This window comes from Sminthopsis crassicaudata, chromosome 2 (genome assembly GCF_048593235.1).
Source record: "Sminthopsis crassicaudata isolate SCR6 chromosome 2, ASM4859323v1, whole genome shotgun sequence".
Lineage (NCBI taxonomy): Eukaryota > Metazoa > Chordata > Mammalia > Dasyuromorphia > Dasyuridae > Sminthopsis > Sminthopsis crassicaudata.
Window position 1 is genome coordinate 216896558 of NC_133618.1, and position 144179 is coordinate 217040736.

The window sequence follows — 144179 nt, forward strand, 5'->3', positions numbered from 1 at the left end:
GGGAGGTTGGAATAGAAGCTTGCCAAGGTACCTCACAGACTGAGGTTGCATAGTCCTATGAGCCTGTGGATGGAAAGTGGGTTAGGGCTTGTTGCTGTTTAGGGCTGACTCTGTCAATCATTATCCAGCTAGGGTTATCCCTCCAAAGGTGGAGCAAGAAGGAGCAGAATAAGGGAAGAGGAAGTACTTTGGCCTTTGTATCCCAGTAGACAGGAGTTTAGATAACCCACTTGAAACATTCCCATTTGTGATTTGGCTCAGGCCATGCCCATTCAAGGTGTTGAATTTTTTTTTTCCTGCCTTCACCTCTGTTCACATTGCCTAAGCTGCCTTAGGTGCATGAAGCTTCTGTACACACACAGACACGTATGACCTCCAGGCTTTAAGGATGACTCCTTTCTCTTGGGAACCTGAGCTGCTCCTTTTGAGTGTTACTGTGGTGTTAGGAGGAACAGCTCTGTACAAATTCAAGAGCCAGAGCAAAACCATGAACTCCCCAGTGGTGATCTTTCACTCGGCACTGCTCTGCCTATGGGGAGCCTATTGCTTTTTCAGTTTATCAATCTTTTGGGGTTGGACTCTGTTCTCTATGGCATGTTGCATCTCTTTGGCTTATTCATCCAGTCAAGAAATGTTACCTGTGGATGGGAAAGCTGTGTTGATCACAGGTAAGTGGGGGAAGACCAACGCAGTTCTGGTTAAGGGAAAAACCATATGTTACCTTAACTATAGATCATAAAATTGAGATTGAAATTGAGAAGAGACATTAGAGACTATCTATTCTGAACTCTTTACTTAACAGATGAAAAAACTGAGGCATAGAAGCAAAATGACTTTTCTTATTAAAATAAAAACTATCTTGACATAAATCTAATTTAAATTCTGCTTAGAATATTTTTTTTTTTTTTTGTGGAGCTGTCCCTTGCTATTTTTGATAAATTGTGTGTGTGTGTGTGTGTGTGTGTGTGTGTGTATGTGTGATATGAATTCACTAACTATCTTTTGTGATTACCTCACAATGTTTATAATGCTTTAGTGCCCTTATTCTACCCACAAAAGGTACAGAGGTCCCTCTGAGTACAGATATGATTAATCCTTTAATGATGTATATCAGCAAGTTGAGACTAATTAGTCCTCATGTTTGAGATATGAGCATTTCTGGATATTTCCAAATGTTTACAATTCCATTTAAGTACTGGGCTGAAAACGATTGAAGGAAGAAACTTACTTTACTGCAAGTTTTCAAATTTACTCATTTCCAATTAATTAACTCCTTCTTTTCCTTTTTATCCTTAGCATTTTCCATTTTACTTCAACCTTGAACTTTAAAAACTTTTTTTATTCATTTGAATGGGAATTGTATACATTGATTTTTAGAACTATAGTGGGGTTATCAGCTTTTTCATTCTTTTGTGTTTTTAGCTGCAATTCTGGGCCAGATTAAATTCCTTTGAGTTGTAAAACTGGTTGGTTTGGTTGTAAATTTGAGTCTGGATAGTACCTTAATTAGGATTAACATTACTTAGGATCACCCTTCTTAGCAAAAAACTAAGACTTGAGAAGTAATAACATCACCAACAGTTGAGGTTTCTCTTCTTATGGGTCATCCTTAATGCCAGACAATGAAAGAATGAGATTAGGATAGAGGAAGTTTAGAGCTCTTTGACAATTTACATTGGGATTACTTTTATTTTAATCCAATTATAAAATCCTTGCCACTAAGATTAGTAACCACATTTATCTTAGCAGGAGCAATAATAAATGAGCTTGAATGAAGTTGGCATCAAACTCATTATTTCCCTCAAAAGAGAAAATTAATCTGATTTTTAAAAATATCCATGAATTTGTGACTTCCAATGGAATAAGTGATTCTCAACTGACTTTTCTACTTTTTATCTGGATATTTGTGTACTGTTCATATTCAGCTAAAAATTGCTTGTCTGTTGAACAGAATGGGGATAATGATCTCAAGGGCACAATCTTCAGTGAAAAATAGGATTAAAACTGCTCCTCCCAGGAAAAGTGGTTCAACTTTTGATCTACACTTTTCAGTTCTTTCTCAAAATGCCTAAAAATGAGCAGAAAGGAAGTATAGATAAACAATGCAATTAATTCTCTGACTTGCCTCAATACTAACAAATCAATTTCTAGAGACTAAATTTTTGAACTGATAAATACCAGTTTGAAACAGAAGCATCGCTGTGAATTTGGTACTTAGACTTTCTAGAAAATGATTCTTAAACAAAACCATAGTTGTAGATATAGATGTAGATATAGAGATGGAAAGGACTATAAAGATTATCTAGTTCAAACAACTCCTTTTAAAAATGGGGAAACTAAACAACAGAGGCTGTATGGCTTGTTCAATGTTACACAAAGAGTAAGTGGTAAAACTAGGATTTGAACCCAAGTTCTCTAACTTAAAATGCAAGAAACTTTCATTGCACCACTGCAAAATAGACGATAGCAGAATATTAGAGTCCAAAAGGATATTATAATTCAATTCTTTTTGATAATTTTCAGGTCACCAGTGGAATTCCTTAGAACTTTCCTGTATTAGAGAACTGGTATCTTCCCTTTCAGTGCTCAGTTGGATCTAGAATCTGTTCAAAGGCTCCATTACTTTTCCTGGCTCTTACATATTTTTAAAGTTTATTTATATCTTTTAATTTATTTTATTCTGAACTTAAGAAATAAAACAAGCATTTCTATAACATAATAGAATATAAAAGAAAGATGATCATAACTTTGTTATATATTGAAAAGGAATAGCAAGTAGTATATAATAGTTTCAGGTATCAGAAGTAACCTTCCCCCACCCCTTATTTTTCCCTACCCTACCATGGCTGACATTAGACACAAATATGTATATCTAGATATCTAGAGATATATACATATATATGTAAAATTATTCTATACATACTTTTAATTATCAGATCTTTCTCTGGATGCAGATAGCATCTTTCTTCATTTGTCCTTTGCAGTTAATTTGGGATTTATAATAGACAAAATAACTTATTTGCTCAATGTTATTTAAAAAAAAATATTGTTGTTATAATATTCAGTGTTATCTTGGGCCTGCTCATTTCACTCTTCATTATTTAATGCAAGTCAATTCATGTTTTTCCAAGATCATAGAACTCATCATTTCTTATAGCATAGTAGTATTCTATCAGAATATATTACTTGTTTAGTCATTCCCCAATTGATGCCCAAGGGCATCCCTGAAACTTCTAGTTCTTTGCCGCCACAAAAAGAGCTACTATAAATATTTAATCATTTAAATTATTTTCCTTTTCTCCCAATCTTCTTGGGAAACAGACCTTATAGTGGTATTGCTGGGACAAAGGATTAGGCAATAACTCTTTGGGCATAATTCTATATTTCTTTCCAAAATGGTTGGATCAGTTCACAATTCCATCAATAGTGAATTATTTTTTCTATAGTGAATAAATTTTTCTATATTCCCTCCAACATTTGTCACTTTATACCCTTCAATCATTTTAGCCAACCTGATATGTATAAAAGGATATTTCAAGACTATTTTAATTGGCATTTGTTTAATTAATAATGATTTAGAAAATTTTTTTGTAAAATTAAAATTGTTTTGATTTCTTCATTGGAAAGCCAACTGAACATATCCTTTGACTATTTATCAATGTGGGAATGACTTATAGATCTTAGAGAGTTGACAAAGTATATTTGAGATACAAAACCTTTATCTGAAAATCTATTTATAAATTCCCCCTACCTCAATTTTCTGCTTTCTTTTTGATCTTGGCTACATTTGTTTTATTTGAACAAAACTTTTTTGATTTAATGTAATCAAAATTATCATCTCACAAAATTATTATACCTCACATGCTCTCTATCTCTTCTTTACTACTAACTTGTTTTCCTGTTTGATAGATAACATATTCTCATTTTTCTCATAATTTTCTCATAATATCTTTCTTTATATCTAGGTCATGTATCTATTTTCATCTTATCTTAGTAAATAGTGAAAGATATTGATCTACGCCTAATTTCTGTCAGACTACTCTCTGGTTTTACCAATAATTTTAGACAAATAATGAATATATATATATATATATATATATATATATATATATATATATATATATATATATATATGTGTGTGTGTGTGTGTGTGTGTGTGTGTGTGTGTGTGTGTGTGTGTGGCTATTTAATGACTACTTAGAGGATAGTCCTGCTGGCACCGGGGGTTCATCAAATTACAGAATCTTAGTTAAAAGAGACCTTAGAAAACATTTAGTCCAACAATGCTCAAACAGAAATTCATTCTAAGTCACCCCTGACTTTAAACCTCTGTCTAAATTCCCCAAATGAAGGGGAACCCACTACCTTCCATAGTTCATTCCATTTTTATACAATTGCTAGTTTTTAGAAAGTTTCCATTTTTCAATTCTAAATATGCCTTTTTTCAATTCCCTCAAATCCCCCAGTATTATTCCTAGTTTTCTCCTCTGCATTCAAACAGAACAAGTCTACTGAACTACATATATGCATTGTCAATGTCTTTCTTTAAATGTGATAGCCAGAATTGAACACGGAGTTCTTGATATGGTCCAACTTGAAGAAAAATAATCACCTCTCTTGTTTGGGCAGCATGCCTCTCTATACAATCTAAAATTATATCAGCTTTTTTTTTTTGGTTATGAAATAATAATGTTAAATCATGCTGACCCTACAATCTGATAACATAATCAGATCTTGTTCACATTGTTATCTATGCCCTCCCCAACCTTGTATTTCACAAGATCATTTTTGGAACCCAAGTTCCAAATTAAATTTTATCTTTTTTAGATTCAGCTCTTTTTTCTAATCTATTGTGATCTTTTGGGTTCTAACACTATCATCTGTCATGTTAGCTATCATTTTCGGGTTTGTTGAATAAATCATTTATTCCCTTACTAAAATCATTGAAAAAAATATTGATTAACATAGAGCCAAGGATAGCCTGCTAATTGCACTAAAAGCCTATCTCCAAGTTGACATGGCCCCATTCTTTAGGTTGGATAATTCACCAGTTCTGAATCTGCATGACTGAATTATCATCTATTCTTTTTTTTTTTTTTTTAGTCCACAAGTCAATTTGCTAAAAATTTAGATATAGTGACAATATGGTAATGTACCTTTGATCTTATCAAAAAAGATGATGAATCTAGCCTGACCTATTTTATTTTCTTTCTAAATGCTCACAGACCACTCTTTCTATTATTTCTCAACCATATCCAAGCCATGCTGTCTTATTTATGACTTCTACTTTCACTCTGCTTTCCAACTAAAGTTCTGAAAAGAGTCGTCAAATTTATACCACCATTCCTGGAAAGGACACAGTGAACCTTAAAGTAAATGCTTACCAATCAGAATCCAGAGTTTTAGGGGTTTGGGTCCAGGTTTCTGGGGGAGGTATAAACTTGAGAGTGGAAAGTCAGGATGGCAAGGAGTCATCAGGAAGCACTGGCTTATTAGTTCACTATGTTTCTATGCATTTTCTATGCTATTGTAATCACGTTTCTTTGCATCGTTAGAATATCATTCTTCAGTATGTCCCATCCTTCCTTGTTGACTTCCTCTTTAGAATTTTAGCCCATTATATCTTATCCATCCTTTCTTTAAACTCTTAGAAATTTCTCACTAAATGTGGGGAGCATTTCATTTATTTATTTTTAAAAATTAATATTTTATTGCCCCCAATTACATGTAAAAACAACTTTTAATATTCCTTTTAGAAATTGAATTCCAAAATCTCTGCCTCCTGCTTCACTATCTCTCATTGACAAGGCAAGCAATTTGATATAGATTATACATGTACATGTTTTTCCATATTAGTTATATTATGAAAGAAAACAAAGACAAAAGTAAAAAAATCCAAGAAAAATAAAGTTAAAAAAAAGTTTACTGCAATTGCATTTAGACAACATCAGTTCTTTCTTTTGCGATGGACAGCATTTTTATCATGAGTCCTTTCTAATTGTTTAGGGTCATTATATTGCTAAGGAGAGCTAAGTTAATCATCTTACAATGTTGCTGCTACTCTGTACAATGTTCTCCTAGTTCTACTCATTGTTTTTTGCATCAGTTCATGCAAGTGTCTCCAAGTTTTCTTAAAGCATGGAACTCATTATTTCTCATATTATAATATATTCCATTACAATCATATAGCAGATTATTTAGTCATTCCCCAATTTTCAATGCTTTGCCCACAGAAAAGAGCTGCTATAAATATTTGGGCATAGTTTTAAATTGTATAATGTATAATGATTGAATTAGTTCACAATTCTTCTAACAGTGCACTAGTGTTTCAATTTTCCCACATCCCCTTCAACATGTGCAAAAGTACTTCAGAATTATTTAAATTTGTGTTTCTCCAATCAGTAGTGGTTTGGAAAATTTTATTTTCATATGGCTATAAATAATCTTGATTGTTGTATCTAAAAACTGCTCATATTTTTGGATCATTTGTCAGTTGGAAAATGGATTTTATTTTTACAAATTTGATTCATTTCCCTACATATTCACATTATGATGTTTTTTATCAAAGAAACTTGCTTCCAAATTTTTTCAGTTATGATTGCTATTTCCCTTTATTCTTTCTCTCCTGTTTATTCTATTTTGTCTCACCTTTCACCTGTCATTCCTCAAGAATGTTTTGCTTCCAACCACTGCCTCCCCCTTCTTTCTCTAATTCCTATTCCCCCTACTTTCCTGTATGGAAAGATAGATTATTCTCTCTTTGACCAATTCCAATGAAAGTAAACTTCAAGAATTCCCTCCTTCTGGAGGGCATTTTAGAGTAAGCCCCGATTTCCTTTTGTTCTCAATCATGAATTCTAGTACTAAGTGATAACTCTCACCCAAGAATATCATTAAATAGACTTCTTCACTGTCCCACTGGGACATTTCACTTTTGCCCACTTGCTTCTTCTATTTCTCCCACTGGGAATGCTATCCTTAATCCCTAAACAGGTTTCTACCTTTTCTTCAAGATGCATCTTAGAGCCTGTCTTTCTATGGAGTATTTCCCAAGTATTTCAGGTTCATCAATCTACTTTTCTGAACTTCCTACAATACTTGATCTGATCCCAAGGTGTAGCATTCCATGATGTATAATGTGTGTGTGTGTGTGTGTGTGTGTGTGTGTGTGTGTGTGTGTGTACTCTTAGGTAAGCTACTACTTATCAGTAGATAGAACACTGAGTCTGAGACAGAAAGACCCAAATGTGATCCCAACCCTCACTAGTTATATGATCTTATCTGCCTCAGTTTCCTCATCTATAATGTCTTCCATGCACTCCAAATGTGCTTGTGGTATCATGCTTTATGTCTAAATTACTTACCCATTTGGACCTGATATTGAAATCTATACTTGGTTTCTGTTAGAGTACTTTCTACTTTTCCTAGCATTTTTTGGCAAATAATGAGCTCTTGCTCCAGTAGCTGGGTTCTTTAGGTTTATCAAACACTAGACTACTGTATTCATTTGCTTCTTGATACCTAATTATTAATTTTGCTTAATATTATATACCTAATCTAATTTGATATGAATTATACATGCAATCTACTCCATTGATAACTCTATTTCTTATCCAGTACCAAATTGTTCTGATAATTACTGCTTTATAATATAGTTTGAGTCCTGGTATTGCTAGGCTTTCTTCCTTCACATTTTTTCATTGATTCTGATAGTCTTGATCTTTTATTTCTAGTGATGAATTTTTTTATTTTTTTCTATATTTATAAAGTAATTTTTGGTGGTTTCACTGATATGGCATAGAATAAGCAAATTAATTTAAGTAATATTGCCATTTTTATCATGTTGCTGGCCTAACCATGAGCAATTAATATTTCTCTAATTATTTAAATCTGTTTTTATTTATACAAAGTGTTTTTTAATTGTTTTCATATTGTTCCTGTGTGTTTCTTGACAAGTATTTTATACTATCTGCAATTTTAAATGGAATTTCTTTTTCTATCTCTTCCTTCTGGGTTTCATTGGTAATATATAGAAATGCTATTGATTTCTGTGAATTTATTTTTGTCCTATAACTTTGCTAAAATTGTTGTTTCTATTGTTTTTTTTTTTTTTTTTGATTCTCTAAGGTTTTCTAAATATACCATCATATTTTCTACAAAGAGTGGTGGTTTTATTTATTTGTTTATTCTTATTCTTTCAATTTCTTTTTTTTTCTTATTGCTATGTAGTTATATTTCTAATACAATATTGAAAAATAATGGTGATAATGGACATCCTTACATCTTATTGGAAAGGTTTTGAATTGATCCCCATTGAAGAAAATGCTTCTTCTTAATTTAGACAGATACTACTTATTGTTTTAAGAAAAGCTCCATTTATTCTTATGCTTTTTAGTTGTTTTAATAAGATTGGGTGGTTTTTTTCTTAAAAAAGCTTTTTCCACATCTAATGATATCATATAACTTTTGTTGTTTGGTCATTAATATCGTCAATTTTGTTTATATTTTCCTAATATTGAAGCAACCCTCCATTCCTGGTATAAATTTAGCCTGGTCAAAATACATGATTTTTGTGGTATATTCCTGTAATCTTTTATGAAAATTTCTAATTTAAATTTTTACAAAAAATTTAAAATCTGTTAACACTGCTTTGGCCAACAAGGCTCTTTAAAACTTCAGACAATATCAGAAAAAGGAATAGAAAGCCCAATGGGAAATTTCTGTTCCTCTTCCTCCCTGACCATGAGTCTGTTTAAAGGAGGGCAGATCTTGTCATTGACCCTCAAGAGGAACATATAGAGAGCTAGAGAAGGTCTACAAGGTTGAATGCCAGATAATTATTTTATTTTATTTATTTTGGGCCATAGAAACATGTGAAGCTGTCAACATACTAAGATTTAAAAGATGTATAATCTATAGCAGTTAAGAGCTTCTGTAGTAATGAAATTTTAGATATTTTAAAGTATTGAACAAAAAATTTCAGAGGAAAAAAAACAGTGGATTAGCCAGGGAGAATTCATATGGGAAGAAACAATCTTTCTTTACCTCCCTCCAAAACAACAACAACAATGATTTCTCATGAGTATGGAAAAATGGCAGCTGAGAAATATCCACACAGTCTCAATAAGATGAGCAAAGGTTTACTGACTGACTCCTGGAGTGCTAGAAGAAAGAGGCTCCTCTAGAGAGAGAAAAGTTTAAAGTAAACAGAAGGGAACAAGATTTCCCCCAGCAAACAGAAATTTTATTAAATCCATTATCAGGAGAGTGAAAATAAAAGATTTAGAAATAGAGGTAATGGAACTATGAGTAACACATGGACATGAAGTTATTTGGAGGCCATTCTTAATTTTTAAGGATGATATGAAGGAGTAAAGCCATGCCATATTTCAAATATTATCCTCTAGTATTTCCATTAGAAAAAGGATCTGGAGCTGATTATATAATGAGTTCATCATATTTAGAACTGGAGGGGACCTTATAGCTCATCTGGTCTTATAACCTTTTCATTTTGCAGATAATGAAATCACGTTCCCATGAGGTTAAGATAGATTTGCATATTTATTTGCATTTACTATAGATTCTTCAGTCTTTCTTATGCACCTTGGTAATAATTTTAGTTAATATATTTTATAGAACAGGTTCTCTATTTCTTTTTGGTAATTTGGGCTTCATTGAGGCTTGTATGTGACAAGCTGCCTCTATTCTGGTTATATGCACTCCTCCAGTCTAGAACTTAGCCCTCTCCTTTACCTCAAATTTCCTAAATATTTATAATCTGGAAAACATCATGATTCATGCTCTGTTTAACCAGATCTCCTAGACAATCTCTGGTATCTTTTTGTCCATCCTACCATAAGTGGAGAACCATTTTCAGTGCATTTGAGCGAAACCTCATGCCTCATAAATTTCCTGACCATAACTAATCTAAGGAATTATTATCCTGCCCTTATATCTATACAACTGGAACAAATGTCAAGAATGTTATCACTTAAGAAGGTTGAGTTCAGAGGGTGATTTTTCACATTATCAACTTAGAGAGCAGGTTCTCTACTTCTCTCTGGTAATTTGGGCTTCACTGAGACTTGTATGTGACAAGCTGCCTCTGTTCTGGTTAAATGCCCTCCTTCAGCTTAGAATTTAGCCCTCTCCTTTTCCTCAACTTATTTATAATCTGGAAAATTCTGTGCTTCATGCTCAGTTTAACCAGATCTCCTAGCAATCTCTGGTATCTTTGTCCAAATCCTACCATAAGTGGAGAACCATTTTCAGTGTATCTGAGTGAAACCTTATGCCTCATAAATTTCCTGATCACTGTCTAATCATTGAATTAATTTAAGGAATTATTATCATGCCCTTATGCTCATACAACTGGAACAAATGTCAAGAATAAATTATCATGAGGTGGAGCCAAGATGGCAGAGATGACACATGTTTCTCTCTGACCTTCTCCTACAATTTTCAGACTAATTAAGCAAATGCAGCTTCTGAATTAGCTCTGGACCAGTAGAAACCACAAATATTGGGAGTGCAACAAATTACCAGCAGAAGATAATTTCAAAGATCGCCAGAAAAGGTCTGTTTCAATTGGAAACAGGAGGGAGGCAGCAAAGCACAAGCTGCTTAGCACAAACACCAGAGCAAACAGGGCAGAGTCCTGGGGTGGTGTGGACTCCACAGGATAGTGTGGACTCTGTGGGGCAGTACAGACTCTGCGGAGTGGAGAATCTCTGGGGAGGAATCTATAGCAGCAGAGTTGGTGACTCTGACCTGGAAAACATCTAACTTAAACACAAAGGTTAATATTGAACCCCCAAATGCCAGAATCTCATGGGGCATGGAAACACCCATCCAGCAATGGTAGTGAGTCAACACTGACCCAGCACAATGGAGGCTGCTTATAGAGTAAGCTGCTGCTTGTAGAGGAAGCTTGGAAAACCTCCCCTTCCCTAAAAGCAGACCTTAACTTAAAAAAATTGAGTGAAAAAGTAAAGAGAACTCTGATGATAGACAGCCTCTATGATGAAAGAGAAGAACAGATATAAAAACTTGAGGAAACTAAAGACAGATTGTCTCTAGATGAAACCCCAAAAGGTAATATAACCTGATCCCCATCACACAAGGCTCTCCTAGAAGAAATTAAAAAGGATCTTAAAAGAGAGCTAGTCCTAAGATTCAGTTGTTATATTTCCACTGTGAGAATTTACACCTTGGAAATCATAAAATGTTATGAATAAAGGGCTCAATTTTAGAGAGAGAGAGAGAGAGAGAGAGAGAGAGAGAGAGAGAGAGAGAGAGAGAATGGGGAAAGGAGATGAAAACTTTGCAAGAGGGTTTAGAAAAGGCATTAAAAGATAGGTTTAATAAAATGGAAAAATAAAATAACTCCCAGAAAAACAGAATTTGTGAAATAGAAAAAGAAAATAACTCCTTAAAAATAGAATTTGTGAAATGAAAAAAGAAAATAATTCCTTAAAAACAGAATTTGTGAAAAGGAAAAATTCCATAGAACACAACAATTCATTTAAAAATTCAATTGGATTATTACAAAAAGAAATTTAAAAAATAAAGAAAATAATTCACTAAAATTCAGAATTGAACAAATGGGGATGAATGACTCAATGAGATAACAAGAATCAGTCAAGCAAAACCAAAAAAAAAAAAAAAAAAAAAAAAAAGTAAAATACCTAATTGTGGAAACAATTGACCTGAAAAATAGATCTAGGAGAGACAGTCTAAAGATTATTGGACTCTCTAAAATCCATGATGAAAAAAAGAGCCTAAACATTATTTTTGAGGAAATCATCAAAGGAAACTGTCCAGATGTCATAGAATCAGAAGATAAAAGAATTCACTGAATGCTTCCTGAAAGAGACCCCCAAAATTAAAATTCCAAGGGATATCATAGCTAAATTTCAGAACCATCAGACCAAGGAAAAAACATTATAAACAGCCAGAAAGAAACAATTCAAATACCAAGGAACCACAATAAGGATTACTCAGGACCTAGAAGCTTCCACTTTAAAAAATTGAAGGGCCTGGAATCTGATATTCCGAAAGGCAAAGGAACTTGGAATGCAGTCAAGAATAAATTACCCTGCTAAATTGAGTATTTTCTTTCAAGGAAAAAGATGGACAATATATGAAACATGTGAATTCCATTTACTTATTTATTGTTTTGTTTTGCTAAGGCAATTGGGGTTAAGTGACTTGCCTAGGGTCACACTACTAGGAAGTGGTAAGTATCTGAGACCAGATTTAAACTCAGCTCCTCCTGACTTCAGGGTTGGTGCTGTATCAACTGCACCACATAGCTGCCCCAATTCCATTTATTTTTTATGAAAAGACCAGAGCTAAACAAAAAATTTGACCTCCAAATATAGAACTCAAGAGAAACATAAAGAGGCAAAAAGAAAAAAAAAAAAAACTCTTGAGAACTATTTCTGTTATGGGTATACATAAAGAATACATGGATAATCTCATTTTACTGTTACAATATAAAAAAGAAATTAGAAGTGGAAAGAGAATTGTAATAGAAAAAAGGGGAAAATGGAGGTAAAATAAGAGAAATTACATCTCAGGACAATTCAAAGAAAAGCTATTATAATTGAGGGAAAGAAGGGAGTGTGATGAATATTGTGTGAATCTTAGTCTCATCAGATTATATATATTAGATATATTTGGTTTCACTGAGAAACTTCTGTCACCTTATAGAAAAGTGGTAGGGGAAAGCAAAAAGGGAAAGGGTAGGCTAAATAGAAAGAAAAATGCAATCAAAATTACATTCCATAAGAGGCTATGAGAAAATATACCAAAAAGTAATTGGACACTAAGTAATCTCATCCTAAAGAATGAATGGGTGACAAGAAGTTATCGAGCTGTGCATACCTTTTGATCCAGCAGTGCTACTACTGGGCTTATATCCCAAAGAGATACTAAAGAGGGGAAAGGGACCTGTATGTGCCAAAATGTTTGTGGCAGCCCTTTTCGTAGTGGCTAGAAACTGGAAGATGAATGGATGTCCATCAATTGGAGAATGGTTGGGTAATTTATGGTATATGAAGGCTATGGAATATTATTACTCTGTAAGAAATGACCAGCAGGATGAATTCAGAAATGCTTGGAGAGACTTGCATGAACTGATGCTGAGTGAAATGAGCAGAACCAGAAGATCACTATACACTTCAACAACAATACTGTATGAGGACGTATTCTGATGGAAGTGAATATCTTCAACATAAAGAAGATCCAACTCACTTCCAGCTGATCAATGATGGACAGAAACAACTACACCCAGAGAAGGAACACTGGGAATTGAATGTAAAATATTAGCACTACTGTCTATCTACCCGGGTTACTTATATCTTCAGAATCCAATACTTAAGGTGCAACAAGAAAATTGGATTTACACACATATATTGTATCTAGGTTATACTGTAACACATGTAAAATGTATGAGATTGCCTGTAATCTAGGGGAGGGAGTAGAGGGAGGGAGGGGAAAATTTGGAAAAATGAATACAAGGGATAATGTTATAAAAAATTACTCATGTATATATACTGTCAAAAAAATTTATAATTATAAAATTAATAATAAAAAAAGAATGAATGGGTGAAACAGCAAATCACAGACATACTTAATAACTTCACCCAACAAAATGACAATGATGACATGTCTTACCAAAATGTGTGGGATACAGCCAAAGTGATAATAAGGGGAAATTTCATTTCTCTAGAGGCCTACTTGCATAAAATAGAGAAAGAGAAGGTCAATTAATTGGGCTTGCAACTAAAAATGCTAGAAAAGGAACAAATTAAAGACCCACAGACAAACACTAAACTTGAAATTCTAAAAGTAAAAGAAGAGATTAATAAAATTAAAAATAAAAAACCTATTGAATTAATTAATAATTAATTAATTAATAAAACTAAGAGTTGGTTCTATGAAAAAAACAATAAAATAGACAAACCCTTAGTAAATCTGAAAGGAAAGAAGAAAATCAAATTGTTAGTCTTAAAAATGAAAAGGGAAAACTCACCACTAATGAAGAGGAAATTAGAGCAATAATTAGGAGTTACTTTGCCCATCTTTATGCCAATAAATTTGAGAACTTAAATGAAATGGAAGAATACCTTCAAAAATATAGCTTGCCAGATTAACAGAGGAAGAAGTAAATAATCCAAACAGTCCCATTTTAGAAAAAGAAATAGAACAAGCTATTAACCAACTCCCTAAGAAAAAATCCCCAGGACCAGATGGGTTTACAAGTGAATTCTACCAAACATTTAAAGAACAATTAGCACCAATGCTATATAAACTATTCGAAAAAATAGGGATTGAAGGAGCCCTACCATACTCCTTTTATGACACAGATATGGTAGTGATACCTAAACCAGATAGGTTGAAAAAAGAGAAAGAAAATTATAGACCAATCTCACTAATGAATATTGATGGTAAAATCTTAAATAAAATATTAGCAAAAAGATTACAGAAAATAATCCACAGGATAATACACTATGACCAAATAGGATTTATACCAGGAATGTAGGCTGGTTCAATATTAGGAAAACTCTTAGCATAATTGACTATATCAATAACCAAATTAACAAAAACCATATGATCATCTCAATAGATGCAGAAAAAGCATTTGATAAAATCCAACATCCATTCATAATAAAAACACTTGAGAGGATAGGAATAAATGGACTTTTCCTTAAAATAGTCAGGAGCATATATTTAAAACTGTCAGTAAGCATCATATGTAATGGCCAAAAACTGGAACTTTTCTCAGTAAGATCAGGAGTAAAACAAGGTTGCCCACTATCACTATTGTTATTCATTATTGTATTAGAAATGCTAATCTCGGCAATAAGATTCGAGAAAGTGATTAAAGGAATTAGAGTAAGTAACGAAGAAACCAAACTGTCACTCTTTGCAGATGATATGATGGTATACTTAGAGAATCCCAGAGATTCTATTAAAAAGCTATTAGAAATAACTCATAACTTTAGCAAAGTTGCACATACTAAATAAATCCACACAAATCTTCAGCATTTTTATACATTACCAAACAAAATCTAACAGCAAGAGATACAAAGAGAAATTTCATTCAAACTAACGGACGATAGCATAAAATATTTGGGAATCTATCTACCAAAGGAAAGTCAGGAATTATATGAGCAAAATTACAAAACACTTTCCAAACAAATAAAGTCAGATTTAAATAACTAGAAAAATATTAAGTGCTCTTGGATAGGCCAAGTGAATATAATAAAGATGACAATATTCCCTAAACTAATCTATTTATTTAGTGCTATACCAATCAGACTCCCAAGAAGCTATTTTAATGACCTAGAAAAAATAACAACAAAGTTCATATGGAAAAACAAAAGATGGAGAATTTCAAGGGATTAATGAAAAAAAAAAAATCAAATGAAGGTGTCCTATCTGTACCTGATCCAGAACTATATTATAAAGCAGCAGTTACCAAAACCATTTGGTATTGGCTAAAAAACAGATTAGTTAATCATGGAATAGGTTAGGTTCACAAGACAAAATAGTCAATAACTACATCAATCTAGTGTTTGACAAACCCAAAGATCCCAACTTTGGGGATAAGAATTCATTATTCCACAAAAACTGCTGGGAAAACTGGAAATTAGTATGGCAGAGATTGGACCCACACTTAACACTATATACCAAGATAAGATTAAAATGGGTCCATGATTTGATATAAAGAACAAAATCATAAATAAATTAGAGGAATATAGGATAGTTTACTTCTCAGACTTGTGGAGGAAGAAGGAATTTGTGACCAAAGAAGAACTAGAGATCATTATCAATCCCAAAATAGAAAATTTTAATTACATCAAATTAAAAGGCCTTTGTACAAACAAAACTAATGTAAGCAAAATTAGAAAGGAAGCAACAAACTGGGAAAACATTTTTACAGTTAAAGGTTCTGATAAATGCCTCATTTCCAAAATATATAGAGAATTGATTCTAATTTATAAGAAATCAAGCCATTCTCCAATTGATAAATGGTCAAAGGATATGAACAAACAATTCTCAGATGATGAAACTGAACCTATTTCCACTCATATGAAAGAGTGTTCCAAATCACTATTGATCAGAGAAATGCAAATTAATACCACTACACACCTGTCAGATTAGCTAAAATGACAAAAAAAAAAAATAATAATGATGATGAATGATGGAGGGTATCTGGGAAAACTGGGACATTGATGCATTGTTGGTGGAGTTGTGAATGAATCCAACCATTCTGGAGAGCAATCTGGAATTATGCCCCAAAAGTTATCAAACTGTGCATGCCCTTTGATCCAGCAGTGCTACTACTGGGTTTATATCCCAAAGAAATACTAAAGAAGGGAAAGGGACCTGTATGTACCAAAATATTTGTGGCAGTCCTTTTTGTAGTGGCTAGAAACTGGAAAATGAATGGAGGCAAATCAATTGGAGAATGGTTGGGAATGTTATGGAATATTATTGTTCTGTAAGAAATGACCAGCAGGATAAATACAGAGAGGCTTGGAGAGACTTACATGAACTGATGCTGAGTGAAACGAGGAGAACTAGGAGATCAGTATACACTTCAACAATGATACTGTATGAGAATGTATTCTGATGGAAGTGGGTATCTTTGACAAAGAGAAGATCTAATTCATTTCCAATTGATCAATGATGGACAGAATCAGCTACACTCAGAGAAGGAACACTGGGAAATGAGTGTAAACTGTTTGCATTTTTGTTTTTCTTTCCAGGTTATTTTTACCTTCTGAATCTAATTCTCCCTGTGCAACAAGAGAACTGTTCGGTTCTGCCCACATATATTGTATCTAAGATATACTATAGCATACTTAACATGTATAAGATTGCCTTCCATCTAGGAGAGGGGGTGGAGGGAGGCAAAGGAAAAGTTGGAACAGAAGTGAGTGCAAAGGATAATGTTGTAAAAACTTATCCAGGCATATGTTCTGTCAATAAAAAGTCATAATAATAATAATAATAAAAGTAACATAAAAAAGAACAAATGGGTAAAACAGCAAATCATAGACACAATCAATAATTTCATTCAAGAGAATGATAAAAATGGGACAACATACCAAAATTTGTGGGATGCAGCCAAAGCTGTAATAAAGGGAAATTTCATATCTCTAAATGATTGCTTGCATAAAATAGAGAAAGAAAAGATCAATGACTAAATCAACTAAAAAAAGCTAGAAAAAGAACAAATTTAACCCCCTCATCAAATACCAAACTTGAAATTCTAAAAGTAAAAGGAGAGATCAATAAAATTGAAACTAAAAAGCTTCTGAATTGATAAATAAAACTAAGAGTTAGTTTTATGAAAAAACCAACAAAATAGATAAACCTTTAGTTAATTTGATTAGAAAAAGGGAAGAGGAAAATCAAATTGTTAGGCTCAAAAACGAAAAGGGAATTAATAAAGCAGAAATTAGAGTAATTATTAGGAGTTACTTTGCTCAACTTTATGCCAATAAATTGACAACCTAATTGAAATGTAGGAATACCTACAAAAATATAGATTGCCCAGATTAACAGAAAAGGAAATAAATTATTTAAATAGTTACATTTTAGAAAAAGAAATAGAATAAGCTATTAATCAACTCCCTTAAAAAAAATCCCTAGGACCAGATGGATTTACATGTGAATTCTACAAACATTTAAAGAACAATTAACTTCAGTACTATTATAAACTATTTGAAAAAATAGGGAATGAAAGACTCCTACCAAATTCCTTTCATGACACAGACACAGTACTGATACCTAAAGTAGGTAGGATGAAAACAAAGAAAGACAATTATCAACTTGTCTCCCTAATAAATATTGATGCAAAAATCTTAAATAAAAGATTAGCAAAAGATTATAGAAAATCATCCCCAGGATACTATACCATGACCAAATAAGATTTATACCAGGAATGCAGGGCTGGTTCAATATTTGGAAAACTATTAACATAGTTGACTATATTGATAACCAAATTAACAAAAACCATATGATTATCTCAATAGATGCAGAAAAAGCATTTGAAAAAATCCCTAGTACAGACCAGATCTAAAACTATATTATAAAGCAGTACCATTTTGTACTGGCTAAGAAATAGAGAAGTTGATCAGTGGAATAGGTTAGGTTCACAGAACAAAATAGTCTAGCAATCTAGTATTTGACAAACCTAAAGGCCCTAGCTTTTGGAATAAGAATACACTATTTGACAAAAACTGCTGGGAAAATTGGAAACTAGTATAGCAGAAAGTAAGCATAGATCCATACCTAACACCCTATGCCAAGATAAGGTCAAAATGGGTTCATGATCTAGACATAAAAAATATTATAAACAATTTAGAAGAACATAGGATAGTTTACGTTCAGATTTGTGGAGGAAGAAGGAATTTTTGACCAAAGGAGAAGTAGAGACCATTATTGATCACAAAATAGATCATTTTGATTGTATTAAGTTAAAAAGTTTTTGTATAAACAAAACTAATGCAGACAAGATTAGAAGGGAAACAAACTGGGAACACTTTTACATCCAAAGGATCTGATAAAGGCCTCATTTCTAAAATATGTAGAGAATTGACTCAAATTTATAAGAAATCAAGCCATTCTCCAATTGATAAATGGTTAAAGGATATGAACAGACAATTTTCAGATGAAGAAATTGAAACTATATGTAATCATATGAAAGAGTGTTCCAAATCACTATTGATCAGAGAAATGCAAATTAAGACAACTCTGATAGCACTATACACCTGTCAGATTGGCTAAGATGACAGAAAAAGATAACGACAAATGTTGGAGGGGATGTGGGAAAACTGAGATACTGGTACATTGTTGGTGGAACTGTGAATGAATTCAACCATTCTGGAGAGCAGTTTGGAACTATGCTCAAAAAGTTATCAAACTGTGCACACCCTTTGATCCAGCATTGCTGCTATTGGGCTTATATCCCAAAGAGATCTTGAAGGAAAGGGACTCACATGTGCAAAAATGTTTTTGGCAGCCTTTTTTGTAATTTGTAATTTTGTAACTGGAAACTGAGTGGATGCCCATCAATTGGAGAATGGCTCAATAAGTTATGGTGTATGAATGCTATGGAATATTATTGTTCTGTAAGAAACAACCAACAGGATTATTTCAGAGAGGCCTGGAGAGACTTACAGGAACTGATGCTGAGTGAAATGAGCAGAACCAAGAGATCATTATACATAGCAGCAAGAAGACTATGTGATGATCAGTTCTGATGGACACTCTCTTCAACAATGAAAGGATTCAAACCAGTTCCACTTGTGCAGTGATGAAGAGAGCCAGCTACACCCAGAGAGAGAACCATGGAAACAGAGTGTGGAACACAGCATAGCATTCTCACACTCTCTGTTGTTATTTTCTTGCATTTTGTTTTCTCTCTCAGTTTTTCTTTTCCTTTCTTCTTGATCTGATTTTTCTTGTGCAGCAAGATAACTGTATAAATATGTATGTATATATATATATATGTATATATATACACATATTGGATTTAACATGTATTTTGACATATTTAATACTTATTGGATTACTTGCCAGCTAGAGGAGGGGGTGTGGAGAAGTAGGGAAAATTTGGAACAAAAGGTTTTGGAAGGATCAATGTTGGAAAAATTATCCCTGTATATGCTTTGTAAATAGATAAATAAATAAATAGACTTTGGTCCATCATTGGAGATTTTATACACACACATACATGTACGTATGTATATATAATACTCATTTGTGTATATATGTCTGTGTATGCACACACACACATATGCACTCTCTCTCTCTCTCTCTCTCTCTCTCTCTCTCACACACACACACACACACACACACACACACACACACACAAATATTGCATATTATTTTTACCCTTCCAGGCTCTGTAGAACAGGTGATTGATCCTAGTGAGTGCATGTGCAGACAAATGTTTAAGTTCTCATTTATGTGAGGAAAAATTAAATATGTTAATTTTTACTTCAGTTAATAATCTTCCTCTTAAAGAAGAGCAATTAGTTAAAGCTTCCACTCATTCTAGTACAATTATTTAGAGATCTCATCATTTCATTGATGAGAGCTCAGCCAGAGTTGAGGCCTTCTTTTGGCATCTCCTTCTTCCCCCAGGAGACTGAGAGTTAGATTGCATCATGGCAGGGCTCCACCTGGAATCTGTTTGAACATGTGAGTGTGTGTGTATGTGTGAGTGTGAATGTGGAGTGTGTGTGTGTGTGTGTGTGCATGTAAGTGTGTGTGTGTGTATGAGTGTATAAGTGTGTGTGTGTGTGTATGTGTGAGTGTGAATGGGAGTGTGTGTGTGTGTGTGTGTGAAAGTGTGTGTGTATGAGTGTATAAGTGTGTGTGTGTGAATGAGAATGAGTGTGTGAGTGTGTGGACATAAGTATGAGAGTGTGTGTGTGAATGTCAGTGTGTGTATGTGTGAGTGAGTGTGTGTGTGTGAGTGTGAATGGGAGTGTGTGTGTGTGTGTGTGAAAGTGTGTGTGTATGCGTGTATAAGTGTGTGTGTGTGAATGAGAATGAGTGTGTGAGTGTGTGGACATAAGTATGAGAGTGTGTGTGTGAATGTCAGTGTGTGTATGTGTGAGTGTGTGTGTGTGTGAGTGTGAATGGGAGTGTTTGTGTGAAAGTGTGAGTGTGTATGTGTGTGTGAGTGTGTGGGTGTGAATGAGTATTTGTGAGTATTAGTGTGTGTGTGAGTAGGAGTGGGAGTGTATGTGTGTGTATGCATTCAGGAAATCAGATTCAATTCTCCTCATGGTTAATGAGGTCCATGAAAAATTCGTTTAAATCTTAATTGAGCCCTCATTACTCCAGCACAACCCTCTAATTTTCCCTGACTGACTACTTCCAGCTCCCTTGGGGGGGACTGTCTCAAACTCCCTTTCTCTCCTCCAGCCTCTTAATGCCTCCCTCCTTGCCTGTGGATCTCTCTTTGCTGAGAATATCGAGGCCAAAAATTATAATGAGGGTAGAACTTGGAGCTTCACCTAAAGATGGGTAATTTGGAAGGGGCTAAGAGGACCCCTAAATTCCCAATCCCAATTCCTTTCCTCCCTTTACCTTCCATTGTGATATTGGCAGCAATGGTTTTATTCTCATTTAATTTCTTCTTCTTCAGCATTGTAGTTCTTTTTCTCACCAGTAGCCAATATTTTGGGCATAAAAATGTCTATTTTTGGCTTTGACTATATCTCAAAAACTGCTTTATATCTTTATTCATTCATTTAATTAGAGTATGAAGCATTGGAATTTTCTAGATTGAAAGCTTACTCCAGTCTCAGAGAAAAAAGTTGATTCTTTTGCTAACTGGAGGGGAACCCATGTATTTATTTGCTTAATTCCATTACTTTCAAGAGCTTGTTCCATTAATCATTACCTTTCTCCCATCACAGATTTCTTTCTATCTACTGGACCCTTCACTGCTGTCTACAGATATGGCCAGGTTACACCAATTCTTAAAACAAAGAAAAAACTTTTTACTTGACTCTCTCATACATTCAGGCAATTGACCTCCTGCCCATATTCCATAATCCTAGAAAGAACCAACAGTATTTGCTGTTTCTACTTTCATAACACCTATTTACTTCCCAAACTCTTTAATATAGGTTTTGGTTCTATCAGCAGAATGGTAGAACTCATCTCTGAAAAAAAATGATCTTACCAACCAATCAGCCTTTTCTCAGTACTAACTTCCTTGATCATTTAGTATTTGACTATGTTTTCCTTGGTCTGCCCAGATAATTTCTATTTCCTTGCTTTCTATGTCCTACTTCTGATTCTCATCCTACTCCTCTGATAGCTTCTTCATACTTTCTTTTTCTGGTTTACCATCCAACTGTCATACTCTAAATATAAGTATCCTCCAAAACTATGGTCTGAGCCCATTTTTCTCTCTATGCTCTTGCCCTTGGTGATCTTATCTCTATCCATGGAATCAATTATTCCTGAATCTGATTCCCATGTCTGCATATCTACCTGTATTTTTTCTTCTGAATTCCAGTCCCACTTTGCTAAATGCCAACCTGGATATCTTCATCTAGATGTCCTAATGGTATCTAAAATTTAATAGTTTCAATATATAACTTATTAGTTTCTCTTTATTCCTTCAAGTCCCCTCATTCTCAAAATTTCCCTATTTCTGAAAGGACATTCTCCCAAGTCATGCTTGAGTCTTTCTCTCTCTTATTCCCCCTATCCCCATATCCAATAAATTTACAAGTGCCATCAATTTTATTTATACAACATCTCTTTCCTCTGTCCCCTTCTCTCTATTCAAATGGCAACCATACTCATTCAGGACTTTATCACTTCTCACTTGTACTGGTCTCTTTGCTTTTAGTCTCTTTGATCTAACCCTACACGGCTGCCAAAATGACCTTCCTAAGTCACAGGGAAGTCAACAAACAAACCACAACTTGGTCCCCAGAGTTTAACTCCTTAATTCTTTACAATCTGGTTTACAGCCTTATTTTGTGTTCTCTTTAAAACTCTGCATTCTAGTTAAATGGGTCCACTAACTGTCTTATGAAATCAACATTCCATGTCCTAACTTGGTATCTTTGCACAGGCTTTCTTTATATCTGGAATGTACTGTCTCCTCATCTCTGCCTTTCCAAATCTTTTATTTTTTATTCCTGAAGACCTGGCACCTCATCCATTAAATCTTCCATTAAATCTTTTCCTATCCCCTATTTCTTCATTTCCCCAGGTTTTAATGTCTCTCTTTTCAAATTACCTTGTATTTATCTGTATGTATATCTATATCTATATCTATATATATCTCTCTCTATATACATATATATGTATATATATCATGAAATATAAGCTTGCTCTCTCTAAAGGCAAGGACTACTTTTCTTTCGATCCTTAATGACTGATACAGTGCTCTATAGAGAATCACAGACTAATGGGAAACAAAAGAGACCTTATTTCTTTTGACTTGCATCTGAATAAGAATCCTCTTTGAATCATCCTCAACAAATGATCATCCAAACTTTTTACTTGAAGACTTCTGCTGATGAACAGGCTATTACTTCCTGAGGCAGTCCATTTCACATTTGAAAGCTCTGTTAGGGCAGTTTATCCTATCTAAATTCAATTAAAATTTTCTCTTCTGCCTCTTCCACTTATTACTCTTATTTATGTCCTCTGGGATCAAATAGCCAGATATCAACCTCTCCTTCCTTCTATTGCACCTGCCATCCTTGTAGTCTCCCTTAGTATGTTCATCTTTTGCATGTTCTTATGATAGGCATTTAATTAATGTTTATTGAATTGAACTTAACAATGGTGTGTGTGGGAGAACCAAACAAGTTAATTTCTATTGCTCACCCTAAACAAACAAGTGACAGGACAATCTAAGTCTGCATTCAATGGTGGAGCAAGTATATAGCAGGATATAGGATTAGACATTGAATGGGGAACTGTACACAGATTTTAATCCCCCTATTTATTTAGTATTTACTTGGAGGATTTTGAACATCAAATGATTCAGATCTTTTTTATTAATTTTATAATTATAACTTTTTTGACAGTGCATATGCATAGGTAATTTTTTACAACATTATCCCTTGTACTCCCTTCTGTTCTGAATTTTTTCCCTCCTTCCCTCCACCCCCTCCCCTAGATGGCAGGCATTCCCATACATATTAAATATGTTATAGTATATCCTAGGTACAATATATATGTGCAGAACCGAATTTTGTTGTTGTTGTTGCAAAGAAAGAATTGGATTCAGAAGATAAAAAAATAATCTGGGGAGAAAAACAAAAAATGCTAACAGTTTACACTCATTTCCCAGTGTTCCTTTTCTGGGTGTAGCTGATTCTGTCCATCATTGATCAATTGGAATTGGATTAGCTCTTCTCTATGTTGAAGATATCCACTTCCATCAGAATACATCCTCATAGAGTATCATTGTTGAGTGTATAATGATCTCCTAGTTCTGCTCATTTCACTCAGCATCAGTTGATGTAAGTCTCTCCAAGCCTCTCTGTATTCCTCCTGTTGGTCATTTCTTACAGAACAATAGTATTCCATAATATTCATATACCATAATTTACCCAATCATTCTCCAATTGATGGACATCCATTCATCTTCCAGCTTCTAGCCACTATGAAAAGGGCTGCCACAAACATTTTGGCACATACAGGTCCCTTTCCCTTCTTTAGTATTTCCTTGGGATATGAGCCCAGTAGTAGCTCTGCTGGATCAGAGGGTATGCACAGTTTGATAACTTTTTGGGCATAATTCCATATTGCTCTCCAGAATGGTTGGATTCATTCACAACTCCACCAACAATGCATCAGTGTCCCAGTTTTTCCACATCCCCTCCAACATTCATCGTTATTTATTCCTGTCATCTTAGCCAATCTGACAGGTGTGTAATGATATCTCAGAGTTGTCTTAATTTGCATTTCTCTGATCAATAGTGATTTGGAACACTCTTTCATATGAGTGGATATAGTTTTAATTTCATCATCTGAGAATTGTCTGTTCATATCCTTTGACCATTTATCAATTGGAGAATGGCTTGACTTCATTTAAATTAGAGTCAATTCTCTGTATATTTTGGAGATGAGACCTTTATCAGAACCTTTAACTGTAAAAATGTTTTCCCAATTTGTTACTTCCCTTCTAATCTTGTTTGCATTAGTTTTATTTGTACAAAAGCCTTTTAATTTGATATATTTTCTATTTTGTGATCAATAATGATCAATAATGTTCTCCTTTGGTCACAAATTCCTTCCTCCTCCACAAGTCTGAGAGGTAAACTATCCCATGTTCCTCTAATTTATTTATGATCTCGTTCTTTATGCCTAAATCATGGACCCATCTTGATCTTATCCTAGTATGTGGTGTTAAATGTGGATCCATGCCTAATTTCTGCCATACTAATTTCCAGTTTTCTCAGCAGTTTTTGTCAAATAATGATTTCTTATCCCAAAATTTAGGATCTTTGGGTTTGTCAAACACTAGATTGCTATTTTTATTCACTATCTTGCCCTGTGAACCTAACCTATGCCACTGATCAACTAGTCTATTTCTTAGCCAATACCAAATGGTTTTGGTGACTGCTGCTTTATAATATAGTTCTAGATCAGGTACAGCTAGAACACCTTCACTTAATTTTTTTTTTCATTAGTTCCCTTGAAATCCTCAACCTTTTGTTCTTCCATATGAATTTTGTTATTTTTTTCTAGGTCATTAAAATAGTTTCTTGGGAATATGATTGGTATAACACTAAATAAATAGATTAGTTTGGGGAGTATTGTCATCTTAATTATATTCCCTCGGCCTATCCAAGAGCACTGAATGTCTTTCCAATTATTTAAATCTGTCTTTATTTTTGTGGCAAGTGTTTTGTAATTTTGCTCATATAATTCCTGACTTTCCTTTGGTAGATATATTCCCAAATATTTTATACTAAAATGATTCACATCTACCAAGACCAGCAAAGTAATGATTTAATAAATGATTGCTAAATTAATAAATATCATCTAATAAGAATTATTAAGAATCTTTTATGCTCCAAGTACTATGTTAGACACTAGATAGACAAATATAAAGAATGAAATAGTCTCTTCATGCAAAAAGTTTACATTACATTGTAATGGGGTAAAGAATAATTATATGTAACATATAAAGTTAACAAATATGTATACATATATGTATGTGTCTATGTCTACATATCCATAAATATGTATTTAGTAATCAAAAACAATGTAGTTTGGCAGGGATAGTGCTAAAATAGGAGCTAGAGGACTCCAAATTCAGTGCTCTATAATGGCAGCAAGTAACTTCAACTTTCCCCTTTTTAAGAAAGTCTTACTACAATCACTTTTCCTTTGGAGCCAGCCAAGAGCTTTCTTAGGTCTGAGTTTATGTTTCTCCTGAGAAGACAAAAGGAGGGAAGAAGGTAAAATATAAGAATCCTGTTATCAGAATTCCTCAGAAAGTTAAGAATTGAACTCCTAATAGGCACTTTGTTGAAAGTATCATTGAGAAGGCTGAACATAGCTGTGATAAAAGTGTTTCAGAAGGGATGTATGGCACATTTCTAGAGAAGTGGAGAGAGATAAAGGGAAACAAAAGTAGAAAACAAAGGGGGAGGAAGGGAAGGAAAATGAAAAATTAAATGGGACAATGAAAAGAAGAATGAGAAGGATTTGGGGAAAAGGAAGTAAAGGGGGGAGGACAGATTAGTGTTATGAGTAGCATGGCATAGTGGAAAGTGCTGAAATTTGAGTTAGAAAGACCTGGGTCTATATTCTACCTTAGCTGCTCTCCCAAGCACTCTAGGTAAGTTATTTAACCTTGCTAAGTTTAGTTTTCTACTGATAAAATGAAGATAGAGGCTTATTTGGAGAATCAAATGAAATAATGTGTGTAAAGTACTTCACAAATCTTAAAGCTCTTTCTATATGTAAGCTATTATTTTTAGGTGGTCATTGAAAGTTGGGACTGAAAGAGATTGTCTCTCTCCAGTTCTTGAAATCATTGAAATCAATACGATATGTTACAGAGGATAAATGAACTATTTAAGGTTAAAACATAATCTTTTGCCAATTGGGATTTTATTCTATGTTATATCTAATATGGTAGCCAACTCCTCAGCAGTTACTGAGCATTCACAGCCTGCTTCTAGGAAGCAGCAGGAAAGACATGGAGTGTTTGGGGAGATTCATAACTTAGCAGTTTTAGTGCACACTCCATCTGGGGCTAGTTCTCCAACTCCCACACAAATTGGCAGGCTAGTTCCCTCCTAAAGCATGACTGCCATTCTTCTAAGTGTTTTTTTCCCCTTCAGATAATGCCAAGGGGCTATCATAAGCCCTTATCTGTGTATTGCTGCTTATCAATCAATCAATTGAACTCCGTTGTCTTTTAGAAAAGGGATTTCTTGAGAATGCATACCAAGAACAATAGTATGAAAACAACAAACTGGAGAGACACTCTCCCCTTGAACATTCACAATTTTCTTAAGAAAGTAAATCAGACCTAAATTACAATGGTAGTGAGCCATATATGAAGAGAAAATGCATAGACAAAGGAATATTTCCCCCATTTTCAGATTGCTTTCTTTTTGTTAAATCTGTAGATGCTTCTGTTGTCCTCAAGTTTCCTTCTCCCAATAGCCTTTGCCACCAGTTGCCAATGGGACTCTTGACAGACCCTCTAGATGTCAGAAGCTAACCTGTTTGCTTCTGTATATGTCTGCCTTGAGGGTGATGTTGTGCTATCTCTTGATCCTTGTACACTCTGCAACTGATACCATTCAGTTCTTGCCACCAATGAGAACTCTGAGAGGACTTCTGCTTCTCTCAAACTGAAAAAGTCATTTGACTACTTTAATTTCCAAACACTCATATAAAATCAAGAAAGATAAAACAAATATAACAAAGAAAGAGATATCCTGTGCTTATAGACATATTGTGGCTAGATAGGTGATAGGAAGCTGCTCTTAACTCCATCTAGCAGCCTCAAACAGTTCTTCCTCCTTGAAGTTCCTGGAAAAGAGATGAGAGATGAGTAGCTCACATGTTTTGTAAGCACCTGCAATTGGTTTCCACTTGGCAACTCCCAAGTCATTAAATCTTTTAGTTCTTCTGCCAATTGGTCAGCCAATAGACATTTATTAAATGCTTACTATGGCACTGTGTTAAGTGCTGGGGATACAAAGAAGGGAAAAAGAAAGTCCCTGCTCTCAAATGGGGAATAGTGCATGCAAATGATTATGTACCAACAGGCTAACTACATGTTAAATAGAAAATAACCAATAAATGGAAGATACTGGATTTAAGAGTGATCAGTAAAGGCTTCCTATAGATAGTAGAACTGTGATTGTAACTTCAAGGAAGCCAGGGAAGCCAAGAGTCAGAAATGAGGAAGGGGAGCATTTCAAATGTGGGAATAATCAGCCAAAAAATGATTGGAACTTGGAGATGGAGTGTCTTCCTTGAGACAGACAATACATGCAGGCCAGATGCAACTGCCTTTCAGGCTCCTTGTATCATCATCATCCTCTCACATGAAGAGATCCATTCTCCAGGTCTGAGTTAGACCTCCAGCAGCCACTGGCAGGAGGCTCCCGTAGTATAAAGTCATTGGGTGACGGAGAATGTGGAAACGTGAAAGGTATAAGAAGCCTGGAGAGGCAGTAAGTGTAGAACCACATTAAAAATATTTTCTATTTGGAATCTATTAGATAGAAAGGTATCATGTTCAGACCTGTGCTTTAGGACATTACTTTGACAGTGAGTATAAGAGGGACAGGATTGGGGAGGGACTTATGTGAGGGAGACTAATAGGCTATTGCAAGTAGTCCGGGTCTGAAGTGATGTGAGCCTGCTCTAAGGTAGTGGTAATATCAGAACAGAGAAAGGAGTTATATGAAAAAGTTGTGAAGGTAAAAATGACAGGCTTTGGTAACAGATTGGGTGTGGGGAATAAGAAAGAGAGAATGAAAAGTCAAAGATGACATTTAGGAGAACTGGTAGGATGATGATATCCACATAGATCATAAAGATACAACTAGAAGGCACCTCTGAGACTATATAGTTTCATTGTTTCCCTCTTTATGGTCAAGGAAACTGAGATTCAGGAAAACAAACACAACAAAGATAAAGAATATAAATCAACACAAAATATAATTTTGTTTTAAAATAAAGTGTTCATTCTACAATCATTATTTGTCTTAGGGATTAAAAAAGCACTGCATCAATTGATATCCTGGCTCTTTAAAGTCTTTTTTAAATAGACAATAAAGCGCCTTATCCACACATGTCCAAAAAGTGATTCCTTCCCTCCTTGAACTCCACTATATTTCCTTATGGTTGAATGGAGTACTTGTTGTTCTGTATGGTTGATTGGAATATTTGCGCATGCTTCCAAGATCAGGCCCTTATTGGCCTGTCCTTTCATTACACTGTCTTAAGGAAACAAAAGCAAAAGGATGGGACACAACCAAATACTGAGTTTTGGCTAATCATTCCATGGTAGTGGAATTGTATGGAACTCTAGACTTGGAGTCAGGAAGACCTGAAGGAGAATCCTAATTCTGAGCTATCTGACCTTCTGTAAGTCTCCATGAAGCAAAGATGGAGAATCATCATACTTAACATGGTAAGATAGATGGAAACTACATACTACTAGATGGATAGTACGAGATAAGATACATGGATACTAAAAAACTCAGGCATTATACCCATCTTGGATTTGGAATCAAAGGACTGAATTTCACCTTTGCTATTTATTTAACAAATCAGTCCCCTCTCTACCTCCTCTGTTAAAAGGTAGGATTGGCTAGATGGCATGTAAAGAATCTCTAAAGTCCTTTCCCAACCTATGATCTTATGGTTTGCATGATGGTATTATACAAGTTTTCATGTCTGTGTTAACATGGTTGAGACTTTCCCCTGAAAATACATGATCACTCAAAAGAGAGTTTCATATTCATATAAGAAAACCAACTGGATCAAGAATACCTACTGTTCAAACAGTAAAAGTAGATAGAGCTTATCTACAATTATACATGGCTTGGATGGACATGGCACATGGATGATGAATTAGGCCCAGAAATAAACAGAAAGAGGAGAATATACTGGATTGTCTTTGAGAAATGCAAAATTATCATTATTATCATTATTTATTTATTTATTTATTTATTTATTTTGAGGCTGGGGTTAAGTGACTTGCCCAGGGTCACACAGCTAGGAAGTGTTAAGAGTCTGAGACCAGATTTGAACTCGGGTCCTCCTGAATTCAAGTCTGATGCTCTATCCACTGCACCACCTAGCTGCCCCCTATTATTAATTTTTAACAATTCCAGATTTCTCTTTGAAACAAGACCCATCTTTTAAATACTGTTGTTCTTTAACTTTTTCCCTGTGGTTACAAATCATTAAAAAATATAGTCTTCAAAGCATTAAAATTGAGAAAGAGAAAAGGGAAATGAGCCAAACAGGGGGAAATTAAAGGAATATGTCTTCTGATTTATCCAAAGCCTACTATGTACCAGGCACTGTGGTAAGTCCTTTATAAATATTATCTCATTTGATCCATACAACTCTGTACGATAGATACTATTATTATCATCTCCATATTTAAGTTGCGGAAACTGAGACAGACCTTCTGTTAAGTGACTTCCCTAGGTTGGCACAGCTAGTAATTATCTGAATCTAGATTTGGACTCAAATCTTCCTGATTCTAGGCCCAGTTTTCTGCTGCCTTACCTACTTGTCTCGTAAAGGCACATAATGGGTATGAAGAAGTTGTAATAGATTACAAATGAGGAATTATGTCAATTTTGTGATATGAAGTATATTGCCATTTGGATGCTCAAGGGATGAGTGGGAAGGGAAAGACAGGCTAGAATCAGGAATAACTGATAGATGGCCAGTCAGTGGTGTCCATACAATGTCAAGAGAACTTAAGGAAATCCTTCAGGACATTCAGGAGGCCTCCATGCCAATTTGATAGAAGGACATAGGCAATAATTACACAAGATGAACAACAATTTCAAGTATTGTTCTGAATAGAAAATTCAACAAATTATCAAGAATCTGTCATGTGCCAGATTCTGTCCTAGGAATATTAAGGCAAAAGTACCTTTGTGGAGCTCATTTACTTCCTCATTTATAAAATGTAAATAATAACAATCAATGATGCTAATTTATAAGATACTGTGAAGTTTAAATGATTGTGTATGTAAAACTTTTTTTTCTTTCTTTCTTTTTTTTTTTTCATGTGCCAAGCAAAACATCAGGGAGGATTCAAAATATAAGTTTCCAGTTCAAGAAAGGAAAATAATAATAGGAAAAAAATATATTAATGAGTCCATCTTTTCTTTGCTTCCTTGTAGGTTGTTCTTTTGTTCTCAGCTGCTTACTTTTTGTACTTTATTCTTTATTCTTTTTTTCCCCTTTCATCCCCCCATCTCCCCTAAGCAGGTTATAATTAAGTACAAATGTGTATTATATATATATATATATAGAGAGAGAGAGAGAGTAGATAGAGAGAGAGAGAGAGAGAGAGAGACATGTACCCACATACAGTCACACCCACATATAATACACGCATATACAAACATGTATACATATACATTCACATTCATCCACAGACCCATACACACAATACACACACACACATATACATACATATATATATAATATATATATTCACTCCTGCTCTTTGTTGCAATGTCCATTCCCTACTAATTTTTCTATCTTAATTCTGCTCCTTAACTTGCCTTGCTATTACTTAACTTTCCCCCACTGCATTGATCCCTCTCTTATCTTCTTCTGCCACCCTTTGCTTCCCCCTCTGCCTACCCTGCCTCCCTTATTTCTTTATAGATTTGTGGCATATATGTAGTGTTGATTATTTAACCCATTCCTGATGTGACTGGTTTTCAGAACTAAGAGCCCTCCTTCCCCCTCTAATGCCTTTGTGTCTATTCTTCCTCTGTACCTCATTTGTATAAATCTTTCTTTTGAGCTAGTCAGTTACTGATTGATATCTTAAACATATGATATACATTTTCGTGTAAAAACATAAACAATTTGTTCATGTTAAGTTCCTTGAAATTAATCTTGTATATTGGCTCTTATATGTTAAATTTTCTATTAAGTTTGGATTTGGTTGATAAAAGTCCTGAAAATCTGCAAGTCCATTGAATGTCCATTTTTTTTCTGAATATGATATTTTTGGCCTCAGGTCTAGTTCTTTTGATTGCTGGTATATATATTTCCAGGACTTGAAGTCTTTTACTGTGGCTATTGATAAGTACTGTACAATTTTAATTGTAGCTCCAGCATATCTGAATTGTATTTTTCTTTATTCTTGCAAAATTTTATCTGATCTGGAGGTTTCAAAATCTGGCATTAATATGCCTTAGTGTTTTCCACAAAGAATCTCTTTGAGTTAGTGATTGGTGAATTTTTTTTCTATTTCTTCTTTCTCCTCATGCTCTATCACTCCAGGATAATTTTCTTGGATTATTTCTTGCATTATTGTATCAAAGTTTCTTTTTTGGGTCACAGCTTTCAAGTAGTATAATTATTCTTATACTTTCCCTCCTTGATCTGTTCTTCAGATTTGTTGTTTTTCTTATGTTTTATATTCTGTTTTATTTTTTCATTCTTTATATTCTGCTTTGTTATTTCTTGGTTTCTTATAGCTTCACTGGTTTCCTTGCTCAATTCTAATTTTCAAGTTTTTTTTTCATTGTGTTTTAGACTCTGTAACTCCTGTTATAGTTGGATAACTTTTTTTTAATTTTGGAGAGATTGAAATTTATCGACTTTGTCATCTTTTCAGAATCTTCCTATGTAAAGCATTTTTATAAACTATAATGCACTGTATAAGTAATTATTATTATAAAGATGAGATTAAATTGGATTAAGAAACATCTGAAATCATCCATTCCCATCCCTACCTTTTATAGATAAGGAAACTAAGACTAGGGAAATTAACACTAGAAGAACCAGATATTGACATTGAGGCACAAATTATAATTTTTCTTTAAAATAACATTTTCAATTTATAATATCAATTTTCTTTATCTTGTGGATAGTTTTTTTTTTAAAGCAACTTTTCAAATGCTTTAAGGTATTTAAGGTATTCTTAAATTCTGGTCCTTCTATGACATAACTATGCCTAAGGTCATTTAAATATCATCAGAGACAAGATTTGAACTCAGGCCTTTTGACTCCACAGTTCTGTCCTTTTCTATTTTATCATGTGGCTCCCTTGAAGCCTCGTCCATCAAGGCAGGAAAAGTGAAACAACTATTTTGACTCAGAGCATGAAAGCAACAGTTCTGCTGTACTAGGGGAGAGAAGGATTGAAGATACTGAGGGCATTCTCCTATCAAGTTCTAATATTGTGGAAATAAGTGGGTTTTTAAAAGAACCAAAATATTTATTAAGCTCTTATTACCTGCAAAATTGGGGATTAACACATTAAGGTGAACACAAGTTCTTACTATTGAGGGAAGGCAACATATATAGGGAGTTGGGGCCAAGAAAATGATTTTGGTTTGACAAGTGAATGGATCCAAGGGAAAAGTGATGGACGAATCCCTTCAGGTGTGGTGACAGTGATTGTGATTCCAGGACTGAGAGGAAAGAGAATGTGGAATGGAAGGTACTGTTGATGAAAATGTGGCTGTAATGTACGGAGAAGCTTGGTTGGGGTCACCATAGTGGATCAAAGTACTCACCTGAGGTGGGATAAGAAAGAAAAAGAAATGAAAAAAGAAAAGAATGAAGAGGTTTAAGTCTTCTAGATCATTATCTCTGATTCTAGGTTGTACTTGACAGGGGACTAGGCTGTAATATCAAACTTGGCTATAAGATCAAACCTGATCATTGAGTGCAAGTAATAGCAGCTACCTGGAAAATAGAAGTTATTTTAAGTTGATCAAACATTTAAGCTACTGAAAGTGTTAATTCTTGAAGGGAATTCTTCCAGGAGAACTGAAGTCTGTTTTAGTCCAAAAGGGAGTGATCTAGACATGTATAGAGGTAGAATGTTAGAACTGGGAGGGACTTTAAAATTTTGTTGGGGATATTGTAGCATAATGTAATAGCAATTTGTGTTCTGTCCTTTACTTGTTCTGTGATCTTGGACAAATCACTTTACCCCCTCTATTTATTTTGTAAAATGAGGGCAATGTATTAGAGGTCATCCGGCTTCTAAGGTCCCTTTCCATTCTAAACTGATGATCTTATGGTCCATCCTGTCCCACTCACTCTTACAGAAAAAGAAAGCAAGACCTAGGAAAGGGAAATAGCTTGCCTACTTTTGCAAGTAGAAACCCCTATTTTTTCCATGGTATTATTCAATCATTATAATATTTTACATCTTTAAAAATGAAATAAAGTCATTAAATCTTGGACTTGACATTCCTATCCCAGTTTTCCATAGAATTAGTATTTAGAAGTATGTGATTTCAAGTTACAAAGTAATTTAGGAGAATATTCCCCTCTATAGAGTCAGCTAGGCCAGGGTTGACCTGGGAGAGAGTTTTGCTGCAGGGCAAGCCACAGAAATAAGAATGATGGGACACCTGATCATCTCACAGCAGAGCAATGGGCCAGTGAACTGGGTAAGATACTAGTCTGAGTGAAAGTAAAGAGAAATGGAAAATCAATATGTTCAGGGAGGATTTTGGAGGTTCACTCAATAGCAGCCAGGAAAGCAGACTAAAGGTCCTTGGATAATTAAGCCTCTGGCACTGAGTGACTTAGTGAAGATAAATGATAATAGAAAGAATCAATGTTTATACATGCTGTATTAGTAAAAAGAGGTAATAGAAATAAAGCTAGGAGAGGAAAAATTTGTCAATAGTTTCAGAAGGATAATAATAATAATAATAATCATTTTAATCACAGTGGTCACAGTAGCAGAAGCACAGTTAGGAATTTTTTTTTTTTTACCTGAGATATGGCAGGGGATTTTAAGGATACTCTGGGGGCAGGAAGACAGCAGTACAGGGGACATTTCTAAACACAGGTACAATTGATCCAGCAGAAAGGATGACCTATTCCTTTCCTCAATGTCAATGTACCTAGTCATATGCCCTTTTCTTTCCTTCCACCTTTCTTCAAATTGAGGTGAGAGGTACACATGGAAAAAGCATTTATTAAATACCTATTATATGTAAGGCGCTATGTTAGATTCTGAGTACACAAATATAAAGAATGAAACAAGCAAGATTCTGATGGAGATTACATTCAATACGGAAGACAAGAACATACTCAGATGAATATATCCAGAATAAATATGATAGGGGTGTCAGGGTTTCCCTTTCATGTTGGTGTTCTTGGGGAAAGCTCCAAATACACCTCCTTAGTTACATCTCTGGGAAGTTGCAATGAGCTTCACACCTAATAATAAGTTGGGGCAAATATTCCAGAGGAAGTAAGTACCACAACCCTGAATCCATGTGATTATGAAATGACCCGACTTGGATAGATGGAATCCTAGAAACATTCACTGCTCAGAGGAACAGTGCTAAAGCAATATTGTGTAGGGGTTTATGCTTTACATTTAGAGGAAGAGCAACTTTTTACTTTAAACCCAGCACCTAGACCAACAAATTCCAGGTAAATGATCTGCTCAATAAATTTTTTTGGTTTTGTTTTGTTTGGATTCTGAAAAGGGTATCATATCTCTTTTAACAATTGCAAAAGAACAAGTCACAAAGAGGTTAAGTAATTTGCTGAGGATTAAATAGCTCTTTAGAAGCAGGATGGAAAAGCACTTTCCAAGAGTAAATAATTGCTCTAGGAATGGGAAAATATCTCAGCCTAAATTATTATCTGTTGCTATTTATTTCCACCAATTTGGTCAGGCAGCCCTGGATATCACTAGGTCTGAGGCATGAAACAGAGGATGTAAGAGAATATAATAATAACAATAATAACTACAACTCACATTTATATCACACTTAAAGGTTTTTCAGAGCAGTGCAGGTGAGAGAAGAGTTTGTGGATGATTCATGGGATAATAAAACATAATCAAGACTATGTATCTACAGTCATCAAAGGGATGGGAGGTGTAGATGGTGTCAGCTTCTGACCAGGAATGAGTCAGGAGATTGTGTTATGATGCTTGCCCAGAACTCCTGAGGGTTATGCAAAAAGACAATGCTTATAACAGGAAAGTCATACGCTAGCAGTCAGTCACCTCCTAGATGCCAAGGTGTTTACATGTTAAAGAAAAATACAAAAATGTATCAGGAAGAAGGTCACAGTGACTCGGAGTTGAAAGGAACATCAAGTTCAAGCACAATTCAGTTGAAAGAATGTTAAATTTGGGGTATAAGGACCTGTGTTTTGTGCTTAATTTAACTATGTGATCTCAGGTAGCCACTTAAACCTTTCTGTGTCTCAGTTTTAATAACTGCAAAATGAAGTTCTGAACTCTGTGCTTAAATAGCAATGCCCTCTATAACACAATCAAGTTGTCCAGATTTTGTGGAAGATCTCCATCAATATAAAATGCATTATCTCATGGGGCATCCCATCCCACTTTTTGGGGCAGCATGAATATTAGGAAGATCCTTTTTTATTGATCCTAAATTTGATTCTCTGCGAATTTAATCCATTATTCCAAGTTTTATTCTGGAACCAAACATCATATGATTTCTCCTTAATAATCGAATCCTTTATATACTTGATGATAGCTATCGTGTCACCCCCAAACTATTTTATATTCTGTTTTTTCAATTGATGCTCATGGAGTTGCATCTCCAATTCCCTCACATTCTGCTTGTCCTCTTCAAGGAATGGAGGTATATAAATAAGCTTGCAAGTCTGATCAAGCTTCAGAGAAGGGAAGCCAAGACTGTCAGATTTGTTGGGGGACACTGCTGTGCTGGTTGTTCATCTCTGCCAAAAGATGCACATCTGTAGGCATTTATTATGTGCTGAGAACAATTCTGAATGCCTGAGCATGACAATGCATCTGGTTCTCCAAATATAACATAAAATAATTGAGACCAGGTTGACCTTGGGCAAGTCACTTAGTTCTGTTTGCCCCAGTTTCTTCATCTGAAAAAATGATCTGGAAAAAGAAATGTAAATCACTCCTGTATCTTTGCCAAGGAAACCCAAAATGGGGTCATGAAGAATTGGACACAATTGAAAAATGACTGAACAAATGAACTGAGATCAGGTTAACATAAGTAATGGACAGATAAGGAAAATAGCAAGTCTGTACTTTGATAATAACTTTCTTACTTTGTGTATATTCACAAAATCAATATGCTTATTGAATGAATGAATGTGATCCAATTCACACATGAAAGAATACCCATAAGAACATACCTGATAAATTATCATGCATTGTTTGCTTGGAGATGTCTAATAAGGAGTGATGCATTACTCCTCAAGGAAGCCCATTCTGCTTTTGGTCATCTTTAATTGTTAGAAACTTTCCCTTAATTAAGTCTAAATATGTCTATTTTTTTCAACCTTTCCCCATTGTTCCTGGTTCTGCCCTCTGGGATCAAACAGAACAAGTCTGGTCTATTTTAATATGACAGTCCTTGAAATACTTTCATATATTTGAAAATAGCAATCACTCTCTCTTTTTCCCCCTCAGTCTTTCTTTTCTCTGGGCCAAATGTTCCTATTTTCTTCAACAGATTCTTGTATGATATAGACTCAAGGCTCTTTCACCATTCTGTTTGATCTGTTTTAATTGTTCTTCAGTTTGTCAATGTCTGTAGCAAAAACATGCTCCCCAAAAGTGAACACTACTTCAAATGTGGTCTGATTAGGACAAAGTAAAGCTTTATTTTTGGACGTTATTTCTGTCTTAATGCAATTCAAGACCACTTTAAGACTGTTGTTTTCTTTGGCTACTGTATTATTTTGTCAACTCGTATCAAGGTGAAAATCCCTCCAAAAAATTGTCACTCATGCTAGTAGGTCCAGACAAAACTCCCAACTAAGGGCTGAAACCAGATTAGGATGTAATTGGAAAACGTTGAACAAAATAAATAAAATGTAACATAGATAATAGTGATTTGTGTTTTTCTAAGTTAATATGTAGTCCCGCGAATTCTGCTTGAGTTTGACACCACTGGTCCATGATATATCCACCTTATTTTTTCACATGAACTGTTGAATAACTATGCCTTCATCATGGGCAGCCTCATCAGGTTCCTTTTCTGTTGTGTTCACATATGCCTAGATTGGATGGAAGTATCCTTATGAAAAACCTTCACTTGACCCTAAACATCATCCTAAAGTATCAAATCTCACCTGTCCAGAGCCAAACTTAAAAAAACCAAACCCACAAACTCAGCTATTTATACTTTGTGTCTCTCCTTTCTCATTTCTGGTTCACTTCTCAGTTTGTTGCAATCTGGATTTTGATTTCACTATTCAACCAAAATTGCTCTCTCCAAATTTTTCTATGACTCCTTTGCAGGAGTGTCATTTGTGTCACTCCTCCTACAAAAAAAAGTGTTTCTCAGGGCCTTCTCACAGGCACTTCTGTCTATTCTCTTGATCTTATTAGCTTCTGGGATTTCAACTTCTATGTGGATGGCTTCCAACTCTTATATGTCTTCTCCTGACCTTCTGTCCCACATTTCCCACTGCCAGATAGACATTTTTCCCTACATGTCTCATGGACACTGGAAATTCAACATATCATAAAAAGCAATCATTATCTTTTCCCCTAAATCCTTATCGCTGTGTTCTTATTTTCTATAAATGTGATATTTATTCATCTGTGAACACATTTCATATAAACCATCAGAAAGTAAGCTTCTCAAGAACAAGAACTCTATAAATTTGTATTTGTTTCTCTCAGGCTCCTCACAGTGCCTAGCACAAAGTAGTTGCTTAATAAATGAATGTTGACTGATTATGCCTATGAAGTCAATTTATTGAACCCAAATGATATTTGTCTCTCTTTAATTTCATCTTATTAGGTTCAATCCAGTTTTTGAACTTGTCAAGATTTTTTTGGATCTATATTAGCTATCCCTCCTAGCTTTGTGTCACCTGCAATTTTCATAAGAGTACTGTCCATGCCTTTATTGAAGTCATTAATAAAACTGTTGAAGAATACAGGATTTAACGGCTCAGGAGGAGGAATTACCTAATTCATTCTCCTGATCTCCCTTTAAGATGTGTAGAGTTGGCAGATATTGCTATTATATTATTTTACAGGTAAGAAAAGGCACTTACTGATAAAAAAGAAAAAAAACTGGTATAGTGGAAAGATATATATTTTTTTAATCTAGAGGATTAAAGAAAAAAAATTCTTCTCTCTGAAATGTGCTTCCCTGAGGAAGTTTAATAATAGAATTACATAATCTGTTGATCAAATAAAGGGGGACAACCTGTCAAACTATACAACATTAACTATGGCAGAGTTCAGATTATTGGATTTAAAATGGGAGAACCTGGGTTCCAACCTCATCAGTACCACTAATTATTTGTGTAATTTTAGGTAAGTTATTTTATTGCTGTGACCTCAATTTCCTTTTATGTATAATGAGCAGTTTGGTCTAACTGACCTCTAAGGTTCCTTCCAGCATGATCATATGATTAATACAATCAGCTTTTTAATTAAAGCCAGAGTAAACAATATCCTGAAAAGGGCTCAGTAAGCCTTCATACCAAAGGGCTTCAACACCCATGCATGACATGATGGGCAGTAAGACAAAAACTTAAGATCTTTTAGACTGCAGGATTTTGTCTTTCTCTCTGGTCTTTTCTTTAAAGTATAGGGTCAAGGATAGCCTGTGCTATGGAAGCCACAATGTAGGGCAAAAGTCAGTAGTTCTTCCACAAGCACCTAGATTAGTTAAATGTCTCCTCAAGGCTTATCAAATTTTCAAGTTCAGTTGTACTTGACAATGCTAGTTGCAGAGCTATGACAGGAGTGGGGAGAACAAATGAAAAGAGACTCTGTGTTTATCCCCAGTTTCAGAAAAATTCAGTGGAAAGTGTGGGATTCATAGGAAGGATGGAAATGGAAGGATACAGCCTGAATCCTGGGGCAGAGAAAGGAGGAAAAGAATTCATTCTTTCTAATTCAGCTACCAGGGAATGCTAAAGAATCTTTAGTGAAAGAAAAAAATTAAGACGAGTGACTCTTTGAGCTGCCTGTGTGATTTTTTTGTCAGTCAACAAATATTTATTAAGGTTTACTATATGCCAGGCATTGTGCTAAGGACTGGGAAAAGCTGGCACAAGATATGTGCTTGAATAGTAAGGTAAACATTACTAGATTGCAAAGAACATTGTGGGAGGAAGATGTAAGAAGACTAGAGAGGTGGGAGAGAGCTGGATTATAAAAGATTTTAAAACTTACATGAAATGATGCTGAGTGAAGTGAGTAAAACCAAGAGAAAATCATACACAGCCACAACAAGTTTGTATGATGATCAACTGTGATGAATGTGCCTCTTTTCAACAATGGGGTGATCACACCTCAAATTCTTTTTTTTTAAATTTTAATAGTTTTTATTTACCAGATATATGCATGGGTAATTTTACAACATTGACAATTGCCAAACTTTTTGTTTTAATTTTTCCCCTCTTCCCCCCCCCCCCCATGGCAGGTTGACCAATACATGTTAAATATGTTAAAGTATAAATTAAATACAATATATGTATACATGTCCAAACAGTTATTTTGCTGTATAAAAAGAATCGGACTTTGAAATAGTGTACAACTAGCCTGTGAAGGAAATCAAAAATGTAGGTGCACAAAATTAGAGGGATTCGCACCTCAAATTCTAATAGATTTGGGGTGGCCAATCATACCCTATGGAGGCTGATGTGGACCCAAGCATAGTATTTTCATCTTTTGTTTGTTTGTTGTTTTTTTTTTTCTTTGTTATGGTTTTTTTTCCCTTTTTGGTCTGATTTTTCTTGCACAACATAACAAATATAGAAATGTTTAAAAGGCTTTTTACACATATTTAATCTATATTAGATTGCTTGTTGTCTTGGTTGGGTGGAGGTAAGGAAACGAGGAAGAAAAAATTAGAACACAAACTCTAACAAAAATGAATGTTGAAAACTATTTTTACATGTATTTGGAAAAATAAAATACTTTAAAGAAAAAAGACAAAAAAATCCAAGCAGTATTTTATATAAATAATCTTGGAGATTATAAAGATCATAAAGATATTGAGTTAGAGAATGACATAGTTCAGAACTGTGCTTCACTTTAGCTGAATGAATTGTAGGGGATTAGAGAGATGAGGCAGAGAGATCACCCAGAAAGCTCTCGCAGCAGTCCAAGTATTGGGTGATGAGTGTCTTTGCCAGAGGAAAGGAGATGTGAAGACATCCACTTTAGGAGATGACAGTAACAGTTTGAAGGAAAAGCAATGAATGGCTATGGATGCAGAACAGAGAGGGGAAAATGTCAAAAACAATAGCTGAAGAGAGTAGCTGAGTGGTTTTAGCTAACTCCCAAACCAATTCTAAGAGGCTAAGAGAAAGAGAGCAGAAAAGTGGTTAGATACAACTAGTTTCTGGATTATGGAGCCATGGTGACTCGTATCAGTAAATTTTATGGTCATCATATAACACATTTTCTTATCTCATGGTGTTTCCTAGAATTCCAGTACAGGAATTTATGGGAAATTGCATTCATTTGGATAGTGGTGGAGCATAGAAGTCTTGGGAAGTATGCTATGATTGGATTTGCTTTGCTATTTACTTAGCTATTGTGTTCTAATGAAATGATTTGTTCCTTGATTTATGACCCCAATCTGATCTGCTGATAGAGAATGCAGCAGATGGGAGTTTGGGCCAAATATAAACTTTTGTATTGAATCCAAGGAGTGATGTGATTCTGGAGTTAAGGTGGTTCCAACTTATATATTTGGGCAGCTAGATGGTGCAGTGGAGACGCTACTGGATCTGGAGTCAGGAGGCTTCAGGGATAGGGGTCTCACCCACAGTATTCCCCCTGAAGTGTTTGGCACTAAGGCTAGGAAAGAGTTTTTCCTCCTTGTATAGATAAGCTAGGGACTTGGAGTGGGAGGGGAGACTGCTGACCACTCCTTTTGTGAACAAACCCAAATGATTGCAGTTTCTTCCCAAAGGCCTGCTAGGCTCAAGTTGCTGGGTTGTTGATGAATCATGATAAAAGTGATTTGTGCCATCTTTATTAAAAATAACTAGTGGCAACTAGATGGCACAGTGGATAGTTCAAAGTCAGCCTCAGGCACTTATCATTTACTAGCAGTATGATCTTGGACAAGTCACTTAACCCGGATTGCCTTCCAAAAGAAAAAGAAGGTAGGTTAAGCTTAGCTAGTACTTTAAGATTTTCAAAGTGCTTTATAATTATTATTTCATTTGATCCTCACAACAACCTTAGGTTGTTGTGCTATTATGCCCCTCTTTTCCATTTTATAAATAAGGAAATTGAGGCTGAGATCAAGTGACTTGTCCAGAAACTAGCAAGTGAATAAGGCAAAGATTTTAATTCAGGTCTTTCTGACTCCAAAGACAATACTCTAAACATTCCCTTCTATTCCAACAACAACAACAAGCATTTACACAGTACTTTAAGATTTTCAAAGCATTTTACTAATACTAACTTATTTTATGATTTTGCCTATCAACCTGCAATTTTTTCTACCTCATCTTAAGGCAAAATGGTACAGTAGATAAAACTCTGAATCTAGATTCAGAAAGATCCTCAAGTTCAAATCTGGCCTCATTCATTAGCCATGTGATCCTGGCCAAGTGACTTAATCTCTGCCTGCCTCAGTTTCTTTATCTGTAATATAGGGACCCTAATAGCACCTATCTCATATGGTTGTTATAAGAATCAAAAGAAGAAATCAAATATTTGTAGAAGCATTTAACTTAGTGCCTGGCACAGAATAATTAATGCATATTTTGAATTTCTATGGAAAGTTGACCAACGTTTAAGAGTTTGTTTCTTCTTGATCACCACTTCAGGGCTAACTGTTAAGGTGAAGACTGAGCTCCCTAACTAGGCATGCCAGGTGGTGTTAAAAGCTCTCTGAGTCAGGATGGGTGGCGCTTAATCCTCAGTGCTATATTCATTATTCCCAAGGGCATTCTGGACCGGAGACAAAGGGAACACTGGCTCCTTAATTTTGGCTTCTGTTGAAAAGAATCCATGAGGATGAAAAGTGCTGAATGGCTAAAAATGTTATTAAAAGAAATGCTGAAACCCAGTAAACAAAATGAGACTTAATCCTCAATCAAACCTAATGAAGTGGAAAGGAGAGAGTTACAAAAAAGGAGGAAACTAACTGGAGTTATTGTGGAAGTTTTTTCCTTGCCAGTTGGGAGGTTCGCTCACTTTAAGGGATGATTCAGAATCTCAACCATTGTTCCCAGCTTCATTGGACTTTCCACTGACTCCCTAGTCTGTGTTGAGACTTTCTTGTCTCCCATAGATATCCTCTCCCCACCTCCCAGGTTAAATCTGTAAAACACCCACAACCTAAGGATAGCCAGTATGGCAGACCAGGGATGACGATGTCAAGCTGTATCTCAGACTAGAGGCTGGGACAAAATGAGACCCTCGTACCCCCGCTAACAATTGATAAAAAGGAGACTTGCCTAATCATAACAAGGGAAGGACATTTCTTGTGAAGAGAGGAAATTTGATTGGGAACATGATGTTGATTCAATTGAATACAGATTCTCTACTTCTGTACATTAATTTAGAATTAAAAGAAACCCCAATAACCACAATCTAAACCTTTCACTTTAAAGGTAAGGAAACTGAGATGGGCATAGGCTAAATGAATGACCCAATATCCCCCACACAAAGTATTTTAAGGCACAGTTTTAATCCAACCCTAGAGCCAGTACTCTTCTCATTAGAGGCGGGCTTCTTGGTTATCTAAGTACAAAAAAAGACCACATGGAACTCTAGAAATGATCTGAGACTTGATCAATGGAACAATACTGGCAACACAGAAGCAAAGAGAACCTCCCTATGTTCAATTGGATCAAAACTGTGTCCCCAGTCTAATATCCTTTTTTTGTTCTGAATGTCCTTCCCCTGATGTTAAGTTTAGTAAGCCTCCTTATGACCATGGTCCTGCACACATCTATTATCCTTTCAACCATGTTCCTAATCCTAAACTTGAGGTCACTGATCCTTTTGACCTTCTTAGCTCCTGAGCTCAAAGATCCCTAAATTCAAGGTTATCTTCAACCAATTTTAATGACATATTTTCATCTTCTGCCACTGCCACCTTCCAGAATACTCAGGGATCAACTCCCATGTTTGCTTTCCTTTCCTCCCCTCTGCCAAGAGGAAAGAGAAAATCAATTCAAAAATTGATTTAATATAAATACATTTAACATATGTAACATATAAATATACTAAAAAGTAAAAATGATTAGAAGTACATCTAAAGCAACATATCCAGCCCAGACAAAGTGAATCTTAAGCTCATTGAGCTTATGAATTAAGCCATGAATAGTGATTCTACCCTAACAGAACCTTGTGGCAATCCTGCTTTTCTTTTTAAATAATAACTTATTATTTTTATTTTCCAAGGAATGAATTTTTAAAATAATATATCCCTCCCATTATTTACAAGAGTTGAATAAATTAAATAAGTAGGACAAATCTGAAAAACAGATTCCTCAAAATATATCTACACAATACACTCTATATTAGCCATGGATGAAAATATGTGTCTGTCTTTCTGAATTTTGAGTTCATCACCTCTTGCTTTCAGAAGACAATTGGTGCATTTCAGTTTTGTTCTTTTGGACTCTTGGATTATCATTGGGTTGATCAGAGTTCTAATATTTTTCAAAGTTGTTTTGCTCTATAACATTATCATTATCTAAATTGTTTTCCTTCAGTCTACAAGAGTTCTTAAAGTTCTTCCCAATTTCCTCTAAAATTTTCTATTTTATCATTTCTTATGGCAAAATAATCATACCCCATTATATGCATCTCCTGCAATTTGTTTAGCCATTCCTCAATGGGAGAATTTCTTCTTTCTGAGAAACAAAAGTCTATAGCCTACCCAGTATGTTCTTACCCTAAGGTACAAAATTCATAGTTATTTATAGGTCTTTTGCTCATATATGTGCCACAAAGTTCTTAGAAGCTGATTCATGCAAGATTACCATTTTGCAGGTCATCATGTCCTTACTTTATGAGGACTTAACTTTGTTCTTCCCATGATGTCTCAATTAGCTCCCGTGGGCTTTCTTAGTTTTTTTTTTTTTTTTTTTGTTATAATTATTAATATATGGGTATGATTATTATGGTCATATACTTAAAGAGTCATACTTTACAATGATTTAGTTATAATTCTAAGGTTAATTAAAATAGGATTACATCATAGTTTGGTTACACATAGGTTTTTTACCTGGGACTGAAATAGCCCAGGCAATAAAATTCAGGACAGCCAAGGTGTTTGCAATTTAGAGAGCAGTTTATTCACCGGCCGGGATGGATCTCTGGATCGAGTTCCATCCCAAACCCAAGTAGAGACAGGCTTATAAGCAATTCTTGTTCTGCCTTGTGGTTACAACAGTGACTCGAATAGAGGGATGTTGGGGAGCTTACAGGATTTCTGACATTGTTAGGCAAGCATTCTTCCTGAACATAAAAACCACTTCCCTTAATTTAATTTAAGCAACATTTTCCTATAAGCTTTGACCCAGGGATGAGGGGGCCAGTCTTTTGTCCATTTCACTCCCCCCTTTTTATGTTCATAGTTGTGACTCATCTGAGGCCAACCGGGAATAAATCATTTTGAGGGTGAAAACTTTTAGGGTCTGTAGTGACTGATACCAGGACATTGAAGCCTTATGACTGGCCTCCCGGTCATCCAACCACTTATGCAAGGAGGGGAGTGATTCCCTAATGACACCTGTCCGATTTGCATGGAAGCAACAAGATTCTCCCAGCTCCATACACAGTCCCCCTTGCTTCATGAATAGCAAATCTAATCCACGGTGGTTCTGTAATACAACCTCTGCTAGGGAGTCACTGATTTATCTACCTGGGAGCTAAGAAGGCAACTGTAGGGCCAGAGAAACTGAGGCAAGATAGAGTCCAAGAGCTCCCAACATCCTATTAATTGGAGAGTTTGATTGACTGGACAGGACTCTATTACACACATGGCACAGCTACAAGGGTAGACCAAGGCAGGGGTGGGGTCAGAACATTGAGAGTGGGAACAGACTGGTTCTGACAGTGTGGTGGGAGACACTGGATATTCTGATAGGAGCCAGGAAGTCTGAACTTCCCCTTATCTTGAGTCTCACATTAACATTTAGGCAGAACAGTTAAGGAAACTAAGGCAGAAAATTTAGGGAAACTGAGGCAGAACCAATTAGGGAAACTGAGTCAGACAATTAAAGAGGACTGTGGCACAACATTCTACACTCTCTCTCTCCTGAATAAACCAAAATAAAACTAGAAAAGAAAAACTGCAAGGACAAGTCTGTCCCTGATAACCCCAGCGTTAACAGCTGTACAAAGGCTCCCTTGTCACAAGCATGTCAGGTCCTCTGCAGTTGAGGCACCATCTCAGCCAGAGAATCCAGTTTGAGATGGAGAGTTCCCTGTGAGTTAGGTGGTCTGCAGTCATTTGTGCAGTTAACTCAGTCTCTGCTTACAGAGCAGCAGGGCTCAAGGGCTCAAGGCCCATTCAGAGGGGCAATCTTCTCCAGGAGAGAAGGGTGAGGGAGCTTTACCTGTCCCCACCCAGAGAACAGACAGGACTGCAGAAAGGATCAGATTGCAGAGCAGATTATGCACAGTTAGACCATCAGGGCAGGAAAACCCCAAACTTTTAGATGTCTGATATCAAACTACAAGGTCCTTTGAGATTGCCGAAATACCAATTAATGAACTGGGATTACAGGACTGGAAAAACAGATCACAGAGACTGCCAGTTCCAAGATAGGAGTCTGATTTCTGGTTATTTTTTAAAAATAATAATCCCAAGAACTGAGTCAGCCAGGGCAATTCTGACAGAATAAGGGGTTCCAAAGCTAAAGCATCTGAACTAGTGAGATACGGGGTGGGGTAGAAGTGCCTAAGGCAAAAGATATACCAGTTTCCCCAATGTTCTATCTCATCCTCCCCCCCTTTTTTTTTCTCATGGAAAGGAATTATCAAAGGACAATTCCACATCTAAATCCCAAGAGTGAATCAAAATCCCCATACGTAACAGACTAGTACAGTAGCATTTCCTAAAAATCCCTCAAATATAACAGCAACAGTTACATGGGTTTAACAAATCCCAAATCTCAAACACACAGTAACAGATGACCCAGTCAAGGTTCAACAGTCAGTCATCAACCATTCCCAAAGTCCCCCATTTCAGGTGTGAGGGGACAAAGCTTCTCAGTCAAAACTGTGTCCTGGCCACGATGGGCAGTGGCTCTCAGGCCAGGCAGAGGATGGGTGTGCCATGCTGACAATCAAAGCTGATCAAGGTCCCAGAAGCAAGTCAATATCTGTGATTTGACACAAATCTCACAAAACAGTCTGAAATAAAAAGACTGGTCCACCAGACTACTGAAAAATGTGAAGAGCCAGCAGCTTCCTATGTGAAGAGAGGACTGCTTTACAGGACAGACAGTCTCAAGTCTTAACAGCAGTTAGGTCTCACAGACACTGTTAATTGTCCTCTTATCATTTAGAAACCTTAAAAACACACACACACAATACCCAATAACAGACAGATGACCAGGCTAAATACTCATTTGCCCAAGTATTTCGGATACAATGATTACATATAATCAGACTGAAAACAGCAAGGTACGACATGATTGAATTGCATTAACAGTTTTTCACTGATCATTGCACTGACCATAGAGATCAGTTACAAGAAGGGAAAAAAATTGCAAGAACTTAACTATTACATAACATAAGCAGTCAAAACTCAACCTTCAGCACATACAGGATAAAATAGCTTTAACCCAGTTTTATTCCAAACAATTGTCCCATTAACTGTCAGAGAGTGGAGTTTTAAAACTCCCCAAAAGCATTAACTAAGTAAGTATAAGCCCAAGAAATTTTACCTCCAATAGCAGGTTCCATTAATCAAATTTCTGGTAAATCCTAAACAGATCTTTACCATAATCTTATAGTAATAACAGTAAGAAATTTATCCCAATAAGTTCACAACTTAAACAATTATCATATCCAAGTAGATGTTTCATAAGTGAACATTCGACATACAAATCAGTTTGCTTTTAAAATACTCAATACATAGGAAAAAAATCCCAAATTGCACATTGTCCATAACAGAAACATTTTCAGAAGGACAAAGAAAAAAAATACTATTATTTTTAGAGGCCCTTTAAATAACCTCAGGATGACCCAATACAATCAATTTAAAACTTATACAGAATATCCAAATACCACATAAGAGAATCTGAAAGATTCTTAAAAATAGCAATTAAACTTTTAGAAATAGTCCTACCAAAGTATGGATCACATTTATGACCATATTCCTCAAACAAGAAAACCATTATGTATCAAGAAATAAATATTCAGTCAATTAACCTAAAAGTAAGCCTGTCCCTTTAAATCAGTTTGCTGCACTGGCAGTAACTTGATTAAAAAAAAAAAAAAAAGAAAAAAAGGCTGGAGCACACTTAGGGGGGTGAGGGGAGAAAAGGATTCCATGTGGTCACCCTTCTCCTGCACCCCTGGATAAAAATTTCCTCAGGTTCTCCATTCAAATTCTTACATGGGATCCTCAAGATGTAGCCCATCAGCTTATTTACTTTCTCCCAATATGAAGTTTCTTCCCAAGTCTACCAGATTTTCTCCTTCTCTCATGCTACACACTTAAACAATCTCCAACAACTTTCCTAGCTAGATGCTCCACTGCTAAAGTAGCAGGAAGCAGTGGGGAGTGGGTGAGTTGCTCTCTCCCCCACTTCTTCTTTCTGCTGCCAAAACCTCTTACTTCCTAAAATCATGCAAACCTTTCATTGTTCCTACAAGCCAGTCCTTCATAAACACCTGTATTCTTCTTTCCAGTTCTCTTCAAAACTTTTAAGATTCACAATATAGTGAATGGCTAGAGAACTCCATAAAGCATAACTTACAATGTTAACAAATAAACTGAATCAAACCAAACTTCCTTTTTTTTTTTTTTTTTTTTTTTGCCTGAGTGTCTGACCACAATTAACATCTCTCTTATCTGTCCAGGCAGAGCTCGAATTGTATTGCTCTTTCCCTTCCTCTTTAGTAATAAAGGTATCAATATTCAAACAAATTCCAAGATCTTATATTCAGAATAAACAAATCTAGCATGCAACGGCAATAGTAAAATTATATTACCCATAATTTCAGAATCATCCCAAAGTTCCTAATCAAATGTTTTTCAGCTGCCTGAGTTTCAATCAGAGAAGGTTTTATTGCCCTTGACTCTAGCAGGCTCTGAAAACTCTTCAGCCCATTTTTTTTCCCTTACAAATTAGTACATCAGGTTAAAAAGTTTAGAATCACAAGCAAATTTTCAAATAATCAATTCCCAAATTTCTTAATCATTGTTCTTAAAACAACAAAGCTTTTAAATCAACTAAACAGACTGGGTTTTTTTTTTCCAGGACCCCCGCCCCTGGAGAGAAGTTTGAACATTTTTCCCTCCCAGAATCCAAACAGAGGTTCTCTAAATTTCCAAGCCCATTTAGTGCATTTTTCTGCCTTCACAGAGAATACCTAGATATTTCATTCAAACTTCTTTTCTTTAAATGTTAGCACACTGCTCTTCTATAGTTTTTTTTTTAACTTTCCAAACTTTCAAATCCCTTTCAATCTGTTTTTATTTCTTCCCTTCCCTCCCTTTTCTCCACAATACTGCTGCAGTTAGCCAGAGACAGAGAGAGAGAGAGAGAAAGATTTTTTTCAAACTTCTTTCCTTTCTTGAGCCACTCTTGAAAGAATTACTTCTCTCAATGAATTCCACTTCAAACAGTTCAGCCTGATATTTTTCTAAGTCTGCAACACAGAGGTTGAATTCTTATCTCTTACAAGCTTGCTAATTTTTAACACAGAACAAAATGCAAAGCAAACATACACACACAGAGACACACTCAGAGCTCTATTTTCACCTTTTACATTTAAAAAAAAAATTCTGTTGCTTTTGCTTACAAATTAGTGCAACAGATTAAAAATGGGCAATTTTATCTTAAATCTTTAGGGCTCTTCTACTAACAGACAAACAATCATACAGGACACACAGGGCAAGGACCACAACCAACAGAACAGATAGACAAATCACAGAGAATACATACAACTAGAAAAGTGCCCCAAAAAAGGTGCTCAGAATCAGATTAGACACCTAGGACCCTCACACGGTATCCCATGGGGGTTGGCAAGAGTGTTTTTAGCACTGTGTCCAGCTTAGCTACTTGCTGCAGATACAGGAGTACTCACCACACCAGACAGGTGGCTACAAAAATGATCAGGCAGCTGCAGGGGCCCCTCAGAATCTTATTAACCAGAACTGGTTTTTAGGATGCTTTCTGCCAATTTTGGACCTAATTCAAAAAGTCTCACTCTCCTGGTCCACAGAAAGAGATTTCTGGAAACTGGGGCGGAGGAACATCTCTTGGTGGCCACCCCCTAGGATCCATAACCTCTTTCGCCCTCCAGGGAAAGGGACTGGCTGTCAGACTGAACCAAAGGCTTATCTCGGTGGGACCTCCAAGTGAGATAGCCCAGGCAATAAAATTCAGGACAGCCAAGGTGTTTGCAATTTAGAGAGCAGTTTATTCACTGACTGGGATGGATCTCTGGTTCGAGTTCCATCCCAAACCCAAGTAGAGACAGGCTTATAAGCAATTCTTGTTCTGCCTTGCGGTTACAACAGTGACTCGAATAGGAGGATGTTGGGAATTGGCACAAAGAGGGAATAACATACACACCTACTTGGATATAGAGATATATATTAACCTATAGGAAAATAAGTGGGAAGAGGGGTAAGAAAAGGGGAGGTGGTGATAGAAGGGAGGGCAGATTTGGGGAGGGGCATCATGAAAAAAGAAAGAGAATTGAATAAACAGGGGAGTAGGATAGCGGGACATACAGTTAGCAATCATAACCATGAAAAAATTTATTTTATTAATTATTTATTTGCTTATTTATTTATTTTTACCATGAAAAATTTTTGAAGCAAGTTGCTCTGATGAAGCTATCGTTTCTTAAACTTATAGAGAGCTGAGTCAAATGTATAAAAATAAGACCCATTCCTCAATTGATAAATGATTAAAAGATATTTCAGATGAAATAATCAAAGCTATCTATAGCCATAAGGAAAAAAATACTCTAACTCACTATTGATTGGAAAAATGAAAATTAAAATAATTTTGAGGTCCTTTCTTGTATCTATTAGATTGGCTAATAGTACAGAAAAGGAAAATGACAAATGTTGGACAGGATATGGGTAAAATGAGACATTAATTCACTGTTGCTGGAGTTATGAACTCATAATTTTATGAACCCCTAATGATCCCCAAATGAAAATAAACTTTCTTTCAGCAAAATCTCTTGTGGATTTAGGAGCAGTCATCAAGGTGCTCTGGATATAATTCATTCATCTATGTTTCAATACCAGATTCTCTTGAGACAATCATCAAGTGTCCTAAGTCTTGGTGGAATCTAAAATAATATAATCACACTATTCTATAAAATTAATAGATAACAAACTGTTGCCTCCCCTATTAAGGGGAAAGGGGAGAAAGGAGACTTAAAATAAGATTACAAAATTTAGGATTAGAAGGGACCTGAGATATTATCTCTTTGAATCATCACACAAAATAATAATAATTTGATCCAATCCTGAGTCATCAACCCCCAAAGTTTGCTAAAATATCCCTTTCTTCCCTCAGGATTACTGCTGAAGAAGAGAGGTTCTCTCTTGGGCTTGTTCTGGTTGTGGTCTTCACCTGTTGAATTGCTCTGTTGCTTTCAGGTGGAGATTGTGGGATTGGTCATGCCCTGTCAAAGTACTTGGATGAATTGGGATTCACTGTATTTGTTGGTGTTCTGAATGAAAAAGGACCTGGAGCTGAGGCATTGAAGAAGAGCTGCTCTAATAGGACCTCAGTTTTCCAAATGGATATTACGAACCCAGCCCAGATCAAAGAAGTTCAAGCTCGAATTGCAGAAAAGGTGAAAGACACAGGTATTGGGAGCTTGATATTTTTCTAGGGCACATACTCCAGATAATAAATGGCATATATAGTTGATAGGCTATAAATGGGAAGCAGTGTGGAGGGGAACTGAGTTACTTTGCAGTTTGGACAGGGAGATCTTCTTTCCTGATAACAGGAAGTAAATCTACAACTAGTTACAGAATCTTTAGAATCCTAGTATTGGAAGAGATTCTTTCACCTAATGCAATAATTGTCTCCACAATATTTCTATTAAGTGTCAATAAGCCTCTGCTTCAGCACTTCCTTGTGAAGGGATGCTCACATAAAGGCAGTCCATTCTATTGTCAGAGAAGCATAAATGTTAGCATTTATATTCCTTCCTCGAAGTGAAATACTCTGTGATGATAAGCAAATTAGTTAACTTCTCAATGCCTCAGGGAACTCTCTCAGATCATAAAATGCATAACAGGTACTAAGCTGCATTAGTAGAAGGAAGTTCCTTATTGGGACTACCCTATATCAATGAAATCATGTCTCACCCTACATTATAATAACTAGAAAGCTGTCTCCTTTCACAGTGGGTATAACTTCCACTCATTGATCCTACATCTACCCTCTTGTCTAATTCTTTTACATAAGTCTAATTCTTTTACATAACAGTTCCTTAACTATTTTTAAATAGCTGAAAGGTCTCCTCTAGAGAATAGAATAAATGATAAGCAGAATAAATACTCCTGATTCTTTTAAACATTTCTCATATAATTTCTTAATGTTCCACTTTCCTGGTCATTCTCTGCTGGGTGCAGTCCAGTTTCTATCAAAATAAAAAAATGATTAAATGTCTAGTATGCTAGTAACTAATGAAGATTCTAATAAAAATAAGACATAATTTCTTTTCTTAAGGAATGAACCTAAAATTTGGGGAAATGACTTAGATCCTTGATTTCGGCTCTTTAGGTGTTCTGTCCAATGACTTAGATGAGTTGACTTGGAGAAAAAAAATTTTGCTATGAAATTAGCTAAAAAAAATCCAACTATGATCAAACTTTTGGTGATGAGCACTTTTGTCATTCCCTAGAAATCTTTCCAGTTTGCTAGGAGTTGTTGGGACTTATATTCCATTGCCACACTCTTTGAGAATCTAGGTTCACCTCCATGCTGCAATGAGGCATCAGGGTAAGATCTTTGATGGAAAGAGATGATGACACAATCATTCAACAAGCATATGTGAAGTACTTACTATGTTCCAGGCACCATACTAGGCTCTGGGATACCATGACAAGAATGAAAACTCCCTCAAGGAGCTTACATTCTATTTGGAGAGATAACATGTACATGTTTAAGTATTGTGTGTGTGTATATATATATATACAAAGGTTCCAATATTATCTGACCAACAAAAAGGATTAGCATTTTCCTAATTTTCCAATTAAGTTCCTATACAATATAAAGAGCATTATTTCTGGACTTATAATATCTGAATTCAAATCTTGTCACAGATGTTCAATACTTATGTGATCTCGGGCACATTATTTCATTTCCCTAGGCTTTTTCTGTGTGTGTGGTTTTTTTTTAATTGGTAAAATAAAGTGTTTGGCCTAGATAATCTCTGAGAATTTTTCTTACTTAAGATGTAGGATCCCATGGTCCTTTAAATGGATCTATGATCTCAACAGTAAGGTTACTCCATTTACTCCTATGGGTTGCAACTCATCCCTGTGTTCTTAATATATGTGATCTCATCCGTTTTGAGCTTACAGTCAAAACTACTAACTTGTTCCAAATCAAAACGTTTTTAGTGTAAACTTTCTATTTTTTGTTATCAAATTTTATCTTGCTCATTGATACCCATTGTTTCAGCCTGTTGGAATATTTTTTCTATCATCCATCTTATTAGTTATTATTCTTATTTTACATCTTCTTAAAATCTCTTAAGACTGAGAAGCTGTCATCTGTATCTTCATTCAACCTATTGGTAAAAAACAAAAAACCTGGAATAAGACATGACTGAGAATGTACCTTTAACATCAGAGACCATCCTCCAGGTTAACATCAAACCATTAATCAACTCCTCTTTTAAGGAGGCAGGAGTGTAGTGTACTCATTCAACCAACTGTGAATCTTTCTAATACTTTCAGCCAGCCCAAGGTTCTTGAGTTTGCCCACAAAGCTATCATTAAGACCCTTGTAAATGTCTTGCTGAAATTTAAATGTCTTTTCTGTGACATTTCTCTGCTAAATGAGTCTTGCAAGCTTGTCAAGAAAAGAGATGAGTTTAGCCTGGCTTGTTCTTAGTGAACCCATGTTTGTCCTTATTGATCACTATCTCCTTTTCACAGTGGTTATAAAGCATTTGACTAGCAATTGCTTCTGTGACTTTGTGAGAAATTTCAAGTTTGTTAACCCATAGTTTCCACTATTCCCTTTTCACTTTTTTTTTTTTTAAAGGAAACTGTTGTATTGTGTTTCCAGTCTTGTGGCATTTTTTTTATTAGCAATGCTGACAAAACCTTTGAGAAATGAGAATCACCTTTTTTCTGTGGCTTATGTTGTATCCTGATACTCTTTTATCTTTTACACAAATCACCTGGGCATATAATAAATGAATAATACCATATAAAGTGAGATGAAATAGCACAATATAACACTGACACATGTTGTGTATCCACAAAGCACCTTATCAACATAGTTGAGCTAATTCTGGCATAAGGCCACACAGGCTATTGTGTTTTAACCAAGTACAGAGCTCTATTCAAATTCATGGGCCCCTCTGGGGATCTTTCTTTTTTTTCTCCCCCAGATCACCTTTGAATCTAGGAGATCCTATCCTCCTAACAGAAATTGACACCTCCTCAATATACTCACATTTTTAAATCCTATGCTCTTTCTTCCCTTTTATATGCCATTTTATTTTGACTGATACTGAGTAGAAGATCCATTTATCTAGACTTAGTCTCTATTCTGAGCTCCATTTTCATGTTACCACCTACTTCTTAGGCATTTCAAAGGGGATGTCTCACAGGCTTCCCAAATTTAGTGTGTTCAAAATAAAATCCATCATGTCCCTTTCAGTACAAAACTATCCTTTCCCAGGTACAATATCTTCCTGTAGTTCTCATTTTCTCTCATTTGTTTATAACACAAATCCAAAGCACTTTCTTGGGTTTTGTCATTTCTTTCTTTTCAATTGCCCTCACATATTTTTGCTTTTTTATATGCACACATGTCTCCGAGTCAGGCCTTCATCACTTCACCTGTACATCAGCAATAGCCTTTTAATTTGATCTGTCTCCCTCACCTGGGTCTACCTACTACATTAAGGCCAAAAGCATACACAGTAAAATTCACTGGCTCCCTGTTACTTCTAAGACCAAAGTAAAACTCCTGTGACCTACATTTAAAGCTCTTTACAACTTGGGCCCTTCTTATCTTTCCAATCATTTAATACATTACTCCCTTCCAAGCATTGTAGAGTTAGGAATCCAGGTCTATTTGCCATTCTTCTATGTACTTTGTATGTATTTTATATATTAGATTGTCTCCCTCATTAGAATGTGACTTCCTTGAGAGAAAATTTTTTTTCTTTTTCTTTTGTATTCCTAGTATTTACCTTCAAATCAAGTTAACATGTTAAATGCTTTGCAAACCTTTAAGTCCCATGGATCTCTTGGCCTAAATCTCCTAATTTGTAGAATGAGAAGCTGGACTATATGGTTTCTACATTCCTTTCTACAGACCTATTCTGATTTTGAAGCTAGAATTCACTTCCTTTATCATGGACAGGCCAGAAATTGTTTCATATTTCCCAAATTCCCTTTTTTATCCTAGGATTGTGGGCTGTTATCAACAACGCTGGGATCTTGGGCACTCTAGCAGATGGGGAGCTCCTTCCCTTGAGCATCTACAGACAGTGCATGGATGTGAACTTCTTTGGGACTGTGGAAGTGACCAAGGCCTTTTTACCCCTCCTGCGGAAATCTAAAGGAAGGTTTGTCAATATGAGCAGTATGGCAGGTGAGTTGAATATGTGTTCTTTGATCCCTTCTCACAAGCCCAGAGAAGCTCTATTCCAGGAATCATTCTTTCTTGCCCAGGCAACAGCCAGAGATGAATTCCACCAAGAACTTTCTAGGAACTACAAAATTCAATTAAATCCCCCTGATATAAATATGATAACCTTTCTCCACATTCATGACTTTGGGCAATCATGATGATGATAGCAATAATAACAGCAATAATATTAACAACTGGAGAAGCTGCTCAATGTTATAGAGAGAGAGCTGGCTTTGAAGGCAGGAAAACGTATTTGTAAAGGCTCAGTTGCTCCCATGCTGGCTCTACAACCCTGGGCAAGTCACTTCTCAGCATTTCAATGTCAGGACACAATATTTGTAGGGGGGCAGATCGTCTTGCCAGTCACACCAATTGTAAAGCCAAATGTAAAGTAGTTGATTGATCTCTTCTGCCCTGATATGCCAATTGTAGGGATGCAAACCCTCAGAGATCATACTTGGGTGCTGAGGGCCCATGCGAGCCTGATTGTGTAAGTTGGATTTATTAGGACTTTCTGGGTTATTTGGGAACTTTTCTCATGAGACTCAGGCCTGGCAGCAGGAAGACAGAGTAGTGTGATGGATACCTTCACCATCCTTAAGTCAGACCAGGTATATAGAAACAAAACAAAGATTGATTTATTAGCTTAAAAAAATAAGCAGGGGTAGCATTCATGATCTCAGACAAAATTAAAGCTAAAATAGAATGCTATATCTAAGCCATATTAACCAATATTGTATTAGATTATTTAAAATAACTAGAAAGTATAAGGTTGGACTATTGTTGTATATAAGAAATAATAAGTGAGTAGATTTAGAAAATTATGGAAAGATTTGGACTTATGAAGGGAGATATTCACTTTCAAAGAAACAGGACAAATAAGCGTAGTATGGCATTACAAAGATATATGTATATGCAAATGTATTTTATGATTACAGATGTCTATGAATATATGAGCATGTATGTATATATATGTGTATGTATAAATGTATGTATAAATATATATGTGCTTAATTGTAGCCTTCTTGGGGGAGGGAGGAAGAGGGAAAAAAGAACAAAGCAAAAAAGTGCACAGCAGAGAACAAAAGAAAATCTCCCAAAGAAGCAAAGAAAAGATGGACAGCTCTTAATAAAAGGTGTAGTATATATTACATAGGTTTTCTTTAAATGAAAATTTGATTGCTTTATATTTTGAATTTTCCCTTATATTCCAATGTGCATATGACAGTAAGTTTTTTCTTTTTCTATATTCTAATTAATTAAAAATGAAAAAAAAAATAGAACAAAGAAAGTATAGGCCAGGGATTCAGAGTCCTATGCAAGGGTTCCCATGAGATCGTTGGAGTTTCTCTTGCTGCTAATATTTACTCAAGGGAGTTTACATTAACTGTGAGATTTGAGGTCACATTCCCAGACTCTGGCTGCCAACATACACTCAGGAAACTAAGACCAGAAATTAGCATGACACCAATTTGCTTTGGTCAAAGGACTTTGCTCCTGAAGAGTACCTCATGTTGATGAAATCACAGCAAATATAGAATAAGAATCATATTGATATAACTTGTTGAAGTTTGCAAGCACAATTTTTTAGACAAACTCAGTAAGGACTTATCTCAAACTTACTCTTTGCTTAAATCTGGGGTTTATTTCCAGCATTTTTGTTTTATTTTTGTGTGAATTAAGAGCACAGGAATGATTATCCCCTTTTGATAGTTGGAATAGTTTAGGACCAAAAAAAGGTCAAATAGCATGTCTATAAGTGGTAAATAATGTCAAAATTTGCATCCAGATCTTCTGACTAGAAATTTAGCTGTCATAAAAAGCTTTAATGAAAAAAAAAAAAAAAAAAAAAAAGAAAAGAAATTTAGCCATCTACCACACCAGACTAAGCAGGCTTCTCATGCATTTGCCTAACTCCAATGACCTTCTGGAACAAGAAGTCCAGACAGCAGACTTGGCGGCAGGAAGACAGAGTGGTGTGATGGATACTTGCACCATCCCTTAGTCAGGTATATAGAAACAGGACAAAGATCAATTTATTAGGTAATAATAAATTACCAGAAGTCCAGGCTCAAGAGAATATTAGGTAATCTAGTCAATCAGTAGAGTCCAGACTACTAAATAATCTGATGAGCTTTTCTTTGTACTATTTGTACTCATTTTTCATTGTCAGGGACTTTGACATACAATCCCTATCCAGGTTAAGTCATCCCAATTTCATAGGCTAAAGGGTAGATGTGGTAGTTTATGTTTTATCCTCTTATCCTATTTAGATAAAATAGAGCACAGTCTTTGTTTTTGTGTTTTTGTTTTTGTTTTTGTTTTAAATATCTGGCTCTTTGCTCCTTGGTGTGGATAGGCAAGTTCAGTCAGGATTAACCAGTGTGTTTTTTGGGAGCTCTTTCAGCTGGGACAGAACTGAATCATGTTGTAAATAGATCTTTGGGAATGAAGGGGCTCTGGAGCACAGTTTTTGAAGTCACACCTATGAAATAAGGAGTGATGATAACTAAAAGAGATAGATGGGAATTAAAGAGAATGTGGGTCAAACATTCATGTGAGAAAGAACAGTAATTCCTCAAAGGAGTAAGCAAATTATCTGAACTGATCAGGTGGCCGTTAAGGTAGGAAATAAAATTGGTGTAGGATGGTACAGACCAAAATTAATTAGACCAAATTAGCAATGATGGGATAAGACTAGGACCTCCAAGCTCAGAAGCAATAGCCAGCATCTTTTTTTCAGAAGGGTGATTGATACATAATCAAATCTTCTGTCAAAAGCTTTCTTTTAACTGGACAAAGACACTTTGTGGGAAGTGCAAAAGGTATGGTTGAGTGGAAGGATCATCCTGGTCTTAAAGCACCCTACTTTTACTAGAAAAAATTTCTCTATAATCACAAAATTATAGAATTCTATCTAGTACAAGCTTCTTCTACTAACTCAAAAAAAAAGTAGCTGTCTGCCCATTTTCTTGAAGTCTTCCAGTGGGGATGCACTGGATATTACTTCATGAGATATCCTATTCCACTTTTTTTGCAGTGGGGCCAAATTACACTCTCTCTGAAGGCCTTTTTCTTAGATTGGTGGTGGATTATGGAGATGGTAGCTGTAGGACTAGAAGTGTGTGTGAATGAATGTGAATAAACTCAACTAGTGAGGGAATGCCAGAGCCAAGGGCTTTTCTGGAGTCTCACAACCAACGACAACTCTGCAATATGGGGTCTGGAACTTCTGTGGGAGGTATAAACCATCTGATGGATGACATTAATCTAATTAGGAAGGATATAGGCTGGTCAATGGCACCTGGTAACCTGGAGGGACTCTGCCTGACTTTTATTGGCTGAGAGTATTCTGCCTATATTTATCTTTGTGACATTTTATGTAATTTTCATAATATTTGACAAACCTGTACAATGCATTACTGGCAAAAGCCTTTATTGAAACCTATCTAGTATGACCCTAGAAAGCCAAGTTGTCTGGCATTTGGTCCATTTATGACCAAAAAAATGTAAGTGCTGTTAGGATTACTAAGTGAGAACTGAGGTTGTCTGGATAGTGACAAGATAATTGAGGAGCAGAGTTTACTTGTAACCTGGGTACAGATTGCTAAACTCTTGGCTGCATTAAGACGCACATCCCCTTGGTTCTTAGAGGAAGAAAAGATAGATGTAGATAAATGGAAGCTAGTGGGATATGAAATGAAAGAATTTCAAGCAAAAAATGGGCCTCGTTCAATTTCTGCAGAAGTATTTTATATCTACAACATAGTTCAATTAGCCTTAAACTATCAAGCAAATTGTAGGAAAAGGAAAAGTTTTAAAAATGAACAGAGGAGGAAGTGTGAGAAAAAAAGGAAAGATCAAGATCTTGCCCTAGAGCAAGAAGATTTAAATGAGGAATTATGGTATGATTCTCTTGAAGAAGCTTCAACTCTGCCTAGAGAACAGATTATTGACAGGCCCACATCAACCCCACCTTCAGAGGTGGAGGAAGAAGGAGGGGAAGAGGCAGAAACACAAACAGAATTGCCTGTGAAGCAGCCTAAGCCTATGACAAGATTAGAAAAAGCATTGGTTAAAGCTAAGAGAGAAGGACAGGATATAAGTGATTTTATACATGCATATCCTGTGATTGAAAATACTGACTCTGTAGGTAAAAAAAGGAGAAGATATGCACCTTTAGATTTGAATAAAATTAAGGATTTGAAAAAAGGTTGTACCCTTTATGGGGCTACATCAGCTTATGTCAAAATGTAACTAGATGGTTTGTCTTATGAAGTCCTAACCCCGAATGATTGGAAATCCATAGCAAGGACATGTCTGGAACCTGGAGAAAATTTATTATGGCTTGCGGAATTTCATGAATTATGTAAAATTCAAGTCAGATGCAATTTGGAAATAGGAGTTAACACACAATTCACTTTTGAGCACTTAGCTGGTGAAGGTCAGTATGGAGAGAATTCAGAACAGATTCATTATACCATGACAATATATGAACAAATTGCTAAGGCTGCAATAAAAGCTTGGGGTGTCCTTCCTGGACAGAAAGATCGTGGAGAGGCTTTCACTAAAATACAGCAAGGTCCCAATGAACCTTTTGCAGATTTTGTGGGACGTTTGCAAACTGCTGTCAAAAGAACTATTGGAGAAAATTCAGCTACAGAAATAATGACCAGACATCTGGCTAAGGAAAATGCCAATGAGATTTGCAAAAGAATTATATGGGGATTAGACAAAGATGCTCCTTTAGAGGAGATCATAAGACGCTGTGCTACAGTGGGAACAAATGCTTTTTACACCCGGACAATGATGAATGTGGAAAGACAGGGTCCCTCCTGGCAAGGGCCTTCTAGAGAAACTCGGCGATGTTTTCAATGTGGAAAAATTGGACATCTAAGAGCTCAATGTAGGCATGGAGATATAGTGAGAAGACAGGGTGAAAGAAGACCTAAAACCCCATGTCCAAAATGCAACAGAGGACTCCATTGGGCATCAGAGTGTAGAATAATTCAGGGAAATGGGATGAGGGGCCCAGGTCCAGGGCTCCAGGCAAAAAAGACTTGGGGCATGGTGGCAACTGATGTTACACCCAAAGAACCTTTAGAAGGTCAAGACTCTGATGTGATCAACCAGCAGAAAAGCAATCACATGGCAGAAAGGGATTACCTGATAAGTCAGCCAAAAGGCAATCAGATTGCAAAAATGGATTATACTTGGGGAGAATACAGGCCTTTTAAACCAACAGGGCTGTGTCCAGTGCAAACAACTCCAATGTAATTGTCAGATGATGAGAAGAGATTTAGAAAGTGGTAAATAGAAGGAAATTAGATAGGTTAACTGCCTGGGAGAGAGGGTTTGCTTGTATTTCTTCAGCAGGAGAAGGAATCAGATGGGTGCCAACGAGTCATATTCGCCTTGTCCATCAGAGAGAGACAGAAAAAGAGAAAGACCTCAATATAAAGGAGAAGATCTATAAAACATCTGACACTGAAAGAGCATGGATAATAAGAAGACTGTTAAAGAACTTTAAAAACCAGCAGGAATCATTGGACTTCCTCACACAAGATGAGACTAATGGACAATGGACTTATGGACATTTATAAATTTTCAATTTATGATTATTTGATTATGATTATGTTATATACTTCTAGCATGTATTATGTTACTATGTTACTATGTGCTTATGTAATTTATGTAATTATCTGTAATACTTCCCATATTGATGGATTTATGTTTCAAGGTCATGACTGTCCTATGTTCTAAATCAAAAGAAAGGGGGAGATGTTAGGATTACTAAGTGAGAACTGAGGTTGTCTGGATGGTGACAAGGTGAGAATTCAGGTTTTCTGGACAATTACAAGGTGAGAACTCAGGTTGACTTGATAGAGGGGGCAAGCTCATTGGCTGGGGTGGTTCTTCCCAGAAGCCCTTGCATTATCCCACGCCCATTCTCTGGGAGGATAAAAGAGACAGCACTGGGCCCAGAGAGCAGATCGGCCTGGAGAAGGATAAGAGCTGGAGGAGATTCAGAGCCAGGATTCAAGAGAAAGACTCTGCATTGCATCAGGCTTGACGGGGCTCTCTGCAGGAAGGGAAGTCACTTCTAAGGACAAGAGTTAACAGCAACTACCTGGAGACAACGGTTCACTACAGGAAGAAGAATCTGTCAGAGAGATTTGAGTAGACACAGCAGATCTCTTCCCAGAGAGCGATCCAGCAGCTTCTAGAGACGACAGCTCGCTACAAGTGCCCTTCGTGTCACAATTCCATGAATTGCACTCTAGATCACCTCCTTACCTTGTCTTCTCTAATTGAAGAAATCCAGGTGGTTCTAATATGGAAGGGTTGTGCAGCCCAGAATGAGAAAAAATTCCTTAAGTGGGGAAAGAATTGTGGGCATCCTAACCACTTAAATAGCCCTAGGAAGGGAGGGAGAATGTCATAGAACACTAGAGTTAGAAGGGACCTCTTTTGTTATTGTTCAATTGTTGTATCAATTGTTTCCAACTCCTTGTGATCCCATTTGTAGTTTTCTTAGTAAAGGTATTGTAGAGATTTGCCATTTCCTTCTTCAGCTCATGTAATAGATTAGAAAAACTGAAGAAAACAGGATGAAGTGACTTGCCAGAGATCACACAGCTTCTAAGTTCCTGAAGCTGGATTTAAACTCAGAAAGATGGATTTTCCATGATTCCAGTCCCTGCATTCTATCCACTGCACATAAATGCCCATAGAAGGGACTCCCATTGCACAACTCAGACCTGAGCTCCTGCAGGACTTCTATATCTCCTCATCTTGTTTCCACCCAAATGTTTCCACTGGTGGGGACTTGCTACTCCTTCTTCAAATAGCTTCTTAGAATACTTGTAATCGTTAGGAAATGTGTCATCATGTTAAGCTAGAATCTGCACACTTTGGAGTCAAGGAGAACAAATCTTTTTCATGAGAGTCCTCCAAATACTTGGAGACATCTATCATATTCCTTCTAATTTTCTCCTTCTTTAGACTAAACAAATGCACCGTTTTGCCTGGTGAGTTCCATGAGGATGGACTTTTTTTCTTATGAGTTGAGCTCAAGCTACAGAGGAAGTTTTTAGACTGCAGTTCCAGGAACATTCAATTAGAACCATTTAGCTCTGGGTGTACTAGGTATGGTAAGCAGGGGAGATAGGAAATGCCATTATCATGCTTTTTCCTTTGGCTCCAGTAAGTGAATGCTGAGCATGGACAATGACTATTTCCTAATGACAGTGAATAGAACGAATCACTCTGTAGTTACAGAATTACGACTCATGTTTATTTTTAAAATGATTAGGGGCAGCTAGGTGGTAGTGTTTAGAGCTTTGGAGTCAGGAGGACTTGAATTCAAATTCACCCTCCAGACAACTGATACTAGCTGTGTATTCTTGAGCAAGTCACAATTATCTCGCCATTCCTCCCCTCCCCCAGTGATTTAGACCTACTTTCAGATTTTATTTCATTACAATTAAAAATATCACATACTTGGGAGAAAATGACCGTGTTGATAGAGGGAAGAAGTAGTACAGATAATTCTAAACAGTGGATAATTACAAAATATTCACTACTTGGTCTGAAATTAAATGATTTGAAAAGCAATAGAAACAGAATAGTTATAGATGCAGAGAGATCATAATTTTTAACAAAGGAAGGGGATCATTTCTCCAACTAAATTTGAACAAGTAGTGCAAGGCTAACTGTACTTTCCCCTCTCCCATAGTTTTTTTTTTTTTTTTTTTTTTTCCTCGTACAGTGATAAAGAGAATTCTGTGTAGATAGAGTACCTGGATATCGGCAACAAATCTGATAAAAATTTGCCATGCTACTTTTATGGACATGACAGATACAGGCTAGATGACATCACTTTTAGGTAGTTTTGGAATTAATGACATAAAATCGTTAATAATTCAATTTCAACTCGGAAGACTATGCAAGAGACCTGTCCTTGGTTTTGTCAAGTCAAATCAATGAACACTTATTGAACATATACCATGTGCCAGGCACTATACTGAGAACAGATATTGAAATGAAAGGAAAAAAGAAAGATTGTTGTTAACCACAAGAAACTTACATTATAGGAAAGAAAGACAAGATATAAAAGGGAACTGGGAAGGAAAGGGAGAGGAGAAGGTACCTGTGCAGGTCAGTCCAATGAAAGACTCAAGGTCCGGACCTTTCTCTAAATGAAAGCTACATGAGGAACTCACTGATAGGAGAAAGGAGCCAGGGGGCCACAGCAGAAGGAATTGAGCTATGGTGTCAAAGTCTGGCATTTTTCATCAATTACTTTAGTGAAGCTTACGGCATACTCATCAAATTTTCATATAAAATAAGTCTGAGAGATATAGCTAATGCATTAGACAATAGAATTGGTATTCAAAAATACCTTGAGAACCTAAAATGTCTGGACTGAAATGATGGACTGAATTTAACAAGGTGATATTTAATAATAAAATTAATCTATATATAATATAGATATAATTTAATAATAAAATTAATCTAGATACCTACACCTGTCTATCTAAAAGCAAGCTAAAATCTATATTTTAGATGCTATGCTAAGTTCCATATATTTATGAGCTTATTTGATCCCTGGGGAGGCAAGCGACTCCCAGTTTACAAATGAATAAAACTAGTGAAGGGACTTATTCAGGATCACACAAGTAGTAAGTTTCTGAGGCTGGATCTGAACTCAGTTTTTCCTGACTTACGGGCCAGTGTTCTGTCCACTTCACCACTTGGCTACTAGTAAATGTAATGTCTTACATTTGTATTAAAAATAAACAAACAAACAAAAAAAATCAACTATGTGTGTAATGAATGAGTTATGTCCAGATAATAGTTCCTATACTTGGAATCAGGAGGAGCCAAGTTTAAGTCCTGCCTCATATTAGCTATATTACCTTGAATGAGTCATTTAATTTCTCTCGGCTTCAGTTTCCTCACCTGTGAAATGGGAATAGTAATAGCATAGAATTGTTGTATAGCTCCATTGAGATAACATGTAAAATGCTTTGCAAAACTTGAAATTGTATATAATTGCTATCATCATCATTATAAAGTTCTGGTGCTTTTAATGGACTACAATTTAATATATATCAATGCAGCATATGGCAAGGCTGATGTGATTAGAGACTGTATTAGAACCTATTTGTTTTAGAACATTTATAATAGCTTTTTTTGTGGTGCAAAGAACTGGAAATTGCAGGGATGTCCATCAATTGGGGAATGGCTGAACAAGTTGTAGTATATGATTGGGATGGAATATTACTGTGCTTTAAGAAATACTAAGTTCAGGGGGCAGCTAGGTGGTGCAGTGGATAGAGCACCAGCCTTGAATTCAGGAGGACACTAGTTCAAATCTGGTCTCAGACACTTAACACTTCCTGGCTGTGTGACCCTGGGCAAGTCACTTAACCCCAGCCTCAGAAAGAAAGAAAAAAAAAAAAAAGAGAAAGAAATACTAAGTTCAATTATTTTATTTTATTTTCTTACAAACCCTCTTTGTTCTCTTTCTTCTTTCATCCTTTCCCTCTTCACCAGTGTTTTACTTCTGTCTACTATCTCCCCAGATCTGCCCTCCCTTCTGTCAGTCCTCCTCCCCCCTTTACTTAATCTTTTCTCCTCTTACTTCCCTGTTTGTTAAATAGATCTTAATACGCAACTGATTGTGTATGTGTTCAATGATTTTAGAAAAACAGGAAAGACTTGCATGAAATAATGAAAAGTAAATTGAGGTGAATTAAGAGAACATTGTATATTGTTTTAGGAAGAATTTTCAGAGAATAAGTTATTATGTCTATTATAAATATCCAAATTAACTGTATGAGACATATGAAGGATAGCTGCATCCAGAGAATAAACTGATAAATAGAAATATGTATAGAACAATTTTATATACATACACACACACCCCTATTTGTGTCTAATGGTAGCTATTGGGGGTGAAAGGAAGGGAAAGTAAAAATAAAAAAAGAAATTTATATGATAATATATTTGAAAAGCATAGCAAGTTATGCATAGTAGATTTGTAGTTTCATGTACAATCATCTTGTTATCATACTATTTTATGGAAATACTTGTTTTATTCCACAAATTAAAAAAAAAAACAATACAAAAAATAAAGAGTGGAATAATGTCTAGAACGGAGGTGGGTGGAGTGGAGGTCCTTAGTTAAAGGCAGACTGTTTTAGAACTATCGTGGTCAGATTTGTAGACCACATTTAATGAAGGACATTGCCAAGTTGGGGTATATAATAATAAGAATGGGGAAAGATCTTGAAGGGGACCATGCCATATGAGGATCAATTTAAAAACCTATAGCTTTTTAGTTAGAAGGAAAGAAGATCCAGAGGATGCATGAGAGGTCCTCTTCAGTATTTGAAGGGCTGTCATACAAAAAATAAATTGAGTTATTTTGTTAGGGGCTGATAGGGTGGAACTGTCAGCACTGTTCCCAAGTGTCATACTGATTTTCAGCTTCGTGTAAGGAAAATCTGTTCAATATTAAAGCTATTCGGTGGGGTGGGATGGCCTCTTAGCTGAAGGTAGATCACCATGATGAAATTGTGGAAGTGGATTTCTCCTTTACTAGGTAACTTTAACAAAAGTTTTAGTAAGTTAAAGGTAATTTTAAAGGTAAACTAGACCTTTAGGTTACTCTACTGTTTATTAAGCAATACTGGTTCTCTCAGATGATTGTTGGATGACACAGTCACTAATCTCTACCATCCTGCTAGTCCTTGATCTTATTAGTGTCCTTTTTTCAAATGCAGTTATCAATCAATAAACATTTTTTAAGCTCCTACTCTGTGCTAAGCACCATGCTAAGTGCTAGTTAGCCAGAACTGAATTCAATACCTCAGATAGGGCCTGAGCAAGGCAGAGGGGGAAATAACTGTCACCTTCCTTGTTCCATTAATCCCCAAATCATTAGCCATGGCAGGCTTCTCACTTTGGTCATGGATAATGAGGTGGGAGATGACAATTAGGAAGCTTTGATCTGTGACTTACTGACAACAGATCAAGAATACTCATCTGGAAAATTTCCCTTAAGTAGGTGGGTTCTCACATGTTTGTAAAGGAAATTGGGAACAAAGGGGAAAAAGGGTGGAACTCCATTGTGCTCTGATGCGTTGCCAGCCTGCTCCTTTGGCCTTATTATGTTGTCAGGCATCTGTTTACTTTCCTATAGTATCACTGGAGTTACACCCTGTCTAATCTTTAGGGGCTTAGCCCAGACCAGTGCCAAATGCCCTTTCTCCAAGTGCCAACTTATAAGACCAGTAATTCTGAAGGCAGAAAGATACTTCCTTCCAATTGTCTACAAATCCTCACCTTTTGTAGACACTGTAGGGTTTTTCTGTTAATTGTGTGGGAAAATGATCACCCTCTTTCATATGTTTTTGATTTCCAACACTATACTTTGCATGTCTTCTCTGAGGCATTTTCGTATTCATTTGATTTTTTTTTCCATTTACTTTCATTAAGGAGGAATGTGATCTGGTGGATTAAAGGGCTTAGACTTAGAGTCAGGAAAATAGGGTGCAAATCCTCATGTTACCCATTCATTGTGATCTGAGGCAAATCTCTTTTCTCTGAGGTTCAATTTCTTCAAATAATAATAATAGCTAGCATTTATATAATTCTTATTTTGCCCCCGGCACTATGCTAAGTGCTTTATGATTATTATCTGATTTGAGCATCATGACAAGCCTGGGAGGTGAGTGCTATTATTAAATCCATTTTACAGATAAGGAAACTGAGGAAGATAGAGGGTGAGACTTATCCAGGATCACACAGCTAGTAAGTGTCTGAGGTTTGATTCCAGACACATCCACCCCACCACTTAGCTGCTTCAAAAATGTTTGTTTTATTGGGTCATACCTGGCACAGAGTAGGCACTCTAAAAATTATATTATTTTTACTGTGTCAAATGAAATTCCCTACAGCCAAAGTTCTGAATATGATTTAATCAATTTATTAGTTATCTAACAGTAATCAACAAATTGAGATCATTGGTCTCTTTTGGTTACCCTATCTTAGCGTCATGGGGCCCTTTAAATCCAGGGATGTCTTCCTTCTGATTGACCTCACTGGACAGTACTGGGACATCCCCTGGCAAGCCTGATGGGTAAATGAATTTCAGGTGTGGCTGATTACTCCCCTCTCCAACATTTTCTTCCAGTTGCCCTGGGAGAGACAGCTGCCTCCAATGCAATCAGGTTTTCACTGATTCGGTCTCATCTGCAGACCGAGTCACTCTAAACTTTGGTAAAGGAAAACAAGGACACAAGTCATTCCCCTGGGAGAGCCTTAGTTCAAGCTGGCTTCTGTTTAAAGGGTAAACAGAAGCAATCTTTCACCCCCAGCTAGTTAAAGAGCCCTTGGGGACTGAGAGTGATCACCTTATTCTAGGCAGAAACTGACTGACCTTGAGAAGTAGGATCTGAAGAAAAGGATGGATTCACAGAGAAATATTAATATATAAAAACCCCAGATTTTCCTCATTAATAATCTTATGCCTTCATGTCAGACTAGGGACCCTTGGCTCCCATTGTGGAGACTTTGTGGAGACTGCCTAGAAGCACTATTAAAATGTAAATTTTTATTAGCCTTTCATTTTCCTATACATTAATCAGTATTTCCTCAGTGCCTAACTTTTGCAAAGTTCTATAGTAGGTAGGAAGAATAAGATTTGACCCTTGCCCTAATGGAGCTAATAATAATGATATATTTTTTAACAGGGCTTGAAATGGAATAAATGGTTTCCTTATAGCAACAATTTATTGAGCTAGATTGTGCAGGTAATATTACCCCCTCTACATAGAAGAAGAAACTGAGTCTCAGAAGTAAAGTGATTTATTTGTTCATGGCCACAGAGCTAGTGTTAGTCAAGATTTGAACTTGTCTTTTCTGACCTTAAGTCAAGTACCAATCTGCCTAGAGATTGCTTTTAACTAGAGTGTATATTAATTAATTACTATTTTACATCCCCATAAAGGGAGGTATTGTTTCTGCTTATTCAGGGGCTGCCTGAGTAGATTGAAGTAATGGGAAATAGGTTTGTATATGGGGGAGTTTGTTTCTTTTATGACATCATTTTTTAAAAATGACATTACTTTTGCAATCTTCAAAACAGGAATCTATTCAGATGGTATTGGAAGGTAATGGAAAAGGGTCCAGATGGCTCAGAACTCCTTAATCCCTGAGCTGGGTCAAAGGAGAACAGAAGCTCTGTTGCTTCTTGTTGTCTGCTTTCTTTCACAGTTGTCCTGTGACGATCACAATAGGGGTGGGGTCCTCTCTCTTAATCATTGCCAGCAAAATTCCTGCCAGAGGAACGGGTTGATCTTTACCTGGAAGACCTAGCCAGTGTAGCTTTGGAAAGCATTGCCCAAATTTGTTTCCTAAAACCCCAGAAGAAATGCCCGGAACAGGACAAAGATAGATAGTGCTCATCAATCTGATCAAGGTCTATGATCTTGTCGGTCATGTGGGCTTGTGGAAGATCATGACAAAATTTGGTTGCTGGAGAAGTTCATCGGGGTCGTACCTCAGTTCCATGATTGGTATGCTTGTGTGGGTTCTGGACCAGGATATTGTCAGATGCCTTCAATGAGTACAAAAACAGGACTGCAGTAAAATTTTAACTTGAAAAGCCAAGACTAAAGTGGAGGGAGAGTTGGTGCGTGATTTTTTGTTTGCAGATGATTGTGCACTCAGTGTACTCTGGAGCTGAGATGCAACAAAGAATGGACCAATTCTCTTCCCCTTTTGCTAATTTTGGCCTGACAGTTAATGCTAGCACCTCGCCATCCATACATGGAATCGTCAGTTACAGCAAATAGAGACATTTTGCATGCTGTGGATAAGTTCTCTACCTTGACAATCCACTTTTCAGAAAGGTAAATGTAGATTGAGGTAGGTCCATGCATTGACAGAGCTAGTTCGGGTTTGGGAAGAAAGTATGGCAGAGAAGTGTTATTAGGTTGATTGACATCATTGTGTACCTTTGAAATCTGGACAATATACCTGATGATATACCGTGCCAGAAAACTGAATGACTTCCATTTGAATTGTCTTAGGAAGATCCCAAAGATCACCTGAGATCCTTTCTTAAGCTGATCTGCTAAGCATTCGAATTCTATTGCAGAGATCATATTCAAGATGGACTGGTCACATTATGTGAATGGCAAAAGTATGTTTGCCTAAAATACTATTTTATCAGAATTTATATAAGGCAAGTGTTTATATAATACAGAAAAATAGATACAAGGGCACTCTAAAGAACTTTGTAAGTGATTGTGAGACATAGGAGACACTGGCACAGGACTACCCAGAATGGCAGCCCTATATCAAAGAAGGCACTGCACTGTATAAGCAAAACAGAATTGCAGTAACTCAAAAGAAAGAGGAGATATGCAAATTTAGAGATATCTTCTTTCCAAATATTTATATGAACTATTTGTGCCTGACCTATGGTAGAGCAAATTTAGAGATATCTTGTTTCCAAATATTTATATGAACTATTTGTGCCTTCCAAGCTCACATTGGTCTGATCAATCTCTGTCAGACACACTACACCCTGACCCTGACATAATGATGTTATTTTGGTCTTGTTGGAGCATGAACAACAACCATTATCAAACAGTACCTTGGGGTCAGGTAAGTGGTAAAGAAAATAGATAACTAGGCCTGGAGACAGGAAGACTCATCTTGCTGAATTTCATACCAGCCTCAGACCCTTACTAGCTGTGTGTTGTGACTAGGAAAGTCACAACCCTAATTGCCTCAGTTTCCTCACCTGTAAAAATGATATGGAGAAGGAAACCACTTCAGCATCATTACTGATAAAACTCAAGTTGGGGTCACAAGGGGCAGCTAGGTGGCACAGTGGATAGAGCACCAGCCTTGAATTCAGGAGGACCCGAGTTCAAATCTGGTCTCAGACACTTAACACTTCCTAGCTGTGTGACTCTGGGCAAGTCACTTAACCCCAGCCTCAGGGAAAAAAAAAAAAGAAAAAAAGTTAGGGTCACAAAGAGTCAGACATGACTGAAAAATGACTAGCTAACAAAAGCATTAACCTTGGGCCAGATATTCTGCTGAGAGCTAGGGTACATTACAAAAAACAAAAATTATCTCAGAAAGCAATTTATTCACTGCTCTAAGAAGCTGACAGCCTAATGGGGGAAACAACATGTCAATAATTAGGAACATACAAAATGCAAGTGAAATATTTGAAAAAATAACTTTAGTAAGAAAAGATTTTGGTTTAGGGTAGAAGATGGAAAGGTGGTATTTGAGATATATTTTCAAGGAAGTCAGGACTTTTAAAAGCAGTGATGAGGAGAAAGAGCAGCCCAGACCTGGGGGACAGTTAGGGCCTAGTTACAGAAACAGCAGATGGTAGGAGGAATAGCATGCAGGCCAGTATATCTGGGTTTCCCATAAAGCATATGTTTAAATGAAACATAAATCTGATGATTTTTAGAAGGTGATGGTAAAATAATATAATAAATTTTAAAAATCAGTTTCCTCATACTTCCATACATAAGACGTAAGTAGAAGTGACCTAGTATTCATTGATCTCAGACTGTTCTTTACCCCCAAACCTGTCTGAACCTGGGTTCAAGTAAAAGAAAAAAATCAATTTCCTGAGTCTCGATAGAGAAGGTACTGGTAGACAGAAGTTTGTCTTAAAAAGTTCTAAGCATTTTAGTGTATTGCAAGTCCAGCTTGAATCAACTGTTATAAGCTAGCAGTTAAAAAGTATAATTCTAATAAGATCATATTTGGAGCAGTGTCTTCAATTAAAGAAAGTCCCAAAAGCTTTATTATCTCTTATTTTTATAATATATTTTTATTTCATCAAATATTTTCCAATCACATGTAAACATTTTAAACATTTATTAAAAAAAAAAAAAAAAGAATTCCAAGAAAAAGAATATTCTTTCTCTTTTTTGTCCTCTTCTCATCCCTTGAGAAAGCAATCTTTAAGATTTTCATTATATTGTAAAGCCATGCAAAACATTTTAAATACACTTAATTTGTACCCCAGACTCATCAGTTCTCTTTTGGGAGGTAAAAAAATATCATTATGGGTTCTTTGGAATTGTTTTGGAAAAGTTTATCTTGAAAATAATTACATATTTCTCCTCATACATTTAGTTGTAGCTAAGCTGTCTTGAATGCTCTTCTCCACTCACAACATGCAATCTCCCCTTCCTAGGCCTTTGCATTGATTATGCCCCCTATGTTTGAAAAGTCCTTATTTCTCATATGCTTCTTACACCCCTCACTCAGCTCATGTGCTGCCTCCTTCAAGAGGACCCTTTGCTAACTTCCCAGTTATTAAATGCCTTCTCCCCAATCACCTGTGATTTTGACTTATACTCTCTATTTACTTATCTGTGATCTCTTTGTATCTATTTCTCCCCTTATAAAACATGTGCTCCTCGACTAGAGAGAAATGCAATGTCATCAGTCTGAAAAGATAAGTTGGAGCTAGGCTGAGGATTTTAAATGCCCTCCAGTGGTGTGCTAGAGCTGACTCATACAAGTCGTTTCTAAATTTCTATTTTTTTTTTAATTTTAAAAAAGTTTTTTTCCAATAGTACTTTATTTTTCCAAATAGTCTTCAACATTCAACCTTTGTAAAACTTTGTGTTCCAATTTTTTTTCCTCCCTCCTTCCCTCATTTCCCCCCAAGACAGCAAGTAATCTGATATAAATTAAATATATGAAATAATTTTAAACATATTTCCATATTTGTCAAGTTGTGAAAGAAAAATGGGACCAAAAAGGAACAAAAAAACCACAAGAAAGAAAACAAACAAAAAAGGTGAAAATCCTATGCTTTGATCGACATTCAATCTCCATAGTTCTCTTGGGATTCCATTGGCATTTTCTTTCCCAAGTCTGTTGGGATTACTTTAGAGTCACTGCATTGCTTTTTATTTATTTATTTATTTATTTATTTAATGCTTATAAAATTTTTGACAGTATATATGCATATTTTTATACCATTATCCCTTGTATTCATTTTTCCAAATTATCCCCCCTCCCTCCATTCCCTCCCCCTGATGACAGGCAATCCCATACATTTTACATATGTTACAATAAAACCTAGATACAATATATGTGGGTAAATACCATTTTTTTGTTGCACATTAAGTATTAGATTCCGAAGGTATAAGTAACCTGGGTAGATAGACAGTAGTGCTAACAATTTACATTCACTTCCCAGTGTTCCTTCTCTGGGTGTAGTTATTTCTGTCCATCATTGATCAACTGGAAGTGAGTTGGATCTTCTCTATGTTGAAGATATCCACTTCCATCAGAACACATCCTCATACAGCATTGAAGTGTACAGCGATCTTCTGGTTCTATTCATTTCACTCAGCATCAGTTGATGTAAGTCTCTCCAGGCCTCTTTGTATTCCTCCTGCTGGTCATTTCTTACAGAGCAATAGTATTCCATAACCTTCATATACCATAATTTACACAACCATTCTCCAATTGATGGGCATCCATTCAACTTCCAGTTTCTAGCTATAACAAAAAGGGCTGCCACAAACATTTTGACACATACAGATCCCTTTCCCCTTCTCAGCATTCCTTTGGGATATAAGCCCAGGAGTAGCACTGCTGGATCAAAGGGTATGCACAGTTTGATAACTTTTTGGGCATAGTTCCAAATTGCTCTCCAGAATGGCTGGATTCTTTCACAACTCCACCAACAATGTATCAGTGTCCCAGTTTTCCCACATCCCCTCCAACCTTCATCATTATTTGTTCCTGTCATCTTAGCCAATCTGACAGGTGTGTAATGATATCTCAGAGTTGTCTTAATTTGCATTTCTCTGATCAGTAGTGATTTGGAACACTCTTTCATATGAGTGGATATAATTTCAATTTCATCATCTAAGAATAGTCTATTCATATCCTTTGACCATTTATCAATTGGAGAATGGTTTGATTTCTTATAAATTAGGATCAGTTCTCTATATATTTTGGAAATGAGACTTTTATCAGAACCTTTAACTGTAAAAATATTTTCCCAATTTGTTACTTCCCTTCTAATCTTGTTTGCATTAGTATTGTTTATAGAGAAACTTTTTAGTTTGATGTAATCAAAATCATCTATTTTGTGATCAATAATGATCTCTAGTTCTCCTCTGGTCATAAATTCCTTCCTCCTCCACAGGTCTGAGAGGTAGACTATTCTCTGTTCCTCTAATCTATTTATTATCTCCTTCTTTATGCCTAAGTCATGGACTCATTTTGATCTTATCTTGGTATATGGTGTTAAGTGTGGATCCATATCTAATTTCTGCCATACTGATTTCCAGTTTTCCCAACAATTTTTTTCAAATAATGAATTTTTTTTATCCCTAATGTTGATATCTTTGGGTTTGTCAAAGACTAGATTGCTATAGATGTACCCTTTTTTGTCCTTTGTATCTAATCTGTTCCACTGATCAACTAGTCTATTTCTTAGCCAATACGAAATGGTTTTGGTGACTGCTGCTATATAACATAGCTTTAGATCAGGTACACTTAGACCACCTTCATCTGACTTTTTTTTCATTAGTTCCCTTGCAATTCTCGACCTTTTATTCTTCCATATGAATTTTGTTGTTATTTTTTTCTAGGTCATTAAAATAGTTTCTTGGGAATCTGATTGGTATAGCACTAAATAAATAGATTCGTTTGGGGAGTATTGTCATCTTTATTATATTTGCTCGGCCTATCCAAGAGCACTGAATGTCTTTCCAACTATTTAAATCTGACTTTATTTTTGTGGCAAGTGTTTCATAATTTTGTTCATATAATTCCTGACTTTTCATTGGTAGATGGATTCCCAAATATTTTATACTCTCAACATTTGTTTGGAATGGAATTTCTCTTTGTATCTCTTGCTGTTGTATTTTGTTGGTGATATATAAAAATGCTGAGGATTTATGTGGATTTATTTTGTATCCAGCAACTTTGCTAAAATTCTGAATTATTTCTAATATCTTTTTAGCAGACTCTTTGGGGTTCTCTAAGTATACCATCATGTCATCTGCAAAGAGTGATAGTTTGATTTCTTCATTTCCTACTCTAATTCCTTGAATTTCTTTCTCAGCTCTTATTGTTGAGGCTAACATTTCTAGTACTATATTGAATAGTAATGATGATAGTGGGCAACCTTGTTTCACTCCTGATCTTACTGGGAAAGGTTCCAGTTTATCTCTATTGCATATTATGCTTACTGAAGGTCTTAAATATATGCTCCTGATTATTCTAAGGAATAGTCCATTTATTCCTATACTCTCAAACGTTTTTAGTAGGAATGGATGTTGGATTTTATCAAATGCTTTTTCTGCATCTATTGAGATGATCATATGGTTTTTATTAATTTGATTATTAATATGGTCAATTATACTAATAGTTTTCCTAATATTAAACCAGCCCTGCATTCCTGGTATAAATCCTACTTGATCATAGTGTATTATCCTGGGGATGATTTTCTGAATTCTTTTTGCTAATATCTTATTTAAAATTTTAGCATCAATATTCATTAAGGAAATTGGTCCATAGTTTTCTTTCTAAGTTTTCGATCTACCTGGTTTAGGTATCAGTACCATGTCTGTGTCATAAAAGGAGTTTGGTAGGACTCCATCCCCTATTTTTTCAAATAGTTTATATAACATTGGGGCTAATTGTTCTTTAAATGTTTGGTAGAATTCACATGTAAATCCATCTGGTCCTGGGAATTTTTTCCTGGGGAGTTGATTAATAGCTTGTTCTATTTCTTTTTCTGAAATGGGACTATTTAAGCAATTTATCTCCTCCTCTGTTAATCTAGGAAGCCTATATTTTTGGAGGAAGTCATCCATTTCACTTAAGTTATCAAATTTATTGGCATAAAGTTGGGCAAAATAACTCATTATTTCTCTAATTTCCTCTTCATTGATGGAAAGATGCCCCTTTTCATTTGTAAGACTAACAATTTGATTTTCCTCTTTCCTTTTTCTGATCAGATTTACCAAAGGTTTATCTATTTAATTGGCTTTTTCGTAAAACCAACTCTTGGTTTTATTTATTAATTCAATAGTTTTTTTACTTTCAATATTATTGATTTCTCCTTTTAATTTTTGTATTTCAAGTTTGATTTTTGGTTGGGGGTTTTTAATTTGGTCTTTTTCTAGCGTTTTAAGTTGTAGGCCCAATTCATTAATCTTCTCTTTCTCTATTTTGTTCAAATAAGCCTCTAAAGATATGAAATTTCCCCTTATTACCGCTTTAGCTGCATCCCACAGATTTTGGTATGATATCTCATCATTGTCATTATCTTGGGTGAAATTATTAATTGTTTCTATAATTTGCTGTTTCATTCTTTAAGATGAGATTATTCAGTTTCCAATTACTTTTTGGTCTATTTACTCCTAACTTCTTACTGAATGTAGCTTTTATTGCATTGTGATCTGAGAAGAAGGCATTTATTATTTCTGCCTTCCTGCATTTAATTTTGAGAACTTTATGTCCTAATATATGGTCAATTTTTGTATAGGATCCATGAACTGAATATTCCTTTCTATTGCCATTCAGTTTTCTCCAAAGGTCTATCATACCTAGTTTTTCTAATGTTCTATTTACTTTTTAAATTTCTTTCTTATTTGTTTTATGGTTTGATTTGTCTAAATCTGAGAGTGCAAGGTTGAGATCTCCCACTATTATAGTTTTCTTCTTGCAACTTTTCCTTTAGAAAGTTATATGCTATACCACTTGGTGCATATATGTTTAATATTGATATGGCTTCATTGTTTATGCTACCTTTTAGCAGGATATACTTTCCTTCCTTATTTCTTTTAATTAGATCAACTTCTGCTTTTGCTTGATCTAAGATAAGGATGGCTACCCCTGCTTTTTTGGCTTTACCTGAAGCATAATAGATTCTGCTCCAACCTTTTACCTTTACTCTGTATGTATCTCCCTGCTTTAAGTGTGTTTCCTATAAACAACATATTGTAGGATTCTGACTTTTGATCCAATCTGCCATCTGTCTCCATTTGATGGGAGAGTTCATCCCATTCACATTTACAGTTAAAATTACTAATTTTCCTGTCATCATATTATACCCAGATTATGCTTTTTCCCTTGACCCCCTTGAACCCCTTCCCCAATATTTAATTTATAGACCCCACTTGTGATGTGCAGCCCTCCATTTTTAGTATCCCTCCCCCCTACTTCCAAGTCCCTTCCCTTATTCCCCTTTTCCTTTTCCCTTTTCCTCTCTCCCCTTTTAATGAGGTGAGAGAATTCTCTGAAAAACAAATATGTCAATTATTTACTCTTTGAGCCTGATGAGAGTAAGATTCACACAATGTTTCTCCCCCTCTCTAAATTCCCTCAGATATGGTATATTTTCTATGCCTCTTCCTGGGATGTAGTTTCCCTCTTTTTATCACTCCTTCCCTTTTTTCTGATACTACCCCCTTCCCTTTACTACTCCCCCCCTTTTTTTTATATCAGTAAAATCAAATTATCCATGCAGACTTTCTGTATATCCACAACAGAGATACAGTTCTCAAGAGTTCTTTTTACCTTTTTCTGTTTCTCTTCAGTCTTGTGGATATAGATCAAATTTTTTGTTTAAGTCTGGTTTTTTTCTTAGAAACAAATGGAATTCCTCTGTTTCATTGAATGACCATCTTCCTCCATGGAAGAAAATGCTAAACTTAGCTGGATAGTTTGGTTGCAATCCTTGATCTTTTGCCTGTCAGAATATCAGGTTCCAGGACCTTCGATCTTTTAATGTGGAGGCAGCCAGATCTTGAGTGACCCTTATTGTGGACCCTTGATATTTGAATTGCTTTTTTCTAGCTGCTTGCAATATTTTTCCTTTGTGTGGTAATTCTGCAGCTTAGCCACAATATTCCATGGAGTTCTTTTTTTAGGGTCTTTTTCAGAAGGTGTTAATGAATTCTTTCAACGACTATTTTTCCTTCTGTTTCTATTATCTCTGGACAGTTCTCTTTGATGATTTCCTGTAAAATAGAATCTAGGCTCTTTTTTTTGGTCATAGTTTTCAGGAAGTCCAATGATCCTCAGATTATCTCTCCTAGATCTATTTTCCAGGTCTATAGATTTTCCCAGTAAGTATTTGATGTTATTCTCTAGCTTTTCTTTTTTTTTTTTTTTTTTTTTGTTTTTTGTTTTTTGTTTTATTTGACTGATTCTTGGGTTCTCAATGAATCATTCATTTCTATTTGTTCCATCCTAATTTTTAATGAGTTATTTTCTTCATTCACATTTTTTAGTTCTTTTTGTATATGCCCAATTGAGTTTTTAAATGAATTATTTTGCTCTATTGAATTTTTTTCCATTTCCCTAATTTTTTTTAGAGAATTATTTTCTTTTTCCAATTCAGAAATCCTACTTTCTTGAGACATTTTTATCTTTTCCAATTCAGAAATCCTACTTTCTTGAGAATTTTTTATCTTTTCCAGTCCAGAAATCCTACTTTCCTCTGATTTTTTAACCTTTTCTAATTCACAAATTTTGTTTCCCTGCATCTCCTATGAATTCTTTATTTTTTCCAACTCAAATTTCAGAACATTGTTATTCTCTATCATAGCTTCTCTTTCCTTTTCCCATTTTTCTTCAAACTCTCTTAACTTTTTAATAGTCTCTTCTAGGAGACAGTTATGTGATGGGGGGGGGGCAGGTATCGTTCCCCTTTAGGCTGTTATCTGCTGACTCTCTGCTATTAACTTCCTCGGGTTTGGATACCCGCTCTTTCTCTGTGTAAAAGGAATCAATGGTTCTCTTTAGCTTTTTATTCACGGTTAAAAATCTTTTGGGGTCTGTCCTTGGGGTAAGAAGTTTATTTATTTATTTCTTTGCCAGCTTCCTCCCAGACTGGATGGATGCCGCGGCCCCTGTGTCTGATCTAAGAGAGAGCTCTGGGAGAGAGTTCCCCTCCCAGTCCCCAGAAATGCCTCAGAGATGATTAGCACAACTGCACTGTGAGGGTTGCCCAGTGAAGGACCCCAGTGTGTGTCCTAGCGACTTCCCTGAGGTTTAAGACTGAACAGTAAGGGCAACACAAAGCCCAGCCAATGCATCCCATGGAGCGTGGATATCAGCAGCTGATTTGAAAAGCCCCTGCGCTCAAACTGGAAGTGTCTGCCCAGAAACCACGGTCCCTATTTCAAAGGTTCTGCTTCTCTGGGACTTCTGCTGAGTTCCACAGCCTCCAGCCGAGCCAGGCACTATGTGGATTAGATATTGCCTCAGACTGTGTCCCCGCTGTTCAGGCTCTTAATTACCCCAAGGTGAAGCCCAGACAGCAGAAGGAGGCTGCACAGCCTTGCAGAGATCTGTTAGGTCACTTCCGGATTGGGGTGGTTCTAGGATCTAGCTTTATATTTTAAAGTGGCTTGATTTCTTTTCTGAGATGCTGCTTTATAAGCAGAGAAGAGCTAACAGCCTGTGCCAGATTCTTCTGTCTCAGTGGCTTCTCTGATCCCAGAGTTCTCCCCAGCTCGATCGGCACAGTGTGCTAGCACCTAACCATCTATGCTGGCCTTTTTTCTTCCTCCCCTGAGAACTGACCTTTTCTGTTGAAATTCCAGATTCTCTTCAGCTGGTAAGTCGTGCTTCCAGTCCTTGTGGTTTCTATCAGTCCAGCGTTATTTTTGAGGCTGATTTAACTAATTGGTAATGAGGGAAGAAGGGAGCTTACAAAATTGCGTGTATCTTCTCCGCCATCTTGGCTCCACACCCCCACACCCCCGTTTCTAAATTTCTAGTGAAAGAATTCACACTTTGGAAACTGACAATGCTACAAATCAGGTTTGATTTATTTTTTGGTTGGTTGTCTAGGCTTAAGTGGTGGAAAAAATGCTAATGATGTAGATTAAACTTAAAATTGTGCCATTTGAAACATCTTGGAGGCACAGCTAAGGTGGCAGAGCAGAGGAAGCACTCATCTCAGCTTTCTCAGTATCCCTCCAAACAACTTTAAATTAATGCATCAGATCAGTTTTAGAGAGGCAGAACCCACAAATGATAGAGGTGAGACATTTTTCAGCTCAGGATAACCTAGAAAGTCAGCACTGGGATTAGAGCTGGCCCAGAGTCCAGCAGCATCAGCAGCTGTGGGAACTCCTGACCTAGAGATGATGTAGGGATTGGACCTCTGGTTGGGAGACCCCATAACAGTGGCCCTTCTGAAGGAAGAGTGGAGCTCAGATCAGGAAAGCAGTGACCACATCTTTCCTTATACCACACCACATTAGAAACACTGAAAATGTATAAATCTTTAGAGTAACTGTGAAAACAATACCAAAAAATCTGAAGTTTGGGGCAGTGTCTGCCCCTTCTCCCACTTAACTCCCAAGGAAATAGAATCCAACTTTAACATAAGGTTCAAAGTCAAGAAAAAGCAAGAAAAATGAATAAACAAACAAAAAAACCTGACCATAAAATTTTATTATGATGACAGGGAGATGTCAAACAAACTTAGAAGAAGACAATGACCTGGGGGCAGGGAGGGGGGGAACCTACCAAAAAAGCCTCAAAGGAAAATGTAAAATGGACAAAGGATCAAAAAGAATTCCTATAAACGCTAAAGAAAGAGCAACAAAGTAATTTGAAAAATTAAATAAGAGAGGTAGAGTAAAAATTGGGAAAAGAAATGAGAGTGATACAATAAAATGGAATAATAACAGCCCAGAAAAAGAAGCACAAAAAACACCAAAGAAAATAATGTCTTAAAAAAACATAATTAACTAAATGGCAAGGGAGGTATAATATCTTACTAGAGAGAACTCCTTGGTAAAAAACAAAACAAAACAAAACAAAACAAAAAACATTTCATTGATGAAAATAATTCCTTTTAAAGCAGAATTGGCTAAATAGAACAAGAGATACAAAAGGTCATAGATGGAAATGGTTCCTTAAAAAATATAATTTAGAGGAAAATAATGACTTCTTGAGAAATTAAGAAACAATAAAATACACTCAAAAAATGAAAAAAATGAAAGAAAAATATGAACTATTTCATTGGAAAAGTAACTGAACTGGAAAATAGATTGAGAAGAGATAATTTAAGAATTATTGGACTACCTGAAAGTCATATATAAAAGAGCCTACACATCATATTTAAAGAATTTTAAAGTAAAACTGCCTTGATTTATTAGAACCAGGGAGCAAAAGAGAAATTAAAATAATCTACTGATCATTTCTTTAAAGAGATTCCAAAGGAATATGATATTCTAAAAAGCAAAGGAGCTAGAATTACAACCAAGAATAACCTACCTAGCAAAACTGAGCTCTATCTTTAGGGGTGGAAGGGGAAAAAGGAAGGTGTATATTTAATGAAATAGAGGGTTTTTATATACTTTAACATATTTAACATGTATGGGACTACGTGCCATCTGTGCCATCTAGGGGAGGGGGTGAAATGAAGGAGAGGAAAAGTTGGAATAGAAGTTTTTGCAAGGGTCAGTGTTGAAAAATTACCCATACATATGTTTTGTCAATAAAAAGCTATTAAAAAACAAAACAAAACAAATAGAGGGTTTTTAAGCATTCCTGACGAAAAACTGGAGCTGAATAGAAATTTTTATATTCAAACACAATACCTAAGAGAAACACAAAAAGATAAACATTAAAGAGAAATTATGAGACTAATTAAGTTAAATTGTTTATGTTTCTTTATGGGAATGTAATACATATAACTTCCAAGAACTTGATCATTATTAAGATAGTTAGAAGGAGGACACAGATACAAGTTGATTATTTTGGAATCATCTTTTAAAAATAAACAAATCACAGCAGCTACAAAGCAGATATTAGGAGTGAATTATTGTAGTCAGAGTTTAACTGGTAATCCTATTACATTTTTCCCTTTTCAAGACATGTCTCTAGCTCTGAGTCCAGTTGTGGACACCAAATTTGGGAGGGGGGAATTGAAAAATTAGAATGTGCCAAGAATGGGGTAACTGGAATGATCCTCCATATCTAGAGCACTCTCCCTCATCCATTCCATGTATGAGTTCCCTAGCTTCCTTTAAGTCTCAATTAAAATCCCACCTTCTATAGGAAGCCTTCTTAATTCCAAAGCCTTACCTCTATTAATTATCTCCCATTTATTCTGTCTATAGCTTATTTTGCATATATTTGTTTACATCTTATTTCTCCTACCTTGGGTTGTAAGCACATTAAGCAGAGGAACTATCTTTTGTCTCTTTTTTGTATCCCTATTGCTTCTCAGAATGCCTGGCACATAGTAGGTGCTTAATAAATGCTGATTTATTTACCCTTGGGAAAAAAATGTACAAGTGAGAAAGAGGGATGTGTGGGAAGAAGAGAGAAGAAGAATGGGGGGAATGATTTCAAATAAAAGAGGCACAAAAGGAGAAATTTTTAAAGTGGGAGGGGAAAATTGGGGGTGAACAACACTTGAATCTCATTCTCTTTTGAAGTGATTCAAAAAGGGAACAACATATATACACACTCAATTGGGTATAGAAATCTATCTTACCTAATTGGGAAGTAGAATGAGGAAAGGGAGAAGAGAAAGGAATGGTGATTTTAAAAAGGGAAGATTAAGAGAGAAAGTGGTCAAAAACAAAATAGATTTTTAGGAGGATAGAGTAAAAAGGGAAATTGAAGAAAGTAAGATGGAAGGAAATGAATAGTTAATAGTCAACTAAAAATGAGAATGGGATAGACTCATCTATAAAATGCAATAAAATAGAAATCAAAATACACTTAAATTAGAAATATACACACAGAATAAAAAATAAAGAGCTGGAGCCAAATTTATTATGTTTTAGCTGAAGTAGAAAAAGTAAGATTAGCAATCATAATCTCAAAGTAAAAACAAAAATTTACTTAATTAAAAGAGTGAATTGGGGAAACTACATCTTGCTAAAAGGTATCATTGACAATGAAGAAATACCAATACTAAATATACCTGTAATAAGTTGCTTAGGCTCTAAATTCTTAAAGGAGAAGTTAAATGAATTACAGGAGAAAATAGACAATAATATCAGTGGGGCACTTCAACTTTTTCATATGTGAGCTACATCCAATCAAAAAAAATAAAAATAAATAAGAAAGAAGTTAAGGAGATGAACACAGCTTTTGGAAAAGTTAGCCATAGTAGACTTCTGGATTGGGAATAGAAAAGAACATTTTCCATTTACTTCTTCTTAGCTTATTTTACAGAAAATAAAAATGAAGCAAATAGGGTTAAGTGACTTTACCAGGGTCACACAACTAGTATAGTATCTGTGGTCAGATTTGGACTCAAGAAAATGAGTTTTCCTGACTCCACACCTAGCACTATATCTATTAATCCACCCAGCTATCTCTGATGGCAGAGATGGCTGTGTAAAGATGTCTAAGTCTAAGTCTAACCTCTAAAATGCCATAAATGGCATTTTAAAAATACAATTTTAATTTAATTTTTGATATTAATTTTTAATTAACTCAAGATTTCTGAGGAAGAAATAAGCTGCACTAAGAATACCAACAAAGTGCTCAAAAAAATGCTGATCAATAACATCAAAGCTATTGGTACTCAGAAAAAAAAAAAAATCTAAGTCCTCAGCACAGTTTCTTAGGACTAAATTCCTTAGACACAAAATCATCAAAATCACCAACCCCAAAAGTGTACCAGACTTTACAAGACTTAAGACCCTCATCAAATGCACTGACCCCAAAATTGATCATCTCCACCAGCCTTATCGTTGTTAGAATCACCACTCCCAAGTCTTAAGTGTTAATACTCCAAGGATCAAGGCTGTGATTTCCACAGGACATATGCCTCAAGAAAAAAGCGCTAATGTGAACCCTAAAATTCAGTCTTTTTAAATTCATTTCTTGGGTACAATAGTGGAAAGAATGAAGTAAAGGGAATAAAGAACTGATTAATGTGACTGTCTAGATCTTATAGGCAATCTCTGAAAAATCTCATAGGATAGGAAGATAATGTGATTAAAAATTGGAAAAGTGGTTTTCAAACTTGGCTGGTATTCTTGACTCCATTGAAGAGGATAATTCATAAACATTCAAAAATGGAAGTGACAGTTGTTGATTTATCTACCTTAGATTCATCAACAAGTGATCATGATAGCCATATTTCCTTTAATGGCAGGTTTCTAGATCAGTACTATGCTATATACAGTATAATTGCGATTCAGAAAAGCAATTGAGCCTCTTGAGAACAAGATACAGAGATGTAGGTTAGATGATAGTTAGATGAATTCATTACTGGTTGAATGACCAGGTATAAAAAGTGATCATTAGGTGATCAGAGGTCTTTAACAAAATGTCTCAAAATCTTTTGCTTCTGTCTTGTTCCAAAATTTTATCAATGACTTGGATGAGGGCATAGATACACTTAATAAATATGCAAATAATATAGATCTAGGATATCTAACACATTGGACAACAAAGCAATCATCTGATACTAATAAGATAGTCAGAATACTATGCAAAGGATCTATCTTGTTTGAATATTGGGATCTTGTCCTATGAGAACTCCTTCCACTATTGTAGATTATCACACTCTATGACTTAGAAGCTCAGTTCTAAAGAATTGCCTGAAGGACACATTGGGTGACTTGCTATGGGACCACTTAACCGACAAGAAGTAGGAGTTCATTCCAATTCTTTCTGATTCTAAGCCTAGGATTCTGTCAACAGCAACAACAATTAGTACTATAACTAACATTTGTGCCCACTGTATGGTAAGTATTTTACAAATAATATCTCACATGATCCTGGAAACAAAGGCTTGTCTTTTTTCACTGCCAGAATTCCAGATATTTTACAAAAGATTATCTCATTTATCCTCACAGCAATCCTGAAAGATAGGTTCTATTGTTATTTTACAGGTAAGAAAACTGAGGCAAACATTGAGTGACCCACCCATGGTAACATAGCTTCTAAGTATATAAGGCTTGATTTGAATTCAGATTTTCCTCGCTCCAGGGCTTTATCCACTGTTCCGCTTAGCTGCTCTGCCATAACACTTCTAATGGATGATATTAATAATGAAATTTAATAGGATAAATGCTAAAACAACATTTGGGGTTAAAAAGTTGATGGAATTAATCAATATGGGAGAAATATGGTTAGACAACAATTTGTGTGAAAAGATTTTATTCTATGTTTGCATTTGGTGATATGCTCATGGTGAAAAAGAAAATTTAAAATAAAAAATGGGAAAAAAGACATCTGAATCATAGCAAAAACAGAAAAAGAAAACTGTGGGCTAATTATCTTAATGAATATTGATGCCAAAGTTTAAAATAATACAGCAATATATCACAACGATCATATACTACGACAAGATGGAATTTATATCAGGAATGCAGGGCTAATTCAATATTAGGAAAATTATTAACATAATTGGGTATATCAGTAACAAAGCCAATAGAAATCATATGGTTATCTCAAAAGATGTAGAAAGAGTTTTTGATCAAATATAATACCCTTTTCTAGAGCATAGGAATAAATGGGGCTTTCCTTAAAATGATTACTATTTAATATAGTAACATATATCTAGCATCTTCAGCAAGCATGATTTATAATGGAGATAGCTAGAGACCTTCCAAGTAAGATTAGAGGTTAAGCAAGGATGTCCATTATCATCACTATTATTCAATATTGCACTAGTAATGCTAAAAGAGTAAGAATAGGCAAAAAAAAAAAAAAAAAATGAATCTATCATTCTTTGCAAATGATATAATTGTATACTTACAGAATCCTAAAGAATCAATTAGAAAACTAGTTGCAGGATATAAAATAAACCCACATAAATCTCCAGCATTTTTATATATTACCCCAAAACCTAGCAGGAAGAAATAGAGGAAGTCCTTTTAAAATAGGCAATATAAAGTACTTAAGAATCTACCTGCCAAAACAAAGCCAGGAATTAAAGATAGAGCTAAGGAATTGAAGAAATATTAATTTCTCATGAATAGACTAAGAAAATATAAATGACAATCCTACTCACATTAATTTACTTATTAAGTGCTATAGCAATCAAATGATCAAAGGATTAATTTATAGTGCTAGAAAAAATAACAACGAAATGCATCTGGAACAACAAAAGGTCACGAATAACAAGGGAATCTTGGAAAAATAAATTTGAAAGAAGAAAACCTAGCACTATTATATCTTATTACAAAGTGGCAATCATTTGAATAAGGTAGGAACACAATATTCACTAATAAATGATCATAGTATACTAGTGTTTGATCAACCCAAAGATGCAAGATTTGAGGCTAAGAACTCAATATTTGATCATAATTTCTGGGAAAATCAGAAAGTACTTGGCAGAAACTAAACATAAACCAGGATCTCACATCATAAACCAAAAGAAGGTTAAAGTAGATTCATGATTTGGACACAAAGGGTAATATAAGCAAAATAAAAGAAAAATTTACCTATCAGATCTATAGACAAAGAAAGGGTTTATGACCAAATAAGAGGCAAAGAGGATCACAGGAAGTTAAAGGGATAATTTTTATTACATGAAATTAAAACTTTAAGTTTCATGAAGCAAAAAAGTTTTGCAAAACAAAACCAACATAGGCAAAATTAGAAGAAAAGCAGAAAACTAAGGGAAAAAAATCTAGAAGTTTCTGTGATATATAGGCTTCCTTTCTCAAATGGAGCCAAATTTATAAAAATAAAAGCAATTCCTCAATCTATAAATGGTCAAAGGATATGAATAGGAGGTTTTCAGAAAAAAATCAAATCAATAATCACGTAAGAATGCTCCAAATCATTGGTTAAAGAAATGAAAATTAAGAAAACTGAGTTATTTCTAATATAATTTTCAGATTGGCTGATGTAACAGAAAAAGGAAATGACAAATGCTAAAAGGAATATGGAAAAATAGATACACTGATGCATTGTTGGTGAAATTATGAATTGGTGTAATTATTCTGGAGAACAATTTGGAACTATGCTGAAAGGGCTGTAAAGTTGTGCATATTCTTTGACCCAACAGCATTACTACTAGGTCTGTATCTCAAAGAGATTAAAGGAAAAGGAAAAGGACCTATATATACAAAAAATATTTCTAGAGGCTCTTTTAATGGTAGTAAAGAATTGCAAACTGAGGAGACATCTATCAATTAGGGAATGACTGAACAAATTTTGTAATATAATTGTGATGGAATACTATTGTTCTATAAGAAATGATGAGGTAGATGGTTTCAGAATGTGAAGATCACAGGAAATGTGCCAAAGTAAAATAGTAGAACCAGGAAAGCACAGTAACAGCAGTATAGTATAATTTCAGTATAATTACTGAAAAATACTTGGTTACTCTAATCATTACAGCAATTCAAGAAAATTCTAAAGCATACATAAATTAAAAATGCTATCTATCTTCAGAGAAATAACCAATGAATTCTGAGTGCAATGAAGCATTTTTTTTGGCTTAATTTTTTTTTTGCAACATAACTAATATGGAAATATATTTTCCATGACTTAATAACGTACAGTTGAAACCATATTGTTTATCCTCTCATTGGCTAATGGAGGGATTAGAGAGAGGAAGAGAATTGAGAGCTTAAAAATTTTTAAATGAAGGTTAAAAATATATAATTACCTTTTTAAAAGTGTGTCATGCATACAAGAGTCCCTCATCTTTGGATCACTGATTGTGATCCTAGATTTGTGACTTATTACTTCTGTGTGATGTTAAGTAAGTCATAAATACTATTCTGGGCTTTAATTTCTTCACCTATAAAAATAGGGGATTAGATTAGATAATGATTATTAGATAATTATTGGATTAGATAATCTGTATGGTCCTTATTCCATTCCAAATCCTATGACTATTTCTTTTATTTCCCTACAGGAATCGTTCCCATGAAACTATTTTCTGCATATTGTTCATCCAAGGCAGCTCTGACCATATTTTCTGGGGTCATGAGACTGGAACTTAAAAAATGGGGCATCAAAGTGGTATTAATTCATCCTGCAGGTTTCAAAACAAGTAAGTTTTTGACAAATTCTAAGGATTATTTAATAGATAGAGAACTAGCCTTAGAGTCAGGAATACATGGGTTCAAGTCCTGCCTCTAGTACAAAATAGATGTTTAACCCAAGACAAATCATTAAATCTCTCAGTGTTCCAGTTAACTCTCTGAAACAAGAAGGGCAGCAATGTATATTAATAAAGGCATTTTCCTCATTGAAGAGTTCCTATAATAAATGATATCAAAGTCTCCTTGACTATCAGCATCCTAGTGTAGTGAGTAAAGAAGAGGTCCTCTTCTATAACTGCCTCATTTTATAGGATGTACAAATGAAGCTCAGAGAGAAAAAGAGACTACAGCTAGTTAGCATCTGAAATAGGTGATTTTCTTTACAAGCCATTATTATTTCCATCTAATTGTATTGTCTTTTGGTATTGAGTGGTCTGTGGAATGAAAACACAAGATACAATTATGACTAGTCTAAGACAGCTAGACCAATTATTGCCTTCATTCTGATTTGGGATTTTACCAGTTACCAACAAGTCACATTTATTAAAGCAGTTAAAAAATACCAACACCAAAAAAACCCAATACCAAATCAACTACATGGAGAATATGTCCTTTTTCTGCCCTGAATTTACTTCCATATCCTGCCCACTGTGTGTATTCTCCAAGGCTGTATCCTGAGGCCCCTCCACTTATCTCCTTACACTCTTTCACTTGATGAACTAATCAGGTCACCTAGGTTTAAACATGAATCTTGTGCCAATGGCTCCTGCATTTATATATCTAGATGCATCCAGCTTTAGTCTCTCCTGAATTCCAGTCTCACTTTAACAATTGTTCCTTGGATATTCTAAATTGCATGCCCCATAAGCACTTCAAACTCAACATATCTAAAACAGAACTAATTATATCTTTCCCACCTCTTTCAAACTTTCCCCAAACATCCCTATTTATGTCACCATTCAAATCTTCCAATTTAGGAAGTCCAATGAATAAAGGACAGAGCACTTACAAAGTTGTCAGATGAGATATTATTTGTAAAATGCTCTTCAAATCTAAAAACTCTCTATAGATGTTAGCTTTTATAGTTACAGATAAGTTTGCATTTAACCATAGAAATAATAGCGAGTTATTGGAATTTACTGAGTAAGAGTCAAAGGGATGCAATGTGGTGCTGGATCTGGGTTTCAGATATAGGTGGCCAATTATTCCCTCTTCCTCACATCATATCTATTTAGTTGCTAAATCTTGTTTCCATCTCCATCATATTTCTCCCATTTGTCCCCTTCTCTCTATTCACACAGCCACTGCTCTAGTTCAGGCTATCCTCACTTCTTGGTAGAATCATTATTACTATAACCTAATAATTGGCTTCCCTGCCTTAATTCTCCCTTTTCCTATCCATCCATCACTTAGCTGCCAAAGTGATTGACCACAAACTTCCAATGTTCAGTAAACTACATTGGCTTTTTTATTATGTCTAGGAAAAAATATAAACTTCTCTGTTTTTATGTAAAGTCCTTCACAACCTGGCCACACCTACTTTTTCAGTATTTTTACGGCTCATTTCCCCTTTTGTACTTCAGTGCTTTAGCTAAGTTGTATTTCTCATTGTTCCTCATATAAGAGTCTCTATTTCCTTTCTCTTTCCTTTTGTACTGGCCTGACCTCTGTGACTGGAAGGCACTCTCTCCTCTATTTCCCACCTTCTAGAACTCAGCTTGAGCATCATTTAAAAAGTAGTGTTTGAGCAGAGTACAGAAACATGAAGGTTGAAATGAGGATATGTAACAAATGAAGAATAATAAAAAGTTCAGTTTGAATTATAAATGATGTTAAAGGGAATAATGTTTAATAAGACTGGAAAGCTAGCTAAGGTGTGAAGAGCTTTACTTGGCTTTGAGGTAGCTATGAAGTCCAATGAATAAAGGACAGAGCACTTACAAAGTTGTCAGATGAGATATTATTTGTAAAATGCTCTTCAAATCTAAAAACTCTCTATAGATGTTAGCTTTTATAGTTACAGATAAGTTTGCATTTAACCATAGAAATAATAGCGAGTTATTGGAATTTACTGAGTAAGAGTCAAAGGGATGCAATGTGGTGCTGGATCTGGGTTTCAGATATAGGTGGCCAATTATCTGTGTCATTTTGGAACAATCAATGCATTGCTTTAAGGCTCTGTTATTAATAAAATGAAGGGGATGGATCCCTAAATGCCCTTCAAGTTAAATCTATGTTCCTATAAGTCAAAGTTTTTAAGCCTGAGAGAATCAGATAATTGTACCTAGCACTAATCTGGGCAGATATTTCTGAGAATCACTGATTCTCCTTCCCAGAAAGCAGAGAAAGGGCTGTTGTTCTACCTGCCAGAAAAGAGCTAAAAGAAGAACATGAAAGGGAGAGTTCAAATCTACTATCAATTTTCCCTTTGTTTTTGTCACTACTCCTAATTCTGTTGGGTCATCTTTTTTTCTTTATTTAAATTAATTAATCTGAATTTATAATTCATTATCTCATTTTCATAATATTATGATCTAAGGCAGCTTTGATACATGGCTGCCTCTTTTAAGATTAGTTTTGAACTGAGTTGATGTAGTTTAGCAGATGTGTATGTACACACCCATATATATATATATGTATGTGTCTATATATAAACATGTCACATACATATGTATTGTGTAGTTTACACACTCACATGCACACAAACAACAGAAAGAAATAGAAAATAGAAACATAGAAAATAGAACATAGAGAAAATGAAATGACTGGAAAAGTAAAATTTGAGATGATGAAATAAGAAGTATGGCTTTGCTTAACCACAAAGAAATGCATCAGAAAATGCACTAAAAAATGCAGACTAAATTCTAATTAGAGAATCTAAGAAAAAAAGTGAATCATTTTCCTGGCACAGAGAGGCTTAGGGAGACAGAAAGACTTGCAGAGACTCCAGATGAGGTCCGTTCAGGAGCATGTCATATGTCATAATTTAATTCCCATGAACTGAATTCGATCTGAAACTGGAAAGGGGGGAAGAAAATGATGTAGGTTTTTGCATAAGTGTAAAGTGGAGGATTAGGTACCACAAGGCAGCTTTGTTGCCCACTAACCCATCCCAGGTCAAAGATTCAATGCAAAGAGGAATAGTCTCAGATCAATAGTTACTGAGGCTCTAAGTGTTTACTGAGCAAGGGAAAAGATCTTGAAGAAAACAATAACTATTTGGCTCTCATCTTTGAGACAGATTAGAACTCATTTCTACTCTATAGCCCAGGGTGAAAGTCTAAAGTGGAATAGCCAGAGTAGAAGTCCCCGACCAGTTCAGCCATTCAGCATTGTAGAACCTCCCAACAGAGTAATAATGTCTGACTCAAGTTAAGCAACAGTCCCCTTAAAGTCTCAACCAGAAAGATCACAACAGACCAACAGCTGGATCAGGAGTTTGCAGAGCACTTATTAATAGGGCAGTGATCAGACTTTACCCAGGATTTCATCACTTTGGGACATCAAAAGTTTACAAACTCTAGTTTAACTGTCATGGAAGCAGCAAGAGGATATAAGAGCAGAGAAGCTCAGGTCATAAACTCGCTCCTCCCCTTGTCCCCAAAGTGTTCAAAGACCAGCTCTAACATAAAGTTAGAAGTCAAGAAATAGGCTACAAGAATGAGCATACACACATACAAAATGAACCCTACATAAAAAAGTTATTATGGCAACAGAAGTTGAAGATATAAGCCCAGAAGAAGGGAATGACTTGAAGATGTCTGCAAACAATATTTTTAAGAAAAATGGAGCTCTGATACAAGTTTAACAGAATTCCTGGAAGAGTTAAAGCAAGAATTAAAAAGAGCCAAAATTATTTTTAAAATAAAATGAGATGTATGGAAGAAAAATATTAAAAAATCAACAAAAGGTTACAAAACATAATTCAAGAAAACACTCCATGAAAATTAGAACTGATTATATAAAACCTCATGTCTTTATGAAGTACAAAGAAATTATAGGACAAAATCAAAAGTCTGAAAAATAGAAGAAAATTTGAAGTATCTCACAAATTAATAGAGAAGAGATCAAGGAAAAATAATTTGGTAATCATTGGAATACATGAAAGCCATGACTAAAAATCAGAGCCTCGTTATCCTATTTCAAGAAATTAGGAAAAGAAAACTACCCAGATCTCTTATTACCAGACAGCAAAGTAGAAAGAGAAAGAGTCCAGCAGTCACCTCCTGATAGAAACCTCAAAATGAATTGTCTTAGGAATGTGATAGGCAAATTCTAGGGCTCCCAGATTTAAAAAAATAGATATTTGTCAGGCAGAAAGAACTCAAATAGTAAGTAGCCCCAGTCAAGATCACATGAGATTTAATAGCCACCACAGTAAAGAATCAGAGAACTTGGAACATAATATTTTAAAAAGACAAAAGTTATATACATAATCAAGTATAATTTATCCAGAAAACCTGTGGGTAATCCTACTGGAGAAAATGGAGCTTTAATGAAATGGAGAACATCTAAGCATTCATGATGAAATATCAGAGTTGAGTAAAACATTTGTGTGGATGCAAAGATCCTAGCTCAAATTGACTGCTCAAAGGCATGCTACAAAATAGAAAGTTTCCTTATTTCAATTCTGTGGAGAAACAGGACCTTCCCTTCACCAGAAAGTCTGGAGCAGGGAAAGCCAATTTTACAGAAGTAAGGAGCATAATTATATAGTCAAGATTTACAGAAACTATTCGCCCACCCATCTCCTAATAATTCTTTAAAAATCATTGACCAAATTGATCTTTATTCCTTATTTATCTTTGGAATTCAGGTGGGCTTTGGGTACCAGGGTCTTGGTTAAGCAATAAATGTTTCAAAATGTTATTAAGAAAAAGGGCTCTGTTTTGCTTCAAAGGTAAATAATCAACTAAGCAAGAGGGGTTGAAGCTTTCTAAATTCTTGAGATAGTAACGAAGGGAATTTGGTCTGTTTCAGACTTTTCTCAATCAATCAGATAGGGATAGCTAGACATCCCTAGACCATTAAAAAATTAGTCAGGTTTTTTTCTAAGCAGATGATTAAAGGTTAAGGGGTTATCTCTTAAATGTTTTATGCTGGAAGAACAATTCTTTGCTCTTCTCCCAGAGCCTGATTAAACAGTCTTGGTGCTGAGTCTTGTATTATCCAAGGTTATTATTCTGAGAACTCCTCAATTTCCCATTTCACTCACATTTAATATACAAAAGCAGAAATTCAGAAAAGCATAAATAGGTAAATATGAGCAAGTAATCATAAGGAATTAAACAAGATTTGGCTGTTACATTCTGATATGAAGAGACATGATACATGTAGGTCCTTTGAGCTCTATCATCAAGAAAAATCATAGAGAGATTCTAATTTGACAATGGACCTGGGAAAATAAATAGAGTGGGAAAATAGACTATATAACAAGTTGAAGGGAGTAGAGGAAAAGAGTGAGTGACATAAATCTCACTTTTAACTGAAGTGGTCAAAGAAGGAAAGAATACATACACACACAAAGATTTAAATTAAAAAAGAAAACACTCAGTAGTGAAGCAAGATGGAAATGGGTATAGGGAAAGAGGGGAAATAAGAGAAAAGGTAGATTAAAAAATGAATTAATTTTAAAAATATTCTCTTAAGGAAATAGTGAGAAACTGGAGAAGGAATAGTAAAAGAAAATTGGATGGAGGAAAATACAGTTACAATCATAACTAATGTGAATGGAATGCATCCACAAAATGGAAAAAAGATAATTAAATGAATTAGAAACTAGAATTCAATAATATGTTGGTTATAAGAAACACTTTGGAAAAAGAAATATATACATAGAATTAGAATAAATGGATGGAGCAGTATCTATCATACTTCAGCTAGAGTAAAAAAAAAAAGACAAGCATAGCATTTGTGATCTCAAATAAAGTGAGAGCAAAAATAGACCTATTTAAAAAGATAGAAACAAACTACACTTAGTAAAATAAAACTGCAGGCAATGAATAAATATCAATACTAAATATATAGGCACCAAATCACATTACATCTAACTTTTTAAAGGAAAAATTAAATGTTACAGAAAAAAAAGTAGTAAATTTATAATAGTGTGGAACCTTAATTTACCCCTATCAGACCTAGAGAAAATTTTTGAGTTGTGCTTCTCACCTTCACAAAAACTGATTGTGTATCAGGGCATAAAAATTTCAGAAACATGCAGAAATATAAAATGCATTTTTACTGACCACAATACAATAAAAATTACATGAACTAATGAACAAATTACATCTCTGCATTTTAAAGAGGTTGTCAGGATAACACAGCAGAGATTTCACATTTCTTGGAGATTTAACTAGCTTTGCCAATAGAATCATGCAGTAACCTGGACTGACACATTTACTTAGTCATTTTTTCAACTGCCAACTCATTCTAATCACAACATCTCTCTTTTCTGTTATCACAGACATAGGAGGCACAACTGAAAGGTGGGTGAAGGAAGAAAAGGACATCCTGGAAAATGTGTCTCCTGATGTACTAGAAGCTTATGGTCGAGACTACTTACGGTCTTCAATGTGGGCAATGCACCAGGAATTAGACAAGTCTCCTACAGATTTCTCCCCCTTATTCACAGATGTACTGCATGGCATCCTGTGCAAGAATCCATCTGCTTTGTACACAGCTGGGGTACCTTCCTACTTGCTGATTTGCCTAATTTCCTTTTTTCCTGTTTCAGTCTTTGATTATGTTGCACTTAAAATTTTCTACTCTAGCACTCTGCCCAAGGCTTTAACATGACCCATAAAAGCTGACCTTTGTTCAGAAGGTTACTAGATATTCCTAGAAATTGTCTTATGGAAAAACACCTCTTGGCTTCTCATTAAAGTGACTTCTGTTCTAGCTGGCTGTTTGTCTTTGTGAATATAGTTGTGAAAGTAGAGTTCAGTAGTAGAAGTGGTACCAGGTGTAAAAAAAGAGGAGGGGAGGAGGAAAAAAACTAAGGGAAGGAAATTTTACAGAAGTAATGATGGTGGATAAATATAGAGAGAAAGGATGATAGTGAGAGGGGGGATGAGGGAGGTAGGGAGAAGGAGGAAAGGAGAGACAGAGATAGAGACAGAGAGGTAGAAAGAGAGACAGACAGAGAGAGAGAGAAAAAGAGACAGAGAGGGAGGAAGGGAGGAAAGAGGAAGTGAGGGAGAGAGACAGAGAAAGAGACAGAGATGGAGACAGACAGAAAGAGAGAGAGAGAAAGTGAGACAGAGAAACACAGAGAGAGAGGAGGGAGAAAGGGAGGGAGAGAGAAAGAGAGTAAGAGAGAAGGAGAGGTAAACAAATAGAGACAGACAGAGAGAGAGGCAGAGAGACAGAGACAGACAAAGACAGAGACAGAAAACATCAGAGAAAAGTCAGAGAGACAAAAAGAGATAGAGAAACAGACAGAAAGACAGACACACACAGAGAGACAGAGAGAGTGACAGAAAGATTAGAGAGACAGAAAAGAGGATAAAACAGAGGGACAGAGAGGCAGAGAGAGAGAGAGAGAGAGAGAGAGAGAGAGAGAGAGAGAGAGAGAGAGAGAGAGAGAGAGAAAGAGAGAGAGAGAGAAGAAACAGAGAAAGAGACAGAGACAGACAGACAGAAAAAGTCAGAGAGAGAAAGACAGACACAAAGAGACACACACACAAAGACAGAGAGATGGGGGAAAGAGAAGGAAAGAAAGGGAGAGGGAAAGGGAGGGAGAGAGGGAAGAGGGGAGAGGATGGAGGGAGAGAGGAAAGGAGAGAAGGGGAGGAGAAAAGAAGAGAATGATAAATAGAGCAATAGAAAGGAGGTGGTGGGAGAAAGAAGAGAAAATGAAGGAATGTGGTAAAGCAGAAAAGAACCCTTGATTGAGAGCTGAAAATACCTGAGCTTGAAACTCCACCTTTGCCCATTTTCTTGTGGAATGTTGGGAAAAAGTCATCTAACCTCACATCGATTTTCATCTTTAAAATGAGAGGGACTGGGCTTTTTTTTGATTATTCTTTCCATTTCCAACCTTCTGAGTAAGAAGAGGGTAAAGACATGCCCCTGATAGGATTTAAAGGAAGATGCTGAGAGAAACTGACTAATGCTTCCTCAGTTCTTTTTCAAGGATCCCCTCTTTGAAGGGATAAATTTCACCCTGAAGGGAGATTTTCCTATAATGTTTCTTGGTCATCTTCTTCCTCATCACTTCCCCATAACTAGAGAAACAAGAGTACTTACAATAATGATCCAAGATTTTCTACGCAGGTTTCAGTTCCTACTGACTCTCAAGCAATTGTGAAATTTCCACTATGAATTTATTTTCACTAGAAATTTGATAATTGACTTGAGAGTCAATAAGAAATGCTTTATTTTATTCCATAAATTTTTTAATGAGGCAATTAGGGTTAAATGACTTGCTCAGGATCACACAGCCAGAAAGTGTTGAGTGTCTGAGACCAGATTTGAACTCAGGCCCTCCTGATTTCAGGGCTGGTGCTCTATCCACTGCACCACTTAGGTGCCCCCCCCCATATTTTTTTTTAAAAGAAGTAAATTATTTTAACTGAGGGGAAGAACTCAGATTCCAGTCACATTTAATATTTTGCAGAGCATTTTGCAAATATCCTGAAGTCATGAAAATGGTGTATTTGTATAAAAATGTCAATATACAATATAATACATTAAACATTGATTAAACTTCTAAAAATATTTCTAGTGTGAGCATTTACGCCTTGGAACTTAGCCAGTGCTACAAATCAGGTTTGACTTCCTGTTTTCTTAATAGTTAAAAACTTAAGAAAGCAATGGAAAAAGTAATGATAATGCAGGTTAACTTAGAAGCATGTCCTTTATTATTATGATGTTTTCTCAGAGAGCTGGTTGTTAAGCATTTATCAGCATATCTCTGCCTACCTGATAGGAGAAAAGGGAAGGTAGGCTTCAGAGAGTCCTTCTCAGATCTATCATTTAAGCAGTGGATCCAAGGGATGCATCTCATAATTTCACAGCTGCCACAAGGATTTCTTCCTACTATTAGATTATGAGCTCTTTGAAGTCAGGGACTGATTTGTATTCTTCCTTTTATTCCCTCTGTTTAGCATTGTACCTGACACTTACTAGATAATTAATAGATGCTGAATGATTAACTTGCTATCCACTTCAAGACCTGGATGACTCTTTATCAGGGAGGCCCTTGAAGAAAAGGACAGGATTCCTACTTAGATGCTTCATTACTGTCCTTTCCACTCTGGCATTCTAGGCTTCTGGCTATAGCATGGGTAATTACATAGAATCCTCTGAGGGCTACCAGTCTAGGTCAGTCAGCCTTTATGGCTGTATTCAGATGGATCTGGAAGCCTAAGCAACCCAGGAAGCCTGTGGTCAACAAATATTCTTAGAGGAACTTACTGCACATTGGGAAAACAAACAAAAATGAAAAACAATAGAAATACAAAACCAAAGTCCCTTAGGAAGATAGGGAAAACAGCATGGAATGCACTAACAGGAACTTGGAGAATTATCTTTTCGTTCCTTCAGTGATATATACTCTGTGGTTTGGGGCAAAGCTTTTGTTCTGTCTGTCTTCTTTTGTGCAAAGCAGAGGGAGTTAATCTAGATTCTTGCCTTATGGATATTTTGTTAAATAAATGAACAGGTAAAATTAATGAAATACTGAGATTAAAGGAATGATCCTCTCACAAAGTCCTCCTCCAGTGTCTCTTGTGGTATGGACTTGACCATGAGTTCTTGAAAGTTATTGCAGCAGAACACATACTCAGGAAGGTCCTATGAAGATGGAAGGGTTTTTTTTGGTTTTTTGTGTTTTTTTTTTAACCTAGTAGGTGTCTGTTTTCTGAGGACCTGTCTCACTAAACATGCATAGGCTTCTTGCCAGATTGGCCCCAGGATAATGCATTTTTTTTTTCTACTGCAACTGCCCAATCAATTAAGTTTATCCTTGAAGGCATACCAACAATGACAAAAAAAAAAAAAAAAAAAAAAAAAAAAAAAATCACAACTCCTTGAGATACAGCAGTAAAATGAAATTATAGTGCTTTGGGATCCCAAAAGAGAGAGTATATACATACAGATACACACATTTAGCTATAGACATTTGGGAAGCACGTTCCTTCCTTTTTCCTTCTTCCCATCATCTTCCGTTCCTCCTTTGTCCATCTCCTTCTTTTATACATGGTAGTATGCAGGAGATGTCTAGCCTTTGGATATGGACATAAGAACACCCACATAAGCATTTCCACATAGGTGTAAAGGAACAAATGTTACTAAGTACCTAATGTGTTCAAGCACTGTCTTAAGAGTTTTACAAATATTTCATTGAACCTTCACAACAACACTTCGGTGCAGGTGCTGTTATTATCACCCATTTACAGTTGAGGAAACTGAGGGAGACAGCTCTGAAGTGACTTTGCTACGTTCACATCCATTAAGTGTCTGAAGTTGGAACTGAACTTTCTGGGCCTAGGACGGTGCTCCATCCATTGCCTAACTGTTAAGCATTTATTAAGCATTTGCTGGGTGCCAGGCATTGTACTGAGCACTGGGGATACAGAGAAAGGCAAAAACAGAACCTCGCCTCCAGGAGCTAATGGGGGGAAAACATGAAAATTACTAGATATATTCAGGCTATGTGCAGGATAAATGAAGACAAAAGAGAGGAAGGCAGCTGGTTGGATAGGAAAAAGGCCCCTTGTAAAAGGAGGAATTTGAGGGAAATCTTGAAGGAATCTAGAGAAACTGTGAGATAAGAAGCAAGGTGTGAGGGTAGAATGTTCAAAGCATGGAAGAAAACCAGTGCAAAGGCATCCACATAGAGATGGAGTGTTCTGTTCAACAACCTGCAAGTAGGCTAGCATAGCTATATCATAAATTATGGGGGAGTACAGTGAACTTTTAAAGACTGAAGAACTCTGATCAATGCAATGACCAACCATGATTCCAGAGGACAAATGATAAAGAATGCTACTCAGCCTCTGGCAGAGAAGTGATAGATTTAACATGCAGAATGAGATATATATTTTTGGGAATTGCCAGAGTAGGCATTTGTTTTCCTTGATTCTTGATCTGTATTTTTCCTCCTTTTATCCAAAGGAGAGGGTAGGAGGGAGAGAATATAGGAACTTATTAATTGTGTATAAGTATCTATATAGTTATAACATATTTTTCAAAAAGAAATTGGAAAGGTAGAAAGGGGTCAGATTATGAAGAGCTTTAAATGCTAAGCAGGGAAATTTATCTTTGATTGCAGAAATAATAAGGAGCTATGGGAGCTCATTGAGGACAGGAGTGATATGGTTAGATTTACATTTTAGAAAAATCACCTTGGCGTCTGAATGGAGGATAGATTGAAATGAAGAGAGAGGGGTGCCAATTGAGACAGGAAGACCAATTATAAGGAATACTGAATAAGTTTAGGTGAGAGATAATGAGGGCTTGAAATACTGTGATTAATAAGTGGAGAATAGGGAATATATAAAAGACATATTGTGAAAATAGAAACAAACAAAAATTATTAGCTAACAGACTGGTATGTGGGATGAATTCAAATAAGGATTCCAGAATGATACCAAAATTGCAAACACGACAGTAAGATGAACACTTAGAAATGGGGATGATTTCAAAAAAAGACACTAAAATCCTCTTCTAAAGTCACTTACTAAATGTGTAATTCTGAATAGGTTCATTTAACTTTGTTTAGCCTGGTTCTATAAATTAGAGTTGTGGCCTTCTCAACACAGTTATTGTGAAGATCAATGAAATAATATGTATAAACCACTGTATAAATGTTATTTCCACCATCACCACCATTACAGCATTCATTCAATATATTAGCATACTAAAATGTAAATTCAAGGGAAGAAATTGTCCAGGAACAGGTGAGAAACTAAGATGGAAAAAGCAAGCTTGACTTCCAGTTACACTGTCCTTATTATCTAAGTACCTGAGATAGTCATTGCTTTAGGAGTTTTGACAAAAAGGCAATTTTGTATATCTTTATTTTTAGTAGAAAAAAAAAAAAAAACCCAGCACATTAAATCTCTTTCTTCATGATGTTTTCCATCATTGAGAGGCCAATCTCTTCCATTGTGTGACTTTGACTAATTCCCTTCTCCACAGGGGATCTCATTTTACTCATTGGGACAATAATAAGATGGTTTCTAAAGTCCTCCCCAGGTCTAGAGGGCAGAAAGTCTTAAAATTTGAACTTTTGAGTTATACGACTCATTTTTAAACAATTCTTTTAGGCACTGATTCCTTTCCTAATGCCTAAGGATAGTCAGGGACACATAAGGATGTATATTAGATCAGTTAGAAGGGAGATCTGAGACTTGGGATTGGACAGGGGTTATTGTGGTATGGCCTCAGGGGAGTAGTGCATGTTTAAAAGGCAAGCAAAGATCTGAGGGAAGTAGGCAAATATTGAAGAACAGACTTTTTGTCAACACAGATAAGAGAGCTCTTTTCTGAGAAGGAACCAATTTGTTTATTTAAATAAATTGAGAACCAGTTTAGTAAGAAAAAAAATCCAGATTTCCCCTGTTTTTTTATATATATGTGTGTATATGTGTATATATATATATATATACATATATACACATACACATATGTATATATACATATATATATATATATACACACAACTTACATAAATACATACACATATGTGTGCATATATTTATACATGAACACACAAACATATCTCCAAGGTCTCAGAGCAAAGAGTTTATGATATAGGAAAGAGAAAGTAGGGATAAGCATAGAATCAGAGCTGCTCCTATGCTTATTTTTATTTATTTATTTATTTATTTAAAACTTAAATAGAAAATAGAAAAAGGAAAAAAATATTTTCATGTATACAGCAGAACATTAAAGAGGATTCAAAATACAAAATTAAATTTCTATTTCAAGAAAGTGTATCTAAAAATCTATAAAGAAAATTCTATAAAGAAGCAAAAAAGATGGACAGTTCTGAATTCAATGTATAGTATGTATTATATACATACTACAGTACGTATATGCTATATACATAATACAGTATGTAATATATATAATACACATACATATATATTATGCTCACACACATATGTGTGTGTATATATATATATATATATATATATATATATATATATATATATATACACATACATTCATATACATCTATATAAGGTTGTACTTTGCTTGTTTCTCTGAAGGTGGATAATATCACCCCTCTTAAGTCCAAATCTTTCCATATTTTTTTTAAATCCACCAACTTCTCATTTCCTACACCATAACAATATTGCAACCTTATACTACCTACTTGTTTTAAATAGTCCCTAAATTTATTTTAACAGGAAACTGTTATCCAAGGAACAAGGGCAAAGCATCAGGGAAATGTCTGCCAAGGTCTGAGCCTTTGGTAAATTTATAAAACCTTTTTGGAGACAGTAGCTTATTCTTCAAATATCACAAGAATTGAAGGAGACTGAATTCTAAGAACACTTGATCTATAAAGGAGCATATGTCATGGGTAGGATTTTTCTGGTGATGTTTTGGGACCCAGGGAGCTGCACTGGTGCCCTCTCCTGGCACCATTAAAGACTTTGGATTTTTGCCTACTGGATCATCAAGAGTAGTAATGTTAATAATTAAACTGAATGGTTTGATTGTTTTATTAAGTGGCTGATAAAACTGTCAAGAAATGAGCTTTATAAAGTGGAAGGATATCATAAAAGGGACCTTTAAGGTCGTGTAGTCCCACATATTAATTTTGTAGACAAAGAAACTGAAGGCCAGAGAAATTAAATGGCTTACCTAAATCACACAGATAAGAAGAAGTAGAGTCATGATTCAAAAGTAAGTCTTCATACTTTCCACTGTCTCATGCTACCTTCTTCAAGGAGAATTTGTTAGATGGTTTATAAAGTCAAAGAGGGGGTGATAGACATAATGATAGGAAGGGAAACTGTCTTCAAAGTTATAAAAAAAGTTCTGGTTAATAGAGGTAGGAAAGACTTGAGTTCAAATATTGACATCAACATTTGGTATGATCTAACTGGGTGACTGAACAAAATAGTTTAATCTCTCAGTTTTTTATTCTTCATCTCTAAAAGAAGGTCAATTCATGCATTATCTTACTTCAAAGGGCTTTCACAAGGAAAGCAATTTAAAATATCAGAAAGGGGAGCTATTCTGGTCAGTGTAGAACGGGGGGTCTTTGAGATTGAAACAAAACCTTCAGGGAGGGTAGGTAGAGTCAATCAGGTCTGAGTTTTTAGAACATGAAGTAATGTTAACTTATCTCCCAAACAAGTTGGGTTGGTGAGAGAAAACCCTAAGTTACACATTGTCTATAGGACATGATTTTGGATTGGTGAAGAACATGAGAACATAACCCTGTGACTGTGACATGGGAACATAGCCCTGTGACTATGTGTAGAGCTGATGCTATATTTTTGGAGAGGAAAAACATTCTTCATTGCCTGTTTTATGAAAGGACATAAATTCTTGGGGATTGATGTGAAACAAGTGAAGAAAGAAAAAGAGAAACAGACTTGTGTACACACACACACAGAGTATATGCAAAGTTAACTTCTTAACATATTCCTAATTTCCAACTTGCTTCCCTAAAAACTTCAATGAATTTCTCTTTGGCTAACAATAAAAACACCTCTCTCAAGATTAAGCCAAGATTTCATTTTACTTCCTTTTAATGAGTTCATTAACTCTTGTATATTTTCTGGTATGTTCTAGTCTATAGAACTTCTCTGATTTCTGCTCATTATTTGCTTGGATAAATGAATTTACTAAGGACAATGGTCTTATGTGTAATTAGCATTTGGTGGGAAAGGTTCAGACTAATGAATATAAATCTGTTTTATTTTTCCACTTTAAGAGATAGTGACCAACAACCTGCCATCTGGGGTGGGGGAAGGAGGGGACACATTGGAACAAAAGGTTTGACAATTGTCAATGCTGTAAAATTACCCATGCATATATCTGGTAAATAAAAACTATAATTAAATTTTTAAAAAAAGAGAGTGACCAAAAGAGTAAGTAATATTTGAACTTAAAAATGATGCTCCAAGACCAGAAACATTCAACCATATGAAATAAAGATTCTGGAAAGCCTCTACAGAAAGCTAGCCCTCCAGGCAAGGAGGCAATAAAGGATTTGGACTTTGCACTTTAACCCGTGGCTATTCTCGTGGTGATTACTGAACTGAAAGGAACACTGCCCCAAAGACCTCCAGAAAACCAACAAGAACATTACGTTATATGAACAGTACATGCCTCACACTAAAATAAAGGATCCTGGAGAGTGCTGGCTGACAAGAGAACAAAGCTCCATGGAGGAGATCCTAGGGAATAACTGAATCCCGGCCGGTCAGAGTAAATGATTCAGATGATTAGGAGTCATACATCTCATACACCATGTCCAGCCAAACTGGTCTGCTTACTATTTCTTGTTCATTCCCTCCCATCTTCTGACTCCATGACTTTGCAAAGCTATTCACTATAGCTAGAATGTTTTTCCTTCCCTCCATTTGAAACTCTCTATATTGCTTAAGTATTTCCTTCTTCAAGAAATCTATAGGGCTCAGTCTTCTTGCACTCTTTAGGACTCTCTAGTATTCCAGCCTCCCTTTCACCCTTACTCTTGCCCTTGGGCTTCTGAATGGGGACAGTGCACCAAATCTAGCCTGCCTCACACAGCAAACCCTGCTTTTTAGGCTTCTTTGTGCTATGTTACTGAGCACTTAATATTTCCTCTCTACCTCCTCTGGTTTTCCATCTCTAGTTCTGGGGGAAAAAAACCTATCAAATAAACACTATTATTCTTTTGTGTAAGAAACTGATTTACATTGGAAAGAAAAAGAACCATCCCTTAACTGTATAGAGGGCACAGATATAAAATTAGGAGCTATGAGGTTCCCTTTTACTACATGTGCACTTTAAGCTTGAGTCTGTTCTCAGAAACCTATAATGTGCAAGATGAAAATGGGGCCCAAGCATTTTTTGGGGAGGGAATGTTTTCACATCAAATTCTTACTACAATATATAAGTAAAACCCCTTTCTAAAAGCTAATTAACTCTATCTAACAAATTGATTATTAATGGCAAGAGGTGAGAAGGTTCTCTGGGTGGGGTTTGTCAAGTAGAATTATAAATCAATCCTAAACCCTTAGGGCTGTTGCTAAAACCTTAAGAAGAGGTGGTCAGTCTTTCTCTGAGTATTCAATATGCAAATGTGTGAGTTGGAGAAAGTAGCCCTAAGGGGATGCTACACAGAGAATGCTAAATGTTTTGAGAATGAACAATATTTCTACTTCTTACTATATCAAGACTCAACTTCACATTGAGTCTGAAATCAGGAAATTAGCTTATTTATCTGATTTATAAGACACCCTTACCTTGTAGGGCTCGTAAATGAGGAGCAAGTTAGATTGGAAAGTCAATCTGACCAGTAAATTACTCAGTCAGTAATTTCTATTATTTTCCATTATCTGATCTCCTTTTTGGCAATTTTGACACATTTGTTAGGTAACTTATCATGCCTCAATCAAAGCTTGCACCATTTTGTCCAATCTGAAATTGGATCTCCATAAATAAACATTCTAATGTGAACTCATGGCAGAAATCCATAGGCCTTTCCTAAGTATGAAGCAGGAGAATGATTATTACGATAGGTTTCAGTTAGCCTAGGACAATTATAAACTTACAAGCTCAAAAACACTCCCATGAAGATCTCAGAGACTATCCAGTCCATCTATATTTGAGTAAGAATACTCTACAATATGCCCAGCTTTTCCCATGTCCTTCTTGAAATGTGGCACCCAGAAAAGAGCATGGTATGTCCAGTAGAGTTCTAACCAAGTCATAGTACATAATACATAATATAATGTTACTGTGATCTCCTTCACTCTAGACAGTGTGACTCTCAATACAATTTGTGAGAATTTTTTGGCTGCCATATTGATGAACTCTAGCTTCTAGGGGAGACAGCAATGATTTTGAGGTCCACTGATCTTTGAGGGGCTTCTGTTCTAAAAATAAGTCAGTAATCCTAAATCTTCTGACATTGGAGTTTGTCTCAGGCAATCTAAGAACAACCATCTGTCTGATTCTGAACAGACCGATCCTCAATTCACTGCTGACTGTCAGATAGCTTCTGGCCTGAAGATGCTACTGAATGAGATGAGGTGAGATCTCTCAAGACAGTTGCAAAAATCGAGTAAGGCTTCATCTATTTTAGAGTTCGAGTAGGCCTGAAGGACTCTGAAGTTTGAGCAAAGGGCATAATTGCGTTCCCCTCCTATGATATCATCTCCCCTATTTCATCCAAATATGGGCAACTATGTACTTATTGGTCAAGTTCAATTTCGTGGGTAGATCTCGCGTTTAGAATGTAAGACTCTCAGCCAATGAGGATGAGGGTCAGTGGTGGGAGGGGGCGTTTTGCGTTAGGGATTAAAGGTGCTGTCCTGCCCACAGGAGGTGCTTCTTCTCTTCGATTGTCTACTGGAGGAGTGGGACGCCCGATTCTCGCGAGAATGTACAATAAACTTTGCTTTTCTTTAGAGCTCTCTCCAGCTTTTTTTTATTATATGGTGATCCCTCACCATTTCCGTACCACATACTCCCAAGGACTGGGGTGCTAAGAATGGTGGTACCTGCCAGCCCTAGTCCTACTATGAAGGAAAGGAATGGTGGAGCCCATCTCTGAGAGATTGGGGGGGGGGGCGGAAATGGGACCAAAAGTGGCTCCATCCATCCCCTCCTGGGAGAACAGACAGGCTGGGAAATCCCGCTACCAGGACACAGAAAAGATCTGGACTTCTGAGCAGAGTGGTCAGAGAATGCACACTTAGACCATCAATGCAGGCAAACCCCGAACTTTTAGCACCCTGATACCAAACTGAAACTGAGAATGCTGAAAAATTAATTAAGGAACTGGGGTTACAGGAGTGGAAAAACAGATCAGAGAGATTGCCAGTCCCAAGACAGGTGTCTATATCTTTGAGATTTCCCAAAAATTAGGCCCCCAAACGGAGTCTGCCAGGGCAATTCCAACAGAATAAGGAGTTTCAAAGTTAAAGCATAACCAGCAATCATAGTCCAGTAAGTTTAAAGGACTGTTTGGAAGGACTTCCAATTCAGTCTGAGATAGGGGATGGGCCAGAAGTGCCTATGGCAAAGTGAATAAGAACTAGGGGTTCCCACTCTTTCAGGTATTGAGAAAGTATTGCTAAGGTAGCAGAAGCAGTGGGGGGTGAGTTTAATCTCCCCCTTTGAAGACAAAAGATCCCATTTCTCCTACCCCTCCAACCTCTTTTCCACATGCAAATTTTCCTTCTTGTCTCACGTAAATCCCCTTCTAAACTATTAAGATTCACAATCCAGTGGATAGCTAAATGACTCCATAAAACCCATATGTTCAGCAGAGCAGGATTTAAAGCATAACTTATAATGTTAACTAATTGCCCAAAGTGTTTCAGAAGGTAATATACTTTACCTAATTGGAGGTGTGTGGGTGACCCCTTTTAGGCAAGTTAACAGAACTTCTCTTTAACAAGCCACTGTTAAGATCTATTCTCAAGATAACCAAACCTAGCCTACAATTAAAGAGGACTGTGGAACAACATTCTATACTCTCTCTCTCCTGAATAAACCAAAATAAAACAAAAACAAAAACAAAAAAACTGCATGGACAAGTCTCTCCCTGATAACCCCAGCGTTAACAGCTGTACAAAGGCTCCCTTGTCACAAGCATGCCAGGTCCTCTGCAGTTGGGGCACCATCTCAGCCAGAGAATCCAGTTTGAGATGGAGAGTTCCCTGTGAGTTAGGTGGTCTGCAACAGGAAATTTATTTCCCACATTTTAAAACTGCCCAAAAGAATACGGTTTGTGTTTTTTTTTTTTTTTTTTCTTTTCTCCCTAAAGTTTAAACCAGCAATTAGCATAAACTCCTTTGTCCTCCTAAGGCCTTATCTGCCCAGCCCTAGCCAAGCCAAGCCAAGCCAAACCAAGCCAAGCCTTAATTTTAAACTATCTCAAGGAAAAACCCACCTGCCAGTTTTAAAATAGCCAAGATTTTCTCTTCCTTTTACTTACAGATCAGTGCAACAGGTTAAGGAGTTAGAAATATACTAAACACGATTGCCACATTAAAATAACCAATTCTTAAGCATTGTTCTGAAAACTTTAACGCAGCTCTTAAACACAGAACACAAATCACACAGACACAGACTGCACAATTATAACATTAAACAGAACATTTAACACATATAACCAGAGAGTGCTCAAAAAGGCACTCAGAGTCAGATCAGACCAGATGGATCATAGAAGACACTCAAACAGAGGGGATCATCCAGTGTCCCAGAATGACACCGTTCTCAGAATTTAATGCCCATCAGCATTCTATTGTTCTGAGAATCCAGATGCTAGGACAGACAGACAGACAGATCAGATTATATCCTAAGACATCCAGACTTACTCTCCTGTGGCCGAATATGAAGGCATCCACCATCAGGCTGTGGCTGCAGCTGAAAACTGCTCTCTTTCCCCGAGACTCTGGAGAAATCCAGAGGGCCGTCCTCTCCAGGCCAAAAACCCAGATCTCCAACCTCCCCAAAGCCCCAGGCAGAGACCTGAAGGTCTCTAATCTCTAATCCCATTCTCAGTTTCTAATATCTCACTGGAACCTCCAAATGTAATGCCAGAGAAACTGAGGCAAGATAGAGATTGGAGAGTTTTTAATATTTTGTTTGAAATGGATCCATGGTTTGGTCCCAGGGCTGAATGAGACTATCGTCTCCAAGAATCCAGCAAACAACAATGACCCATATACACATGGCTCAGACACAGGAGGTAGACTGAGGAAGGGGAAGAGTCAGAGCATTGAGAGCAGAACAGATTATCAATCCAGTTCTGACATTCTGATAAGTTGGGATCAAGAAGAACATGACAGAATGGGAGGAGGCAAAGTAGGGAAGGGCTAGGGTCATGATGTCTAAGAGAGAAGGTCTTTCTCCTGATCTGGATCATGATGATTAGGAGGGAAGGGTGGGGTTGCAGGATTGAGCAGAACAATTAGAAACTAAGGCAGAGAAATTCAGGGAAACTGAGGTAGGACAGTACAAGGAAACTGGCACAACAGAAGTTTGGATTTGGATTGTTGTTATTGTTTTTGGCTATGGGGCACTCATGAAATATAGAGTCTAATCTAAATTACTTTATTAATTGAAGTTTAAAAATACAAAATATAGACTTGGCTACTCTGGTCAATATAGTGAATCAAGACAAAGGATTCAAAAAAAAAAAAAAAAAAAAAAAAAAAGACCAAGGACTCATGATGAAAAAATGTCGAAATGGACTGACACGAGATAGACAGCTCGGACCAAATTATTCAATTTAAAGCATCATTTATTAGCCCACTGGCGACAGACCCCACTAGACAGGCTGGTAGAGATCAGCCACGAACCTTTAGCGAGGTACACTTTTTTAGCCCGTTTGCCACATCCTGGAACAGCCTTGCAGTTAAAAATTTCAAAAATTACTGGCACAGTTTCTCGTTTACAATGGGGAAGTGTCTGGATGCGAGTGAGCACATAATGGAACATGTTGACATGTTTTGCAATGTTGTCCTGACTCTGTTAGACACACAGTTCTCGGAAAGTCTGGGGTCTCATGAACCGGGGGATGGGGCCCAGTCTGAACATAACACTTCCCTTAATTTAGTTTAGGCAACATTTTCCTATAAGCCTGAGGCCCCTTGACCCGGGGATGAGGGGGCCAGTCTTTTGTCCATTTCACTCCCCCCTTTTTATGTTCATAGTTGTGACTCATCTGAGGCCAATGGGAAATAAATCATTTTGAAAGTGAAAAGTTTCAGGGGCTGTAATAACTGATACCAGGACATTGAAGCCTTATGACTGGCCTCCTGATCATCCCATCACTTACACAAGGAGGCGAGCGATTCCCCTGACCAATTTGCATAGAAGCAACAAGATTCTCCCAGTGCCATACACAGTCCCCCTTGCTTCATGAACAGCAAGTCTAACCCACAGCAGTTCTGCAATGCAACTTCCACGAAGGAGTCCACTGATTTTCCAGTGGTGAATGTGAGTTCTCAATGGCATATATACTCATATAGCTCAGCTACAGGGGTAGACCAAGGCAGGGGCAGGGTCAGAACATTGAGAGTGGGAACAGACTGGTTCTGACAGCGTGGTGGGAGACACTGGACATTCTGATAGGAGCCAGGAAGTCTGAACCCCCCCTTATCCTGAGTCTCACATTAACAATTTATAACCTTAGAGCAAGTGGCCCTCAGTCTTCAATGAGCCGGGAGGGGGGGGAAGATTGCAACTAAGGGGATTGAGGCAGAACAGCCAAGGAAACTGAGGCAGACAATTAAAGAGGACTGTGGCACAACGTTCTACACTCTCTCTCTCTCCTGAATAAATCAAAATAAAACTAGGAAAAAACAAAACAAAACTGCATGGACAAGTCTCTCCCTGATAACCCCAGCGTTAACAGCTGTACAAAGGCTCCCTTGTCACAAGCATGTCAGGTTCTCTGCAGTTGGGGCACCCTCTCAGCCAGAGAACCCAGTTTGAGATGGACAGTTCCCTGTGAGTTGGGTGGCCTGCAGTCATTTATGCACTTAACTCAGTCTCTGAGCAGCAGGGCTCAAGGGCTCAAGGCCCAATCAGAGGGGCAATCTTCTCCAGGAGAGAAGGATGAGGCTTGGAGCAGTTTCACCTGTCCCCGCCCAGAGGAACAGACAGAGCTGCAGAAAGGATCAGATTGCAGAGCAGATTATGCACAGTTAGACCATCAAGGCAGGAAAACCCCAAACTTTTAGATGCCTGATATTAAATTACAAGGTCCTCTGAGATTGCTGAAATACTAAAGAACTGGGGTCACAGGTCTGGAAAAACAGATCAGAGAGACTGCCAGTCCCAAGACAGGTGTCTGATTTCTGTGTGTTTCTTAAAAAAAAAAAAAAATCCCATCTTCAACAAAGAGAAGATCTAATTCAGTTCTAATTGATCAATGATGGACAGAATCAATTACACCCAAAGAAAGAACACTGGGAAATGAGTGTAAACTGTTTGCATTTTTGTTTTTCTTCCCAGGTTATTTTTACCTTCTGAATCCAATTCTTCCTGTGCAACAAGAAATTTGGTTCTGCACACTTATATTGTATTTAGGATATATGATAACACATTTAACATGTATGGGACTGCCTGCCATCTAGGGGAGGGGGTGGAGGGAAGGAGGGGAAAATTCTAAATAGAAGTGAGTGCAAGGGATAATGTTGCTAAATATTACCTGTGCATATGTACTGTCAAAAAAAAGTTATAATTATAAAATCAATAAATAAAATAAATAAAAAGAAAAAAAAAGAAATTTAAGTTTAAAATAGAAAAAAATAATAATCCCAAGAACTGAGTCAGCCAGGGCAATTCTGACAGAATAAGGCGTTCCAAAGCTAAAGCGTCTGAACTAGTGAGATACAGGGTGGGGTAGAAGTGCCTAAGGCAAAAAAAAAATACCAGTTTCTGCAATGTTCTATCTCATCCTCCCCCCCCCCTTTTATTTTCCCTCACAGAAAGGAATTATTAAATGACCATTACACATATAAATCCCAAGAGTGAATCAAGATTCCTATACATAACAGACTAGCACAGTAGTGTTTCCTAAAAATCCCTCAAATATAACAGCAACAGTTACATAGGTTTAACAAATCCCAAATCTCAAACACAAAGTAACAGATGACCCAGTCAAGGTCTAACAGTCAGTCATCAACCATTCCCAAAGTCCCCCATTTCAGGTGTGAGGGGACAAAGCTTCTCAGTCAAAACTGTGTCCTGGCCACAGTGGCTCTCAGTCCAGGCAGAGGATGGGTGTGCCATGTGACAATCAAAGCTGATCAAGATCCCAGAAGCAAGTCAATATCTGTGATTTGACACAAATCTCACAAATAAAGGTTAGAACAGTCTGAAATAAAAAGACTGGTCCACCAGACTACTGAAAAATGTGAAGAGCCAGCAGCTTCCTATGTGAAGAGAGGACTGCTTTACAGGACAGACAGTCTCAAGTCTTAACAGCAGTTAGGTCTCACAGACACTGTTAATTGTCCTCTTATCATTTAGAAACCTTAAACACACACACACACAAATACCCAGTAACAGACAGATGACCAGGCTAAATACTCATCTGCCCAAGCATTTCAGATACAATGATTACATATAATCAGACTGAAAACAGCAAGGTACGACATGATTGAATTGCATTAACAATTCTTTTTTTTTTTTTCCTGAAGCTGGGGTGAAGTGACTTGCCCAGGGTCACACAGCTGGGAAGTGTTAAGTGTCTGAGACCAGATTTGAACTCTGGTCCTCCTGAATTCAGGGCTGGTGCTCTATCCACTGCGCCACCTAGCCGCCCCGCATTAACAATTCTATTGACCATTACTCTGACCAAAGAGATCAGTTACAGGAAGAAAAATTGCAAGAACATAACTATTACATAACATAAGCAGTCAAAACTCAACCTTCAGCATATACAGGATAAAATAGCTTTAACTCAGTTTTATTCTAATCAAACTGTCAGAGGGTGAAGCTTTAAAACTCCCAAATAGCATTAACTAAGTAACTATATGCCCAAGAAAATTTTTCCTCCAATAACAGATTCCTCCAATAACAGATTCCATTAACCTTATAGTGATAACAGTAAGAAATCTGTCCCAATAAGTTCACGACTTCCAGATAGATGTTTCATAAGTGAACATTATACATACAAATCAGTTTGCTTTTAAATACATAGAAAAATATCCCAAATTGCATATTGTCCATAACAGAAACATTTTCAAAAGGACAAAGAAAAAAACTATTATTTTAGAGGCTTTTTAAATAACCTCAGAATGACCCAATTCAATCAATTTAAAACTTATACAGAATGTCCAAATACCACATAAGAGAATCTGAAAGATTCTTAAAAATAGCAATTAAAATTTTAGAAATAACCCTACCAAAGTATGGATCACATTTATGACCATATTCCTCAAACAAGAAAACCATTATGTATCAAGAAATAAATATTCAGTCAATTAACCTAAAAGTAAGCCTGTCCCTTTAAATCACAGTTTCCTGTACTGGCAGTAACTTGATTAAAAACAAAACAAAACAAAAAAAAAAAAAGAGGCTGGAACACACTTAGGGGGGTGAGGGGAGAAGAGGATTCCATATGGTTATCCTTCCCCAACTCTTGCACCCCTGGACAAAAATTTCCTCAAGTTCCCCACTTAATTTCCTACACGGGAATCCTTCTCAAGATGTAGCCCATCAGCTTATTTACTTTCTCCCAATATGAAGTTTCTTCCCAAATCTACCAGATTCCCAACTTTCCCCTTCTCTCATACTTCATACTTAAACAATCTCCAACAACTTTCCTAGCTAGATGCTCCACTGCTAAAGTAGCAGGAAGCAGTGGGGAGTGGGTGAGTTGCTCTCTCCCCCACTTCTTCTTTCTGCTGCCAAAACCTCTTACTTCCTAAAATCATGCAAACATTTCATTGTTCCTACAAGCCAGTCCTTCATAAACACCTGTATTCTTCTTTCCAGTTCTCTTCAAAACTTTTAAGATTCACAATACAGTGAATAGCTAGAGAACTCCATAAAATATAACTTACAATGTTAACAAATAAACTGAATCAAACCAAACTTCCTTTTTTTTCCCTGCCTGAGTGTTTGTCTGACCACAATTAGTTTCTCTTATCTGTCCAGGCAGAGCTCGAATTGTATTGCTCTTTCCCTTCCTCTTTAGTAATAAAGGTATCAATATTCAAACAAATTCCAAGATCTTATACTCAGAATAAACAAATCTAGCATGCAACGGCAATAGTAAAATTATATTTCCCATAATTTCAGAATCATCCCAAAGTTCCTAATCAAATGGGTGGTTTTTTTGTTTTGTTTTGTTTTGTTTTTTCTTCTTGAGTTTCAATCTGATAAGGTTTTATTGCTCTCTACTCTAGCAGGCTCTGAAAACTGCTTTAAGGGAAAAACTTTCCTGTCAGTTTAAAATGGCCAAGTTCCATTTACTTACAAATTAATTTGAACTCGGGTCCTCCTGAATTCAAGGCTGGTGCTCTATCCACTGCGCCACCTAGCTGCCCGTCTGAGCCACTCTTGAAAGAATTACTTCTCTGAATGAATTCCACTTCAAATAATTCAACCTGATATTTTTCTAAGCCTACAATACAGAGGTTGAATTCTTATCTCTTACAAGCTTCCTAATTTTTAACACAGAACAAAATGCAAAACAAACAAGCATACACACACTCACACACACGCAGAGCTCTATTTTATCTTAAATATTTAACAGAGCTCTTCAACCAATAGACAAACAATCATACAGGACACACAGGGCAAGGACCACAACCAACAGAACAGACAGACAAATCACATAGAACACCCAGGACACAGACTGCAACCAACAGGACAGACAGACTAATCACACACAGACAGAAACCAGAACACATATTACCAGGGAACCAGATTAGATTGGACCATCACACAGCATCCTCTGGAGGTCAACAAGGGCTTTGAAGCTGCATCCAGCTTAGCCGCTTGTTATAGATACAGGAGTACTCACCAGACCAAACAGGCGGCTGCAAAAATGATCAGGCAGCTGCAGGGGCCCCTCAGAATCTTATTAAGCAGAACTGGCTTTTAGGATGCTCTCTGCCAATTTTGGACTGAATTCAAAATTTGGGTCTCACTCTCCTGGTCTGCAGAAAAAGATTTCTGGAAACTGGGGCCGAGGAACATCTCTCAGTGGCCACCCCCTAGGATCCATAACCTCTTTCACCCTCCAGGGAAAGGGACTGGCCATCAGAATGAGCCAAAGGCTTATCTTGGTAGGAACCTCCAAATGAAATGGACTGACACAAGATAGACAGCTCAGACCAGATTATTCAATGTAAAGCATCACTTATTAGCCGGCCGGCAACTGACCCCACTAGACAGTAGAGATCAGCCCCAAACCTTAGAGAGATACACTTTTAAGCCCATTTGCCACATCCTGGTACAGCCTTGTGGTTACAAATTTTGGGAATCACTGACACAGTTTCTCATTTACAATGGAGAAGTGTCTGGATGAGAGTGAGCACACAACGGAACCTGTTGGCATGTTTTGCAATGTTGTCCTGATTCTGTTAGACACACACTTCTCGGAAAGTCTGGGGTCTCATGAACCAGGGGATGGGGCCCAGTCTGAACATAATACTTCCCTTAATTTAGTTTAAGCAACATTTTCCTATAAGCCTGAGTCCCCTTGACCCCAGGGATGAGGGGGCCAATCTTTTGTCCATTTCAATGTTATCATTCCAAAGAGTGAATTGATAAATTCTGAGTACAAATTGAAATATATATTTTTTCTTTTTTTCCTTCCTTCCTTCCTTCCTTCCTTCCTTCCTTCCTTCCTTCCTTCCTTCCTTCCTTCCTTCCTTCCTTCCTTCCTTCCTTCCTTCCTTCCTTCCTTCCTTCCTTCCCTCCTTCCTTCCTTCCTTCCTTCCTTCCTTCCTTCCTTCCTTCCTTCCTCCCTCCCTCCCTCCCTCCCTCCCTCCCTCCCTCCCTCCCTCCCTTCCTTCCTTCCTTCCTTCCTTCCTTCCTCCCTCCCTCCCTCCCTCCCTCCCTTCCTTCCTTCCTTCCTTCTTCCCTTCCTTTTGCAATATGATTAATAGCATGATTTCACATGTATAATTAATATCATAATGTTTGCCTTCTGAGTAGATGGGAAAAGATTGGGAAAGAGAGAGAGAGAACTGGGAACTCAAAATTTCAAAAGAAAACAATGTTAAAAATGACAAATATTAATTTAAAAGAAGAAAAAACAAAGTATAAATGAAGAAGTATCAGATAAATGAAGAACCCAGGTACCATGTGGGAGAACCTTTTATAATGTGAAGAACTCACACAGACATATATCATGGCCACAAAGGAAGCCATTTATTAATACAAAATATCTCATGGGTTATTAAGCAAGGTTAAGTTACATAAAATTAAGCAAGATGTTTTGAGTGATGTGAACTTTTGAAGTGGGGAGAATAAGGGCAAATTAAGGAGGAATTAGGGAGGAATTGGGGAAGGGCCAAGAGAACAAACTTGCTTGTGTATCTACAGGAGTATGCAAAATGGATAATGAAATGACTGAGTCTTAGATAAGCTAAAAGACAGTCTTTTGAGATGGCTTATCTTTGTGTGTGACAATGGGAACAGGGTAAAGTTGTGACAACAGACTGATTAAAGTTCCTGTTTTACATCATAAAGAGATAGAAATAAAAAAAGATATAAAATTTGCTTTCCTGCCCATAGTCAGGCATTGAAAGTTCTCGAGCATTTTCAGCTGAGGAAAATATTTCTGACAGCCTTCTTTATGCCCAGGTCAGTATTTCTATTATTCAAACCTGTAGGCTGGCAAAGTACTAGGTATGGCCAAAGATGTGTTCTTAATAGCAACAATAATCTCAGGAGCCTACAGATGCTCCTACTATAGAAGTAGATAACTTTACATTATCTTTTTAAAAGTTTGGTTTCATAAACCAATTAAGGATTATTGAATTTTTGTCTCATTTTAGTCTGCCTAATCTCCTGAGATATTTTTGGATCCTGACTCTGTTATCCAGTATTAAACATTCCTTTCATCTTTGAGTCACCTGCACATTTCATGAATATAATATCAATACTTTTATCTGAATCTGAAATGTTAGTCCTGTGAACCAAAGTAAGCTGGATGTGGTAAAACACAAAATGGAAAAATTAAACATTTGACATCTTGGGTGTCAGTGAATTCAAACGGATAGGAATGGGTGAACTTAATTCAGGTGATCATTGCCTATATTACTGGGGACAAGAATCTCTTAGAAGAAATGGAGACAATGCAATAGTCAATAAAAGAGCAAAAAAAAGCAGTACTGGGGCATAATTTCAATAATATCAGAATGATGTCTGTTCAAATCGAAGGCAAATCATTCAGTATCACAGTAATGTCTATGTGCCAATCACTGATGTTGAAGAAACCAAATTGAATTAGTGCTATGAAGACATACAACATTTTCTATAAACAAGCCCTGCCCATTTCCCCCCAAAATCACAGAGGATCAGATCCATTACTAAAGACAGAAATCAAAAGATAATTGGAATAACAGGCAACTCTGACTTTGGAGTACAAAATGAAGTAGGATGGAGAGCAATAGACTTTTGTAAAGATAACTCACTAGTCATACCAAACACCTCTTTTCAACAATCTAAAGGCAACTCTACATATAAATATGATCAAATGATCAATACTGAAATCAGATTGATTAGATATTTTGCAGCCAAAGGTGAAGAAGCTCTATATAGTTCACTAAAACAAAATCTGGAACTTACTGTGGCTCACATCATGAGCTTCTTATTGTAAAATTCAGACTTAAATTGACATAGGGAAAAACCACTTAAATAATACTCCTTATCAATATGAAGTGGTTGATAGATTTAAGGGATTAGATCTGGGAGAGACAATTCCTGAAGAATTATGGACAGGAGGTAGCAGCAAAAAACTCTTAAAAGAAAAAGGAGAGAAAAAAAAGCAAAATACCTGTAAGGAAAAAAGGAAAAATATAATCAACTGAATGCAGAATTTCAGAGAATAGCAAGGAAAAATAGGAATTTTTTCTTAAATAAGCAATACAAAGAAATAGAAGAAAATAGAATGGGAAAGGCAGATCACTTTAAGGAAATTAGAAGTATCAAAAATATTTCATGAAAAAATAGGGATAATAAAAGAAAAAAATTATAGGGGCTTAACAGAAGTGGAAGAAGTTAGAAAATGGCAAACATATACAGAAGAATTATAAAAGATAGTTCTTAATATCACTGTTAACCATGATGGTATGGTTACTGATCAAGAGCCATACATACATCCTGAAGAATAAATTCGATTGGGTCTTATTATTATTGCTAACAATAAGGCCTTATTATTATTATTGGAGGTGACAGAATTCCAATTGAGGTATTTAAAATCCTAAAAGATTATGTTGTTAAAATGCTGATCTCAATATGAAGGCACATTTGGAAAATTTAACAGGGCCACTATTAGAAGGGCAATACCAAAGAACATTCAAATTACCAAACAAGTGTGCTCATTTCACAGGCAGCAGGGTTATTGCTTAAGATGCTGTAAATCTTGTGGGGGAAAAGATTACCGGGAAAACCAAAAGGAGAAACTGAGGTAGAGCTCTGAATCCAAAACACACTTTATTAGAGGACTCTGGCTTCCCTCCAGCTAAGCAGACCCCAGACTTCCCTCTTAATCTGAGCTCCCATTTTCCTTCAAAGCTCTATTTTTTACAGAGTTACAATTATACTAAAATTAGAACATTATTTCATTGCTTACCATATAATATATAGACTAAAATGAATACCAGCAGAGTCACAAGTTGTTGAGATAGGCTGTGCAGGAAATACACTAGATAATCACGAGATGGATGAACCATCCCTTGGGTTGGGCAAGTGGAGATAGCACATCCCCAAGAACATTTTGGGGAGGAATTTAGGGGCTTTCCACAATACCAGCATAGAATGTGGGTGAAACAGGATAGAGATACTTCATGTCAGAATTCCCATGATATTGTAGTTATGCAAACAGGAGACATCCATGGCATACAAGTAATTTCCATTATATAAACATGAGATTTGCAAAAAGCCTCTCTACCAGAATCCTATTGACTTGTACAAACTATGAGTTACTTACTTCTATACTTACTATAGATGACTGACTAGATAAGTATTACTAAATGAAAAATTATTAACAATCATTGCTCCCTTTAAAATTATGATAGACTGATTAATACTGATTAGGATTTGAGTAGGGGGTCCCCAATAAGTCAGCTTTCTCAGTTTTCAGCAATATATAAACTGAGAATTAGCAAAAGAGCAGACTGGTTTTCAAAAAGGCAGAAGAACTAGAAACCAAATTGTCAACATCCACTGGATTTTGGGGAAAGCAAAAGAGCTCCAGAAAACAACAACAAAACACCCACTTCTGCTTCATTGATTGCATTAAAGCTGTAGGGGTCACAACAAAATGTAACAAGTCCTCAAAGAGGAGTATTAGATCATCTTACATGTTTCCTAAAGAACCTATAGGTAGACCAAAAAAATGCACCATTAGAACTGAACATGGGAACAACTGATTGAAGATTGGGAAGGGAGTATGACAAGGCTGCATATTGTCACCTTATTTATAACTCATATGGTAAAAAAAAAACATCATGCAAAATGACAGTCTGGATGAACCAAGAATCAGAATTAAGGTTTTTGGAGAAATCTCAACAATCTCAGATATACATATGTTACCACTCTGATGGCAGAAGGTGAAGAAACATTTAAGAAGACTCTTGATGAAGGAAAAAAAGGAGATTGTAAAAGCTTGCTTGAAGTTCAACATTAAAAACACTCACACACACACACAAAATTAAGATCTTGGCAACTGGTGCCAGTAGAGAAAAAAAAAAATAGATTCAGTGTGAGATTTCATAATTTTTGGCTTAAAGATCTGTAGATGGTAACTGCAGTCATGAAATGAAAAGATGCTTGCTTTTGGAAGGAAAATGTTGGCAAATCCGGACACGATACTAAAAAAAAAAAAAAAAAAAAAAAAAAAAAAAAAAAAAAAAAAAAAAAAAAAAAACAGAGACATTGTTTTGCTAATAAAGGTCTGCATAGTCAAAACTGTGGATTTTTAGTAACAATATATGGCTGTGAGAGTTGGACTTTAAGGAAAATTTAACACTATAGAACTGAGGCTTTTAAATTATGGGACTAGAGAAGATTTTTGAAAGTTTTTGAACAACAAGGAAATCAGATCAGTTGATACTTTAAAAAAGTAATTCAGGATATTTACTGAAGGGTAAAAATATTAAGGGTAAAGCTGTAAAACTTTGGCTACATAATGAGAAGGGACTCATTGGAAAAGTCCCTAGTGGGCCAAATTAAAAGCAAAGGAGAGATGGATGATAGAGATGAGGAGCTCTCTTATTTCATGAGCTTGGACAGACTTCAGGAGATAATGGAGGATAGAAGGGGCTGGTGTGTAACCATTTATGGAATTACAAAAAGTTAGTTACCATTGAACATTATCTTTATCTGGGCAATAGAGAGAAATGTTAAGCAGCATAAATACCAAGGAAATAATGACTAAGTGATCAAGGGATTGAAAGTCTCTCCAAAGCTAAGTAAGTCATTAATTTTTTAAGTCCAGTCATTTAAACAATTCTGAACAGCTCTAAATATATAATTATCTATTCTACAAGTTTTTCAGCTTGTCTACAAAGAGTCACTTAATAAATATTTATTGAGTATCTATTATATGCCATTATGAAACGAAGGGCAGAGAATACAAAGAAAGGCCATGATTTCAAGGAACTTAGTTAATGGAAAGATAATGTGCAAGATACTGTATACAAACAATCTATATTCAGGATAAATTGGAAATATTTGAAGGAGTGGAAAATATGAGAATTAATGTCAATTGGGAAAGACCTTCTGTAGAAGATGATTTAGCAAAACTTAAAGGAAGACAGAAATGAGGAAGAAGAGTGATATTCAATAAAAATGCCCTGAGTTAGTGGTGAGAGTGTTTTGTGTAAGAAATTGCAAGGAAGCCAATGTTAGTGATCTTGGAGTATATGGAGGGGAATAAGGTTTCAGAAAATTGGAAAGGTGGAGTAGCAAGTTAATAAGGGATTTGAACACCAAACAGAGGATTTTATATTTATTGCTGGAGGTAATAGGGTGTCACTGGAGTTTGAAAATGCAGATTGGCCCTGCTCTTTTAAAAGATTACTTTAGCAATTGAGTAGAAGATAGACTGAAGAGATACTTCTGGCTAGATGGTCAAACAAAAAGCTCTTGCTATGGTACGAATGTGAGATGACAGTGGGTAATGGCAATGTCAGAGGTCAGAAAAATATATATTATATATATGTACGTATGTATGTATATATATATGTATATGTGTGTGTATATATTATACACATATATATGAAAGAAAAAATTGATGAGCCTTGGATATGGGGGTGAAAGAGAATCAGGAGTTCAGGATGACACTGAAGTTGCAAACCTGGGTCTATGGGAAAATAGTAGTATCCTCAACAATAATAGGAAAGTTAGGAAGAGGGGGAAACTTTGGGGAAAATATGAGTTCAAATTTGGATATTTTAAGTTTAAAAAGTCTATAAGATATCCAGTGCAAGATGTCCAATTAGTAGGTGAAACTGCAAGACTTCAAGTAAGTAATAAGTTTAGGACTGAGCAATAGATTTAAGAATCCTGAACCTACAGGAGCTGAAGATATCACTGAGTAGAATAGAAGAGAGGGAGAAGAGAAAAGAAGGACCAGGATAGAGTTCTATGCATGTTTAGCAGGTAAGATCAGAAGGCGATTATAAGGAGATTAAGGAATGGTCAGATAGATAAGAGAGGAACCAGAAGAAAACCTAGCAAGAAAATAATATCAAGAAGGGATAAGTGACAATGCCAAAAGCTGCATAGAGACCAGAAAGATGAGAATTTAGAAAAGGTCATTAGATTGGGCAAATAAGGTATCATTAGTAACATTGCAGAGAACAGTTTTAGTTAAACTCAGAAGCCAGAATAAAGAGACTTCAGAAGAAAGTGAGAGGAAAAAAGGCAGAAGCTCTGACTGGTCACAGAACAGAGAAGAGACCAAATAATAGTTTAAAGGAATATATGGATCAAGTGAGAATTTTTGAGGATGAGAGAGACATGGGCATATAGGCAATAGGGAAGCAGCTGGTAGATAAAAAGGGATTGAAGATAAAGTGAGAGAGTAAGGATATGAAGGGGGAAATCTGGAAAAGTCAGAAAGGAATGAAATGATTTGCACGTAGAGTTCTTTGCCTTGACAAGAAGGACCACTTCATTATGTGAGATAGGAGTGAAGATGGAGACAGTTTCAGAAGGCATGTAGAAGATGTGAGTTGAGGAGAGGAGGAATGGAAGCTCTTGATGAATAGCTTCAATTTTTTTTTCTGTGAAATATGAGGCAAAGTTCTCAGCTTGAGAGGCTATGGGGGGAGCTATGGAAGATTTAAGGAGGATTGAAAAAAATTTGGAAAAGTGGTCCTAGTGACTGGAATAGTGAATCAGTTAGGGAGGAGTAAAAAGATTGCCTTACTGCAAGTGACAATCCAATTGAGATTATGAAACATAAATTTGTAGTGGTTCCAGTCAGCAGAGTTTCATTATTATTTTCTCCAGTTTTATTTTGCAACATGTGGTTAGGAGCAAATATAGCGGATGGTTGGAATAATCTAGGGCTGAAGCTTGGCAAGGTAAGCGAGACCATAAGGGAGGGGAAGGAGGAAAGGGAAATGGGATACGCATTTATATAGCACCTAGGATGTTCCAGTAACTGTGCTAATACTATCTCATTTGGTCTAATTTGACCATATTTGGGGGTAAAGGATTCAAGAAAAGAGTCTAGTGTAGAATTGAACAGGCTGACTAAAGAGTCAGGATAGGTAAGAGAGGAGAGGAGAGGAGAACCTGAAGTTAGAATTTATCAGAGGCAGCTGAGTCCTCTTTTCCTACTTAAATTGGGTTTGAACCTCTTACATTAATCATTATTCTGTCTTTTCTAGCCCAAAGGTCATTCTTCTAGGCAAAGAAAAGAAGCAAATAAAGAATTCAGTATTTTGATTGTCTCTGTCTCCTGTTATTATCATCCAGTCTATCCAGAGCAGTAGTCTCAATCCTTTTAACCTCTTCTCCAGCCTCATCCCTCACCAAAATAGCTAAATAAAACCTTTTGTTGTCAGCCTTAGCTTCTTCTGAGCTTTAGGAATCCTGATAGACCCATAGGACTGTACCATTTTTAAAAATTCACCCTCTGTTATTTTCTCTTCTATGCCAAGGCTTCTTAACCTTTTTATTTATTTTTGGGGTATGTATCATGGACCCTTTTGGCAGTCTGGAGAAGCTGACAGACCCCTTTTAAGGATAATGTTTTTAAATAGTTGAAGAAAATGCTAAATCTCAAGAAAATTTAGTGACCAAAAAAACTAGTTCTTTCCATCCAAGATAATGAATCCCCTGAAATCTACCACAAATACTTTGGAGAGGATGTCTGTGAATCATAGGTTAAGAATTTTTTCCCAAAAAATTTTCAAAAAAAAAGAATCATTTTATTATACAAAGAGAAATATGCATGTTTCCAAACATGCAAAACTGATTCCTTTTTAACTGGTGAAGAAGAAAAGGATCTACATGTATTTTTATACAAAAAAGGCTTAAATAATTAAAAGAATAATGTAAAGCTCAAAACTCTAGTTGTCCATTTTTTATAAGAACCCTAATTTGTTCCACAGAATCACAAAAATTAAGAACTCTGACCTTTGAATTTCTTTAAAAAAAAAAAAAAAAAAAAACAACTAGCAAGAGTGATGAAGGAAAGATTTAGATAGAGCAAAAGGAATCTACCCTATCTCTACAATCTTATCTTTTCAGGAGATTCATTATTTATCTCTTATCTGACATTTACCAGTGTAACTTGAGCATTTGATCTCCTTGGACTTCAATTTCTTCCCCTGTAAAATGAGGGGGTTGGGCTAAATGGCTTTTAAAGTCCTTTCCAACCATAGATCTGTAATTCCATCATCCTTTCCTAAACTTATCTGCTACCTATGCACTCTGTGTAGGGATGAATAATGAAAGGCTGGGTAGGAAGCTAAAGGATTTGGAGATTAAATGGTGGGACAAAAAGTCAGATTTTAGAAGAGACAGGAAGATTTGGAAAGCAAATTTCTATTTATGGTGTGGGATAGGAAAACAGGATTCACCTTTTTAGACTATAGTTACAAGATTGATGAGCTCTTAGCCTCTCATGTTGATCAGATATGACATATTTGATTGGATATTTTTGCCAAGCTAACTAGTCAAGAGAGCTTTAAACTGAAAATGGAGGAAGAGGAAGAAAACAATAAATTTGTATGCTAAAAAAGATATTTAGTACAGCATAGAAAAAAAGAAATGATAACAATAGAAGGTATTCATATGTTCACTGCAAAATACAGCTGGTAAGTGAATGAAATATGATGTAGCGATACTTTTTTGACACTGGATGTCTAAGATCCTATTTTATAGAAAAGGATACAGAAATCTATAAAGATTAAGTGACTTGCCCAACATCACATGGATAGTAAATAACAAGAGTTGGATTTGAGTCCAGGTCCTTAATTTCAAATCCAGTACTTTTTCCTTTTGACTTTATTGCCCCTGCTGGGGTGAACCATGGTGTTAGCAAGTTTATCATCTGTTAGACACATTTAGATTCATGGCTAACTATTTAAATGTCTATTATTTGAAGGCAGAGATTTTTTTTTTTCTTATCTTTGAATCTCTAGCACTTAGCACAGTTCCTGGCACAAAGTAAGTGCTTAATAAATGCCTATTGATTAACTAACCTACTCAACTTTATAATAGCATTATATGACATATATGAAGAAAAATCATACTTTTATAATGTGCAAAGCATTAGATTAAAAAAAAAACTTTTAAGTATATATTGTTTTTATATCAATTATTTCCTTATATACTTTGACTCATTCTACCCTATCTTGTAACACTCCCAGATAGTTAAACAAACCCACCAATATATCAAATGAATTAAATGATGTACAAAGCATTAGATTTAAAAAAAAAAAAACCCAAACTCCTTTTAGATATATATTGTTTCTAAAATACTCATTCTTTTTTTTTGTGATGCAAACAAAACAGTTCTTAAAAGAAATCTTACATCTCTAAACCATTTCAACAATAAAAGAGAAAAAGCAGATAAAGGAATTAGACATGCAACTAAAAAAAATAAACAGAAAACCAAAAATTTAACACCCTATTAAAAACCAAAAATATAGCTCTTAATAATTAAAGAATTTATTAATAAAATTGAAAGCAAAAAATTGAATTAATAACAAAACCAAGACATGAGATTTTTTTATAGATAACTATTTAGCTAACTTGATTTTTAAAATATATTTTATTTAAAAAGACAAAGTAAGAAAAACAGAAAAGAAATACAAAACAAAATAAAGTGACATAAAAGAGAACATTGTCATGTGTCTAACAGAATATCAAGGATTCAGAATATATAACAACAAATTACCAAATCAAGAAAGTGTATTTATTAATAGAAAAATTATATTCATTAATGTTCATTTTTCTTTACTTCCTTGTAAATTGTTCTTTGGTTCTCTGCTGCACAATATTATTTACTTTATTCTTTTCCCTCCCTTTCATCCACCTCCAAGTTACAGTTAAGAAAAGATATATTTATACAAATGTAAATACATACATACATACACACACACACACACACACACACACACACACACACACACACACACACACACCACCTATACTCACATATTTTTCCTATCCCTGCTGCCTCTTTAACTAAATTCTCCATAACTTGCCTTACTTTTACTTAACTTCTCCCCACTCAAGGACCTTTCCCTTGTCTTCTTTCCTCACCCTTTGCTTCCCCACCCACCCATCCCCCCTTGTTTCTTTATAGATTTTGGGGGGTGCTATACCCTTCTTGGTATAAATGTAGCACTGCCATTGAACCCATTCCTGATGTGAGAAGGTTTTCAGAACTACAAGCACTCCCCACTAATGCCTCTGTGAATATTCTTCCTCCACACCTCATTTGTTTATACAAGTAACCCTGATTACTATTTTTACCTTAACTCTGCCATTCTTTCTTTTGATCTAATTGTTGATGTGAATCAAAACTATATAGTGTACATTTTCCTAATTATCCTCTTATGTGTTTTGACACTCATTCTACCCTATCTTGTGACCCTCCCCCTTCTCCCCACCCCAGCCAAATCCCAGGCAGTTAAACAGACACACCAACACATCAAATTAATCTATTAGATGTGTATCATCCCAAGAAGAGGGAGATGTATTTCATCAGTCATTATGCTTAATTTGAGCTGCTTTTTAATGTTGTTTTCCAGGACATTACTGTAGTCATTTAAAAAATATTCTTGATTTTTTTTCCTCTCTGTATCAATTAATGAGAAGCAATATTGAATGGTGGATAAAAGCTGAACTTGGAGTCAGGAAGATCTGGTTCATGTCTTGACTGACACAGACTGGCTATATAATCCTAGGAAAGTCAGTTAACCTCTCAATGCTCTAGGCAACTCTTTTATTTTTATTTTATTTTTTTTTTGCAAGGCAATTGAAGTTAAGTGACTTACCCAGGTTCACACAACTATTAACTGTTAGGTGTATGAGGTTGGATTTGAACTTAGGTCCTCTTGACTCCAGGACTCTATTCACTGGACCATCTAGTTGCCCCAGCATCTCTTTTTAAGTTGCAGAAAAGATGCTGAACAGTATTAGTAGAGATAGTTTTCTTAACCCAGGTGAGTCAGATTACAGGTACAGTACCTATCCCTGTTCTACCTGATCATATGAATATTTTTCATATTTCTTCATGCTTATCATTTTTATATAATAAGGATATTCTATTTTATTCTCCTACATTAATTTCCCAAGAGCAATTTATTCTATTCTCCATCTGTTCAATTCTAGGTAGAACTTAGATGTCTATTTTTTATATATATGTAGGTATCTATATTTTACACATGTATGTATGTGTATATATATATATATCTTTAGACAGATGTTTTATATCATTACATGCCATTACATATGAATATGTAAATATGCACACACATATGTCCATATATAGACATATGTATCTATAGATGCATTTATGAATGAGCTTTTTAAGTTGTCCATATAATTGGATGCCATAATCTGGATATTTTTCATCCACTTAGTCTTTACAATGTGAATAGCTGTCAAATTCTTTGGAGTGTTTGTGAATTTCATCTTGAAGGCACTGCAGTCTTCCAGGACTTTATGCCATCTGAACAATGTCACTCCTAAACAGGAATCTCTGAAAGACCCCAGAGTTTATCCAAAATCTCTTTTCAGCCTGGACTCTGCACTGGGTCTTCTTTCGTGACAGTGGCAGACATCTTGGAGAAGAATATATCACCCTATTTTATTCCTCATCTAATTTCAGTTATCAGGGCAACAAAGTTATATGCCATTGTGTCTTTCAGGGAATGCTGATTAATGTTAATGAATGAATGGGAGACACCCTTTGGAGGAGAGTCTTTCCCTCAAACCTGTTCCTCTTCCCAACTTCCCTATTACTATTAAGGATACCAGCATCCCCTTAGTTATCCAGACTCACATTCTATCACATCCTCACCTCCTTTTTTTCTACCCTTATATCCCAGCTTTAGCTAAGACTTGTCAATTTTACCTTCAGAAGATGTCTGATTTATACCCCGTTATTTCCTCTGATGGCCACCACCTGAGTACAAATCCTCATCACCTTACTGCTGGATTACTGCAATAACCTGTTAGTTTGCTTCTCTGATGTCAGCTGTCAATTGGTCTTCCTAAAGCATAAGTTTGACCACGTCACCTTCCTGTTCAATCAACTCCAGGGATTCCCTATTATTATCAGGATCAAATATAAAACCCTCTCTTTGCCTTTTAAAGCCTTTCATAACATGATCCTCTCCTAAATGTCCAGTCTTACTATTACTCTAACATATACTTTGCATTTCAGTAAGAATAGCCTGCTTGCTCTGTTCCTTACACAAGACACTCTTTATCTACTTACTCTGAAAATTTATACTGGCTACCTATACTTGGAATGTCCTCCAGCCTCATCTTTACCTCCCAGTTTCCCTCAAGTGGCAGTTAAATCCCACTTTCTGCAAGAAGCCTTTCTCCACTTCCCTTAAATGTTAATGCCTTCTTCCTATTAATTATTTTCAATTTATCCTGTATGTATCTTGTTTTTCCCAAGCTTTTTGTACGTTGACATACTAAGGCTCCTGAGAGCAAAGGTTTTTTCCCCTTTCCCTTTTTCTGTATCCCCAGTGCTTAGCATAGTGTCTAACACATTTTTGATTTCTGATTAAAAGTCTTTTAAAAGAAAGCACACTCAGCAAAATAACTGTTTGGACATGTATACCTACATTGTATTTAACTTATACTTTAACATATTTAACATGTATTGGTCTACCTGCCATCTGGGGGAGGGGGCTGGGGGAAGGAAGGGAAAAGTTGGAACAAAAGGTTTTGCAATTGTCAATGCTGAAAAATTACCCATGCATATATCTTATAAATAAAAAGTTATAATACAAAAAAGAAAGAAAACACACTAAGATCACAAATTCATTTGAACCTTTGAGGATATTGATATTCCACAATTTATTTAGCAATTGTTCAATCAATGGGCATCCATTTTGTGCTCTCTCTCTCTCTCTCTCTCTCTCTCTCTCTCTCTCTCTCTCTCTCTCTCTCTCTCTCTCTCTCTCTCTCTCTCTCTCTCTCTCTCTCTCTCCCTCTTTCTCTTACTCTTTCTCTCTGCCAGCAGAGTTCTGCTATGAATACTGTGTTATATATAGGTCTTTTTCCTTCTATCTTTGATTTTGGAGCACAAACCTGAGTAATGTGATGGCTAGATCAAAGGAGAAAGAATTTGATTTTGCAAAGTTTGTGTTCACAAGTAAGCAAAAAATTTAAAATATCTATGAAAGGAATATGAATATTATAGAATATTATTGTATTATAAGAAACAATCAGCAGGATGATTTCAGAGAGATCTGTAGATACTTACATGAACTGATGCTAAGTGAAGTGAGGAGAACCAGGAGATCATTGTACACAGCAACAAGAAGACATGAGATGATCAATTCTGACAGATGTGGCTCTTCCCAACAATGAGATGATTCAGGCCAGTTCCAATAGATTTGGGTTGGAGAAAGCCATTTGCACCCAGAGAAGGCTGTAGGAACTGAATATGTATCACAACATTGTATTTTCACTTTGTTGTTGTTGTTTGCTTGCTTTTTGTTTTTTCTCATTTTTTTTTTCCTTTTTAATCTCATTTTTCTTGTGCAAATATTTATCACATGTTTAACCTATATTGGATTACTTGCTGTATAGGAGAGGAGATGGGGGAAGAAAGAAAAAAAAATTGAAACACAAGATTTTGTAAAGGTAAATGTTGAAAACTATCTATACATATATTTTGAAAATAAAATGCTTTTATTAAAAAATCCATTAAAACAAGACTCTTCAAAGACTTGTTGCTCAGTGAATTTTGATTAATTGAATTGAAAATAGTCCCAGGTGAAACTGACAGATGTAAGGGAGATGCCTGATTGCTTTCAGTTTCCTTTTTCTATTATTTCATGAATTTATTTGTTTTTGGGGGCCCACAATAAAAATGGTACTAATACTAGTCATGCTGACTAACCAAGAAGAAGATGCGAGTATAATTGAAACCATCCATCATAGAATGTAGCTCCTGAGCAAAGCAAAAGATGATTACATTTGTGCTCAACAGAAGGCTCTGCTCATATTATCTGAGAAGAGGTATCAGCTGTGGGACATGTGATATCTAGTATTTAAATAACTACTAAAGACAAACTTTGTCTTCTTGTTTGTCAACCCCAGGGTTGAACTCAAAAAGTAGTCCATTTGGCTACACTTGCTAGAGGATTTATCTATGTAGTAATATACTGGTGATTAGAACTTAGTAACATTTGTATGGGATCTCTTAGTAGGTAGTAAATGATGAGCAGACATTGGATAAAATGTCTCCTGGAGACCTTTCCAATTCTGACATTCTATGGCCAGTTGAAGTTCATTTTGAGTGGCTGGTACCCATCAAATTGCCAACGGGGAACTTTTTAAATTGGTGACTTGATTTAGGGGCTAGTCATTTTATGAAATCTAGAACTGGAGCTTGTTAAAAGCCTTCTTTTCTAATGCCCACATTTTAAGGTTAAACAAGTTGCCCAAAGATATATAGGTAGTAAAATGGTAGTAAAAAGGTAGTAAAGGTCTCTATTTCCAGAGCCATAGCTGTCCTCCATTTACTACCTCCTTCTAACCAAATTGGAAAATCAGTAAGTGGTTCAATATATTTGTATAAAGAGATATTGCCTTATGTATTGGAACTCCCACCTTAGACCAAGAAACCTTAAACTAAGGACTCAAAGAGATTCCTTCTACCACAATGCATAAAGCTTTCCAAATTACATAGATGCAAAATTTAGAAATCATTTCTAGAGCCAAATCTCTTTTTCCTTTCTCTGGGTTCTTTAATGAAATACTAGAGTCAACGTTGCAAATTGTTTAAGCAGCAGCCTGGCTATCTCTTAGCAATAAATCTAAGTGGTGGGAAGGGTAGTAGTTGAAAAACTTAATATCCTTGTTTACAAATGGATTGTTTCAAAGCCAAAGAACTTTCCCCTGGGTAATCATTAACCCAGAAGGCATTTTAATTTCTTCCTTTTCCAATCCTACATAGTAAATACCAGAGACAAATACAATAATTACCAGAGCCAAGATTTGAACCCAAGTTTTCTGATTCCCAATCTTGTGCTCTTTCCAAGAGTTTAAAAAAAAAATCTTATTTGGTTTATAATGAAATCCCTTCTCTAATCTACAATGTTTGGCAAGGAATAAATTGGCAACAGGATTCAAGAACAGAAGATTATGTTGAGTTGAACTGGCTCATTAAGGAGTCTAGGTTAGGAATGGAGAAGAGTATAATGAGAGAAAGGGTGATGACTTGGGAAAGAACTGAGGAGGTCACATTGAGGAAGAATATGTTTAATAATAGTAAGGCATAAATAGAGATGGAATGATGCAAAACTGATGAGGGTTGGGGTCCCTTTAAGATTCCTAATTGCCCAACCCATGACTGACTTTGATTCACAAATCCTGGTCAAAGGCACCCTTTGAATATCCGGGCCCAGCCCCCCACTCAGCTCAGCTTCCCCCAGCTCTCACCTGATCTGGGCTAACTGAAAAGCCCACCAGAAGTGGGTACAGCCCATCATCTTTTGGGTATAAAAGAAACAAGCTGGAAAGCTCTCATTGCAGGAGCCCTCCCAGCCAACACATGGTATCCTTCCAGCCATGTAAGGGTCCCTGCACGCCCAGCGGCCACCTTTGGCCCTGGCGTCTTTCTAACTGAGCTTTACTTCCAAATTCCTACAATAAACCTTTTATTTAACAACCTAGGTTTTCGGGCTTGTAAATTCATTTTACAGGGGACACTGCACCTCATGGGATTATCTTCTTATCTATGCCCCGACAAATGGGGTTTCCCCTTTCCTTTCCCTCATTAAAACTAGTTAGAGCAAGTTCAGAGTTTTTATCATATTAGTCCAATACAAGTAAGCAGTGTGATCCAGTGCCAAAATAACCAAGGTGCTCCAGGATTTTATTGAAGGAGTCATTTTATGAAATCTAGAACTGGAGCTTGTTAAAAAGCCTTCTTTTCTAACTCCCACATTTTAAGGTTAAACAAATTGCCAAAGATATATAGGTAGTAAAATGGTAGAAAAAAGGTAGTAAAGGTCTCTATTTCCAGAGCCATAGCTGTCCTCTATTTACTACCTCCTTCTAACCAAGTTGGAAAATCAGTAAGTGGTTCAATATATTTGAATAAAGAGATATTGCCTTATGTATTGGAACTCCCACCTTAGACCAAGAAACCTTAAACTAAGGACTCAAAGAGATTCCTTCTACCACAATGCATAAAACTTTCCAAATTACATAGATGCAAAATTTAGAAATCATTTCTAGAGCCAAATCTCTTTTTCCTTTCTCTGGGTTCTTTAATGAAATACTAGAGTCAACGTTGCAAATTGTTTAAGCAGCAGCCTGGCTATCTCTTAGCAATAAATCTAAGTGGTGGGAAGGGTAGTAGTTGAAAAACTTAATATCCTTGTTTACGAATGGATTATTTCAAAGCCAAAGAACTTTCCCCTGGGTAATCATTAACCCAGAAGGCATTTTAATTTCTTCCTTTTCCAATCCTACATAGTAAATACCAGAGACAAATATAATAATTACCAGAGCCAAGATTTGAACCCAAGTTTTCTGATTCCCAATCTTGTGCTCTTTCCAAGAGTAAAAAAAAAAATCTTATTTGGTTTATAATGAAATCCCTTCTCTAATCTACAATGTTTGGCAAGGAATAAATTGGCAACAGGATTCAAGAACAGAAGATTATGTTGAGTTGAACTGGCTCATTAAGGAGTCTAGGTTAGGAATGGAGAAGAGTATAATGAGAGAAAGGGTGATGACTTGGGAAAGAACTAAAGGGAGGAGGGTTTGGAGGTCACATTGAGGAAGAATATGTTTAATAATAGTAAGGCATAAATAGAGATGGAATGATGCAAAACTAGTTAGAAAGAGCAAGTTCAGAGTTTTTATCATATTAGTCCACTACGAGTAAACAGTGTGATCCAGTGCCAAAATAACCAAGGTGCTCCAGGATTTTATTAAAGGAGTCAATGTCCAAGATGAGAGAGGGGATAATATTGTGATTATTTTATTAAGGTCAGCTCTGGAGTACTGTATTCCGTTCTGGGTATTTCATGTCATGAGAGACAATGATAATCCAGAGATTGTTTTAGGTGAGGCAAACTCGATGGTAAAATGTCTTCAGATTATATTACATGAAGGTATTTGAAGGACTAGTCATTTTATGAAAATAGAAGATAGATACAATTTTTACCTTTACCCTGGAGAACTTGAACTCTAGAGAACTCTAGGGACTTGAAAGGTGGGAATCACTTGATTCAACATTTAATAAACATTTATTAAGCATTCTACTTATTTTTATTAAGTATTTGTAGAGCACTATCAGAACACTGGAAGAGATATAAATATAATTAGGAGATGGTCTCTGTTTTCAAGGACTTTCTAGTGTAGTAGGGACAAAAAACAATTGCTGTTCAATCATATCTATCTCTTTGTGACCCCGTTAGGAGTTTTCTTGGCTAAGAAACAGTAGTGGTTTGCCATTTTCTTCTCCAGTGGAGTATAACAAACACAGGCTCACACAACTACTGTCTTGAGACAGGATTTCACTCAGGTCTTACTGACTTTAGATCCAGCATTCTATCCACTGAACAAGCCAGCTGTTACCTAGATAAAACATAAACATTTAAATATAATACAAGTTAAAAGATATGGCAGGTGAATGTGATGTGTATTAAGTGACAGAAAGAACAGATGAACAAAAATCACTTCTAGTGACTTTATAATCTGAAGTGGTGGAATGGCCACCTTCTCTGTCTGGAAAGGCAGTGTCAGAGGCCTTCCCTGATTTCTCAGTAAATGATGAGCAGAAAGGTGTCCCTTGGCTTTGACAGCTCATGGAGCTGACAAAGATCCTCTTATCAAGTTAAAAAGCAGCCCCTTCATCTCTAATTGTCTAACAGAAAAACTCCAATTCTAAGAATCCCTTCTCCCAAGGCAGTTGTTACATCGTCTCAGAGATAAGCCCATGGAAAACTTTGTTGCTACAAAAAAGCCAATTTTGATGCTGGTTTTTTCTCTGTCTGAAGCCACAGAGCAGATGAAGGAGTGAATCTTGAATGCAGCTCAGACAGAAACAAATCCCTTTTACCCAATTTAATCCCATATTCATCTCCGTGGTTCTCATTTGTTCTGTGATACCCACAGGATAAGGTGAGACTCTAATGCACTATAGGATTCTGGTCTCACTCAGGACAGCAGTCAGACAGTGCATTATGCCGTCAAGAATGTTTTTAAAAATGGTTTTTAATAAAAGTAAACAAAACTGGATCTCAGAAAAACCACAAGAGATCATCTAGTCCAGCTTAATGCCTCTGAGCAAAGCTATCACATATCTATTTGAGACAACTGTCTATCTCTTCTAGCCTTAGTGAAAGAGAAGGAATTTTTTATGAGACTATTTCTACTCTCTACTTGCTTAACAGGCTCAATTCTGTGTCTCTGTACATCAGAAATAAAAGGGCAATGGCTATGCCTTTCAACTATTGTGACTATCAGTGTGAAGCCCCTCACAAGCTATTAGGTCATGATCCTGCACACTTTTCCTAACAACAATGAAAATCTATACATACATTAACAGTACAAACATAAAATGAATAAAAACAAATTTATGCAAAGTGATTAAATTCAAGATAGTTGGGAGGAGGTTGGGGTCTTAGAGATTGGGGAAGTCAGAAAAGTTTCCATGCAGAAGATGATAATTAAGCTCTACTTAAAGGAGGAGAAGGATTCCATGAGAGGAAGGAAAGAAAAGACATGGAAAGACAGAAAGATGAGAGATGCATTAAGTGTTGGTGTGAGAATCCTGTGATTGCACAATGTGAGAAAGCTATTCAGTGTGCCTAGAAAGATAGATTGGGCTGTACTCTTAAGGACTCTTGGAGTACTAAATAGTACTCTTGGAGACTACTTGGTTCTACAAATGCTATTTATTGATTTAATATTTGTCATTTCTCATCGCTTTCTAGATAGTGTTTCTATGAAAGACATTGTTTTAGAATAATGTTGGGCACAGTTGGAGCTCTTTCTCTTGTTCCTCCAAGCTCCTTTGTTTGCTCCTTTCTTATACTTATTATTGAGAATGTAAATAATGAAATGATAATATGAAAAAAAAAAAAAAAAGAAAGTAGATAGGTTGGGGCTAGAAGACATAGGGCTTTAAAAACTAAATAGAGTTCTTTAAAAATTTGCTTCTATGGTTATTTGGAAGCCCCTGATTGAGTAGGAGTATCACATGATTTGTGCTTAAAGGAAACCATACTGACAGAATCATAAAGAATGGATTGGAGTGAAGTTTAAGACCGGAAGAATGGAGGTTTAGGGAATCTTTGCAATAATCTGGGTGATAGATTGTAAAGGCCTGAAGTAAGGGGATGATCATATGAAGGGAGAGAAGGAGGTAGATTCAGGAGTTGTGAGGGTAAAAATGGAAAGATTTAGCAATTGGTTGGCTATATGGTGTGAGGAACAATGAGAAGTCAAGTGTAATGCTGAAATTGTGAATCTGGGAAGATGGAAGAATTATTTCTTTGCACAGATAAGGAAGTTTGGAAGAAAGGAGGCTTTGGAAAAAAAAAATAAATTATACTTTGGATAGGCTGAGTTTGAGAAGTCTTCAGGCCATCCAGTTTGAAATATCCAAAAGGCAAGTTTTAAGGCGAGATTAAAGCTCAGAAAAGAGACTGAGGTTGGATAGATGGTTCTGGAAATCATTGCCATAGATAAACTTATGAGAACTAATGACATTACTAAAGGAGAATTCATATATAGGGAGAAGGGTGATAAGCCTGCAAAGGAGACTGAGGTAGGACAGGGAGAGTAGTCCTCTTGGCAGGCCACATAGAGACCAAGCTCCATTATTCAGGACTAAGAGTATTTTTGGTCATCATTATTACTCTTGTCTGTTGACAATTTTTGCTATAATGACTTTTTTCTTTATTAAAAATGTTTTATTGATGTTTTTAAGCATAAGTAACACCTCTCTTGGCATAAAGGATGGAGGTGTAATGAGACAGAGAGCAAAAAAAGTCAGATCATCCCTTTTTAGAAATTGGATTCCCCTTAGGATTGAAACTTACAGATAAGTGATGGGTCTAAAATTAGGAAGATTCATCCTCATGAGTTCAAATCTGGCCTCAGATACTTATGAACCTGGGCAAGTCACTTAACTCTATCTCAGTTTCTTCATTGAACCTGGGCAAGTCACTTAATTCTATCTCAGTTTCTTCATTGAACCTGGGCAAGTCACTTAATTCTATCTCAGTTTCTTCATTGAACCTGGGCAAGTCACTTAACTCTATCTCAGTTTCTTCATTGAACCTGGGCAAGTCACTTAATTCTATCTCAGTTTCTTCATTGAACCTGGGCAAGTCACTTAACTCTATCTCAGTTTCTTCATCTGTAAAATGAATTGGATAAAGAAATGCGAACCTAGTGCCTTGAAGACAGAAACCAACTCTTACCTAAATGTTGTATTCCCTCCTGACTGAGCCCACTGCTCTGTATACAGCTAATTGCTGCCTAGCTTTAAGCACTGAATGGGTTAGTCAAACTGAGACCTGTTAAAAACCTTAGCTTTAAAAGACCCACTGTATTCAGGGCCATCTCCTTTTCTGATGTTTCTGGCCAGATTGTACTGGGAAGAGAAAGTTGAGGCAGGTGACCTTGCCCAGCCCTCCTTCACTTAAATTAAATTTACTTGCATGTGATGGCATTACCTCCCTGATGTTATAGTTTTCTTCAAGAGAATGAAGGGATGAATAATAACAAGTACTTAATAAATAATTTTATTGAATGAATCCTGTTTGATAGTAGAGAAGAAAAGTTTAATTTTAGAGAATCACTTCCCAGGGTTTGTATATAAACCAATCTTTCAATAATATGAAAACGGAGAATATTATTCTTTCTCTTAGGATAAACTAAAAGATAATTCAGCAATTAAACATTTCTTAATCTCTTTGCAGGCAAGTGTAACTGACCTAAAAGAATTCTTGGGATCACGTTTTCTACAAATATACAGGATGTCAAATTAATTGAAAAATGCATTATTAAAACTTATTTTTTTCTCCTATGAGAGTTTAGGAGAGAAATGTGATTGTTGATTCTTCTTTGCATTCTCTGTTAATTGTTGTTTGTCTTTGTTCTCCGAGAGGATCAGGACAAAAGATGATGTCATGATTTGCAAGTGAATTAGATTTAAATGGAAGTAGAGCTGTACAAAGTCATCAGTCTCAGTTTCTTCTCACAGTGTCAGACTTGGAAGAAATCTCAGAGAGCATTTGGTCCAAACCCATCTTGAAGTGGAAACCCTACTTTAGTCTTCTTGACAGAAGCTCAGCCAGGCCTTCCCTGGGTTTTATATAAAGAAGTTAGTCCCTGTTCATACATTCCTAGTAAATGAGTCTCTATAAATCTCATTATATTCTGTTTAAACATTCTTGAAAATTGCCTGGATCTGGAAGGGCCTGTTCAATCTGTTCTGAAGCCCATTCCCCACCCCTATTCCCCCAGGGCTTCTCGATTTAAAGGTCTTTGACAACCTGGGAACTATGCTTTTGGGCTCAGAGCCACACTTAAGAGAGCTGGGAGCTAGAGTGCTCAGTGTTAGGGGAAAACAGCCCAGGGTCTGAATAGGAAGCTTGGATTTTAAAGAGTCTTAACCACAAGTTTCTATCTGGGAGGAAGATAGAATGCTTAAAACTCTGTTATGAAAAAGAACAAGCCCGATTTCTTTAGAGCTTAAGGATTTACAGAATACTTTCCCTATAACTGTTTTATACATGGGGAAATGAGGGTCTGATTTGTATTTTGTCTCAAAGCCTCAGAGGCGTGTTGCTGGACACAGATAAATAATAAAGGCAAGAATTTGGGTTGGAAAGAAGATAGAAATTTTGCTTTCTCAGCTAGCTTTCATGTTAGTTCATATTTATTTGCATGGCAAAACCCATAGGGTTTGGGGAAGGTGTAGTGATGGGGAGGAAAACTATAGTGCTTCAGAGCCAGCTAGTCCTTTTCAGATTGCTAGAAGATAGCCCTTAAAATGTGCAATTTGGCAATTTGGCAATCAGGAACTTAGGGGAGTTAAAAAAGAAAGTTCTTTCTAACCTTAAGTCAGATACAAACCAGAAATGTTGATCCTGCTATTAAATGAGTTAAAAAAAATAGCTTTCTGACTCTAAGTAATAGCTGGCTATTGTGTGCTCCAAAAAAACTGGCTTGGCTTTGAAGGATAGGAGGAACTGATGGATGCAATTACTAATGCAGAGATAATAGTTTACAGACATCATGAAAAGACATTAGTGACCCTACAATATCAGAGAGAGTTATTCTTCCATCTGTGCTTTAGATACACATTGCCCTGATATGCATGTTCCTTTAAATATGTGGCCTGAACAAATGTCCCCTATGTGCATTCTCCAAGTGTGATTTCTTTATGTATTTATTTTTCCGATTGATGGTATGTGTATTTGTGGGAGGCAGAGGTATAGAGTGGATGAGGAAATGGTAGTAAATAGAAAAATGGCCTATTACTATTTTTTCTTACTAAGCTGATTTATAAATGTCTTTGCTTTGCACTATTTTTGTCTTTATGTTAACTAGCGAACACAATGGTGAGGACATATTGATGAGAGTTAGGAAAGGGGGAACCCCTCTTGGTTCGGTGCAAGGATACATAGTTAAATGAAGTCTAGTGATGGCACAGAGTCTCCTTTAGAGGAATTTACAAGCCTGAAAACCTAGATTAATTTAAAAAAAAGGTTTATTATAGAGTTTGGAAGTAAGATTAAAAGGTAGGAAAACACCAGAGCCAGGGTGGCTCCGGTGGGCAGAAATCCTTGACATGACCAGCATAAGGATGGCATGTTTGGGACCTCTGCAAAGCATGGACTCCAGGGTTGCCCCTTTTATAATGGGGGCTCTTGGTGATCTTGAAGGTGGGTGGAGTCCCAAGCTCCTGGTGGGTTTTTAGGTAAGGAAGAAGCTGTTTGTGGGGGTTGGGGAAACCTGAGCAGATAGTGGGGGCTGAGAAAAGCCCAAGTTAGCTCAGATCCAGTGGGGGCTGGGAAAAGCCCAGATGACCAGGATTTGTAAATCAAAAAATCCTACCTTCTTCAGCCATGGGGGAGTTGGAAATCAAAAAGGAATCTTAAAGGGACCTCAATCCCCATCAATATGAGCAATAGTTTAGAGTGAAAAACCCATAGAATATCTGAAACCTAATATAGCTCTTCAAGGCTTTCACATGAATGAGGAGATTCTCCAACTGCTACATAAAGGTTAATCAAGTTGCCCCAAAATTATAACTAATAAATAATAGAGTCAGAATTTGAACTCTGATCTTTTGATTCTAATTCAGTACTCATGATTCTATGCAACAATTTTTCTGTTTCTTTGTGAGCGAGAAATGGAAGGGATGAAAGATTAGACAAAATTTTCGGAGAAGAGATGTTGCTTATTTCACATCTCCTTCTTTCCTCTTAGTTAATACTTCCTTCCTTCCTTCCTTCCTTCCCTCCCATCAGGTGGGAACAAGGGAAATTAGGAGGCAAGAGAGGAGTGGAAATATCAGAAGAGGTGCTAGATAATAGATTGGCTATTTATGATAATATAAGCGCATATATGTATGGCCTGGAATAAGTGAAATGACTTGTTTAGGATAACACAGCAAGTTAGTGGCAGATTCGGGACTAGAAATGAGGCTGACTCACTTTGTTGAGGCAGCCTTGGTATGCTGTCTAGAGGAAGAAAAAACTGGATTCAAATCCTTCCTTTAGGAGTTTCTAATCATGTGACCAAAGTTACTTAATTCGAAACTCATTTTATTAACCTGTAGAATAGGGATGTTAACAATGACTCTCAAATGAGAAAATGTACATATATGTATATATATATTACATCAGTGCAATCTATTATAGTGAACTTTCTGCTTCTTTTTGAATAAGGTTCTTAATTTTGAAGGCCGGTCAATTGGAGGGTCTATCATTTTCAAGTGGTTCAGACAGCAGCTTTTCATAAGTGGCTGTCATTGCTGTAAGAGACAAAGTCCTCAACTCTAAATAAATAATAAATAACGAAGAGCTTGTGAAAATGGTGTAGCACCTGCCACTTTATTACCCATTAACGGATTTCTCTGAATGTTCCAATGTCAATGAACATGGTGAAATCTGTGTATTATTCTAATTACCTTTGCTTGTTTTCCCGCAAACAGAAACTATGGCAAATGACTATTACAGCACAGACTGGACTTGAATCCTGAAGCCCAAACGCAATCATACTGACATCTAGTGGTCCTCAGACTCCCACAAGATGGAAACAAATATCAAACAAGAACCCTCAGATACTTGTCTAGACTAAACTGGTTTTTGGAAAGAAGACCTCAGAAAAATTAACAACAGAACTGAAATTTGAATCCAGAGCTTGCGGCAGCTAAACCACATGATATTCCATTGCTGTGCAGTTATAAGAAACTAGAAAACACTAAGTGGATAACTAATTATCAAATCAAAGGGAAAGATCATGTCATAAATCTTTTTCAATTTTTTCTTCCTAATCCTTTTTTCGTCTATTTGACCTTTCTTTGAAGCTGAAGTACACTTTTAGTAACTCCTTTATTTAGAACCATAGAATGTCACTGCTGAAGGGAGCTATAATATGGGTTAGTCTCCTAGATGTCTACTAGTCTACTCCTCATTTGGTTTCTGAAACACTACTTCTCCTGGGTCTCCTCCCACCTTCTTAACTTCTCCACAGCCTTTTTAGATCATATGGTTTGATGATAAGGAAGAAAACACTAATTGGGGGAAATTAGGAAGGTATCTTCATCATTTTAGCATGAATATCCCATAGTTTTCTATCCTGGGGCTTCTTTTCTCACTACATCCTTTCTCTGGTGATCTCATCTGTTCTCGTGGGTCCTTTTTCATCTCTGATGAGTTTCAAATCCCAAAATATCCAGTCTGCATTTTTCTCCTGGGCTCTGGTCTCATATTAGCAGCTACCTGCTGGACACCTCTGCTTGGATGTCATGTACGCATCACAAACTCAATATGTCTAAAATGGAACTCATTAACTTGCCTCTTCTCTATGCTTTTGTTAAGGTTACTACCACCTCCCAGTTTCCTTGATTTATATCTTTAGGATAATCCTTTTCTTTTCTCTCTCCCTCCTTGCATTCAATCAGTCAATGAGTCTACCTCTCCTCTTACATGGATGTGTCCATTGTTCAGACATTGATCAGTTATCATCTGAAATACGATACTAGCTTCTAAATTGTTCTGTCTCAGGTCCTTCCTTTCTCTAATCTAACTTCCCTTACTTAACTGAAAAAAAAAATCTTTCTGAGATACACTTGTAACTTTGTCACTTCTCTGCTCAAAGATTTTGAGTGGATCTGGATTATCTTTAGGATAAAATTCCAGCTCCTAAGCCTGAAAATGAAAGTTCTCCATAGTCATGGGCTGGCTGGAATTTGCCTTTTGAAATTTCTTGAACAGACTGCCCTTCACTAACTCTTATTTAAATAAATCTAAGTAAATTTTTTATAAATAAGAAAATTAGTTAATTATAAAAGAAATTGGCAAGTGTTACCCATTTCCATGCTTTCTTATAGACTCTCTACCTGCAATATACCTCCTTATCAACTCTTCCTTTTACAATTCTTATCTTCCTTCAAAGACCAACCCCAGTGGTATCAAGTTAAGTGAAACTTCTTTCTGAGCCACCCAATTATTAAGAGTATTTCTCTTCACAAATTATGTTGAGTTTGTTTGTCTTCATTCTTGTTGTATTGCCCCAGGGATCCAACATAGAATGTAGTATCAAAGATGAGGAGGAACCTTAGAAATTATCTTATATTTGTCTATTAGTACATATTCTCTTTTTTATTTTGTTTTGTTTTTTATTATACCTGTGCTTGTTTTTTCCTCCATTAGAATGTAAAGTCCTTTTAAGTATAGATGATTTTGGGTTCATTATTTAGGCATAAAGAATGAAATTATAACTAAATTAGAGGAACATAGGATAGTTTACCTCTCAGACTTGTGGAGGAGGAAGGAATTTGTGACCAAAGAAGACCTAGAGATCATTATTGATCATAAAATAGAAAATTTTGATTATATCAAATTAAAAGGCTTTTGTACAAACAAAATTAATGCAAACAAGATTAGAATGGAAGCAATAAACTGGAAAAACATTTTTACAGTTAAAGGTTCTGATAAAGGCCTCATTTCCAAAATATATAGAGAATTGACTCTAATTTATAAGAAATCAAGCCATTCTCCAATTGATAAATGGTCAAAGGATATGAACAGATAATTTTCAGATGATGAAATTGAAACTATTTCTACTCATATTAAAGAGTGTTCCAAATCACTATTAATCAGAGAAATGTAAATTAAGACAATTCTGAGATACCACTACACACCTGTCAGATTGGCTAAAATGACAGGAAAAGATAATGATGAATGTTGGAGGGGCTGTGGGAAAACTGGGACACTGATGCATTACTGGTGGAGTTGTGAATGGAATCAGCCATTCTGGAGAGCAGTTTGGAATTATGCTCAAAAAGTTATCAAACTGTGCATACCCTTAGATCCAGCAGTGCTACTACTGGGCTTATATCCCAAAGAGATACTAAAGAAGGGAAAGGGAACTGTGTGTGCCAAAATGTTTGTGGTAGCCCTCTTTGTGGTGGCCAAAAATTGGAAAATGAATGGATACCCATCAATTGGAGAATGGTTGGGGAAAATGTGGTATATGAATGTTATGGAATATTATTGTTCTGTAAGAAATAACCAGCAGGATGAATACAGAGAGGTTTGGAGAGACTTACATCAACTGATGCTGAGTGAAATGAGCAGAACCAGGAGATCATTATATACTTCAACAGTAATATTGTATGAGGATGTATTCTGTGGAAGTGGGTATCTTCAGCAATGAGAAGATCCAACTCAGTTCCAATTGATCAATGATGGACAGAATCAGCTAACACCCAGAGAAGGAACACTGGGAAATGAATGTGGACTATTTGCATTTTTGTTTTTCTTCCCAGGTTATTTTTACCTCTCTGAATATGACTTTTCTTATGCAACAAAAGAACTGTATGGATCCGCACACATATATTGTATGTAAGATATACTTTAACATGTTTAACATGTATAAAACTGCCTGCCATCTAGGGGAGGGGGTGGAGGGAGGGAAGGGAAAAGTTGGAACAGAAATGAGTGCAAGGGATAATGTTGTAAAAAATTACCCATGCACATGTACTGTCAATAAAAAGGTATAATTAAAAAATATATGGATGATTTTATCCTTTGTATTTGTATTCCTAGCACATAGCACAGTACTTGGCATAGAGTAGACATTGCTATTTAATGGATAATCCATTACCCCCAGTTTATAGATAAAGAAACTCACAGAGATGATATGATTTGGCTAAGGTCATTTTAACTTTAGTAAAGGTAAAACATTATACATTATTGAAACTGTTCATCTGTCCCATGAGAACAAATAAGGTAAACATTAAAGTTTACTCTCAGTTGTATTTTCCTTGACTCTAGAAATCTAAAAGAATTCTATTTTCTTAAAGGTCAGTGGTCATGCACACACATGCAAGGGCATGTTCTTTAACCACAGACTTAGAAGTCATGCTGATCAGAGTTGGTTTTACTTGTATTTATTGGCTCCAATTCATCACAGTTGACTCTTAGACCCTAATAGTCAGTTCTTAAAGTTTTATCAAAGGGTTTAGAAATGGCAACATTTTTAAGAACTTTGGTTTGGGGAAAGTCTTAAGAATTGTGGCTCTATAGCCTATAGAACCTGGACTAGTATTTCCAATAAAATTATCCACAATAGATGAAATTTCATAGCATTATAGACAATTAAAGCTAGAAAGATCTAGAGTATATACATACATAGTTCAACCTAGAGAGGATAACATCAAAAACAATAATAACAACAATAACAAATAATGAAAAGACAACATTTCATGGAGCAACAATAATGGCTGACAGTAGGTACATGCCACTGAATTGTAGCTAAAGCAGCTACAATTCATAAAATTAAATTCAAATTTAATGGAGTAATTTAAAAAAAACTAAACACTAAACTTTATTTTTAAAATTAGGTACAGAATGTCAATTTTAAGGAATATAGAATCAGCCTATCATCCCCTATGCCTTCTAGGCCAAGCAGAATAAGTCTCATCCTCCTTCAGCCTAACATACACGTACCCTTCTCCCACCCCCATAGCATTCATCCTCCAAGTATTGCTTACAGGGGAGTGTTCTAGTGAATTACTTTCTTGACTCAGGGTTCTCTTTCCTTATCAATGAGTAAGAACATCTTAGTAAGAAGTTGATTCAGGTCTACAAATTCAGGCAAATAACAGCATGGTCAGGAAAAATAATAACAAATGAAAACCCATTTATTTGGAACACGAATGTGAATTCAAAACAATAGAAGCATTCTTATAGCCATTCCTAAAACTTTCAGAAGGAAATTTTCAGAAGAAAACATTCAGTAGAAAACTTTCAGGTTCCTTTTTGGCAATCAGGGGAAAACACAAAGATTTTATGTAGCCTTGGGCACTCCTTCACAGCAGTGGACTGTTTACCTCATGATGCATAGTTATGATCTAGCTGATTGTCTGCTTCTATTTACTTTTTTTTTTTTTTTTTTTTGTCGTCCATTAGACACTCATAGCATCGGTTATTATTCCGTCAGTTATAGCTCTTATGTAGGTTCTACACATGACTGGTAGATGCTGGCAGTTTTCACAATTGCTGGCTCAATTTCTCCTTGAAGCCTGGCTAGCAGCCTGCCATTATATGTCCATCACACTTTCTTCAGCCCTCCCCCCACTCCTTTTCCTTCACATTGCTTACCTTCTACTTCTTCCTTTCCCACTGTGACATCTTCTATGACTCTGGCATGACAGGCTTACAAGAATATGAAATTTTAACCTGGCTGTAATCAGTCAGATTCCATTTCATGGAAAGTGTCATTCCTATTCAAATTTAATGGTTGCTGCATTAAACATAGGGAAGTAGAGACTTGTCCTCATTCTCTGTCAGTTACAGTTAAGGGTTTTCTTTTCTAAGTTAAATGTCCCAGGTCCCTTCAGCCCATCTCTATAAGGCAAAAACTTGAGGACCTTCACCATCCTTGCAACCTTACCCGGGACACTCCCCAAATAATCAATATTCCTCTTAAAATATGGCACCCAGAATTGAACACCATATTTTAGAAAATGGTCTTAATGGGGACTAGCACCTCTTGTGTACAGGATACTGCCTTATTTAATTCAGCCTACAACTGAATTGCCTTTCCTCATGCCTGTTATCTTGCTATTAAGTTCTGATACTGTGGGACTAGTAATTCCAATAAGCTGACATTTCATAGAATTATTGACTGCTAAAGCTAAAAGGAACTGTGGAGTCCATGTAGTTAAACCCCCTCAATTTACAGATATTGGAGTCCAGAAAAGATAACAACAACAACAATAATCACACATTGAGTATGCAAACCATTAAACAGCCCAGAGGAACTGCTAAATAGTCACAGTTCCTCCATCTTGTATATATGCAGCAAAACTAGTTGAACATTTCTGTCCTCTCTTTTTACCATCCTTTCTATCTTAAGCAAAGATCCTATTTCTTCTTTGATATTCCTTTTTTACCCAATGTAGTTTAAAACTGCCTTTTGGTCATCCTTTAATCTTCCTTGGGAAAACCTCATTTTAAGCTTTAATTGTCCTGCTTTTACATTATCATTATGGCAAATTGAGAATTTTTAGGTGCCCTGAACTTGGTAAAGAGAATTATAATACATACAGTTAAGGTATTGCTA

General features: G+C 36.0%; 1 protein-coding gene across 1 annotated transcript; it reads left to right on the plus strand.

Moving 5' to 3' along the window:
- Nucleotides 1–228: 228 nt before the first annotated feature.
- Nucleotides 229–94691, plus strand: HSD17B2 (hydroxysteroid 17-beta dehydrogenase 2). Its single transcript, XM_074288229.1, has 5 exons — nucleotides 229–668; nucleotides 51522–51734; nucleotides 55534–55719; nucleotides 87668–87805; nucleotides 94258–94691. The coding sequence occupies exons 1-5, from the start codon at nucleotides 389–391 to the stop codon at nucleotides 94587–94589; spliced, it is 1149 nt and encodes a 382-aa protein (XP_074144330.1). The 5' UTR covers nucleotides 229–388; the 3' UTR covers nucleotides 94590–94691.
- Nucleotides 94692–144179: the final 49488 nt, after the last annotated feature.

Coding starts and splice junctions, on each gene's coding strand:
- HSD17B2 (XM_074288229.1), top strand. CDS start 389: ATGACTCCTTTCTCTTGGGAACCTGAGCTGCTCCTTTTGAGTGTTACT. Junction 669..51,521: donor GAAAGCTGTGTTGATCACAG/GTAAGTGGGGGA, acceptor TGTTGCTTTCAG/GTGGAGATTGTGGGATTGGT. Junction 55,720..87,667: donor CAATATGAGCAGTATGGCAG/GTGAGTTGAATA, acceptor ATTTCCCTACAG/GAATCGTTCCCATGAAACTA.